The following is a 144179-nucleotide window of genomic DNA, read 5'->3' as shown; positions in this document are numbered from 1 at the left end:
GCTGGCGACCTTGGTGTCTCAAACCTGGGTCCTCTGCATCCCAGTCCGACGCTCTATCCACTGCACCACCGCCTGGTCAGGCTGTACCACACTTTTAAAAATAATTATCTGAGGCCCTGGCCGGTTGGCTCAGTGGTAGAGCGTCGGCCTGGCGTGCAGAAGTCCCGGGTTCGATTCCTGGCCAGGGCACATAGGAGAAGTGCCCATCTGCTTCTCCACCCCTCCCCCTCTCCTTCCTCTCTGTCTCTCTCTTCCCCTCCCGCAGCGAGGCTCCATTGGAGCAAAAATGGTCCGGGCGCTGGGGATGGCTCCTTGGCCTCTGCCCCAGGCGCTAGAGTGGCTCTGGTCGCAACAGAGCGATGCCCCGGAGGGGCAGAGCATTGCCCCCTGGTGGGCAGAGCGTCGCCCCCTGGTGGGCGTGCTGGGTGGATCCCGGTCGGGCGCATGCGGGAGTCTGTCTGACTGTCTCTCCCCGTTTCCAGCTTCAGAAAAATACAAAAAAAATAAATAAATAAATAAATAAATAAATTATCTGAATGTTTACTTTCTAACTTTTCCCCCATTGCTATTTTTTCCTTTTCCTAAGATCTGAAATATTGCATTATTTATTTATTTACTTTTAAATTTTTCTTTATTGATTTTAGCAAGAGAGGAAGGCGGAGAGAGACAGGAACATTGAGCTGTTCCTGTATGTGCCCTGACCGGGGATTGAACCGGCAACCTCTGCACTTTGGGATGATGCTCCAACCAACTGAGCCATCTGGCCAGGGCCACACTGGTTTTGTGAGGAAGATTATTATTATCCCCCTGAGACAGATGAAGAAGGTAAGGTTTGGGGAAATTGGGTACTATGGTCCACATAGCTAGTGATGGGCTTACAGAAAGGCTATATAAGTAGTTACCTGGTCAGCTCAAGCTGCTATGACAAGATACCAGGCTGGGTGGCTTGCAGACACTTCTTTCTCACTGTTCTGGAGGCTGGACCATGCAAAACCAGGGTGCCAGCAGGCCTGGTGTCTGGTGAGGCTCTTCCTGGTTTGCACGTGGCCACCTGCTCATTGCGACCCCACCTGGTGGAGAGCAGAGAGAGAGGCAGCAAACTCCCTGGCATCTCTTCCCATCAGGGCACTAATTCCATCACGGGGCTCCTCCCTCATGACCTGATGACCTCCTAAAGGCCCCACTTCCAAACACCATCACAGCGGGGAGTAGGGTTTCAGCATATGATTGAGGGAGTGGGGACACAGACGGGCAGCCCATAGCGACGGTCCTAGCTGCAGAAATCAGAAAAGAGGAATTTATTTCTTTGCAACAAAGGAGAACAGTTCTGCCAACTTCTGAATGTTTACTTGTGTTTCTGCTCAACATGGAACATGCTTGACCTTCCGTGCTCCAAATATTTGATGACAGGTACATGCGAGGCTTCAAATTCCTGAAGCCATGAGAAAAAAAAAAAAAAAAAAAAAAAAAGGTGGCTTGATGTCAGTGATGAAAGAGTTAAACATCCTCTTGATCGTCAGCCTCAGTCATTGCTGAACCAGGCAAGCAACCCCCCCCCCCCAAAAGGTTATAAGTAAACACAGTATGTAATAATAGCTCTGTACTCCGTAATTGCAAGACATGGTCAGCACTGGAAGCAGGGACCAACAACAGTATATGAGGACTGGGGGGTGGCAAGGTTTTCTCTCTCTAAGAATAGATTTTTTTTTTTAATTGAAGAATATTCAAATTGACTGAAAAATACGAAATATAGTATAACAAACATTTACATACCCACTGCCAAGGTCACCAAATATAGTCAGTGTTGCCATCTCTCACATGTTTTTTTAAAGTAAAAAAATAAAATATTACTGACAAGGCTGAGCCCACTGTATCTTTCCTTAAAACTTCCCCTAAAACTATTGTTACAGTTTCCTTCCGGCCTGCATTACAAAACTTAAATATTCTGTATGTATGCTGTATGGGTATCTATGCATCTGCATCTTTAAGTGTTGTAAGTTATATTCTTTTACATAAACAGTTTTTGTTCCACTTACTTTGTTTTTGAGATGTGTGGATACATATGATTCTTTTCAACCATGGGATCGTATTCCCTCTGAAGAACGTATCACGTTCTATTTATCCTTCCTCTGACCGGTGCATACCAAGGCTGCTGGCAGTATTTTGCTATTCCAGCAATGCTGTGAGCCTCCTATGACCTTATCACAATCGTGAGTGTGTGTTCCTACACTCTGTGGTGTGGACATATGCAGTGGTGCCAGAAGTCGATATAGTACTCTATCCCAGTGGTCCCCAACCCCCGGGCCAGGGACTGGTACCAGTCCGTGGGTCATTTGGTACTGGTCCGCAGAGAAAGAATAAATAACTTACATTATTTAAGTTTTATTTATATTTAAATCTGAACAATGTTTTATTTTTTATTTTTTAATTTTATTTATTTTTTACAGAGATAGAGAGTGAGTCAGAGAGAGGGATAGATAGGGACAGACAGACAGGAATGGAGAGAGATGAGAAGCATCAATCATTAGTTTTTCATTGCGCATTGCAACACCTTAGTTGTTCATTGATTGCCCTCTCATATGTGCCTTGACCGCGGGCCTTCAGCAGACCGAGTAACCCCTTGCTGGAGCCAGCGACCTTGGGTTCAAGCTGGTGGGCCTTTCCTCAAACCAGATAAGCCTGCACTCAAGCTGGCGACCTCGGGGCCTCAAACCCGGGTCCTCTGCATCTCAGTCCGACGCTCTATCCACTGCGCCACCGCCTGGTCAGGCATTTTTTTTTTTTTAAAATGACCCAGATTCCCTCTGTTACATCTAAGACTCACTCTTGATGCTTGTCTCGTAAGTTTGACAATTATATTTAAAAATACCACAGTTTTTACGCCAGTCGCATAATTTTATTTTGTGCATTTATCCGTCCCACCCTAAAGGCCAGTCCGTGAAAATATTTTCTGACATTAAACTGGTCCATGGCCCAAAAAAGGTTGGGGACCACTGCTCTCTCCCATTCCTACCCTGGGCCCCGCTTTCCATTTGAGCACAGACAAGTCGCATATAATATACCCGAGCTCCTTTACCCAGCCTCGAGACCCAGCGTGACCTGGCAGAAGCCTGTCCCTGCCTCTTTTCCCTGCCTCAGTGGCTTTCTGCTCATAGGATACACCCATTCCAGCCCCCCAGACCTTGTGCTAACTGGTCCTGGCTCGAGCTGATCCTTCTGTGGCTCTATGTTCTTCCCAGACCTGAGCACCATGTGCCCAAGTGGCCACCTGGCACTTGAAATGTGGCCCCTGAGTCTGAGGAACTGAATTTCTAATGCTACTTCACTGTGATTTAAATTAAAACTGCAAAACCAATACTTCATTCAGTTATTACAACACTTTTTTAAAAAATTTTATTTATTCATTTTTAGAGAGGAGAGAGAGAGGGAGAGAGAGAGAGGAGAGAGAGACAGGGGGGAGGAGCTGGAAGCATCAACTCCCATATGTGCCTTGACCAGGCAAGCCCAGGGTTTCAATCCGGCGACCTCAGCATTTCCAGGTCGACGCTTTATCCACTGCGCCACCACAGGTCAGGCCTATTACAACACTTTTAAGTATATTTGGTACAATTTGACAATATGAATCTACCTTTCCAATTGTGAAAGACAGATCAAATCTTTGTGAAAATTTAGTGTCCAAATTGAGATACGCTATTGGTATAAAATATACACTAAGTTGCAAAGACTCAGTATGAAAAAAAGTAAAAATATGTTACATTTTTCAAAAATTATTTTGAAATGATAATGTTACACTGAGCTAAATAAAAATAAAATACACCATTAAGCCTGACCTGTGGTGGCGCAGTGGATAAAGTGTCGTCGATCTGGAAAGCTGAGGTTGCAGGTTCAAAACCCTGGGCTTACCCTGTCAAGGCACGTATGGGAGTTGATGCTTCCTGCTCCTCTCCCTTCTTTCTCTCTTTCTCTCTCTCTCTCTCTCTTTCCTCTCTCAAATTAATAAATAAAACCTTAAAAAATACACCATTAAAACTTGTCTCAGGGGGGCAAGGGAGATGTTGAGGGGAATACAGGGGAGGGGGATATATTCGGGGCAACACTAGAATCTATGTAAATATAATAAACTAAAATCAATAAAAAAATTTATAGCAAAATAAACCCTTGTTTCATTTTTTTTTAACCTTTTATAATCTGGCTACTAGAAAACTGAACATAGGGGGTTAAAAATAACAAAATATACATTATTATATAAATTTAAAAAATAACCAATTAATAAAAATAAATATAAAATGAAAAGTTTTAAAAACTAAAACTAAATTAAAATTATGGTCCAAATCATATAAAATATATCATTAGCATAAAATATAAAGTATCTTTAAATTATTTCCACCCAGTTCTTTTTACCTTTTACTAGAAAATTCAACACAACATAAGTGGCTTGCGTTATATTTTGAATGGACAGTGTTGCCTATCTCTTCCTAAGGCTGGGTCCTTCTTCTCGCTCTGATCTTTGCTTTATTATCGTCTCCACGAGGCCTTTTCTGACTATGAACCTGAGCGTCACCCGTTCACGAAGTACTCAGCCCCCATCCCATTACCTCGTCTGGTCTCGTCATCACCACCTGCCATTTTGGGTACTGTTTCTTGGTTGTTTTTATCGGCACTAAAACACACACAAGCACCTTCCCGGCAGGAGTCCCTGCTCTCTTGGCCAAGCCGTCCTTCCGCATGGCGCTGGAATAGTATGTGCTTCCCAGTTTATACTCAATCAGTACCTGCAGAGTCAAACTCATCCCAACCATGTCTTAGGAACTTCCCAAGAATTGACAAAATGAACTACAAATCTACCTTGAAATTCTACCAGGAGAGACAACATCCATTCATTTCTACTTGGGATTCCTGGAGCAGTGGGATCTGATGGATCTTCATTCATCACGCAAGCCTTCCCAGAAAGGTGGAAACACCGGGAAGGATGGAGGGAGAGGAAGGTATAGTTTGAATTTACAAAGAAGGCAAGTTTGCCTGCAGCTTGATAAAAGATCATGGCGGGAACCAAAAAAAAAAAAAAAAAAATCAATCAATCATTCTTTTCTTGATGGCTCTTTTAAATATTTAGCTGAAATTGTCCTCATCTGGGTGTCAGCTGTTTTCTCTACAAACAGCTCACACACAACGCTGGGAGGCGGAGGGCCCAGCTCCGGGACACTTCTTGTGCTTTCGATTTAAAGCCTCCGGGTAAGATAGTTCACATTAACATGGGAAGAAATATACAACTTGCAAGTTGAGAAAACAGTTTTTACTCATAAAACCCTTTGATAGTTCGGCCATCTGGTCAGAGTGAAGCCCTCAGTAAGGTTAAAGGGCACACTCTCTCAGGGTCAAGGGGGCCTTGCCCGAGTTGGCTCCTGCGGACTCCACTAAAAGGCCGCCTGACAAATTATTGCGCATTCCACAGCCTTTTGCGTAAGTATTTGATTACAGTGGACAGGAATGTTGTTGATATTTTCCGAGGAGTAGGGGGGGGCAGCGGCTCTGTTCATTAACGCCTCTCAGAACGCCCCTTCCCTGGTGGGCAGACTGGGCTCTAAGTGTTTTTTACTGCATGGCGTTGGTGATGCTCTTGGAAGTATCAGCGCTTCTGGAAGCCTTTGGCTTTGGCCATGGTGTAAAGGGACCCTTCCCTTCCCCTGGGGGAGAGAGGAGAAACACACCAGGCTGCCCTGCTTTGGCAGGAGAGCCTAGTTGCTGTTTTTCTTTCTGTTTAGTAATAAAATAAGAAAGGGAACCGCGTGACTCGGAACTGTGCTCGTTCTGGTGTGAATGTCAACAGAACTGAACGTATTTATGGCTTTCTCAGAGGGGATCACAGACAGAAGGGAATTCGAGGTGATTAAATGTCATTCTCTCCAGGGGCGTGGACAACAACAGCAGAGGAAATCACTTTAGTTTATGGGGTCTCCGATAACACAAGTACAGTAAGTGAACGACAGACAAGTCTTTGAAGAACAGATCTCAGGTGTATCTGGATGTCGAAAGCGTTCCAACAAGGCATCCTCCTCTCTTGAAATTAGGACGAATGAAGACATGCGATCTGTGAACACACTTCTTGGTGTGGCTTCAGAAGGTGGTGGTCATGATGTGTTCCAGGGAAGGAGTTTCATTCTGGTAAAAGTCACAGGCAGATAGATCTCTTTGGATAAGACTCTCTTTTTTTTGGTTTATTTGTAAGGTCAGGAGGAAAGGAAGAGCTGGGACAGGCAGATGCACAGGTCAGCCCTAGAGGAGGCAAATCCAGGAGCGGGGCCCCGGGGCCAGCAGATAGAGGACTCACTCTCCCGAGGGATCTGAGAGTCGGGAACTCTCCTGCCCTCCCCCACAAGTGTCCCTGAGAGGGACTGGCAGGTCCCTTGGGCCTCTTTATAGCTCTTGCTGTGGTATAATACATACAACGTAAAATTTACTATTTTAACTATTTTTAAGTATAGAATCCAGGGGCATATATACACTGCTTACAAAAATTAGGGGATCAGGGAACGTGCAGATACTCCAGTACTTTCAGCCTTTTGTAGAGTGCATTTTCACCAATGAAATAAAAGTTGGTTTTGCATCTCATTTGCATAATTGAACAACTTTCTTTGACTTGTTGTCTGCTTTTCTGATGTTCTTGTTTAATAATAAAAAAACCAAATGCTTCTTTTTTATATCACTTCCTATTCATTTTGAAATATCCCCTAATTTTTGGAAGCAGGATAGCACATATATGTTGTGCAACCTTCCACACTATTTAGTTCCAGAACGTTGTTGTTGTTTTTTTTTATTAACTGAAAAGGAAATTCCATGCCCTCAGGCCTCTTTGAAAATAATCAGTTTTAATCCTGGTTGGGACAATGCAGTAAACCAATAAAAGGTAGTGGAAACGGCTGACTGAATCCGTTTCTTTACGGGATCTATTTCCTTCATGATAGGATATCAGGTCAGGAGTGAAATATACTCATAGGAACACACAATCATATATATTTTTCTAGCTATATTTGTGTAAGACAGTGGTCCCCAACCCCTGGGCCACGGACCAGTAGCGGTCTGTGAGCCATTTGGTACTGGTCCACAGAGAAAGAATAAATAACTTACATTATTTCCGTTTTATTTATATTTAAGTCTAAACGATGTTTTATTTTTTAAAAATGACCAGATTCCCTCTGTTACATCCATCTAAGACTCACTCTTGACGCTTGTCTCGGTCACGTGATACATTTATCCGTCCCACCCCTAAAGGCCGGTCCGTGAAAATATTTTCTAACATTAAACCGGTCCATGGCCCCAAAAAAGTTGGGGACCACTGGTGTAAGAGAGAGAGAGAAAGAAAAAGAGAGAGAGGGAGAGTCAACAGCACAAGGTACGGTGTTGGGTGCTCACATGCTGACCCACCAGAGACGGAATCTGCAAAATGAAAAGAGTGGCCGATTATCCCATTTTACAGATTAGGATAGTGAGGCTACTGTGTAGTTATAGGTGAAGACACTGCAGAAGGATGTACAACTCACGCCAGAAGTGACTTAACGTGAAGCTCAATGCCATGAAGAAACTCTAGGTTTAATATCATATCATATACTCAAATAACAAAATAGACACAGGTACATGACTATACTCAGGCCGTGTGTACAACCTGAATTCTTAGAAAGTGTGGCGACGTTCTCACCTCCCAAACAGCCATTTCCTCTCATTCCTTCTAACGAGACCCTGATGTTGTGCAGACCAGGTGGTGCCAACCTCCTGAATTCACCTCAGCTAGCAGTTCTCAAACAGATGATCTCAAAATACCCACTTACAAAGGAAAACTGAGAAAATTGTAAAATATCTGTTGGTTAATTCATTTAGAGTAACAACAATAATCTTATTCCATATTTAAAAACCAAAAAACAATTTTATGAATTACGTGTGGAACAACAATATTTTCCAAAATTAAAACAGAAACACTTGCCTGACCTGTGGTGGCGCAGTGGATAAAGTGTCAACCTGGAAATGCTGAGGTTGCCGGTTCAAAACCCTGGGCTTGCCTGGTCAAGGCACATATGGGAGTTGATGCTTTCTGCTCCTCCCCCCTTCTCTCTCTCCCTCTCTCCCCTCTCTATAATGAATAAATAAAATCTTTATAAAAAAAATAAAAAATAAAAAACAGAAACACTTTTCGTGAGAAGAATAATATTCAAGTCTTTTACAATTTTTGCAAATCTCATCACTGTCAGGCTTTAGTAGAAGACAGCTATGTTCTCATGTCTGCATCTGCATTCAGTATCTTGTGATGTGTTGCTTTGGTTGAAGTATGAAGAAAAAATTGGCTCTCATAGATATGTGTTTGGAAAATAAAGGAGTATTTTCAATTTTTAAAAATTTATTGATGTTAGAGAGAGGGAGAGAGAGAGAGAGAAAGAGGAGAAAAGAAATGTTGGTTTGTTGTTCCATTCATTTATGCATTCACTGGTCAATTCTTGTATGTGCCCTGATTGGGGATCAAACCCACAACCCTGGCATATCAGGATGATGCTCTAAACCACTAAGCTACCCAGCCAGGGCAAGACAGAAGTATTTTAATAGCCTTTTCAAATAGTTGTGGAGATTCTAACTTGAAACTTCACCCAAACTTGACAAGTGGCAGTTTTTTTAAAAAAGGTTAGTTGTATATAGCTCCTGACCTCCTATCTCTGGACTTTATACATTGTCTGTTACATCAGAATCTATTGCTCTGTCTTGGACTCTGAATAGATCTTTTACCCATGCATGACTTTTATTATTACTTTTCTAAATAACATGCATTGGGCAAATGGAAAATACTAGCTTATTGAGTTATACAGATCTTTCTGCTATTGGCACATTTCATTAAAAAAAAAATCCCAAAACAGGCCCTGGCTGGTTGGCTCAGTGGTAGAGCATCGGCCTGGTGTGTAGAAGTCCCAGGTTCGATTCCCAGCCAGGGAACACAGGGGAAGTACCCATCTGCCTCTCCAACCTTCCCCTTCTCCTTTCTCTCTATCTCTCTCTTCCCCTCCCACAGCCAAGGCTCCATTGGAGCAAAAGTTGGCCTGGGCGCTGACGATTGCTCCATGGCCTCCACCTCAGGCGCTGGGATGGCTCTGGTTGCAACGGAGCAATGCCCCAGATGGGCAGAGTATCATCCCCTCGTGGGCATGCTGGGTGGATCCCAGTTGGGCACATGTGGGAGTCTGTCTCCCTCCACCCTTCTCACTTCGTGGGGGGCGGGGAAGAAAAAGATCTAAAAACAAAAGTTACAGTTGTTGATATCACCAATGATTTCATTAGAAAAGTATTGAGATCTGTGACACTGTCAAGGTCATGGTGGTAGATATAATTTTTCAAAATTCTTATTTTTGCTTGAAAGCTCAAATGTTACCATTGGCAACAAATACTGTGTATTGTTGTCCTTGAAATGATATGTTTACTCCAATCATTTTCCAGCAAAAGTCTGCCAAATACCCAAGTTTCCAAAGCCATAGTTTGTCAGTTGTACTTGGATATAAAAATGGTGTTCCATGAAAAAGGCACTAGTTCAGTTCACAACTCACACGAGCACCTCCCTCCATCAATCACTGCACTGCAGCAGCTGCCATGCTTTCTCAGCAGGCACTTCCTGTTTCATCACATCCAAGATTGAAAATGATGTGCACTCAACGGTGATGCTCATTAGAATAATAAATTTTAGGCCCTCGGCCTGACCTGTGGTGGCGCAGTGGATAAAGCATCAACCTGGAAATGCTGAGGTCGCCGGTTCGAAACCCTGGGCTTGCCTGGTCAAGGCACATATGGGAGTTGATGCTTCCAGCTCCTCCCCCCAGTCTCTCTCTCTCCTCTCTCTCTTCTCTCTAAAAATGAATAAACTAAAAAAATTAAATTAAATTTTACGCCCTGGCTGGTTGGCTCAGTAGTAGAGCGCTGGCCCAGCATGTGGATGTCCTGGGTTTGATTCCGGATCAGGGCACACAGGAGAGGCACCCATCTGCTTCTCCACCCCTCCTCCTCTCACTTCTTTCTCTCTCTCTCTTCCTCTCCTGCAGCCATGGTTCAATTGGAGTGAGTTGGCCCCAGGTGCTTGCTGAGGATGGCTCCATGGCCTCTGCCTCAGGCGCTAGGAAGAGCTCAGTTGCTGAGTAACAGAGCAATGCCCCAGATGGGCAGAGCATTACCCCCGAGTGGCCTTCCTGGGTGGATCCCAGTTGGGGCACATGCAGGAGTCTGTCTCTGCCTCTCCTCCTCTCACTGAAAAAAAAAAAGTAAATTTACTGTTTTATCAGTAAAAAACATTTTTAAACAGAGTGCCTGGTAGTAAAGAGTAAGATGACCATTAGCAATTTGCTGACCTGCTGTCACTGGAGTGGGGCACCAGAGATTTTACCTTCCCCCCTTGCTTTGGTACCATTAATGCAAATGTCCACACAATCAAAATAGGCCAATAACTTTTTAGCATTATGATGAAAATTGTTTTGACCTTGCAACCCCTTGACTCAGGGGGTCTTAGAGACCCCAAGATTCCATGGACTATTCTCTAAGGACTAGCTGGTCTGTATCAGTCAGAGCAATTCTGTCACCTTTAGTCAATGATTATCCTTGAGGAGGTCATGGGGCCCAGTTCTGGCCAATGAGATAGACATCAGCTAGAGGCCTCTGAAAGGACTTTCCTTCCTGACAAGAAGAGGGAACCACAGTAGAAAAAAAGCACCTTTGCTCCTTATTCCATCTCCCTTTGCTGTGTGAGAATATTGGTGTGATGGCAACCATCTTGGGACCATGAGGTGAGACATCAGTAAAACACTAAAAAAGAGGAAATGGAGGATATGAAGAGCTTTTGTCCTGGATGACCTCACTGAATTGTTAAGTCGAATTAGAGACACAAGATTTTTTGCTTTCTAAGACTATTAAATGTCTTTGTTTAATCCGAATGGAGGGACCTTTGTATACAAATGCATGCTACATATATATCACCTTATAGAGATGCCAGAGACTGGAAACAGGTTTGGGAAGGTATAAGGTTCAGAACTTAGTTTATGACTTAAACCTAGGAAACTGTGTGTACATACTGTTTACTCATTCATTCAAGAAGTATTTCTTGAGTCCTGAATGAAGTTAGGGTTAGTTCTGGCTGTGCAGCATAGAGAACTCAAATGAACAGTGGTTTAAACAAGGAGATGAGTTTATTTCTCTCAAGTACACAGTGGAGTGCCAACACCGTAATTCCACGATTATTAGAGAGTGCCGAATCCTAACCACTAGACCACCAGGGAACGCTCCACGATTGTTAGAACTGAGCTCATTCTATCTAGCCATTCTCTTATCACCAAATTGTAATTCCCACCAGAGGGGCTCCGGCTGCCATGTCAATATCTACCTCATAGCAAAGAGGAAGGAGAGAGACCACGTGCCTCCCCAAGTCCATTACTCGGAAGTTACACGTCACACTTTTGTTTATGTTTCATTGGCCAGAGCACAGTCACATAACATCTAGCTGCAAGGGAGGCTAGGAAATGTGGCTTATTCCAGACAGCAATGTGTCCTGCCATCAATCAAGGTTTTAATTTTTAGAGAAGAACAGGAGAATGGTTACATGGGGACAAGAGCAGTCTCTGCCACAGGTGCCCAACATGTGCCATTTATGAAACACTAATGTCACAGTTTATTAATACCTCAGCTTATACTAGGAAAATAAAGTACCCTTTCCATTCATTTATATATTTGTTTATTCAAAAACTATTGCTTGAGGGCTATTTGTTTAACTTATGTAACATTAGCCACGCTGGTGATAGAAAAAGCAAAAAAAAATTTTATGCAACAAGAGAAGTAGCTTGATTGGGGAGAGAAGTTTATGGTTGAGAAGTGAATAAAAAGCCACCACAAATATTGTTTTCCTTAAAGGAGTAATCAAGGGTATATGCAAAGGTCTTGCTGCAGGGAAGCTCATTGTACTTTTCTATAAAACTATGAAAAATGGAAAGCAACTAAATATCCAGCTATTGTTAAAATCAAGTAATGGCTTGACCAGGTGGTGGCACAGTGGATAGAGCGTTGGACTGGGATGCAGAGGACCCAGGTTCGAGACCCCGAGGTTGCCAGCTTGAGCGTGGGCTCGTCTGGTTTGAGCAAAGCCCACCAGCTTGGACCCAAGGTCGCTGGCTTGAGCAAGGGGTTACTCGGTCTGCTGAAGGCCCACAGTCAAAGCACATATGAGAAAGCAATCAATGAACAACTAAGGTGTTGCAACGAAAAACTGATGATTGATGCTTCTCATCTCTGTTCCTGTTTGTCCCTATCTATCCCTCTTTCTGACTCTCTGTCAATCTAAAAAAAATAATAATAATAAATAAATAAATAAATAAATAAAATGCTTTACAAAAAATCAAGTAATGATGCTATAAAACAATAATTGCAGTTAGCATTTGCTTAACATTTACTTTATGCCAGAAACCTCACCAGCTCTTTGCATGTGTTGACTAAGGTAATCCTCACAATGGTCCTATTCAGGGGTCCCCAAACTTTTTACACAGGGGACCAGTTCACTGTCCCTCAGACCATTGGAGGGCTGCCACATTAATGCTTCTCTCACTGACCACCAATGAAAGAGGTGCCCCTTCCGGAAGTACGGTGGGGGCGGGATAAATGGCCTCGGGGCCGCATGCGGCCCACTGGCCGTAGTTTGGGGACACCTGATATAGATAATTATAGTTCCCTCCTTTTACAGATGAGGAAACTGAAGTACAAAAAGCAACTTGATCTCCAGGTTGCACAGCTAATAGTGGCAGAGCTGGGATTTGAACACACAACCCAAACTCTTAATCACTACTCATTGATTCACTGATAAATGTTTTGTTGAGCCTCTGTTATGTACCAGTGTGTGCTAGATGTTCGGGATACCTCCTTATGAAACTTACGTCCTAGTTGAAGGGCAGGTGTTCAGGCAATGAAGAATAGATATAACAATCAAGTATATTATAAAATGTCAGAAGGCTATGGAAAAAAGAGCAGCAAGAGAAGGCTTCACGGTCCAGTGGTTTAAAGTGTTACTTAAAATAGAGAGGTAGGTCAGAACTATCATCCGGAACATGACATTTGGGTATTTGAACAAAGCTTTGAAAGAGGAAAGGCCATACAGATGGATGCCTGCAGGAAGAACATAGGGACAAAGGGAACAGCCAGTGCAAAGTCCCTGAGGCAAGCACACATCAGAGATGTTGGAAGAACAGCAAGGAAGGCCAGTGTGGCTGGGGTGGAGTGAATGAGGGGGAGAGCCGTAGGAGTGACAAGAGCTTTAGGGAATGGTGGCTGTAGGTCCTGGTCCTATCATCAGCTCCCCCTCCCCCCATTCATTGCAAAGACTTTGGTTTGACTTTGAACTAGGGGAGAGCCCCTTGGGGTTTTGAGTTAAGGAAGGTTGAGATCAGACTTAGGTGTTAACCAAATGCTTCTGGCCACAGTGTGAAAACGAGACTGCAGGGGGCAAGCATGACCCTGGGAGACCAAAAACATTTAGTAGACACATTAGAGGGAGACATTTTTTTAAAGTTATGCAGCAGTATGTACAAATATACTATTGTCGTGGGAGCTGTGACTAGTGGGGGAACTGAATGAAAAGACTTCTGTGTTCTCTGCAGTGTCCTGTGAGTCTATAACAATTTCCAAATAAAAAGTAAAATACAAAGAAAAATAGTATGTATAGAATGATCCCATTTTTGCTTTAAAATGTTGACGCAAAGAAATAACACTGAAATCTTAACAGTGGTTCCCTCTGGGTGGTGGGATAATAGGTCATTTTTTTCCTTACACATATATTTCATAAGTTCCCACAACGTTCACTTACTGCTTTTGTACTTTAAAGAAAAAAGGCTTTACAAGGCCATTTAGAAGAGTCCAAACCCGAGGGGTCTGTGCATAGACAATGAGGGAATGAAGTATGAGGGAGGCTCAGGAAAACAATTCTTCCTACGAAGGCAGACCGGGGGCCGAGAGTAAGCGGGTTGACAGATTTGGAAATTGACCTGACCCAACGATGCCACATTCGAACATCGTCCGATTTATGGCCACGGCTTTAACACACTGCATCCAGCCCCCCGTCATCACATGTCAAGCTTGCTTTGGAGGAGGCCGTCACCCCCCTGGCGGTTCCATTTGTCACCAGAAACTGACATGTTTGGATAACACTCTAGCCCCCACCGTGCTCTCCAGCTCCCGGACTCTCTGTCCAGTTCCTCCTTGACATCTTGGTAATTACCTGTCTCTGAGCCTGATTCTCCCTCCGGCAGGTGAGTCCCTGAAGGCAGGAATGGGGTCTCACTTGGCTTACAGCAGGAGCTGATATGTCATCTGTCAGAAGGATGACTTAAACTTGCAAAATATGAGAAGTCATATTTTACAGTGGCCTAAAAGGTGTCCCTCCAAACCCCCAGATGATGCCTGGACAACTTATTTAACTTTTTTTTTTTTTGGAAAAAACAAAGCTTTGGATAGACTTTTTTCTCTCTCTCCTTCTCTGTCCCTTATTTATTTATTATTTATTTTTAGGTGAGAGTAGGGGAGATAGTGAGGCAGACTCACACATTCACCCCAGCTGGGGTATACCCGGCAAACCTGTCTGGGGCCAATGCTTGAGTACCAAGGTAATTTTAGTGCCTGAGGCTGACACACTTGGACCAACAGAGCCATCCTCAGCACCAAGGGCCATGCTCGAACCAATTGAGCCACTGGCTGCGGGAGGGGAAGAGGGAGAGAAATGGGAGAGAAGGGAGAGAGAAGGGGGGGGGGAGAAAAGAGGGAGAGAAAGAGAAAAGAAGGGGGAGAGGGAGAAGGAGAGAAGCAGATGGTCACTTCTGTGTGTCTTGACCAGGAATCAAACCCAGGATGTCCATATGCCGGGCCAACGCTCTATCCACAGAGCCACCAGCCAGGGCCTGTCCCTTCATTTTTATCTAGTAAACACATACAAATCGCATCTCCTGTGTTCTAAAACACATACGTAGCAATGCAGTATAGCAAAAAATAAAAAAAAGCAGGGTTCTTGTTCTTAGAAGTTCCCAGGGTAGGGGAAATCAGATGCTAAACAAATTGTGCAGATAAAACAATGTAACCACCTTGGCAATGAGCAGAGGAGAAAGTTCTCAGTACAGGCAGAGGGGAGAGCCGCAGCAGCCGGACCTAGCTTTGAGGAGGACGGGTTGGGCAGGGAAGGCTTCCCAGAAGTAGTGATGTTTTATCTTCTGGGTAAAAATATTAATATTTATTTCCATAGACAACTCTTCCATCCCAGGAGAGCATCAGAAGGAAATCTGACCACTATTCCAACCAATACGTTTGGCTTTAGGAGTTAAATGGAACAGGAGATAGACTAAGAGCGCGTGTGGACATAATTACAACTGCAGTTAATAGGCCAGGCTTATTTGTACCAGTGAAGAGAAATGCAAATGGGCCTCGATTAACACTGGATGACAGGCCCAGGCAAATTACTGATTAACACAGTGCACAAAATGAGTGGTATTCTCATGAATGAGCTACAGGCCCACCTTTAACTCCCCATAACACATTAGAAAGTTGGACAAGGTACAGGTTCTGGCCTTGTGATGTGGGACTGCCCCTCACACTGAGTGGGGAACAGCAAGCCCATTTCACAGTGAGGAGGTGGGCTGCACTCTCCCTGGGGTGATCCCCAAGCAGTGGGCTCTGGGTCTGCGGAGGAAGGGCCCGGGAGGGTTCGCGCATGATGTGGGAACGCTCCTGGTCTGAAAGACTGGTCAGGAGTCGACAGAGAAGGGAGGAGGACCCCAGCCAAAAAGGGCCACCACTTCCTAGGGCGGGGTCTGTCAACCTTGGCGCTAGTGACGTTTGGGGCTGGATCATTTTCGGTCCTGGGGGCTGCCCTGTGCCTTGTAGGGTATTTAGCTGCATCCCTGATCTCTACCCACAGGATGCCAGTAGTACCATCCAGATGTGACAATCAAAAATGTCTCCAGACACAGACAAACGTTTCGGGGGGGGGGGGGACTCTCCCATTTGAAAAACATTGTCCCAGAGGAAATGATTTTGAAGCTACAGGATGAGTAGGAGTTCGCCTTCCTGACAGCCAGGAGTTTGTAAATGGGCAGCAAACTTACTTGCACAGTGACGGGATTCCGCTTTCAGCCCTCAGCCAGCAGGTGCCCATTTAGGACTCCACTGGTTCCACTCCTTCTTTCAGAGATCTCCAGGATTAAAAAGAGTCTGGGTGTCTGGCAAGGAGCGTAGGCTGGGGCAGGGAGTTAGGAAGTGGGTTTGGAGAGGAGAACTGGGCCCAGGTCATTGGTCTTGGTGTGGGTGGTATTCAGGTCACTGCTACATTACACTTTTGTCATTACAAATCATCATTGCAGCCTGACCAGGTGGCGGCGCAGTGGATAGAGTGTCGGACTGGGATGCAGAGGACCCAGGTTCGAGACCCCGAGGTTGCCAGCTTGAGCGTGGGCTCATCTGGCTTGAGCAAAAAAAGAAAAGCTCACCAGCTTGGACCCAAGGTCGCTGGCTCGAGCAAGGGGTTACTTGGTCTGCTGAAGGCTCGCGTTCAAGGCACATATGAGAAAGCAATCAATGAACAACTAAGGAGTCAAACTGATGATTGATGCTTCTCATCTCTCTCTGTTCCTGTCTGTTTGTCCCTGTCTATCCCTCTCTCTGACCCTGTAAAAACAAAACAAAACAAAAACAAAACAAAACAAAAAACAAGTCATCATTGCAACATTATTGTTATTGAAGAAGAGTAGAACCACGTAAACAGCAATACGTTTAATGGTTAAAAACATTAAGGATAGCCATGTATTGAAATAACCATGCAGCTCTTTCTAAAAATGTGGTAGGTAGTTCTCTCTATACAGAGAATATGGATCTGTCTCCAGGATGCATAAGGAAGTTAAAAAAGTAAATAAACAATAAATAAAAAAGAGTATAAAAATATTTGCTTGTGGGCCTGACCTGTGGTGGCACAGTGGGATAAAGCGTCGACCTGGAACACTGAGGTCGCTGATTCGAAACCTTGGGCTTGCCTGGTCAAGGCACATATGGGAGTTGATGCTTCCTGTTCCTCCCCTTTCTCTCTCTCTCTGTCTCTCTTTCTCACTCCTCTCTCTCTAAAAAATCAATAAATAAAATATTTTAAAAAAAATATTCAGTGGGATAAAGCGTCGACCTGGAACACTGAGGTCGCCGGTTCGAAACCCTGGGCTTGCCTGGTCAAGGCACATATGGAAGTTGATGCTTCCTGCTCCTCCCCCTTCTCTTTCTCTCTGTCTCTCTCTCTCACTCCTCTCTCACTAAAAAAAATCAATAAATAAAATATTAAAAAAAAAAAAAAAAGATGTTGTTTATTTATAAAAAAAAAAAAATATTTGCTTGTGAATGTATAAAAATCTTCGGGAAGATAGATAAGAAACTAATAATGGTAGTGGCCTCCAGGGTGGGGACTGAGGGTTAGGACAAAATGTTTTCACTGCACAGCCCTTTGGACCTTACGAATACAGAACCACATGAATGGTGAATAAATTACCACTTTTCAATAACTAAATCACACACGCAAACAGCAGACAAAAGTCCCAACTGCCCAAGTAAACGGGATTATCAGAGGCATCGCGATTCGATAAAGTAAAGAAAGACATGAATTAGAATTCTGCTCTGACTTTACCTCATGTTAGGGAATGAGGCCTTCCTAATGGAATTCACTTAAGGAATACGGTGCCTTCTACTGATCTGGGGCTGGCTCTGCCGTTCCAGGATCAATGCTGAGCCCTGCTCTGCGTCTTTGCTGTAATAATGATGTGAAATGGACACACCAGCGTCTCCATGATCTTCCCTGCGTGTTGGTGTTTCTGGGGATTCGTTTTGCTTCTTTGTGGTTTAAAAGAAAATTGTTGTGTGTGTGTGTGTGCACTGCATATGTGTTTGGTAATTAAGAGTGGGAAAAAGTAATGCCATTTAAAATTAATATAACAAATACGTCCTGATAAGAAAACACAGAAAGGTCTTTAACATCTACTAGAGAAAAAGAAAAAAGAAAAAAGAAAAGAAAGAGACTTCTGTCTGGCTGTTCAGACTGTACAGTATCTTTTCTTTCTTAGGAATATTAAGCTCCCAACAAGTAGATTAAAAACTTCACCCTCCATTAAATCCTAAAACAGTGAAAGTGAACGATCCATCTCTGCAGTGTCATATTTCCGGAGGGGACAATGATTGTGAATGTCTCTTGGATCTGTATGCTCCATTAAGCCCTGTTAGGGAAGGATACTTCCAGGCTCCAAGAGACAATTAATACAGTGCTGGCAGTGACATTCTTAAATAGATGACTGGGATTTTAATTACACTTGAACAGCAAGTAATACTTGCCAGGAATGGGTAAAATACACTCTTCGGAAGTAAAGCTGGGGGTCATAAAATCTGGGATTCCTTTAGCTAGTCATTTGTAACAGGTAAAAACCTCCTGGAATTTGGGCTGGAGAAGCAGAAAGGGTGTCTTAGGAGGAGGTAGGAGAGTCCAGCTCACGGAGGGGCAGGTCTTTATGCAATTTTCCAGGGTTGCAAATACATAAAAAACAAAACAATGGTTTTATTGTTAGAAAGAAGTTAAGGATTAAGCTCTCTATGAATTTTTAAGTAACCCATCATACGTTGTGCATTTACCCAGTGCATTAATTGTTACTATGGCAGGTGCAAACATCTCACTAAAAGCTGGACAGAAAAACTGGAAAAAATGTTCAGAGGAATTGCATGGTCTAGCTAGCCCAGAGGTTCTTGGGCAGGGGTGATTTTGTCTTCCAGGGGACATGTGCCTGGAGATGTTCTGTTTTTCACAATTGTGGATGCTACCAGCATCTAACAGGCCAGGGATGCTGCTAAATATCCCACAATGCATGGAACAACCCTTGGAACAACAAAGTAACAAAATAACCAGCTCAAAATGCCAACAGTGCTGAGGGTGAGAAACCCTGGTCTGATGCTTACTTAGTTGAACGACGTATTAGAGGCGCTCTGTTCTGGCATCCAATAGAATATAAATTCAGAGGAATATGTACTTTTTAGGCTGGGTCCTAGCCTGTGACATATCATTTCATGCAGATCCCAGGAGGCTTTGTCAATAACCACCCAAACAGTGACAATCAGGTGCAGAGCAAGGAAACATGATCTGTCCCCACGACAGACAACATACTTGCTGTCACTTAAGAGATATCTATAAAGGCATGAAAAATAAAAATAAGATAATTCAGTTCTTTCTTTGGGAAGGCGGAGGAGTGTGTGTATAAGGAAAGCCAGAACACAATCCCTCTAATTGGAGAAGGGTTCTTTAAAACATGAACTCCTCACAGACCTGAAATAAAATGCAGAACATAGTTTGCGTGTGCAGAGGGACTGCAGCTTTCATAGGAGTCTCAGTGTGATCTATAACCCCCCCCCCAAAAAAAAAAAATTAAGAACCATGATTGCAAAGGGTTCCAAATACCACTCTTGGCTAAATGTAGTTTCTTTTCTATTTTTGAATGAGCTTACCACATACTTGCACGCGGTGAAAATAAGACCCAATAGTATGAAAGGGGAGCCCGACGCAAGGTGAAGGGGAGGAAACCCCTCACTCATCTTGGGCTCAAAATTGAAAGCGGGTGCCAAAAAAATTCAGGAATCAAGATAAATTCTATTTTAATGCACTATTAAAAAACTTGATATTAATGGAAATTTAAAAATCCACTGGGGGGGGGGGGGGAATATCTATGATGAACAAAGTTTGAGTTTTAAAATTAAAACAGGGTCAGTATTACAGATTGGTCCTTTTGCTTCCGGCTCCAAGCGGACTTGGATAGGCTCCACTGCCGATGATAGCTGTTACAAGTTTCCTGCGTGTTCTTCCTGAGAGGGTCCACGCACATGCAACCAATATAGACAGGCCTACTACCTACATGCACGCTTTTCTTTTTATTGATTTTAATTTATTGTGTTTACATAGATTCTAGTGTTGCCCCGAATGCATCCCCCCTCCCCCGTATTCCCCTCAACATCTCCCTTGCCCCCTTCCCTACAGCGCCCTCCCCCCTCCCCTTCAGGTTTCTCCCATCCTATCATCCCCTTTCCCTCTGCTCTCTTTTCCTCTGGTCCCTTTGGTCCCTCCTTTGTCTCAATTCTGCTCCTCAGTTCACATTGTTCCTTGGATTCCTCAAATGAGTGAGGTCGTATAATATTTTTCTTTTTCTGCCTGGCTTATTTCACTTAACATAATAGTTTCCAGGTCCATCTATGATGTCGCAAAAGGTAAGATTTTCTTCTTTTTCATGGCCCCATAGTATTCCATTGTGTATATGTACCATAGCTTTTTTTTTTCTTTTTTCTTTTTTTGTATTTTTCTGAAGTTGGAAACGGGGAGGCAGTCAGACAGACTCCCGCATGCGCCCGACCGAGATCCACCCGGCATGCCCACCAGGGGGCGACGCTCTGCCCATCTAGGGCGTCGCTCTGTTGCAACCAGAGCCATTCTAGCGCCTGAGGCAGAGGCCACAGAGCCATCCTCAGTGCCCGGGCCAACTTTGCTCCAATGGAGCCTTGGCTGCGGGAGGGGAAGAGAGAGACAGAGAGGAAGGAGAGGGGGAGGGGTGGAGAAGCAGATGGGTGCCTCTCCTGTGTGCCCTGGCCGGGAATTAAACCTGGGACTCCTGCATGCCAGGCCGACGCTCTACCACTGAGCCAACCGGCCAGGGCCTGTACCATAGCTTTTTAATCCACTCGTCCACTGACGGACACTTGGGCGGTTTCCAGATCTTCGCTATTGTGAACAACACATATGCTTTCTGTTACACAAGCCACACCATTCTATACCTTGCTTGCTTCACTTCTTGTTATCTTCCAGATTGTTCCATTCGAGAATAAAACATATTACATAGTTACATTATTGGATGCCTGCTTACATTATTAAAATAAAAAAAACACACAAAAATAAACAAACAAAAAACCCAAACCCTCCAGAGAACCATACTTAATTAGTTCTCTATTTAAAAAGAAAGCGCATGCCTCCCTCCCACCCTGGGGTCGCTAACGTGTCTAGAAGTGGCGAGGCCGGCTTGGTGAGACGCGTGGGTAAACTGAGTGTCCTAGAGGGAGCGCGGCCTCCTTAAGTTACTGGTCGCGCTAATTAGTTTAGAGAGCATAAACCCTTCATAGTCTCAAATTCCGTCTTCAAAGAAACAGGCTGAAGTCACCGCAGATGCGAGTGATGTCACTCAGAGGGACCTCGGGAGCTGCAGTGGAAAATCACCTGAGGCAAGGACGGCAACGTAAGCCCGCCACGCGGCTGTCCCTCTGCTATGTGATTAGGCCAACCTGAGGGACATCCAGCTTGTCCCTTCAGGAGCTCAGGGGTCTCTAAGGAACTCCGAAGAATTCAGTTTGAGTGTAAGAAAAAAGAAAGCAAAAAACACCAGTATCCCGTCACAGAGCATTTTCCTTAAGCCAACAAGGGCAATCATTTAGTAACACTTACTTGATGTAGTTCCCTTTATCGCTTTTCTGATCACATGTTTACTGTGCACAGTACCTCCACAGGTATTTCTGGAGGGTCCACTTTGTCTGTGGCCTGGTTCCAGGACCCATGATCTAGGATGATGACCAAAAAATACCAAGTCTCGCCCTGGCCGGTTGGCTCAGCGGTAGAGCGTCGGCCTAGCGTGCGGAGGACCCGGGTTCGATTCCCGGCCAGGGCACACAGGAGAAGCGCCCATCTGCTTCTCCACCCCTCCGCCGCGCCTTCCTATCTGTCTCTCTCTTCCCCTCCCGCAGCCAAGGCTCCATTGGAGCAAAGATGGCCCGGGCACTGGGGATGGCTCCTTGGCCTCTGCCCCAGGCGCTAGAGTGGCTCTGGTCGCAACATGGCGACACCCAGGAGGGGCAGAGCATCGCCCCCTGGTGGGCAGAGCATCGCCCCTGGTGGGCGTGCCGGGTGGATCCCGGTCGGGCGCATGCGGGAGTCTGTCTGTCTCTCCCTGTTTCCAGCTTCAGAAAAATGCAAAAAAACAAACAAAACAAAACAAAAAAAAACACCAAGTCTCATATGTTTGTTCCACGGGTAGGAAAGACCATGAGCTCACCCACTCCAGGGACAATGGGTTTCTCTAACTTTTTTCCTTCAATGCATATGCTAACATATATTTTACAACAATGGGGATTTCTTGTGTGTATATGTATACACTTGACCAGCTATGTAGATATTCTCAATAACATCCGTGAAGGGAATAAAAAATCTCCCAAGTCAGTGATTTAAAAAAAAAAATTCCTGTTTATCTTTAATCTTTACAAAGAATTGTCCTTAAAACTGCTGAAACTTTGAAACATATTTTATATTTAAAAGAATGTTCTGCTTTTGATCATGGGTCCACGTTGCCATATTTATGTGGATACAAATGACAGTGATGACAATAACCACAGAAATAAAAATGCTGGTCTGGCTATATGACAGATACACTACAATGCGTGTCACCCAGGCCGGCTCCGGAAATCACACAGCCCCCTCCCCACCTCCCCCTGGGGCGGGGGTGGAGGGTGGGGGGGGGAGATGAGCAAGGGAGGCTCAGAGCAAGTACCTAACAGCAACCATCACAGATCTGCGTGGCTCCCAAACACAGCACTTCCCACTATAATACCATTTCAGCAACAAAAGCATCCAGGAAACCTGTAAATCTACACGTAGAAAACTAGGCTCTTGTTTGTCTACTAACAAAAGCTTCCAGAAAACCTGTAAATCTACACATAGAAAACTAGGCTCTTGTTTGTCCGCTGCTGTTCTTACTTGATGAAGCAAGTGCCACCAGAGAAAAGCGGGCAAGATCAGGATTTCTAAGCCCCCATTACTCCCTGGGGGGGGGGGGGCGGGGAGGACAGTAGATGAGTGGGGTCCTTTCTCTTCTTACAAAATGAGATGAATATTCAAAATATGGATGCCCAAATTGTCCTTGTCCCATGAGGATTAAGCCACAGAGTGCACGTTAAAAAAAAGAAAAATGTTTTGCAAATTTTAAAGTGCTAGCTAAGGCTTACTTACCATATTATCTTATTTTTAAAAAGACTGTCTCATTTTATTTATTTATTTATTTATTATATTTTAGATTTTATTTATTCATTTTTATAGAGAGAGAGGAGAAAGAGAGAGAGAGAGAGAGAGAGAGAGAGGAGAGGGAGAGAGGGGGAGAGGGGGAGGAGCAGGAAGCATCAACTCCCATATGTGCCTTGACCAGGCAAGCCCAGGGTTTTGAACCGGCAACCTCAGCATTCCAAGTCGGCACTTTAGCCACTGCACCACCACAGGTCAGGCCATTTTATTTTTTTATTGAAGTGAAATTCACACAACATAAACATTAACCATTTCAAAGTGTGCAATTAAGAGGCACTTAGTGTATTCACGATGGTGTTCAAGCACCCAAGTACACTGTCGTTATGAACATACATGTTGCATGTGACAATTTTGGTCACAAGAGAGACTTTGTTATTCTATCCTTGAGTAATTTGGTGCCCCTCAAAGACACCGGGCTCCCGCAGGAATCTGCCGACCCCTAGGCCTCTAGCTCACCCAGGGGTTCCTGCCTCTTCTCAATCTGGTCATTGAATTTCAAAGCCTTGCCCTGGCACCCAACAAATCACCATGGGTGTTTATTCACAGTCTCTGTGGGTCTGTCTTACAGAGCGAGTAAATGTCTGCACCTTTGATTATCTACAAAGCCAAAAATAATCCAAGTGACGAGAAAAAAATGAAAAACAACTTTTTTTAATTTATTGAGTTGAGAGAGAGAGAGAGAGGAAGGGGGATGGTAAACATGGATTTGTTGTTCCATTTACTTACGCATTCATTTGTTGATTCTTGTATGCGCCCTGACCAGGGATCAAATCCGCAACCCTAGGAGATCAGGATAATACTCCAACCAACTGAGCTACCCGGCTTTGGCAATAAGGAAATTTTAATTACAATCATGCTTAAGTTTTAAAGACATCCAAATACTGAATAGTTAGAAAGAATGGCTGTTTCTACAGGGAGCAGCCTGTTTTAATTTCTAGACAGGCAGTTTTATAATATCCACAAATTAAGAGAGACCCTGGCCATTTCTCTAAAGCCGCAGACGAGCCCTGCATTTCTGTTCATTCTGGTCAGTGCTCCGGGTCCCGTGGTTAGTTTGGGATCACACCAGCAGCGGCACCCAGTTCAAGGGGGGGTAGAAGGAGGATCTTAACGATGCAAGAATTTCCAAAAGTCCAAACATCCCTGGCCACTGCAGCTTCCACAAATGGAAATAGTGTCAGATTTGCATCATAACTGATCCTCTAGATTTCCACCCGCAAAAGGAGGGTGTGGTCACTAAAAACCCTACCAGGGCAACAGAAGCCTTTTTTTGCAAACTCCCCCCCCCCCCCCACCCACCCACCAAGGTTCAGCAACTGTTCCGAAGAGCATTAGTAGACACGCAGATGGGTGCTATTCTTTTTCTCTCCCTGAGATGTGAAAGTCTGATAAAACCCACGTTAGGGGTTCCCCCCACCCCTGTAATTCTTTGATTCTTCAAAAGCAAAACCATTCTCGAGGAGTCAAAGCTTTTTGTCTCAGTCCTCTACAGAAACAAGGGGGAGGGGGGCAAAAAGGTGAAAATGAGGGAAGAGTAAGAGAAAAGAGAAAAAAATTGGAGAGATAAAAGAAATTAGGCGCGTCTTAAAGTCTGCGCTTCTATTTTAACTGGGTTGTAAGGGTCCAGCTGTGCTGCCTGCGAAGCAGCTGGGAGAGGGGCCCCTGCTGGGTGGCTAATTAAAACAATTATAAATACAAAGAGGGTATCTATGGCATTCCAAGAGTCAAACAAAGAGATAAAGCACTGAAGATTTAAATTGTCAATGGCCCATCTCTTTTAAGACAGTTCTGAAGAAGAGTCAGAGTCCGTAAGAATCCCCAACTCCTCTCTGGACTAACTCGTGTTTGCTTGTGTGGGACCCCTTCCTGCCAAATGGGTTTATAGACAGCAACCCATGCCTATGACGGAATTAAAAGAAAATTTATCTCTAGGTTCAAAAAGACCTTATTGTCCTAGCATGTCAGGAGAGTAGATCTGAATTTAAAAATAAAATCTGGTATGGAAAAAGCCCCTGATCTTCCCTTTGGAATCATTGTTTTCAAAAACCAGGAGACAGAAAAGATCTTGAGACATTTTTTTGCCCCGAATCAGAGTATCAAAGTGAACATGTAGATAAAATGTGATTAAATACTAGCTGGGTTTTTTTTAAAACCCAAAATACACTGTTGGTAATTTTAGGAATGTTCAACATGTACCAAGTGTGTCAGGATGATTTGCAGAATTAAATTTATTATCCAACAAAGATGAAAATCTTTCTTAATTTCTTAGACCAAACTCCCCCCCACCCCCCCACCCCGGCCACCACCGTTCCTAAAGGAATACTTAAGTATAATGACCTAGAATTGCATAAATTATTTCTCCGATTATGGTAAATGTTCTCAAAAAGCGTGAAACTGAAATCCACAGTAAGACCTAGGAACGTTTCAGGCAACTTGGAGTAGTTTACAGAGCAGGACAAAATGTGGGTTGGATGTGAATTAAAACGTGGAAGAGGGGCGTTACCGATTCCCGTATGCAAAAGCAATCTACCTTCCCGGAAGCACGCCAGCCTCCCCTCTAAGGAGAGGATTCCAGATATGATTCTGCACGTGCCTCACAACTTCTCAACCTGTATGGGCTAAGACCTCGGTGCAGCTGGAGGAATCTCTGGGGCTGCCATCTGAATGAGCAGACGCTTTGCAAACATCCCAGGGACATCCCTGGGGGAGGGTGGTCCCTTCGCTCTCACAAGCTGTGTGTGCCAGCGAGGACCTGTCAGCTGTGCATCAGGAGAAAGAGCCAAGGCTCACCTTTACCGGGAGCAGCTCTTGTTTCCACTGTGAAAGGAACTAGTGAACTGATGAAAGCTAAGAGGAGGAAGGCAGTGAACGGTGAGGAGGCTGAGATGCACTCAGTAGGGGGCTGGAGCCCTGGAAGAATCCTTTCCTTCCCTCCTTCCCTCCTTCCCTCCCTCCTCTCCCCCCTCTCCTTTCTCAACTCCTCCCCTGCCACTCTCCTCCTCCTCCTCTTCCTTCTCACTCCTCTCCTCTTCCTCCTCTTCCTTTATTATTTTGCCTCCCATTGGGGGTGGGGAGAAATCGACAGCCTCTCTCTTTGCCTCTTCGCTATTTTCTCCACCAAGTCACCAGGTTGTCTCTGCCTTCCCTTCTGTTGAAATATCAGCACAAAGGTTCTGAGAGGACGGAATGGAAACTGGCCCAAAGCATCTGCCACACGTGATGGTGCTTAGTAAGAAGAAAGATAGGATTGCTGAATGACTTTCTTTTGGGAGGAGTGGGGGATAAAAATGTTGCCTCAAAAAAAAAAAAAAAAAAAAAAGATAAAAAAAAAGTGGTGCCCAATGAAAGACTTTCAATGCGCTCCATATTTTCAAATTAGTAGGTAACCAGAGAATTAACACAAAACACAGAAACTTCCCTGAATGCGTGAATATTCAACTCAAAATTGTTCTTCATTTGAACAACACTCCATGCAGGAGCAAAGGTGTAACAACTCCGCCCAAAGCCAACAGAGGGCGGTAGACACTGGGACCTGTCACTTTAGTCTCAAAATTTTTAGGCTAAGACTGGAACTCACATGTGCTCAGGGGGTGGATCTTCCAACATGTGAGCTACAGCTCAGATCACTTCTGCCAGGATGTGTGAAAGTCATATATCAAGCTAAACAATTCTTGCGTGAAACATTTAATCCTTCTGCTCTGACACATATACGTCCTTAATGACAAAAGGAAAACATAGATATCAAGCTATTAATTATAATTCAAAGTCAGAAAACTATGAAAGATGAGAGAATTTACTTACTATTTCCCATATCTGGGTGTTCTGTTGATGGGCCAGTGATATCATTAATATGAGTAATAAATAGAATTTATAAATTTATTCCATTTCTTTTTGTTGTTTCCACTTCAGTAAAAATCACTAAATATGTCATTCCAGTCAAGTTTTTACATAATTTACATTCTATTAACCAAAGGTTGGCAAAATATTTTTGTAAAGAGTCAGATAGTAAATGTTTTCGGTTTTGTGGTCTATATATGACCTCTCTCATATATTTTTGTCTGTCTTACTAATCTTTAAAAATATAAGAACCATTCTTAGCTCATGGGCTAAATATAGCCCTTAAGGTGTTAGAAATAAAATCCTGTCATTTGTCAACCCCTGATATTGATAATAATCATTTAAAAGATGAAAAAAATCAAATATATTTAAAGTATAAAAAAATCTGAACATATATTCATCAAAAATAAAATGTTAAAATACAATAAATACTTTATAAATGTTTTAAAATATTTTCCTCTAAACCACTCAAAATTACTTAAGATGGAAAGGTAAAATAAAAATGATAATTGATATCAAACCAGTGACCTCAGCATTCCAGGTCGACGTTTTTTTCTACTGCGCCACCACAGGTCAGGCAAAAAAATAAAACTATTTTAAATTCTAGCATTCAATGCTCATCTTACTGCTAATGTAAATCTAAGCATGTTACATCAAGACCAATATTAAGCAAATTTGAGAGTGATATGAATTATTTAATATTACAAAATGTTTCTTAAATGCCCTGTGCAACTGGCAGAAACACCGTGCTCTTTGTAAGCTCCTCTGGAATAATGAACTGGGACGAGAAACAAGAAAGGCGGTGCTTTCAACAGGTTGCGTGGTGAGTAAAACAAGAAAGGAATGGTCAAGGGAGCTTACCATCTGTGACCCTGGGTTTTGGATGGGTACTCAAATCAGTTGGGTTTCAAGTATTAAACCAACCTTGCATTCCTACTGTCATCCAACTCTGTCATGATGCATAGTGGGAAACAGACACACTGATCGGACCTCAACCTCAGGCTCCAGGCTCCCTTTCCTCTCTCTGGGCTTCAGGAAGACGAGACTTTCCATTCAAACAACACAGAAACTCCCTGAGACTAGGAAATAAATACCAGATTTTCTTTTTTTTTTTTTTTTTTTTTTTTCTTTCATTTTTCTGAAGCTGGAAACAGGGAGAGACAGTCAGACAGACTCCCGCATGTGCCCGACCGGGATCCACCCGGCTCGCCCACCAGGGGCGACGCTCTGCCCACCAGGGGGCGATGCTCTGCCCATCCTGGGCGTCGCCATGTTGCGACCAGAGCCACTCTAGCGCCTGAGGCAGAGGCCACAGAGCCATCCCCAGCGCTCGGGCCATCTTTGCTCCAATGGAGCCTTGGCTGCGGGAGGGGAAGAGAGAGACAGAGAGGAAAGCGCGGCGGAGGGGTGGAGAAGCAAATGGGCGCTTCTCCTGTGTGCCCTGGCTGGGAATCAAACCCGGGTCCTCCGCACGCTAGGCCGACGCTCTACCGCTGAGCCAACTGGCCAGGGCAATACCAGATTTTCTAGAGCAGTCCAGATAACTTCTGACTTCTGTGGTACCCTCTAAAGTAATTTTTTGTTGTTGTTGTGATGACAAATGCTCTTTATTATTATTTTTAAAATTTTATTTAGACAATTAACGTTAACAGGGTGACACTGACCAATAAGAGTACATAGGTTTCAAATGAACAATCTCTATAGCATTTGAACTGTTAATTATGTTGTTGTATACCCATCACCCAAAGTCAAGTAATTTTTCATCACCTTATATTTGCCCCTCTTTACACCCTTCCCCCACCCCCTCCTTAAAATAACTTTTTAAAAATGTGCTCCCTTGCATGTTTTAAAATTGATATCTAGAATGCTTTTATGTGCCTGACCTGTGGTGGCACAGTGGATAAAGCATTGACCAAGAATGCTGAGGTTGCTGGTTTGAAACCCTGGGCTTGCCAGGTCAAGGCACATACGAGAAACAACTATATACTAAAAATTTATGCTTCCCACTCTTCCCCCATGCCTTTCTCTCTCTATCCTCTCTCTAAATATCAATAAATAAAATTTTAAAGTATACATACACACATATACTTTATATACATGTATATATATATATATATATATATATATATATATATATTTTTTTTAGTGAGAGTAGAGGAGATATAGAGACAGACTCTTGCATGCACCCTGACCAGGATCCACTTAACCCGTCTGGGGCTCTGCCCATCTGGGGCCGCTGGCAACCGAGCTATTTTTAGCACCTGAGGTAGAGGCTCCACAGAGCCATCCTCAGTGTCTGGGTGATGCACTTGAGTCAATCAAGTCATGGCTGCAGATGGTCGCCTCTCTTGTGTGCCCTGAGTGGGAATTGAACCTGGGGCATCCACATGCTGGGTCAATGCTCTATCTCTGAGCCAACCAACCAGGGCCCACTTTCTCAATACTTTTTATTTTTAAAATTGATTTTAGAGAGAGGCAAGAAAGGGGGAGTGGGAAGGGAATGGGGAGGAGGAGGGGGGAAGAGAGGAAAGAGGAGGAAAGGAGAGGGGAGAGAAAGGGGGAGAGGGGAGGGCGAGAGAGAGAGAAACATCGGTTTGTTCTGCTTATTTATGCATTCATTGGTTGATTCTTGTAAGTGCGCTGACCAGAGACTGAACCTGCAACCTTGGTGTATCTGGACGACACTCTAATCAACCGAGCTGTCTGGCCAGGGCCTGCTTTATATTTTTTAAATGTCTTCAGAGAATTCCATGGAATAAATGACCAGAAGTTATTTAGCTAGAGTCCTCTCTACTTGGGGGCATTTAGGTAGTTTCCAATCTTTTGCCTTTATAATGTCCTGCAATAAATAACTTTTACAAATACTGTTCTGCTCATCTCTGAGTTTAACTTGGAAAATAAAAAAAACAATGCAAGCTTTTAAGACCAGTTTTAATGAGAAAATGCCTTCTTTCAATGGTTTTCATAGATTAAAAAACCGATCAAAAGTGATGCTCTTGGCTCACTTTCAGGTGGGACCCTATCCCCTTCCTCTTCCTGTCTTTCTAATCCAAACAGGCCAACACTGATGACCTCATACACATCCCACCTCCCATTATTTCTCTTCCTAATATTTAAGTGCAGCTAACTGCTGCTTTTTCTGAAAAGGCAGGGGGAAACTAGCATTTATTGAGAATCTATGATGTGTGGGGACCATAGCAGGAGATGTGTTACGTGACATAGGTTATCTCCTGGAGCCATCACGACAACCCTACCCAACGGATCCTGTTTAAAAATAAGAAAGCTGAGGCTCTCAGAGATCACTCGCCCAAAGTCACAGAGCTGGTATGTGGTGGGAATATTCATTCCCAGGTCTGTTTGGTTTCAGGAATTCATGCGTTGCTTTGGCAATCCTACAGTATATATATCCACACCACTCACTCCAACACAGCCCAGTAGGTACGCTTTACAAGTCCTTGTAGGTTTATGGAAAGGTTGCCCAGAGCTCCATATACAATCCCCCAGCTTCTCCTAACCAACAAGCTATGACATCAACACAGTTCAACTCTATTAACTAAACTAGACATTTTATTTTTTATTTATTTATAAACTAGACATTTTATTTGTTTCTACCAATTTTCCCACTGATGTCCTTTTTTTCTGCTCTGGAATCCAATCCCAAATACTACGCTGCCTGTAGGATTTCCCATTACATTTAGTTCTTTCTTTCCTGTGTGGCCCCCTCTCCCCCACTACTCGAGAGCAGAAATACTATCGGGACATTTGAGGTCTGTCCCAGTGCCCCCCGAGACAGAGCCGGGCCCGCAGTATGGCGTCGACACCACGCGACATGATTTATTGGGCTTGGCCTGACTTGTGAAGGTTCTGGCTGTAGAACAGAAGGTTCCGGGGCTCCGGGATATCAGGTGTGCTGATGGACGTCCTGTAAAGCCGGGGCACATCAGCACCTTGTCACCTTGTCTGCCAGGCGCTGGAGGAAGCGGGAGATTTGTTCATAACATCAGGTCATTTCCTCCCTTCCTGTCCGGACCTCCCAGCTCTCTCCCGACAAGCCAGCGGAAGCCATGGACAAGTCGCTTAGTGACATCTTAAGGTGAGGCAAAGAACTGACAGGGTGCGCCTAAACTCACGGGGACCTTCCCCATCCAGAGTTCCCCTCATGGGATGGGTTGCCACACAGAAATACAAGTCTAGACAACAGAAAAAAGAAAATTTTGCATGCACGTAATTTTACCTGATTCCCATGATTGTCTGCTATCCATAATAAGGTGTTTTTCTTGTTTTTGTTTTTGTTTTAAATCTGTGAGGTTCACATATTTATTCGTTTAACAAATATTTACCGAATGCCTACTTTACTCCTGGCTCTTTTTTAGGGGCTGGGTAAAAAGGAATAAATGACAGACTCCTAACTCCTGCCTTAAAAGAGTTTATACGGACACAGAAAGCAGAACAGTGATCAATCGACCAATAAATACAGTAGATAGGCAGGTGCAATGTTTGCCAATTTTTTAATAAGTGTTTTGTGCACCTCTGTGTGCCAGGCACTATTCTAAATCCCAGAGATGTGACAGGGAACAACATAGTCCTTTAGCTTTGAGATGCAAAGATAGATTCCAGTAAAAGGGGAGTAGATTTTAAACAGGAGGGGTCAGGGAAGGCCTTGCCCAGTCAGTATACACTTCAATCTGAGACCTAAAAGATAAAAAAAAAGTTAGCCTTCGGAAGATGGTGGAGGGAGCATTTCAAGCAAATGGGGCAGCTTGTATAAAGGTCCTGAGGTATAAAAACATTGATAGGTTTGGAGAATTGAGAGAGAGAGAAAGAAAAGAGCGTGCTTGTCTTTTTAGGTTCATTTCCCCAAGTCAGGCTTGGTCTAGCCCCTCATACAGACATGCCCATCATCTGTCTGTCCACATGCTTTTCCTTATTGAATTGTTTGTCTTTTAGTTATGAATTGGAAGGAGTCCTTGCTTTATTCCAAATGTGATTCATTTCTCTAACATACGTGGCAAATATTTCATCTGGTCTTCTGCTTGTCTTTTAACTTGGCTATTGATAACGTATTGCTATTACTACTACTGGTGTTTTATACTTTGAACTGCCTGATCTCTTTCTTTGATGGATTTGTGTCTTTTGAATAAAGTCATAAATGTATTCTTCCATATTGTCTTCCACAACCGTCTGTTTTGCTGTTTGGGTTTTGTTATTTATATGACAAAGGGATTTATTTTTGTAACTAAAGTAGGAAATCTAATTGTACTTCTTTCCAACTCAATAGTCAGCCACATTTATCGACTTGTTCCTATCATTCCCTTTTTAAAGTGGTATATAAAAGATTTAAATATTTTACAAATTGTCGTGTCTTTTTATAATAACAATAAAACAAATACAGTCACATAGCGATGTCAATCTCTCCTGCATCTAGTGTTTTTGCACAACGCCAGGCACACAGTATGTGCTCAATAAATATTTCTGAACTGAAGGCATCAACTTTTCTGTTTCCTACTTAACAGGATTATAGGCAATATGATCCTTGTGTTAGCAATGGCTAACAGGACAGGCTTTTGAGGGTAAGATCAGAATTCTGAGGGTTTTGTTCTCTTAGTGCCAGCTTTTCAGTGAGATTAAACAGGATCCCATTCTACGGATATAAAGACAGCAATGTTGCGTGCCAGGATTCTGTTTCAAAAATCAACTCAACAGCCCTGGCTGGGTAGCTTGTCAGAGCATCATCCTGAAGTGCAGAGGTTACTGGTGGGATCCCCAGTCAGAGCACATATAGGAGCAGATCGATGTACCTGTCCCTCTCTCTCTAAAATCAATACAATAAACATTAAAAAAAAAAACCAAATCCCATAAAAAAACAAAAATGAAATCAGCAAACTGGATACAATCTTCCAGCTCTCTTATGCCCTTTAATGATGACTTCTTGATGGATTATTCATATCATCCAGTCTCAGCTAGTCTTAAACAAAACTACTCTACAGCAATCTCGAAACTTTTCCCAACTAAGCAAGGTCACACAAAGGAGACGCAGTGCGTCGCCCTCAAGAGATACCAGGTAAGCATGTTTCCTTCCTTCCTTTTAAATATGTAAAGCTTTAAGTCATCGCCTCCCTCCACCCCCTCACCCCTTCCCAAGGCGCCCATTCATTTTCTGAGTTGAGGAGCCCTGTCAACTGCTGCCCATTTCCAATGTTTAGGCTGCCCTCAGAGTTACTGAAAATCCGGCCAAGCTGCACAGTAATTATTTTTTGTGCCGCCCACCCCCATACCATTTCCTTGATCACTGCTTTCCTCAACTATCAAGTATTACATTTAATTATAGGAGTAGAAAGAGTCTTTGAGGCTATTAGCAATGAAATATAATCAATTGGAAATGGCTCCCCGCTGGACAGTTTTCAAGCGGGAGTCATCACCAAAAACCAATTGTGCTTGCAGCTTGTGGTCGTCATGAGCGTCACTCTCCAATTAAAGTGACAGCCTTTGTGGAGTCCTGTGATTTATATACAAATGGCATTTGATATTGATGAGGCACATGGGATAAATTCCCAACATTCTTGGGGCAAAAAGGGCCAGATTTTTAATAACTTCCCATTTTGCTGGTTGCTATAATGATTATAGGTTAAACAATGGTCAAATTCCAAATGATTTCACGTCTACACAGTGCTTACTCTGCTGCTGAACTAAGGGGTTGGTGGATTTTATATTTGCGTATCGACACCTGGTCATCAGAATATTCATAATCCTTTTTTTTGTTTTCCATTCTTCTATTTAATATAATATACATCATTTAAACTATGCAATCATATAATCATGTTTGGGATTTAAAAACAGTTTTTTCCATTGACTTGAGAGAGAGAGGAAGGGGAGAGAAGGAAAGGGGAAGGGAGGGAGAGACAGAAAGAGAGACAGAAGCATCAACTCATCGTTCTACTTAGTTGTTTCATTTAGTTGTGCACTCATTGGTTACTTCTCATATGTACCCTGACTGGAGATCGAACCTGCAACCTTGGCGTGCTGGGACGACGTTCTATCTATCCACTGAGCTACCCGGCCATGGCCATGTACAGTTTTTTTTTTTTTTAAAGTTCCTCAATTAATGCCATTAAAAGTTACTAATGTAATAACAATGAGTGGCTTATCCAAACTAGTGTGGTACTTAATAATAACACCCAATTTTGGAGAAGGGGAAAGTAAGCTTGGCCGTTCAGAATTGCTGATGAGTGTAAACTGGTATAACCTTGTGGAAAGCAATTTGGCAACATTCAGCAAGAGTCTAAAAAATGTTCATAGCCTTTGACCCATTGATTCAATTTCTGGGAATCTATCTGAGGAAAACAATCCTCAATACAGAAAGAGATGTATGCATTAGGGCGAGAAATGTAGCTTTACTTTTAAAGAATTAGAAGATACCTGACCTGTGGTGGCGCAGTGGGTAAGATGTTGACCTGGAACGCTGAGGTCGCCGGTTCAAATCTCCTGGCTTGCCTGATCAAGATACATATGGGAGTTGATGCTTCCTGCTCCTCCCCCCTTCTCTCTCTCTCTCTCTCTGTCTCCCTCTCTCTAAAATGAATAATAATAAAAAAAATTACAAGAAATCCAAATGTCCACTAAGCAAGTAATGCTAAGTAATTTAGGTTTATAAGTTGTACACGACAACATGGCAAATGCCGTGTTAGGTTTCCATGTGCATACATTACCACACACTAGACAATGATATAAAAACATACTGAGTTGAGCCTGACCTACAGTGACGCAGTGGATAAAGTCCTGACCCGCAATGTTGAGTTTGCAGGTTTGAAACCCCAGGCTTGCCCAGTTAAGGCACATACAAGAAGTATCAATAACTACTAAGAGTTGATGCTTCCCATCCTCCCCGTTTTCTCTCTGTCCTCTTTCTAAAATAAATAAATAAAATCCTTAAAAAAAAAGCATACGGCCCTGGCCGGTTGGCTCAGCGGTAGAGCGTCGGCCTGGCATGCGGGGGACCCGGGTTGAATTCCCGGCCAGGGCACATAGGAGAAGCACCCATTTGCTTTTCCACCCCCCCCCCCCCTTCCTCTCTGTCTCTCTCTTCCCCTCCTGCAGCCAAGGTTCCATTGGAGCAAAGATGGCCTGGGCGCTGGGGATGGCTCCTTGGCCTCTGCCCCAGGGGCTGGAGTGGCTCTGGTCGCAGCAGAGCGACGCCCCAGAGGGGCAGAGCATCGCCCCCTGGTGGGCAGAGCGTCACCCCTGGTGGGCGTGCCGGGTGGATCCCGGTCGGGCGCATGCGGGAGTCTGTCTGACTGTCTCTCCCCGTTTCCAGCTTCAGAAAAATACAAAAAAAAAAAGAAAAAAAAAAGCATACTAAGTTGAGCAAAAAACTAACAGAGGAAAACATTAGCAACTATTGCCTATAGGTTTAGGGCTAGATTATAGGTAATTTTACTTCTCTGCATTATTTCGTATTTCCCAAATTTTCTACAAGCATAAATTTAACATATAATAAAAATAACTGACTATATTGCAATAGCTCTTTAAAATTAAGATCAGTATTTTCTTTTGGTGTGAAAATATCAATGACACGCTATATTGTCTCCTAGTACAGTATTATTGCTTGTTCTTAGGAGATGTAGTAATGTTCTTTGGCAATATTTTATTCAAGGAAAGCACCAGAGTGGGAGGTTAGTTAGAGATGGAATGAGGAAACAGATCTACCCTATGACTGATATAATATATATATATGTATATGTATATGTGTGTATATACACACACACACACACACAGAGGCAGAAACAAGGTCAGCTGCTGAAATGCCTACTGCACTAATTGAATAAATTCCAATTTTATCCTGAAGTCAGAATCCCAGAGGATAACAGAGAAATGCATGAAGGCAATCAATTCTTTCACACTCCTGTTTAGAAAAAAGAGATTCTGTACAATTCACAGATCACCTTGTAAAGAACTCTCCTCAGTTTGCTACCCAAGGATTTTCCCGAGACTGGCAGAAAAGGAGGCCACAATGCCCAAAGGTGGCAGACAAGTGGAGAAGCAGGGAGTAGAAGAATAAACTATGAGAGGAGATGCTCATAGAATTGTTAAATTCCAAAGATCTTTTACATTAAAATCAATGTATCATATATATTTAAAACATGGTTATCAATATGAATAAACTAGCAGGTAAATTTAAAAGTGATTTTTATTATCTACTTAATACAGGCTTGCTGTAAAAAGCCTAACAGCCCTGGCTGGTTGGCTCATTGGTAGAGCATCGGCCCAGTGTGTGGATGTCCCAGGTTAGATTCCTGGTCAGGGCACATAGGAGAAGTGCCCATCTGCTTCTTCCCCCTTCCCCCTCTCCTTCCTCTCTATCTCTCTCTTCCCCTCCTGCAGCCAAGGCTCCATTGGAGCAAAGTTGGCCTGGGCACTGAGGAAGGTCCATGGCCTCCACCTCAGGCTCTAGAATGGCTCCAGTTGCAATGGAGCAATGCCCCAGATGGGGTAGAGCATCGCCCCCTAGTGGGCTTTCTGGGTGGATCCCAGTTGGGCATATGTGGGAGAGTCTATCTCTCTGCCTCCCTGCTTCTCACTTCAGGGAAGAAAAAAAAAAGGCCTAACAGAAGGGTGTTAAAGTAAGACAAACCTTCCTTACCTTTCCACATTTCCTTCATTTACCAGAAATAGCCACCATTCAAATTACTTCATGTACTTTAGAGACAATATCCATGCATATCCTTTTGTTTTTAAACAACAGGGGGGACTGTACTGTATAGTGCAATGCAACCTGCTTTTTGCTCATTTAATAATTGGCCTTCAACCACTCTCCATGTCAACACATGTGGTTCAACCATACCCTTTGTGTTTTTTTAGGCGAGAGGAGGGGAGATAGTGAGACAGACTGCCATATATACCCTGACAGGGATCTACCGGGCAACTTTGTCTGGGGCCAATGCTCAAATACTGAGCTAGTTTTAGTGCCTGAGGCTGACATGCTCGGACCAACTAAACTATCTTCAGCACCTGGGGCCATGTTCAAACCAATTGAGTCACTGGCTGTAGGAGGGGGAGGGGAAGAGAAGGGGCAGGGAAGGGGATGAGGGAGGAGGAGAAGCAGACGGTCCCTTCTCCTGTGTGCTCTGACCGGGGATTGAACCAAGATGTCCATACGCTGGGCTGATGCTCTATCCACTGAGCCAATGGTCAGGGCTGCCCTTTGTGATTTTGAAAAGATTTTTGTGGTCACCCATGAATCTGACCAGCCCTTGTACTCATGAAAATCTTGGTTGCATCCTGGTAACTGCTCTTATGGACAAGGCTGCTCTAAACATTCTTGTACATATTCATTTGCTTAGTTAATCCAATTAATTGCATGGGAGAAAGTCCTACATGCAGAACTGATGGGCCAAAGGGTATTTGCAGTTTATATTTTGGTAGTATCACTAAATTGCTCTCCAATAAGTCTCCCTCTAGCTAGCAGACCATAAGAAGTCTCTTCTCCTGTCTCTGGCTGTGGAATTAAATTTTGTTTATAATGTATAGATGATTACTATTCCAGTGTGTTCACTTATCTTTATCATGTCCATTTATTTTAAAAATACAGATTTTTTTTTAACTTGAGCAATGAGGATAAAAGTTTGTCCTAAGATGTGAGTAGCTTTGTCCTAATTTAAGTTTGAGTGTCAGAAATTACTATTAGCAAAGTAAATCCAATACAAGAATTGTGTAATTAATTACAAGGTCACACATGAATGACCTGGGGATTAAGGAAAATCCTGCACATCTTAGTAGGCATGGGCAATTGAGAATTGTTCACAGTTATTAACTACTCATTTAAAGATATGAATTTTAATTAGCCAGCTCTTGATCTGGGGCTTATGATGTAGCAGACACTGTTCTCGCTCACTATGATTATCTCCATTTTACAGGTTAGGAAAATGAGGTACAGAGGTCTTAAGTAATATGACCAAAGTCATGCAGCAAATAAATTGGCAGTCAGAATTCAAGTCAGGCATCCTGACTGTAGCCTTTGGGTTCTTAAGTACCATGCTACCGTATTTTCCGTGTATAAGATGCACCTTTTGGGGAAAAATTTGGGGTCTAAAAACTGGGTGCGTCTTACACAGTGGTTGCAGATTTTTTGCTTGCATTTCCCGCTTTTTTGCGTGGATGAGGAGTTGTATGAATTATATGATGAATAAAACTTGAGTTCAATAACTTTATGTAATACATTTTCTTTTTCAAATTTCGGGCCCCCAAATTAAGGTGCCTCTTATATATACATGGAAGCATCTTATACATGGGGAAATACGGTATATTCCAAGTTCATCTTCAGGAAATAGATGTACTCCCCAGCTCCCCACGGAGCTTTTCATCATAGCATTTACAAAAGGGGAGAGGTCCTTACCTGCCTTTGGGTGGAAGGTGTTCCCAAGCTCAAGCTGTTGCAATGACTGGATTACAGGTTTTTAAAGTTTATTTTGCTTTCCAGCGGCCACGTATTGCTTTTGTAATAAGAAAGCAAAGTTATTTAAGAACGTTGACAGTTCTGGCCCTGGCCGGTTGGCTCAGTGGTAGAGTGTCGGCCTGGCGTGCAGGAGTCTCCCATTCAATTCCCGGCCAGGGCACACAGGAGAAGCACCCATCTGCTTCTCCACCCCTCCCCCTCTCCTTCCTCTCTGTTTCTCTCTTCCCCTCCCACAGCCAAGGCTCCATTGGAGCAAAGTTGGCCCGGGTGCTGAGGATGGCTCCATGGCCTCTGCCTCAGGCGCTAGAATGGCTCTGGTTGCAACAGAGCGATGCCCCAGATGGGCAGAGCATTGCCCCCTGGTGGGCATGCTGGGTGGATCCCGGTCGGGCGCATGCAGGAGTCTGTCTGATTGCCTCCCCGTTTCCAACTTCAGAAAAATACAAAAAAAAAAAAAAGAATGTTGACAGTTCTTAAGGAAAGAACACTTTGAATACTGGAAAATGGCTCATCTCTAATGTCTTTCCCAACCTACCTACCACAGCCACTCGGCATCAGGAGGTTTCACGACCTCAAACCACAAAACCACGGAGACACCAGAGGCAAAGTTCCAAAATTCCTAATTGAAACATCTATCATTGGGTGTTTCACGCAAATCTGGACGAGACTAGACGTCCACAGAGCTTAGCACAGACTGGGCGTCCTAGGGTCTGTCTCCCAGTGGAGTTTACCACTGGGGGCAAGTGAGACGTGCAAACAAAACCAAAACAAGCCCCAAAGCGGAATGCAATGCGAGCTTCTGTCTGCTTTCGGAAAGAAGAGACAGTCCTTCCGGTTGGAGCAGGTTAGGAGGTAGCATTTGAAACAGGCCTCTGTAACCTTTATAGAAATCTACTGCTCACAAAAATTAGGGGATATTTCAAAATGAGTATGAAGTGATTAAAAAAAAGGGAAGCATTTTTTAAAATTAAACAAAACAAGAACATCAGAAAAGCAAACGACAAGTCAAAGGATGTTGTTCGACTATGCAAATAAGATGCAAAACCAACTTTTATTTCATTGGTGAAAATGCACTCTACGAAAGGCTGAAAGTACTGGAGCATTTACACATTCCCGGATCCCCTAATTTTTGTGAGCAGTGTGTATCACACACTGTTCGTAGAACATGACTGCGTGCAGTTCCTCAAGAACTTCAGAATTGATTGACAAATGTACAATGTCTGTTTCCTAGAGGCCAAGGTCCCTTGTACTAACAGGTGAGAATTGAGCCATTTGAAGAGCAGTTTAGCAGAAAATGACTGTACAAAGGTATTACAAAGAGCCCTGTGGTGAGCCCTTCCTAATACAAGATTAGTTCTGTTTTGTTTTTTGGTGGGGGGATAAGTATTCAAATACTGGTGCCACTTGATCTAGTTATGATGGAAGCAACTTCAAAGATTACCAAGAAAAGCAGACTCCAGGAATTCTTTAGCATTGGAGGTCCTAACATATATGGTCAGGGGACTGTGAATGTGGATGGAATTTAGACCGGCCAGAGCTTGGATGAGAAAGAAAACAAATCTTTATTTCACTAGCTTTTGGCCGAAATTGAGCAACTCTGTCAATTCCGGATGTGGGCACCAAACCACAGTAGCATTAGCAGGACCTGTGATTTGGTCAGTAAATCAGATTATTTCCAAATAACATCATGGTTGTTGCACAGATCTCGGCATACCATTTATGCTCATTGCTACTTCAAAATAAGAGTGGGTACCAGATCTGCTGCTGGAGCTGGTTATTTAATGTGCTAATAAAATGCATGTAGCATGTCTGACGACACGCTGCATGGTGGTGGCACGGTGGATAGAGTGTCAATCTGGGACGCTGAGGTCCCAGGTTTGAAACCCCGAGGCTGCCTGAGCGCAGGTTCATCAGGATTGAGCACAGGGTCGCCGACTTGAGCATGGGATTATAGGCATGATTCTGCTGGCTTGAAGTCCAAGGTTACTGGCTTGAGCAAGGGGTCACTGACTCAGCTGGAGACCCTGGTCAAGGCACACATGAGAAGCAATCAATAAACAACTGAAGTGCTACAACTACAAGTTGATGCTTCCCACCTTTCTTCCTCTCTTCCTCTCAAAAAAAAAAAAAAAAAAAAAAGCATGTAGCATTTCGAAAAATACTTTAATAACTACTTCAACATAATTGTTTTCCTTTGCAAACCTATGCATTTTGTCTTATTCTTTCAAATACCACTTTGAGAGGGAACTCAGACTTCGCTGGACTGACACAGGGCTCCATGACTCAGAAACGATGCACTCTGGATTGAAGGTGCGTCTCCCAGGCAGGCAGCATGAGGCATTAGGAGTTTTGCTTGGAGGCCTCAGACACGGGTTCTAATCCTGGCAGACTGCTTGACTTTATACAGGCTTCTTCACCTTCCTTTCTTCTCTATGAAAATAGAGAAGGGGCACGTCCTAGGTGTCTCCTGAAGGTGGCTGGTGCGCAAGCTCACGTGGACATCTCTACTCACGTGAGGTCAAGCGCTATCGTCACAAGATTGCTACCGAAGCAGAAGCCACTCTGCAATCTTGTACCCTATTTGGGGGGGAATGTTATGTTGGGCGTACTTGCCCCAGCATGTGGCTAGAAAGCCTAGCTCCCAATCATCCCACAATACCCACCTTTGATGCTTTTCCCTGATTATAGATCTCACTATTCTCGCAAAAGATCTTGTCCTTTTTTTTTTTGTCAACACTAAGAACTCAAAAGGCCCCACACCCACTTCCCCCTTCCGCCTCTCTGCTGGTGGAAGACGACCTAGACTCAGCAAGTTGGGCAGGCAGGCAGCAAATACCAGGTGGACACTGGAGTGCAGCCCACCTGGGTCAGGCAATTGGTACTAGCTGCACCGAGAGAGGTAACTTCTCTAACATCGGTTTTCTCACGTAAGGATGAAGGCAAATGCCCTTCATTGTTGAGGTCGGAACGGGAATGGCAGGAGACGCCTGACTGCTATACAGTTCACAGCGCTGCTCCTCCCAACCAGAGCCCTGGCGGCCCAGCCCCAGGCGGGGGTCCTGACTTCAGTGGCCGAGGTCTGCTCTGTACCAGTGATGCAGACAGGCTTCCTTCTTAGGCACGGTCCTTTCTTGCCTTCACAAGACTGGCTACACAATTTGCAGGACCCGATGCAAAACTTAAGAGCCAAGATCCCTTGCTTAGAGGCTTACACAGAGAAAAGCAGGAGGATGTCACTTTGGTTTTTGGGCTCCTCACTGTGGATTTTATCGCTGACCTGAATCAGGATCCAAAAAACAGTCTGCCCAGTTCCCATCTGGAACTCACCTACCTTCTGCACGAAGCAGCACCTTCCTCGAAGGGGTCCAGGGAAACGTAGCATTCTTAGTCATTCTCCCCAGCAGTTACCCATGACCAATTACCCTGCTGTTTGCACTCAACCAGTCCAGCTCAGGGGTCTGCAGACTTTGGCCCTCCTAATCATGGCCTTATTTTTTTTGTAAATAAAGTTTTATTGGCACACAGCGATACCCCATTGGCTTACCTATTATCTATGGCTGCTTTAGTTACAATGGTAGAGTGGAGTGATTGTGCTACAACAGCAGAGGTGAACAAAATTGAGCAGTTTGACAAAATCAAAGGCCCTCAAAGCCCCAAATATTTACTATCTGGCCCTTTACTAAAAAAGTTCACCCAAACCCTGGTCCCAGTGAAGGCAAACTGCAAACACACTCAATAACTAATTTCCCCTTTCTGACCCACACTGACCTTGTACACGGAGGTGGGCACAGAAACTGCTTACCTGGTTGGCACCATACCAGCAGCTCCTTGGCCATTAGGCTGTTCCCTGGTCTTACCTGCTGGTAACCTGTGTATTTTCAGTCTCATCCTAGCAGGGTTCGGTGGTTTACTCTCCTGCTTTTTGAATTATTTTATAAGGCTTTATTGCAATAGACTTGTTCATTCTTTTTCTTATGGCCTATGGCTACTTTTATGCTAAAATCACATAGTTTAGGCCCTGGCCTTATAGCATGGTTGGTTAGAGCATCGTCCAGATACACAGAGGGTGCCGGTTCAGTCCCCAGACAGGGTATATACAAGATAAAAGATCGATGATTCTGGCACGCTCTCTCTCTCCCTCTTCCTCTCTCTCTAATCAATAAAATAAATTTAAAAAGAAAATCACAGAGTTAGTCACCAGAGACCCTTATAGCTCCAGAATGCCTCCGATATTTAGTACTATCTGGTCCAAAACTGTTTGCTGACCTCTGCTCCACTGGGAATCCAAATTTGCTAGCTAGGGAATACTAGGGTAGAGCTAAGACCCTTTAAGTCCACACAGCTGTTAAAAAAAGTGCCTTCTAAAAAGGCTGATGTCTTTCCCCTTCATCTGAAGAGACGGAACACCAGAAGGCTGAGTAACGTTTCTGCGATCTGATCTCTGGGTTCCCACTTGAAAGGTCAACAACCTTCCTGTTATTAGAACAGACACCTAGGTTAAGACTCATGGCAAAAAGCAGAAAGGTAACGGCAGAATCTGTACCGGCATTCAGTGACCAAATGCTTCTGAGCCATCGAAAACAATAGCTCCAAAACAAAGCAATGATTGATTCTATCAGGGGGGTCTTGTTTTCGTCTTTTCTCCTTACAACAAAGCGTCTTGACAGCATGTATCAGAGGCCTTATGTCTAACTTAAACAGCATCTGATTTGTTCAAACAACAAAATTCATAACAAAAGAAGCTATGTACCTCTTCCTATTTTGTAAGTGAAATATTCCCCGGTATACAATCTATAAAAATTTGTCTTCATGTCTGCTTTCCTCGTTTACTGAAGCCAATGAATCTATCTCACCTGTTTGCAGAGCATGAATCTTTACTTGGATGAGGGGCACACAAGGATTCCTATTAAACAGAGACTATACTTGAAGAAAAGATGCTCAAGTAGAAGAGAGCAACTTTGATTTTATATGGAACTGGTGTTCCACAGCCTCCTAAGTCAAGTAAGATGTGCACTTACACGAGGTTTGGATTTTCACTGGCTTGCTCAGTAAACACCCGGAGCTTACTGTAATGAAAGACGGTAGTCTCAGGCTGTCCCACGCATTGTATATCCCAGAACCAAGCCCAGGGACCATTGGGCGGGCCTCTAGTCTTTTCTTTATGAATGAATACAAGTTCCCAAATCTTTAATTTCCAAGCTCATGATGACAGGGTGAGCTTGTGTTAGCTTGATCTTTGCTGCCACCTACAGGACGGCAGCAGGAAGACACGAGAGATTCTGTGCGCAGCGATCATTACTGAAGGCGGGGGTGGGGACGGAGACCAGAACACCATCGCCTGTCTACGGAAGAAAAATGAAGCATTCCTCTTCCATCATTCTGCAGATGAGCCTGCCTTTTTATTATAAGACAACCGATAAAAGGAACCACACACAAATGTATAAGGCGAACATTCTTAGAACCACCGCTCAGGTAAAGAACTCAACCTTTCCCAGCTTTCCCAGACCCCCTGTGGACCCCTCCTCATCTTCACCTTTCCCACTATACAGATCAGTTTAGTTTTAGTTTTCCCAGGTGATCTGAATAGTTTAATAATCCCATCAGAGACGGGCCAGTCTTAGAATTGAAGTCCATCATAAAGACACACTATCCCTTATGGGATAGAGCAGTGTTCAGTGGACCACACCCCTCAACCTGGGAACGACCGGTCGACTTGCTTCGAGGATTCTTGGAGGGAAGACAGCCGCATGGAGAGGTGCCTCCACAGTGCTGCATAGCCACCTGCCCTCACACCACCGTGACTGCAGCCCCAGCCCCTGGAGGCCTATGAAGTTGGGGGCAGCCATACCCAGAGCCGGTGACCAAAGTCTGGCTTGACGGCCTCTCCTCAGAGGGCTGGGCACCAGCATTTGCCTGGAACTCCGGACAGCTCACCGCCCTCTCTGCACGAATTAGAGGCACTGGCTGGGCTCCAGGGAGGCCTCCAGCTGCCCCACTGAGACCAGGGCGCCGAGCTGCCCCGGGGCGCCGCTTTCGGGCGGGAAGGTGACCAGGTCCGAGTTCTTGCTCTCACTCTGCTCACTGTGCTGCTTCATGTGGCATCTCAGAGAGTCGTCCCTGACGAAGGCAGCGTCACAGGTCTCACAGCGGAAGGCCCTCTGAGTCACTATTTTGGCCACGTGCGGAGAGCTGCCGTCCCGGGGCCCTTCTCTGCCCTGCGGGGCCCGGTTCTCCGTTTTGGCCTCGTCCCCGTGTACTTTGTCAACGTGCTTGGCCAGGCTGCTGGGCCGCTTGGTGTCAAAACTGCAGAAGTCGCACTTGAAGGGACGGTCCTTGCAGTGGACCCTGCTGTGCACGCGCAGGGCGGCCGCACTGGAGCAGGAGTAGCTGCACTCGGGACACTTCTCGGGGTGGTCGGCCTGGTGCAGCCGGCTGTGCTCCAGGAGGTCAGCCCGGTCCCGGCCCTGGAAGGTGCAGTGCAGGCACTTGAAGGTGTGCTTGATGCGGACGTGGGACTTGAGGTTCGCTTTCATGGTGCAGCGGACGTCACAGAACTCGCACTTGAAAGGCTTCTCCCCCGAGTGCACGATCATGTGCCTTTTCAAGTCCGAGCTGATTTTGAACTTGGCGCTACAGAGCCAGCACTGGAAGGGGGTGTCCCCTAGCAACGGAAGGTGTGTTTCCATTAGAGCAGGCAGGCAAAACAGAACTCCCCCCAAACGTGTCAGAATACTTGGCTGCAAAGAGACAGTTGGGTCTTCTGAACTCCAGCTATCTGTAGCCTCTTAACACCACCATTTACCACGTATAGTAGTAACTCACTGAGTCCTCACAACAACCTTGTAAGTGGGTACTATTACCCCCCTTTTACAGATGGGATGACTGAGCCTCAGAGAGGGCAAGTTATTGATCTAAATAGCAGGGGCTGGAACCCAGGCATCATGGCATCCAAGTGCATACTCTTCGTCAGGACACTTCAGTTTCGATTCTAAACTCTCGTTTAACCTGACATCTCAAAATTGAACACGGAAGAAGGAAGAGGTGCACACAGTGTTACAAACAACTGTTCCAAATCCAGCTAAGGCTTAGAAACATGCTTACTCTACAGTTTAAACTAGATTACACCGGTTAGTTGGCGTATATTACTGTGCAAGTTTCACAGTTTTACAACTACAAGACTAAATTTTATTTATAAAAGTTAACACATGAATATGGTGGCAGGGGACAAATATTGGAAAGCCACAGTCCCCTCCTGGAGGCACTGTGAAGGGTTTTTATTTCTTTTGGAAGTTGTTATTTTAAACGTCATCGTCAATGACTACAAGCCAAGATGAGAATCTCACTTAGGCTACACACGCCTCCTTTCCCCACAGCGTCCTCCTGCATGGCTGGTTGGGATTTTTACTCTTCTGCAATTACCTTCCAAATTGAGTGGCAGCCTCACAACTTTTAGTCCCTCAGCTTGAGGTTTTTTGATTGACAAGAGGAGATTCCCTCCTCTTGTCAAGAATAGCTTTATTTTTATATTTAAGTCAATAACATTTGCATTCTGATCTGTGAATTCTCATGCTTTAACTAGTTGGGTTTTTTATCTAAAATTTTCTTTTAACTAGTTGTTTTCAACGTTTGAGTCAAGCCCCACTAAGTCTGTTCTTAAGTCGTTGATGGTTATTTGACTTTAAGGGGAATAACATATAATGAAACCAATTTTACTGTAGGCTAATTGATATGAACAAGAGTTATGCTCCTATCAACATTATAGCCAAACGATACTAAATGAAACAGTGTTATTCGAGGACCTGCTGTAACAGTAATAGTAATATACGATATATCACAACTAGGTATGTGATATTCGTCAGAGCCAACCAGTGCACCAGGATTATGTCCGCCCCCTTTCCGGGTCGCTCTCACACCTGGGCCAGTTGACAGTGTTGCTAGCATCAAGGACAAATTGATCCTCTTTCCCTGTGTGCTCATTTTGAGTCACATTTGATCATCCACACTTCTTGACTAGACTGTGTATTTCTTGAGAAAAATATATCCCACCATGATCTCAAGTTGTCCAGTCTCTTAATTATGTAAGTATTTACATGGAATTGCTAATGGATTGTCTGAATTTCTGGTTTGCTAACCTTTTTTCTCTTAACTGACATCCTGATATTTTCTTTTACTGCAATCCCAGTTAGCTATATTCGGATATTCACACATCAAATACCTCATGTCACATTTTTTTCTCCCTTGTTTTGCTAGAGTTGTTCCAGTATCTCCTGTTAGAATGGTGGCTGGGCGAAAAATCTGAGTCCTTGCATACACCTTTGTCTATTCTGCCTTCATACTTGAGATAGTTTGGCTGGATATAAAACTCTATGTTCAAAGCGATTTTCCAACTTTGAAGACACTGTTCTACAGTCGGCTAGAAGCCACTCTTACTGAGAAGTCTTTGCAGGTATAAATTGCTCCAGCCACTCCCTTGCCCTGCTTAGCATCTTATGAGTCTTTTCACTCCCGTGACCCCTTAGAATTGTGAAATTCTTTTTCTCATTTGATTTTCTATTTTTCCTTCTTACTAGACCTAGTCAGCCACCAGACTTCCAGCTTTAATTTTTCTCAATTCTTCAACTCAAAAAAAAACATTTTTTTCCCCTGATCTCTCTGGGATTTTTTTCCCCCTCAACTTTATAGCCAGTAATTCTAGTTTTAATTCACACCTCTTTGTTCTTACTACCTTTTCATAGAACTCTTCTTGTTTTGCAACATTTCTGCAAGCAGGCAGATACCAATTAGAACTGGAAAATTCTTGTCTATCATCCAAGTACTCTGTTATTGCTTGTTAGGTTTTAGTGCTTTCTATACCATCAATTTTCACCGATGACTCACAATCCATAGTTGATACTTTGTTTAGGAAAAGGGGGTTGGTTTAAGGATTAGACACAGGTACCACAGATTTTACCTGCTAGGTAGCTTGGGCTATTTTGCCAATAGGCTTCAGCTTCTCTGAGCTCTGCGGCCTTGGCAGTCTACACGCCAGTTCCAAGTCCAGAACTCTCAGGACAACCAGACACTGGCTGGACAGACTGGCTCCCAACTGTATCTGTTGGGACAGTTTTCTTCACTCAGTTTTAGATGTCAGCCTATTTCCATCTGCTTGCCGTTTTCCATAAATTCACTGAAAATTCTCATTTTATGAACCCCCTTGGGAGCCTCCCGAACCCCACTTTTCTGGGCCATGATGGGTTGCTTGGACTGACTGTTCCTTATTTTAGTGGGGGTCTCACAAAAAAGGGAATGAAAAGCTCTTTGCAAAGTCTGACTTCTATATTCAACTGATTTCGGTCCCTGTTTCTGCATTAAGCTACGCATCAGAGGGTAAGGGAAATAAATGACCGAGACACCTAGTGTACACATCAGATTCTTCAAGATATATTTTTGCTTCTTGATTGCTGTACGGGGAACTCATCCCCTGCTATAGTCGATGCAGTCAAGTTAGAAAACACAGCTGCCAGATTTCACATTTTACGAAAAACTATTGTCCTGGCAAATGAAAAACCACAAGCTTCACAATCACCACCGAACTTCCAAATTTCTGTACTTAACCACCAAGTGACTTAAGTTGCCTGTGTTCCAGGTACAGGAAGGTTTGGAAATTGGAGAGCAATGCAGGCACAGAGGTTTCTGGGTCAGGGACTTACCTGTGTGGGAGCGGAGGTGGACGGTGAGCTGGCTGGAGTTGCGGCTGGCGTAGGGGCAGAGCTGGCACTTGTAGGGCCGCTCGTCGGAGTGGATGCGCAGGTGCTTCTTGAGGCTGCTACTGTCCACAGCAGCGTAGTCGCACAGGTGACACTTGTGGGGCTTCACGCTGGTGTGGCACCGCATGTGCATGGTCAGATTGTCCTTCCGGCTGAAGCACTTGTCACAGAACTCACACTTGTGGGGTTTGTCTCCTTCAAATACATAAGAGTCAAGGTTTTTTTGTTTTTCTTTTACAGAGACAGAGAGAGAGTCAGAGAGAGGGATAGACAGACAGGAACGGAGAGATGAGAAGCATCAATCATTAGTTTTTTGTTGCGCATTGCAACACCTTAGTTGTTCATTGATTGCTTTCTCATATGTGCCTTGACCGCGGGTCTTCAGCAGACCGAGTAACCCCTTGCTTGAGTCAGTGACCTTGGGTCCAGGCTGGTGAGCTTTTTTTTGCTCAAGCCAGATGAGCCCACGCTCAAGCTGGCAACCTCGGGGTTTTGAACCTGAGTCCTTCTGCATCGCAGTCCGACGCTCTATCCACTGTGCCACCGCCTGGTCAGACAAAAGAGTCAAGGTTTTAAGGGTTACTCTATCGAGATGACTACAAAGAGATTTGACCAAAATGGCAGCCTGGGCATATGGGTCTGCCCTTTCCTTCTTCCCAAATGCCCAGAGATAAAAAGGTACCTAAGTCCAGATTATCAGACTGGCAGATGAGGTGTGTTGTTCACTGATGGCTCAGCAAGTGTGCAAGAGTTCTAAAATCAGAATGAAGGAGAAAATCACAGGCCAAACCCCATTTGGGAAAATGAGAGTGGTCATAGAAGTATTCAGGACCAGAACTGGCAGGTTTAAGCGTCTTAGAGTAGCTTTCTGGCTCACGAGTTGATGAACCACATGAAGAATGGTCAGGAGAACACCTCCATTCCTTGTACCAAACTGCAAGTAGCATTGGTATCTACCCTCCCACGCCTCCCCGGCCCTAGCTATGAGGAAATGAAGGTGCTCAGACCATAAAAGTAATGCAAAGGCCCCACGCAGTAGCTAGAGATACCCTGGAAGACAGAGAGCCTCAAGCCCAGAACATCTCCATCAAACAGTGTTCCTTTCCTCCCCCTACAACCACTGCAGACTGATCACATCCAAATACAAATGATTCCACCCAGGAACCGAATGCTTGGAGAAAGCCAGAACCAGGAAGACGGGCCTAAATCAACTTGCTCATGGTCACATTCATGGCTGAAGCTGGGGTCTGAACCTAGGCATTTTGGATCCAGTATTGGTGCATGAAACAGCTACACTCTTTTGGACATGTCCAAGTCAAGAACCCGAACTTATAAAAGCAGATTAATTCCCATAATAATTTCCATTCTTTGATTGCCAAAATAAAACTTCCTGTAAGCTGACTAGCGGAAAGGGTGTCAAAAAGAAGTAACTTAGAAGATGGAGCAAAAGAATCTACCAGCAGGCTCCCCAAAAGGACAACAGGGAAAAGTACAAGAAAAGTTAAGACATGAAAACTAGTCCTAGATTATGTAGGACAAAACAGAGCAAATAATTATTCCACAACATTAAAGATGGCCACGGGGTCTTAAGATGTCTTATCTAGAGGCAGGGTGGCCAAATTCAGGAACCCAGAATGATAAGCTCTTAACACTTTCAGAGAGAAAAATGCTCAGATGGGCACACAATTCCTTAGACAGCACTGTATGGTAGCAAGGTCGGAACAAATCTGTAATGTTCTATAGAAGTTATTTAAAAAGAATCCTATACTTGAACTAGCATTCAATGGAAAAAGGAAAGCCAGCTGAAAGATGACTCAGAGTATCATACTGGAATTGTGTATACAACAGAAAAATATAAGGAAGTGCATCAAATGTGGGACAAGAGAAAGTAATGAAACAGAAAGGACTGCTGCCAAACCACAAAAGAAAGAGAAAAGGACAAGAGCACCCAAAATAAGGTAAAAAATAAAACTAAATGTAAGTACAACAAATATAAATGGATTAAATTTAAAAAGTCAGCTTAATGTGCTTACGATGCCTAAAAATGACATAGAGTAGAAAAAAAACAGAAAATCTTTTATTAATTTAACATGGTTTTACAAAAGGTTTTTCAAAAAAGTCATTTTGAAAGTTGTAGGACATATATATATTTTTAATATATTTTTTTTATTTATTTATTTCAGAGACAGAGAGAGTCAGAGAGAGGGATAGATAGGGACAGACAGACAGGAACGGAGAGAGATGAGAAGCATCAATCATCAGTTTTTTGTTGTGACACCTTAGTTGTTCATTGATTGCTTTCTCATATGTGCCTTGACCACGGGCCTTCAGCAGACCAAGTACCCCTTGCTCGAGCCAGCGACCTTGGGTCCAAGCTGGTGAGCTTTGCTCAAACCAAATGAGCCCGCACTCAAGCTGATGATCTTGAGGTTTCGAACGTGGGTCCTCTGCATCCCAGTCCGACGCTCTATCCACTGCGCCACCGCCTGGTCAGGCTGTAGGACATATTTTAAAAGCCTTTGTTCAAGAATCCAAATCTGATTATAAACCTCTTAGAGATGGGACGTGAGAGTGCCACATATCAAAATCTATAGCCTATCACTTTTAAGAATAAAGTTTATAAGACTCAAATTTACTTTTTACAAAAGACTGAAAGCAAGTGAACCATATGTGAGTCAAGAAACTAGAAGGAATAAATGAAGATTCCTTGACCAGTAAAACCAAAACTGGTTGTTAAAAAAGAGGCAGCTTGCTCAAAAAGTGAAGATTCCAATTGACCCAGGTTTTCAATCTGTGCACTCCTGCTATTTAGGGCCAGGTGACTGTTTGTTGTGTCCTGTATATTGTGGCATATTTAGCAGCATCCTCGACCCCTTCCCATTAGATGCCAGTAGCACCTCCCTCCCTAGTTGTGAGAGTCAAATAAACCTTCAGATATTGCCAAATGCCCCCTGTGGAGGGAGGGGTGTGAACTTATCCTGACTGAGAACACAGACATTGTAAAGAGAAAGAGGACTATAGACCGTCAATCACAATTTACTTATTTTTTTATTAAGTGAGAGGTGGGGAGGCAGACAGACAGGCTCCTACATGTGCCTCGACTGGGATCCACCCAGCAAGCCTCCTACTGGGTGATGCTCTGCCCAGCTGGGGCTGCTGCTCCACCGCTCGGCAACTGAACTATTTTAGTGTCTGAGGCAAGGCTATGGAGCCATCCTCAGTGCTAGAGACCAACTTGCTCAAATCATTCGAGCCACGGCTGCAGGAGAGGAAGGGAAAGGGGAGGGATGGAGGGGAGAGGGAGGGAGAGAAAGAGAGAGAGAGAGTAGGGGGAGGGGTGGAGAAGCAGACGGTCACTTCTCCTGTGCCCTGATCAAGAATCAAACCAAAGACTTCCACACACCAAGCAGACACTCTACTGCTGAGCCAACTGGCCAGGGCTGTCAATCACAATTATTAAGTAGAACTTCACCCCAATACATTTAGAAGACTCAATAAAATGATAGTCCAGGAAGATATTAAATTATGAAGTAAAATGGATTGATAACAATTCTAAAAGCTATGTCAGAGATGCACCGAAGTAAGTAGTGTTACTAGTGAAGTGTTTGCTATCCTCCTCCCATGAGAATTCTGCTTCCCTGACCCAGTGACTGCAGGCTTGGGCATGTGACTTGCTCTGCCCACTGAAACTGGATCAAAACTGATGAGTCACTGCTAGGCAAATACTTTTACAAGCCAGTATGTCATCTGCCATATTCATTTCTTTTGTACAAGGTGACCTGGAACATTCTAGATCAGGGACTCTTAATCTGGGACTTGTAGATAAAAAATTCTGAGGGGCAAAGACCTTGTACGGGCTCTGATTATATTTTTGTTTCTTCTTTTTAAAAAAATTTCAGTGAGAGGAGATGAGACAAATAGACTCCTGCATGTGCCCGGCCAGGATCCACCCAACAAGCCCACTAGGGGACGATGCTCTGTCCATCTGGAGCCAATGCTCTATTGCTTAGCAATGAGCTATTTTTTTAGCACCTGAGGCAGAGGACATGGAGCCATCCTCAGTGCCTGAGGCCAACTAGCTCAAACCAATTGAACTGTGGTTACGGGAGGGGAAGAGAGAGAGGAAAAGAGAGAGAGAGAGAAGGGGGAGGAATGGAGAAGCAGATAGTGGCTTCTCCTGTGTGCCCTGACCAGGAATCAAACCCAGGATGTCCATATGCTGCCAGGTCATTGCTCTATAACTGAGCCAAACCGGCCAGGGCCACATTTTTGTTTCTAAAACCTAACTTAAATTTAGCATTTCCTCCCGTTTTGGATGCAGTTAACAGACCACACTAATAATGGTACCTGAGACCCTTATGATAGACATGAGCCATGTTTATGGCATTGTACTGGCTGCAGTTTTCAGTGTTGTTTATGTTCCGCACTACTTCACAGTGAAGGAAGTCTGTAGATCGGCCATGAAAAGAGATTGTAACATTAAATGTGCAGCATCTCAAGTGCTCGTGTGCATATTGACCATCTGGGTATGGGGAGGGCATCATTAAAATGCAGATTTTCACTCCCGGCTTTACAGCATAATTGACATATAACCTTGCATTAAGTTTAAGATATACAATGTAATGATTTAATATCTGTGTATACTGAGAAACGATTAACTTTATTGTGGCAACACCTACGTCAGTCACCTCAGATAATCACTTTTTTTTTTGGTGATGAGAACATTTCAGAATCACTCTTAGCAACTTTCAAGTATATGACACTTAATACAGTGTTGATAATGACGGTCACCATGCTGTACTTCAGATCCCTGGGACCTGTTCATCTTATAAACTGGAAGTCTGCACCCTCTGACCAAGATCCCCCCATTTTTCAAGCTGAACTTACAAAAACAAAAGGTCAAGTGCAGTTTCTGACTCGGTGGGCCTGAGATTCTGCATTTCCAAAAAGCTCCCAGGGGATGCTGACATTTCTGGCCTTTACCAGAGGTCGGCTCACAAGGGTTTAGTGCAGGGTTCGGGAACCTTTTTGGCCGAGAGAGCCATGAACACCATATATTTTAAAATGTAATTCCGTGAGAGCCGTACAACCGACCCGTGTACATTACGCATTATCCAATAAAAATTTGGTGTTGTCCCGGAGGACAGCTGTGATTGGCTCCAGCCACCCGCAACCATGAACAGGAGCGGTAGGAAATGAATGGATTGTAATCCATGAGAATGTTTTCTATTTTTAACGTTATTATTTTTTTTTTATTAAAGATTTGTCTGCGAGCCAGATGCAGCCATCAAAAGAGCCACATCTGGCTCGCGAGCCATAGGTTCCTGACCCCTGGTTTTAGTGTGTTAAAATAGCACACATTTAACACTTTGGTAGCAATTTGTACTCAAACACAGGCTTTAATGGGGCTTTTACTACATTTAAAAACATTACTAGGGGAAGGGTTCATAAGCTTCACAGAACTGCCAGGCGTCCCCAGCAGACGAAAGGTCAAGAATGCCTCTATCTGGCGTGTTCCAGGCGAGGCTGCTCTGCCCGCTGAGGCGTGGAGGGAAGCCCGCAGCGCTGAGCTGGGACTGATGAGGGGCCGCGGGAGGAGCAGAGCAGCCTGGAGTTGCTACTGAGATTGATACTGTCGTCACAGCCGAAGCTACACCGCCTCTCCATCCTCTGAGAAAAGTCATAAGCAGAGAGAGGATTGTGGGCATATTCTACCAACTGTCCTAGAAGTATTTCTATATTCAATTAACTGTTTAACAGCATGAGGAAAGATTAAAAAAAAATATGCCTCAACTCACTTCATGAGAGATTAACTCAGATATCCATGTCAAATGAAGAAATACAAAGTGATATTAAAAATACAAACATTGTAAGTCAATCTCCTTTATGAGGCTAGATAAATCCCATAGGACCATCCTTTAAACAATTTTTTAAAACCGTTTTTCCCCCTAGGACAGACTCACATTTAAGGTATATATACATATATTAAAACAACAACAATAAAAAAAACACCCCATCAATATGACTTTAGAATAAAGGCAAAAAAAAGAAAGATTCAATGCAAGTTCAAGGCCTGATTTTCTAACACCCAAAGAAGCCTTCAGCAAGCCTGCCTTCCAGGTGCACAGCTGCCTGTTCTTAGCCATTCCTGTCTTGGCCAGCCACGCTCGACCTCCATGGTCCCTGAAGTACAGTCTGGGAGTGCCCGGGGGGTTCCTTGAGACTCTTCTGGTTGGGTCTGTGGTCAAAAGTATTTTCACACTCCCACTGCGATGCTTGGCCTTTTCCATCATCGGCATCACCACTGACGCAGGAGCAGTGGTGGACGGGCCTGCTGGCCCCTTGGCCCCCCCCCCCCGTGGTCCTGACAGTTCTCACCGTCCTGCCTCCCAAGGAGGCTGTGGTCAGTTTCACTTGGGAATATCGTTGGGAGCAGTTGAAACTATGATTAAATCTCTCCCCCTGAATATACCTTTTTAATACCCTGTGTGATGAAATGGGAAGTACTTAGAAGTTGCTTCCGCTGCAAACCACAATCCACTGGTTGTCTGAGAACAGCACTTGTATGGAGGTCGTATTGCAAACTTGATCCAGATAGCACCACTGTGATTTGAAACAATTGACAGACTACTGGTTTGTTTGTGTTTTTCCCCCTACATATGGCAGTTGGCAGAATGAACTATATTAGCCTGTCATTTCAAGGAAAGTGACCAATACTGCAATGACAACATTTGAGCTCTAAAAATGAAGGTTAGGATTTCAGAACATCTGCTAATATGGGCTTGCAGCTTCCTGGTTCTTAGATTTTTTTTATTTTTTTTCCCCCCCCCCATTTTTCTGAAGCTGGAAACAGGGAGAGACAGTCAGACAGACTCCCGCATGCGCCCGACCGGCATCCACCCGGCACGCCCACCATGGGGCGACGCTCTGCCCACCAGGGGGCGATGCTCTGCCCATCCTGGGCGTCGCCATGTTGCGACCAGAACCACTCTAGTGCCTGGGGCAGAGGCCAAGGAGCCATCCCCAGCGCCCGGGCCATCTTTGCTCCAATGGAGCCTCGGCTGCAGGAGGGGAAGAGAGAGACAGAGAGGAAGGAGAGGGGGAGGGGTGGAGAAGCAAATGGGCGCTTCTCCTGTGTGCCCTGGCCGGGAATCGAATCCGGGTCCTCCGCACGCTAGGCCGACGCTCTACCGCTGAGCCGATCGGCCAGGGCCAGATTTTCTTTTTAATGAGACTAGTGTTATTAACAGAAGGGATTTTTTTTCCTGGTGATATGATGAAATGGGTCAACATCTGGAAGAATCACATAAGTTGGTCAACCTATATTTCAAATGACCAACACACATATCAAAAATCAAGCTGGAGTGAAAACATTCAAAGTAGAAAACAGACCACTGGATTTTAACAGCTTGAAAAGTTTATGTATATGTGGTTGCAGATTCTACTTAGCAACTAATCTTTAAGAAACTACCATTTGCGATGGCCTGGATGGACCTGGAGATTATTATGCTAAGTGAAATAAGCCAGGCAGAGAAAGGCAAACATCATATGATCTCACTTATATGTGGAATCTCATGAACATGGTGAACTGAGGAATGGAATAGAGGCAGAGGTGGGGTCGCAGGGAGCAGAGAGACAGCAGTTAGAGGGAAAGGGGATGAGGGGACGGGATCAGAGAAGGTGAAGGGATGGGCCAAATGATATATACATAACACAGAGATACAGACAACAGGGCAGCAAGTCCCAGAGGGAAGGGGGGAGGTAATAGGGAGCACGTCACTGGGGATCGAGGGTGTTAACACTGAGTGGAACACTTGAATCCACGTTAACACAATAAATTTTAAAAATTTTTAAAAAAGCCACTATTTGTTGTGTTGTGGTGTACAGTGCTAGAGAAAAATAATGATCTGAAAAGGTTATCAACATACCCCTCCGTTTCCAATAACATACAGCATGGGGCAAAACTAAGTTTACAGTTATTCTTATGAAAAATAACGCAATAATTAATAAATAATAATTCAAGAAGAAACTATTTTGTGTAATCATAACTGTAAACCTACTATTGCCCACCCTGCACGTGAGGCCGTATATTCTTCACCTGCTTCAACCGGAACCGCACGTGCCCTGGTCCGTAGACGGAATCAGCTGGAAGCGCCCAGCCAACTATCAGACCAGACAGTAAGAGATTTGCAAAGCTATAAACACTGCCACTCTGCTTTGGAAAATACTTTTTGTAAAAAGTTGTATATTAATATAATATATAATAGGCTAACTCTTATTTCTAAGTGAATAAATATTTTAAAGTTATGGATTGCTAATGCCATAATTTAAAGATAAACCAAAAACTCTTTGGTGGGTGTGGGTGGGGGCGGGTCCCTTCAAGTTTTAAGTGTAAAAGGATTTCAAAATAGTGGTTTGAGAACCACTGTTCTACCTATTCAGCAAAGACCGGCTCAAGTCTTAAATGATCACCTCCACATCTATGGCCACCCCTGCCTCCCCCTGACAGCTGGGTCGGAGCTACCAGTTAGCCTGCGTATCATTTTTCCTTTTTCTTGGTAAGAGAACCTTCTCTTTGTCGCTGGGCACCTGGCCACACAGATTCAAGACTTCACTAACCCAACTAATAATGTGTGTAACTTCTACGATGTGTCTTTCAGGTGGCAGTGAGCCATCTCAGACCATGCCAGTGAGAGCGACATCCTCGGGTCGTCCAAGCTACAAAATAAAGAGCCTGAGTCTCTGAATCCACGGGGCCAGTCACCATACTCAACTTGGACCGTGTTGCAACACAGAAATACTTTGGTTTTAAGCCACCATTAGCTGGATCTCACTTTTCCACTAATCACAAGGATACTACATACTTCTGGGTGATGCCCTGAGGGAGAGATGCTGTGTGACCTCAGGCTCCTCCTCTGCTTGTCACTGGTTAAGAGATTCAGAGGACTGGAGCAGTTGCCTTGGACCCAGGGCGGCAGCCGAAGCCTATGATTATTAAAGGAGCAACCAGTCTGCACTAAATCTGCGCCCCTGACTCAGTGTATCCAAGGACAGGACCTTGACTTATACTTTCTATACCCCTATCATGCTCTATGCTGCCTCTCTCTCTAGGTCCACCCTAGCATTTGGGGGCCTGATAATTCTTCCTGTAGTGCCTGTCCTGTGCATTGTAGGCCTCTGGCAGCACTTTTGGCCACCACCCACTAGAGGGCAGTACCATAGCCACAGCCAAGAACAGCTGCTCCACAATTATCCTCAGGGCAGTCACCTGAGCTTGTCTAAACCCATGTTGGTGGGTCTCTTCTTTGTTCAAGTGGCTCCTGCAGTTTGCAGGCTCTTACTGACATTGTCATCCCGGCAGCCTTTCAAAGTGAAGGTCAACCATTCCTTTCTCCTTGGCCTCTGCCCCAGGCGCTAGAGTGGCTCTGGTCTTAGCAGAGCGACGCCCCGGAGGGGCAGAGCATCGCCCCTGGTGGGCAGAGCATGGCCCCTGGTGGGCGTGCCGGGTGGATACTGGTCGGGCGCATGCGGGAATCTGTCTGACTGTCTCTCCCCGTTTCCAGCTTCAGAAAAATACAAAAAGAAAAAGAAAAAAAAAAAAAAAGAGGCTTTTCATGGTTCACTTTTCCTGGGAAAAAATGACCCTTCATTCTCCTATTCCCATAGCACAATGCTCATTGTCCAGAAAGCTGTCTTAATAATGGAGCCGCAGTTTTAGCTGGGCATGTGGCTGCCCTTCATGAAACCATTTCCTAGCCGCCCCCCTTGCCACCTGATGTGGCTGGGTCTAGGTTCCGGTCTAGGTTCCGCTCATGTCCCACTAGCCACAAGGTCTGCTGCTTCGGGGACTAGCCCAAGGGAGGGAGGCTGTCAGGCCCCCCCCCCCCCCCCCCGCCGACTTCCATTTTCCACGGGTTAAGGAACTAGGACTCAGAGAGGGATGCTATACTAAGGATGACAGAACCAGTCTACCAGCTGTGGATTTCTTGCTTCTTAAATTGCACCCAAGAGAAATAACCCTGATAATGTTTAAGCCATTTAGTTGAGTTTCTGTAAGAGCTAACAGACCAGTATCCTCACAACGCATATAGCCTAGGATGGGGTCTACACTAGAGGCAAAGGTTGGCAAAGTTTTGTGAAGAGTCAAGAGAGTAAATAGCTCAGGTTTTGTACACCATACCGTCGCTCTAGCAACTGCTTAATAAGGCCACACTGCAGGGCCAAAGCCGCCACAGACAAGGGGTGCACAGAGGGGCACAGCAGCTGGCTGGATCTGGCTCACGGGCCAGTGTGCCGACGCTGGTCACAGGTCAGGGAACTCCTTCGCACCAGCGTATCTTATTTCTCTGTGTTCTCAGCAGCTGGTTGCATGTGGGAAAAACACCTGTAATAAGCAACCTTATTGCTCTTATCAAAGGTTGCTATGGCCACAGACCTTATTCTGCTGTCCCTCTGCCAACCTCTCCAACTTCATCTGATGCCCATTTAAACAACAAAAACAAACATTATCTCAGGAAATTTCTGAGGACAGCACACTAGCTTAGTCCTGGCTAAAGGTTTCTCATTAGGTTATAATGAAGATGTCAGCTAGATCTGCAACAACGTCAAGGCTTGACTGGGGCCGGATAGTCTAAGTTCACGCCCCTTCTCCTACCAAAGTTTGCTCCGTCTGAGACTTTGCACCTGCTCCTTCCTCCGCCTGGAGTGCCTCCTTTTCTCCCTTGTTTGGTGACTTGACCGTCTTTCATACTTGACCAGGTGAGATTCCGTTCTTCAGAGACCCTTTCATGAGCAGCAGCCAAGATCAAATCCCTCAGGTCCAAATCCGTTAGCACGTTTCCCTCGCCTCTGTCAGCCACCATTTTTGCCTGTTTTGTTGCTCTTTAGGTCACAGCCCGCCCACCCCACTAGACTAAGTTTCAATGAGGCAAAGACCATTATCTGTCCTGCTCACCACTATACGCCCAGCACTTTAAAAAAAAAGAAAAGGAAAGGGATGTAAATGAACACTAAATTTCTGAGCAAATGAATGGACACGTACCCGTGTGGATTCGTAGATGGCGGTCCAAATCTTTCATGCCGTGAACAGTTTTGAAGTGGCAACCTAAAAGAGAAGGGGAAGAAAAAAAAACCTAGCTCTTCTTAAAACATAACCTCAGAGAGGAGGCCAATGTGAACTGACATTCTGGTGAGTGAGCCGCACGCTGAGCACGGAGGCTCAGGACCCACTGGGAGGCTGTGTGCCCTGTGAGCGCAGGAGGGACGCAAAGCTGGGCTCAGGGAGGGAGTCGGCACGGGGCTCGCCTCGCGGCACTGTGCCGGCCTCTTCTGTACCTGGATAGCAACAGTTGAAGGTCCTTTCTGCCAGGGTGGCTGTTGGTTCCTTTGACTCGGAGGGAAGAGCTGCGGCCGGGGCTTTCTGGGCGTCACTGCTGTCGGCGGAGGGACAGCTCGGTTTCGGAGCATCGTGATCTAGTTCTGAAGCTGAAATGGAGGCAAAAAGAAGTGCTACTCAATTTTTCAAATGCAACTACTATGGCAAGTCGTACATGAGAGCAGGTGTGGGCTTGCCTCACCTCTCGAAAAATAATTAAAAACGGATATGTATTCTGGTCTTAACAGAAGTCATCTTCCTCTCGTGACCAATTTCCAGGAACTACGGGGGTGGGGGTGGGAGGAGGACAAAAGAGCATGGTATCGTGACAGGGATGCAATTGGCAAGATCAAGACCAAGGGTCCCCAAACTACGGGCCCGAGGGTCGCATGCGGCCCCCTGAGGCCATTTATCTGGCCCCCGCCACACTTCCAGAAGGGGCACCTCTTTCATTGGTGGTCAGTGAGAGGAGCATAATTCCCACTGAAATACTGGTCAGTTTGTTGATTTAATTTTACTTGTTCTTTATTTTAAATATTGTATTTGTTCTCGTTTTATTATTTTTTTTTACTTTAAAATAAGATATGTGCAGTGTGCATAGGGATTTGTTCGTAGTTTTTTTTTTATAGTCCGGCCCTCCAACGGTCTGAGGGACAGTGAACTGGCCCCCTGTGTAAAAAGTTTGCGGACCCTTGATCTAGACTGTAAAACTTCGCAAAAGCGCTTCTCAAAGACCTAGTTTGTAAGGTAATTTCTGATCCATCGCAAGCCAATATTTTATAAAAAGTAATAAACACAAATTACAAGCGAAGTGAAACGAGACAAAGAGACAAGCCCAGACGTTATAGCAGAAGGCTGGACGTCAAGGCAACATCAAGCTATTTTATACGCTCACTCTCGATTTTTCAATGTGTTTTGTCCCAATTCAGTAACAGGTCACAGACCACACTTCAAGCACCACTGCTCTCCAGGACAAAACTCAGGTGTTTCAATTAACTTGAAAGGAGGAGGGGAAAGCCAGGCAACTGCAAGGCTCGAGATGATGGTGTATAATATCTGGATTAAAAAAAAATTATTTATACATTTTTCGAGAGAAGAGAGTAGAGAGAGAGAGAGAGAGAGAGAGAGAAGAGGGGGAAGAGCAGGAAGCATCAACTCCCATATGTGCCTTGACCTGGCGAGCCTAGGGTTTTTTGTTTGTTTGTTTGTTTTTTATTTTTTGGCAGAGAGAGAGGGACAGACAGGGATAGACAGACAGGAAGAGAGATGAGAAACATCAATTCTTCGTTGCGGTTTCTTAGTTGTTCATTGATTGATTTCTCATATGTGCCTTGACCACCGGGGTTACAGCAGACCGAGTGACCCCTTGCTTGAGCCAGCGACCTTGAGCTCAAGCTGGTGAGCCTTGCTCAAACCAGATGAGCTTGTGCTCAAGCTGGAGACCTCAGGGTCTCGAACCTGGGTCCTTCCGCATCCCAGTCCGATGCTCTATCCACTGCGCCACCGCCTGGTCAGGCAATATCTGGATTTTGATTCAGATTTACACATATTGTAAAACCACGAAAGGCAGCAAGAAGATGAACCCTAACTGAAAGTTCCACAAGAGATTTCTTTTTTAAGGTGTGAAGGAAAAATTAGAGATTTTAAACTATTCTCATAGTTTAGGGATGAGTATTCATAAGTTGCATATATGTATGATTCGCTTCAAAATAAACCAGGGCAGGGAAGAGTTGTATGGAAGAAACAAGATTGGCTCCACGTAGTTGATTGTTGAAGCCTAGCAATGAATGTGTGGGAGCTCATTGTGTCAATTCTTTTTTTAGTAAGGTGGAACCATGTGAAATCTCCGTTTTCATGGGCCTTAATGGTCAAATAGTAATTTCATATGGTTTGATCTAACATGTAGTTTAAAATTTTTCTATAACAAAGATTAAAGAGGTCCTATCCATGTCTGAAATCTTAAAAAAAAATAAAATAAAAGATCTCGACTAATTTATGAATTACAGACCAAGGTCTGAGACCTGTTGTCTGCCCAGGTATACAGGCCGTTTCCATCTGCCTTGAGGGTTTATCAAGGTAAACCTTCTGTTACCATCAGACGCTGTGCGGCACATTGGCGGGGGCTTTGGTTCTAGGCAGAGGGTTTGCTTAGCTATAATACTAGCTGTGAGCCTAGGCGACTCACTTCATCTTTCTGGACCGCAGTTTACTCATTTGGAAAAAGGAACTGCCGACCTGTCTCAGGGTTGTTAGAAATGAGCAATGCCAACTCTCAGCACAGTACCCAGCCTGAGTCTAACTGAGCACGCGCCTCAGTTGGAAAGGACTACAGCTATCACATCGAAGTAGTCATGGTGCTGGAAGCCTAAAAGGATAGAACAAGTGACCCAGTCCTTCCTGTGACGCTCAACTGAGGGTCGTTTTGACCCCAGGGAACACTTGGCAATGCCTGGGGACATTTCTGACTGTCAGGATAATGTGCGTGACAGTGGCATCTACCAGGTAGAGGTCAGGTAGAGGGAGGATGCTAAACACCTTACAGTACACAAGAAGGGCCCCCATCCCTGGGTCAGCATCACTTGAATTCTGGGTTAAATGTAATTTCCTAGTGGGGTGGGTTAGGGTAGATCCTAGAAACATGCATTTTAAAGGACTCGCCAAATGACTGTCATACTATTCTAAACCTCTGCTACTCAAAGGGTGGTCCACAGAACACTAACATCAGCATAGCTGGGAGTGAGTTAGAAACGCAGAACCTCAGGTCCTACCCGACTCCATCCCTTCTCCAGAAGCAACCTGCACTAAAACTCTGCACAGCAGCAGCAGAGAAGCACACTGCCAAGCCTGCATTTCTAACATGTGCATCAGAGTCACCCGGAGGGCCCGCCTTGGGTCCCACCTCTAAAGTCCTTTATTCATTCAGTAGGTCTGGCTGCTGCTGCCGCTGGTCTGGGGGCCACACTTTAAGAACTTCTGTATGGAAAGAAACTGACTCAGAGGAGACGCTCAAGGTCGCAGGGCTAGAAGTTTCCAGCTGACTAGAACCCACTTTTGCCATATCTGAAATTCATCACTATGCCCCTCAGGGGAAAATGCAAAACCTTGTACTATTTAGCAATTCACATTTTAAAAGGAAACCCATCCAGCTCTTGAATGCTTTAATCCCGTAGAAACCGAGTAAGACTGAAAAACAAATCTAAGTGAGAGGCTGTAAAGCAGAGTGGTGGGAACTGCCTGGAAGCCAGCTAGTAAGCTTCAAATTCCAGTTCTATCGTTTATTCCTGTGTGACTCTAGGTAAGTTACTCCACTACGCTGTTCCTCAGTTGCCACATCTGTAAAAGGGGATTTAGCCCCTAACTCATAGGTTTACATGAAGAGTATTAAATTTAGCATCCGTAAAACAACCTTGTAAGTCAGCACCATATAAACATTATTGGTCTTATTCACTGGTGTGTGTACACATGTGAGCCACCAGATTCTTGGAGAGGGAAGTGCATTGTGCAATGCAAACTTCGTAAGAAGTAGAAGGGAGATGGGTGGGTTACAGTTACCAGGAAACTGTCCAACATCTATCAAGAGCCACCCAGGTACAATGTGAGGGAGGGGCATGAGGGGCTTCCTTAAGAGCCCTGCACTTTAGACACCTGGGGAAGCTGGCACTCTTGGGAAAGGTGGAAAGGCACAGCTGGGCAGAGACCCTTCTAACCTGAAGAAACCTGGTTGGGGGGGGCACATTTGACAGTACCTAGTTTAGTACAACGGGCATTTTTCAACCCTTTGAGAAACTGCCGATGTTATTTTGTAAGGTTGTTTTCCTGCCCCCCCTTTTTAAGTTTTTAAAAATTGATTTGAGGGACTGAGGAAGATTGAGAGGGAGGGAGGGAGGGAGAGACATCCATTTGTTGTTCCACTTATTTATGCATTCACTGGTTGATTCTTGTATGTGCCGCCCTAACCAGGGACTGAACCCACAACCTTGGTGTTTCGGGACAATGCTCTCTAACCAAATGAGCTAACCAGCCAGGGCCTGTTATTTGTTTTATTTTTACCGGAGGTGATTAAAGCCTACCAGGTGACTTGCCCCATTATACTTCCTCCAGCTACACTTTCTCTGGTTGCAAAGCCATTTGATAAAGTGGCCCAACCTGGGGGCGGGGGCGTGGAGGGGAAAGCGAGTCTCTTGCTTAGCAAGGTAAACCTAAACTATAGGTGAAAAACCCCCTCATCGGTTGTAAGGCTGCGTTTTCTCTGCAGTGGTGGCTGGTGTTGAAGTGTGCTTGGAGGCATAGTTCTGCTTATGCTCTGTTCCCACCCGGGACACCCCAGTACTGCACAACACAGAACACCCTCCCCAACCCCTTTAATCTCAGGGCGTGGCTCCAGGACCAGCGCTGTCTGCAGAAGTAAAAAGTAGCCCATAGCAAGAACTTTGAAAAAAACAGCCTGGAGTAATTCAGGAAGTCTTCAATAATCGCTTCTCCCTCAAGATTCCACATCCTCAGTAACTTCCCAATTCCTCTTTCTGAAGGATCAGCAGGAGCCCCGCCCCCCACTACGGAAAGACCATGCTGGCCCAATCCCTGGCCCCATTCTAGGCCGTGGGCACAGTGACAGGGTGTTTTTATTATGGCAATTCATGCAGCCAAGCTTAGTTTCAAATACAAACTATAAATTTAGGAGTGGCTTGTAAGGTTTTCCCCCTCCGCCACCTTATTCCCTGTGTGAGGGGGTCTGAGCCTTCTCGGAGAAGAGACCCGAGATCCCCCCTTGCCAGGAGAATGCGGGGGAAGGGGAGAAGATAGTGCAGTTAAAACTCCGCTCTCCACTTCCTTTCCTAAGAAAAAGGTATCGGCTAACCACGGGGCGCGGGTGGGGGCGGGGTGGAGGAAAGGACGGAGGCGAGATCAAGTAGGAACCTACATTGTCTTAGTCTGAGTGCAAGATAATCAGAAGGGGAAGCGCTTTGGAAATGCAGATTCCCCGAACGCACCCCACCCCCGACATTCCAAGGGGGTGGGGGTGGGGGCGCCGGAGAGTAGCTGCTGAAGCAGGCACTTTAAAATCTGGTGGTTCCAGGGGTCACGGGTTGAGAAATACTACCGCGAGGTGTGAGGGTAGCCGAGTCTTTTTGCTTCGCAAGGACCCCTCCTGCCAAGTGGCACCCTAGGTGAGCACGTTAAGTCTGTCTGTGGCACCGCCCTGTCCCACGTCCCTCCCCCTAAAGCAGGGGTCCCCAAACTACGGCCCGGACCTCCTGAGGCCATTTATCCGGCCCCTGCCGCACTTCCAGAAGGGGCACCTCTTTCATTGGTGGTCAGTGAGCGGAGCCCATTGACCATCTCATTAGCCAAAAGCAGGCCCATAGTTCCCATTGAAATACTGGTCAGTTTGTTGATTTAAATTTACTTGTTCTTTATTTTAAGTATTATATTTGTACCTGTTTTGTTTTTTTTTTTTTACTTTAAAATAAGATATGTGCAGTGTGCATAAGGATTTGTTCATAGTTTTTTTTATAGTCTGGCCCTCCAATGGTCTGAGGGACAGTGAACTGGCCCCCCTGTGTAAAAAGTTTGGGGACCCCCTGCCCTAAAGGCTCCACTTCTCTGGGGTAAAAGGCAAAAACTTCATGGAGCCCCGGGCACCCCCATCACCTCTCAGACCTCATCTGACCCGCTTCAGGTTCCAGCCCGCTGACGCCCACGTCTCTGCACTAGTTGTCTCCTCTGCTGGGAATGCTCTAACCCCAGGCCATCCCCACGGCTTCGGATTTTTCCTCAGCGGTGCCCTCCTCGGGGAGGCCTGCCTGGACAACGCCTGTGAAAGGGCCCCCTGCCCTTAGGCCTCCCATTTCCCTCCACTGCTTTTAGGATGTTTCCCCCAGCGCGCACCCCTAACCACTAAGGCTCCCCGGTGCTATCCCGGATAGACGGTGCTCTCTCTCTCTCTCTCTCTCTCTCTCTCTCTCTCGTCCCCACTGGGCCGTAAGCTCCAGGAGAGCCAGAGTTTTGCTTCCTTTGTCCATTGCTGTGTCTCTCTCCAGCACTTAGGCGCGTGCACCCGCTAAGGCTCAGACGTTTTTCACATGTTTCTCCAGCCTCCAGACGGTCGCCCTACGCGCGGGTCTCAATGCCCACTTTCCAGGCGCGCAGCCGCAGCGCAGCGCCGGGGAGTTTGCGACCCGAGCTCCAACACTCTCTGAAGAAGCGTCAGCCCAGCAAGGGGTCTTGGAACATCCTTCACAGCGTGTTCGGAAGATGCACCGCCGTTTACTAGCGTATTATTTGGGGGTGGGGTGGGGGTAGAGGGAGGTGGGGGTAGCGGCTCAAGACGCGCACGCGGAGAGCGGAATAATTTACCCAAGGACGGTGACTTTACCAGGTAGGGGGAGGCCGGGGGCGCGGACGTCCGACCCAGGATTAAGTTGGCAGCTTCACCTGCCCTTTCCACGCCTGGTGCCGGGACCTCCCACTCGCGTTTAGTCCGAAAAACAAAAACGAGTAACAGCGTTCAGCACCCCAGGCGGGGCGGTTTGCAGCGCCACTCACCCAGTTCCCCGACCACCTCGCGGGCCGCCTCCGCCAACTCGGCGCGCGCCGGCTGCGGCTCCTCGCAGTGGAAGTGCCGGGGCTTCGTCTGCTTGCGCCGCGACATGGCGTGACGATCCGGGCTCCCGGCGAGTCCCTACAAGTGGCCTACTTCTTACCACCCGTTCTCGGAGTTCGGCAATTACACCCCCTCCGCCAGAGCGCGCATGTCCCGGCAACGCTGCTCCTCAGCGGAGCGGGGCGATTTATCACGAGTCCTGACAGCTGATTGGCCGGGAGCCAAGGCCTCGGGGTCCCGGGGAAGCGTGCTCCGCAGCCCGGCCCGTCCGCCCCAACCTGGGGCTCGTTAGAAATGCAGACTCTCGGGCTCCGCCCTCGAACCGCTGCCGCAGAATCTGCATTTTAACAAGCTCCCCAGGTGGCTCGCGTGCACATTCAAGTTTGAGAAACCGTGCCTGCATTTTAACAAGCTCCCCAGGTAATTCGTGTGCCCATTAAAATTTCAGAAGCACAGCCCCGCTCCAACTTTCATGCGCGCGGGGAATCCGCTGGGGATCTCGTTAAAATGCAGATTCTGACTCGGTGGGTCTGGGGCGGGGCCCGAGAGTCTGGATTTCTAACGAGCTCCCGGGCGATCTTCCTGCGACGGCTGCTGAACCGGCCACGCTCTCAGACTGACTCTGACTTAATTGGCCTGGACTGAAGCCTGGACACTGGGGGGGGGGGGTGGTTGTTGTTGTTTTTAAAGCCCCCCCCCCCCCAGGTTATTCTGAGAGGTAGCCAAGGTGGAGAGGTGCGACCTCCACTCGCGGTTCTCAACTTCGGCTGTCTATTCGAATTTAAAATTTAAATGAGGCTCGAGTATCCCCAGCTGGAGGGTGAACTACTGCTGTTCCTGGAGAAGCCGATTACACAGACAGATTCCGCAAGTTCTGGTTTCGGGCGGCGGAGCCCGGGAGTCTGTGGGTCTGTCTACACAGCGCCGCCCCGGGTCTGAGGCCCCGCGGGAGCGGCCTTTGGGTCCAGGGGCGCGGGCCCCGCCCAGCAGGCGACTGAGGCGTGGTCCTCCGGGTGGGGGTGGGGCAAACTAATTGGCGTCCGTGCTCAGACTGGCTGGGACCGCGCGGAGACCCGTGGGGGTGTTGTGGGGAACCCCTCCTTGCACCAGGTGAACGACATCATCCTACGGGGAGCCAGAAAGCCACCTCAAGGCCCCAGGTGTTTTCTTTTCTCCCAACTGGGATTGTACTGAACGCGGGGCTGTGCCCCAAGCTTGCCCGAACCTGAGCATCACGTGGAGCCTTATTCAAAAAGCCCCAGGTTCAGCTGCGTCGGGAGGTGGGGCTGGGGACGTGTGTTTCTAACAGCGCCGCGGAGGGTGGTGTCCGCTGTGGCGCGCGCGCGCCCGGTGGGATTTCGCAGCGTCCTGTACGACGCCCGCGGCGAGGTTACCGTTGGCCAACCCTAGGGGGGGCCGCCTGCGAGAAGAGCGTTTTTATATTTCTCAAAACGGATCTGGTTTTCCTCAACCTTCTTGTTGTTGGTTTTCAAAGCTGTGAATGGATTCTAGGGATGTTTGTGTACTGAGCGGTGAAGTCACCCGGAGTTACATTAGAAAGATTTTTAAAGCAATTCTCGAGTTTTCTTTGGGATGTGCCTGTAGCTACGCATTCAAGTAATGCCATTTGAAAACTTCCGTGTGTGCTTGGATTTCTCGTGTCTCCTTTTAGAACGTCTCAGAAGGAGACTGGATAGACTGGAGGCCGCGGTTGACTCAGGGGAAGCGGAAAGGGGAAGGGCGCCCAGCAAGGAGGATGTCTGACACCCTTTCTGCTCCTTGGGGTGTGTGCGAGTGTGTTTGCGCGCGCGCGCTCTTCTTCAACTCGGGGGCACACAACTGGATTAATCAGTCCTTGCTACGTGGCGCCTTGTCATTACTGATCCATCACTGGCTTGTATTGGTTGCTTGTTTGGTCCTTGGTTTATTATGATATAATAAACATCAGGGAACCCACCACCCCAAACTGCGACCTTAACCATAACCTACATCTCGTCCCCCTTTCCCCCCTCCTCTAATCGAATAGCCATCAACCTAAATCCTACATACTCATTCCTTTTCTTTTTCTTAGTTTATATATTTGTTTGCTTATTAATTTTAGAGAGAAGAGGAAAGGGGGTGGGAGAAACATCGTTTTGTTTTTTTCCACTTATTTATGCATTCACTGGTTGACTCTTGAATGTGCCCTGACCAGGGATCAAATCTGCAACTTTGGCATCTGGGGAGGACACTAACCAACAGAGCTACCCAGCCAGGGCCCTTTGCTTTTTCTTTATAGCAACTTATTTTTTGTGCACCTACAAGTATTCTTAAAAATATATACCATTATAATTTTAAAAGAACGTCATAAAAAGGGTACAGATTCTCCCAGGAATTCCTTTTCCCACATTTATTAGATTGCTAGGATCGCCTAGATTGCTGTCACTGGCACTTGTCCATTTATAGTCCATGGTGTGCACATGCCAGAGTTCATTCATCGGCTCTCCTGTTGATGGGCGCGTGGGTGGTTTCCTGGTCTGTGCTATGTGTATAGCGTGACTATGATCTATCCTCTTTCTATAAATAAAATCTTTAAAAAGTGTCAAGAGTTTTTACCTGAATGTCCACAATGGTTGGATTGCAAGTGACTAAAAGATAATGTCAAAGTACTGACACTAATTTATACTTGTCTAGCAGTGTAAGAGATACTGTGGAGCCACATCCTGTCTTAATTTTTGTCAAGCAAACTGATATACAGTGATATTTCACTATGATCTTGCATTTTCCCTGTGTGCAATGTCTCAAAAAAAAAAAAAAAAAACCCCAAGTAAAATGATCGTTTTCTACAAATGTAACAGCAACTGGTTAAATTTGTTTCATTTTCCAAAGGCATTGTTTTAAAATTTTATACTATATGCATTCAAAGTTATAGCACTAAATTAAGTTGGTGCCATGTTTGGTTTTAATGGCGTGCTTTCAAGGGTCATAATGAAAAATGGGAAAAATATAACTCAGGATATGGAGATCTAATTGAAAGCAAGGTATCATTGGCTATGCTTAATAAGTTATGATTCTCCTTTTTTCATCCCATTCACCAATTATGCAAATTGACTAGTCATTAAAAAAAAAAAAATCCAGCTTTTAAATTTTCACATTCCCTGATAATCAACCTGGGGCTTTGGCAAATTCAACTGAAGAGGGTGTATCAGTGTCAATCTTTAACAAATGGATTTCAGAGGCAACTGAGGCTTTTTATTTGGAAGATGTTTAAGCAGATTAGAAATTGTGTTGCTAAGTTTAAACACGCAGATAAAAGCTTATGTGGTAATTTTTCATTGGTTTCAGCAACAGAATCTCTTAACAAGGGAACAGAGGCCAAACATGCATTTCCAAAAACTTTCTCCGTAGGATGTTTCTCTTGCAAACTAATTACTTTCTCATTCTTTATGTATCACCTCTATCCTGATTTTTTTTTTTTTTTAAAGTCATTGTTAAGTCGTCCCTTTCTTCATGGATACAATCAATACATGTTCAACTCTTGTCCCTTTGTAAAAGAAAAACGGAGAATATCTGTAATTTTGATAACTCTTAAGTATTTTGCCACAAGATAAACAGTACACCTTTGAACTACACAAACGATTCTCCTGGTCACTCTACACCAGGGGTCCCCAAACGGCCCGCGGGCCGCCTGCGGCCCCCTGAGGCCATTTATCGGCCCTCACCGCACTTCCAGAAGAGGCACCTCTTTCATTGGTGGTCAGTGAGAGGAGCATAGTTCCCATTGAAATACTGGTCAGTTTGTTGATTCAAATTTACTTGTTCTTTATTTTAAATGTTGTATTTGTTCCCATTTTGTTTTTTTACTTTAAAATAAGATATGTGCAGTGTGCATAGGGATTTGTTCATAGTTTTTTTTATAGTCCGGCCCTCCAACGGTCTGAGGGACAGTGAACTGGCCCCCTGTGTAAAAAGTTTGGGGACCCCTGCTCTACACCCTTCAAAAAGCATTATAGCCCTGGCTGGCTGGCTCACTTGGCTGGAGCCTTGTCCTGCAATGCAGAGGTGGCTGGTTCGGTCCTTGGCCGGGGCACATACGGAAACAGATTGATGCTTCTGTCTCCCCCTTACCCCTTGCCTCTCTCTGGATTCAATAAAAATAAAAGAATAAAAAATGGAAAAAAATAAAGACAACAAGCATGATAAAGACTCCAGAGGCAGCAGGACGGAATAACGGAGTGCACAGGTGCAGCAGGACGGAATAACGGAGTGCACAGGTGCAGCAGGACGGAATAACGGAGTGCACAGGTGCAGCAGGACGGAATAACGGGGTGCACAGGTGCAGCCAGCCCATGCTAACATCCTGCCAGAACTCTGGCGTTAACAGTTCTTATTTACAACCACGGGGCAAGAGTGCCGGTTAGCTGCAATAATAGCTAACACTCGTCCAGAATCGGCAGTTCTAATGAACTAGACCCAGCTATTGTTTTACATGGAAATAAACTGGATGAAAACAAGCCTGTGTTGACATTACTCAGCCCTTTTGAATTGCACATTTCCCATGCTTTCATACCAGTATCTCTCTCCCTCTCCATATATATGTATATATATATGTATATTACTCATATATATATATATATAAGTAATCAATACTCTTCATTTAACATTGTTCAAGTAATTACTTTATCTTTCAAGAGAAATAGATAAAAATAAATTATAATTGTCTCGGGCCCTCCTGGGGCTGTGAGCACCTTGTCTGGGTCATGTTCTCCTAAGCTACCTTATTTGACTCCTGTCATCACCACTACTATTCTCCACTATGAACACAGGACTGAATGAGAATATGTTTATCCAGGTACAGATGATTTCCAAATGGGTGTACACCTAGACAGAAGCTAATCTTATTTCTTCATTGGCCAGGAATTAATTTATTTGTCCACCTGATAGCAATATTTTGAGCCCACATGACTTCCTAGGTCTGTTCCAGATATAGGGTGATTTCCAAGACGAACAAGATCCAGCACGGCAGCCAGAGAAAGTAGGAAGGAAGGAAAGAAAGGAAGGGAAGGGAGGGAAAGGGAAGGGAAGAAAAGGGAAGGGAAGGGAAGGGGGAAGGAAGGAAGGAAAAACGAATGCAGGCATGCATGTATACATACATGAATGTACAAGGTCATTTCAGATAACGATGGATGCTGCAATCAAGATAAACAGGGTGGTGTGATGGAGAGTCACTGGGTGGGTGTGGGGGATACCTGAGCTTGGCTAGAAAAGACTAAAACCTGAGTATAATAGGCAGCCATGGGAAGAACCAGGGAGAAAGCATTCCTGGGAAACTAAACAATAGCAAAGGCTGGAAGGAGATCAGCTTTGGTGTGCTTGAAGCAAAGTAAGAAAATTCACTGACTAACTGGTTCCCAGAAAAGAAATATCTGGCTTGTAATGATTAGGGGAGGAAAAAAAGTCCAAGCTCACTTACGATTACAGGCACGCAAGTTAAATTGGGACACTGTTTTATACCCTGTCTGAACAGAAGAGATTAAACACACATATTAGTAAAGGTGCTATGACAGCTATTCCTCCCCCATCCTGCACTCTCACTCGCCATGCAGGAGAATCACCTGGGGACCTTGTTAAAATGCAGATTCTGACTCCAGTGTGTCTCAAAATGTACCACAGACACGGATCACCTGGGGACCTTGTTAGGAAGCGGATTCTGACTTCAGTGCTTCTCAAACTTTAATGGGCAGAAGGATGACCTGGAGATTTTGTTTAGTGCAGATTCTGGGCAACGAATGGGCAAGAGGTGTTTTAGCCTCACTAATTACAAGGGAGTGAATATTAAATAGCCATAAATTCCTCTCTCTTTTTTTTCCACCTACCAGATCAATAAAAATTAAGAGGGCTGATAACATCTACTGTTAGCGGGAGTGCAGCGAAATTGGTCTTCTAATGCATTGCTAGTGGGAGTGTGAATGTTTATAGCCACCTTGGAGGGCAATTTGGCAATAAATTTTTAAATGTGCCCTGCCAATGATCTAGCAATTCATTTTCCTTTCCAGCTATTCTCCTCCAGGGAAACATCTTCCCATGTGCCCAAGGGAGCAAGTCCGAGGACGTTTGCTGTGACGCCATTGCCATAGCAAAAAAAAAAGAAAAAAGAAAAAAAAGAAACAAACTCAATGCCCTACCACGGGGTAGTGGTTAGATTAAACGGAGGTGTAGCTATGCCAGAGAATACCAGGCAGCAGGTGAAAGTCATCAGCCAGATGGACATATACAAGCCTGGCTAGAGCTCCAGATATACTGCAGTGAAGAAAGAAAGCAAGTTCCACCTAGATATAAACACGTTCAAGTCCGTCCACATTTCCAAAGGTGAAAATCCAGAGTGAAAGGTATTGACAGGAAACACACTGGCTACGTGTTAAACAAGGCGGGGGTGGAGGAGTAGCTTGGGGCAGAGGGATGGAAGAACCTAAAGTTTCCCATGTAAGAGAGCATTATCATGAGTGCTACTTCCTTTAAAAAACATACAAACAAACAAACAAAAAACCAGGGGGCTCTGGCTGGTTGGCTCAGAGTTAGAGTGTCAACCTGGAGTGTGGAATTCTGTGGTTTGATTCCCAGCCAGGGCACACAGAAGAGGTGCCCATCTGCTTCTCCACCCCTTCTCCCCTTTCTCTCTCTCTCTCTTCCCCTCCCGCAGCCATGGTTTGATTAATTCAAGTGTGTCAGCTCAGCTCCGGTGCTTAAAATAGCTCAGTTGAGAGCATGGCCCCAGATGGGCAGAGCATTGGCCCCAGACGGGGTTGCCAGGTGGATCCCGGTCGGGGCACATGCGGGAGTCTGTCTCTCTATCTCCCCTACTCTCACTAAAAAAACAAACAAAAAAACAGGTGAATGTGTTTGCATACTATTTTAGAATTTAAAAAGTCATAAATAACTAAACTAAACTGTGGTTCTGTCACACAATGAAATAAATTCTATCGGACCATAAAAAGAGTAGTGCATTTCTGTGTGCATTAATAGGGGATATTCTTCAAGATACAGAGGTGAAACGTTCGGCATATAGAAAAGTACACTAATTATACTGTTGTGTCTGTGTGTATATATGTATGTAAATACATAAAGATCTAACAACATCTCTATGAAAATTTACATATATACAGGGTGTGGCAAAAGTAGCTTTACAGTTGTTTGTATGGAAGATAACACAATAATTAATAAATAGTACAAGAATAAACTGTTCCACATACAACTGTAAACATACTTCTGCCTCACCCTGTATATGGACGCACACACAAACTTGGAAGCACAGGAGACCTGGTTACAGGAGTTATCCCTGAGGACAGGGACACCAATATTAATGATGCAATTGTCTGAGTTGCCCGACATCTTGCTAGGTACCTTTTTGCAATCTTTCAAGCTATAAATTTTGAAAAATCATAAAATTTGCCACCCACATGAGTGCCTAAAACACAAATGTGCAATTTAAGGAATAAAATGAACACTCATGTAACCACCAACCTTAGATCAGCTGTGTGTGACTTATTTTTCTGGAAAACTGACCCATGGGCGGTGAAATTCTAATCTGTGCTGCTTTGCACCAATAGGGTGAAGTATTGGTCATTATTTGACAGCTTCTGGGCTTGGCCTTTTATCAGTAACAACAGTAAATTAGAAGCTGATTTATACCTGTTCTCTCAGCATAATTATCAATAGTGCCATTCATTCTCAAGGGGTCCCCGTTTGGATGACGAACTATATGGTTGTCTCATAAACATGGTATAAGTGCAGTATTTTGTTCTCCAGAAATAAACAACCTTCCTAAGAGCTAACACTCACCAAGAAATACCAACCTTAAAAAAAAACACAACCAGGCCTGACCTGTGGTGGCGCAGTGGATAAAGCATCGACCTGGAAATGCTGAGGTCGCTTGGTTCGAAACCCTGGGCTTGCCTGGTCAAGGCACATATGGGAGTTGATGCTTCCTACTCCTCCCCCTTCTCTCTCTGTCTCTCTCTTCTCTCCCTCTCTCTCTCCTTTCTAAAGTAAATAAATTAAAAAAACAAAACAAAAAAAACCAAAACAAAACACAACCAGACGTGTTTCCTGGGGACTCTTATTATGCCAATATCAGTGCTGGAGGAAATCTCGGAACTTCCCTCAGGCCCAGTCTTGAATTTCTGAGAGATGGTGGTGGAAGCAGCAGTTACACGCTCGCCCATACCTGGCATGGCATGAGCGCTCAATAAACAGCTAAGGCTGCAGAGCAGCCCCTGGCCCAGGCACCACCCGTTTCTACCCATCTCAGAGAGAAGTGTGCCGTTTCCTTGTCGTGCTCTGCTGTTTTCAGGTTGGCCACTGGGTAGAGTCAACTGCTTTGTTTTTGTGTTGTTGCAAAGACGGATGAATGGACCCTTCTCTTGACTAGATTTCCAACATGGGCTTCTGGCTCGAGAGCAAGACCGTAATCATTCTATGGTTCAAGTCAAATAAAATAAACTAGTTGTGTGACCCTAGGCCAGCTGCCTAGCCATTCTGCTGCTCAGCCTCATCAGTCCTAAATGGTGACGGTAATAATTAATAGCTCCTGAACAGGACTAGTGGGGATGGTCAGTGAGTTAATGTGACCGACACGGGCATTATGATACAGATTCACAAATAATTCTAAAAGCCCAAATATACTGATATCTTAAAAATTAGGGCAAAGAGTGAGAACAACCCCTATTTCTATCAGTTGACAAATAGATAAAAAAAATTGTAGTTTAGTCACACAATGGAATATTATTTGGTCATAAAAAAGGAATGCAGTGCTGATACCTGCTACAACATGAATAAACCTTGACAACATGATGCTCAGTGAAAGAGGCCAGGCACAAAAGATCCCATAGGGATAATTCCCATTTTGTAAAATGCTAATACTAGGCAAAGCCGGAGACAGACAGTAGCAGTTATGAGGGGCGGGGAGGTGGGAAAGGATAGAGCGACTGCTAGGGATTCTCTCGGGGTAGTGAAGAGGTTCTGCCGTAAGAAGCTAGAAAGTTATGAAAGGACACTGGAGAGAAAAATCTAGACAGTTACAGATGTCATGAAAGTTTTTGAAAGACTTTGAAATAACCAAAAAAAATTACTGTGTCCTGTTAGTTCCCAGCTCTGGGTTATCTAAATCTGTAGGAGTTAGTACCTTTCATTGTTTTTGAGGTATTTTACAACTTTTTGAGTTACAGAAACATATAACAATGAAAATAAACCATCTACATAAATGCAAAGACTGTCTGGTGAAATGCAACTGACTGTTTCCCTAGAGATAAGGACCAGTTTTACATCTGTCCATAAGTTTATTTTAGTATTCCTGATTGCCCATGTAAGTATGCATTCGTTGAATTAATTCTCCTTCATATCTGTTGCACCATTGTTCTATCTTACTGACTCCTTTATTAATGAATTAAATGAAATTCCTAATATATTCTTTTTTTTTTTTTTTTGTATTTTTCTGAAGCTGGAAACGGGGAGAGACAGTCAGACAAACTCCCGCATGCGCCCGACCGGGATCCACCCGGCACGCCCACCAGGGGCGAAGCTCTGCCCACCAGGGGGCGATGCTCTGCCTCTCCGGGGCGTCGCTCTGCCGCGACCAGAGCCACTCTAGCACCTGGGGCAGAGGCCAAGGAGCCATCCCCAGCACCCGGGCCATCTTTGCTCCAATGGAGCCTTGGCTGCGGGAGGGGAAGAGAGAGACAGAGAGGAAGGAGGGGGGGTGGTGGAGAAGCAAATGGGCGCTTCTCCTATGTGCCCTGGCCGGGAATCGAACCCGGGTCCCCCGCACGCCAGGCCGACGCTCTACCGCTGAGCCAACCGGGTCAATATATTCATTTTATATGTTCATTTAAACTTGAAGCCATGACTTCAAGTTTTTTTAAAAAGTTATCTTTTAACATAGGTGAGGTTAAAGAAAAAATACATGGTTTTAAATGATTTCATTACTAAAGGCTGAAAATAAGTACACTTAGGGGAATTAGAATAGCAAAATAAAGTGAACAAGAGCAGGGAAAGAATTAATAAAGATAAAAGGTAAAAGCTGAAATGAATAAGTTGGGGGAGCAGAGAAAAGGAATAAAAGCAAAAGTTTTGCTTTTACATTAATTTAAATGACAGAATAAGCCCTTGGCAACCTAAGAGGAAGGCTGCAAATATAAAACAAAAACAATGGAAATAAGAAAACCGATAAACGTCAAAGTTTAAAAATAGTTTTAGGAGAGTGTTAGGAAAGTATAAGGCTACAGATTTGAAAAGTTAGAGCAAAGTGAGTGATTTTTTTTTTCTTTTGCAAAATATAAATTACCTAAGTTAATCCAGATGAAAGATAAAACCTGAACAGACCAGTAATTATAGAAGAAACTGGAAGGTCTGTTAAGGATGTATAATGAAAAAGGGGCTCTGCCCAGATAATAAACAGATTGACTACTGAGAGAACTAAATTTTGCCAGTTACTGAGAATCAAGGAAAGAGTCCCAATTTATTTCCAGAGTAGGATGAACTGAAATAAACAAGCAAAAATCCACACCCAGGAAGGAAGACTGAGAGCAACAGCACTTACATATATAGTTGTAAAGATTTCAAGTTAAATATGAATAAATAAGGTTCAGAAATGCATTAGAAAATGAATATAACATGACCAAAAGGGTTTTTCTGGAAAGCAAGGTGACTCAATACCAGGTTATGTCCTACACCAATTCACTATATCAACATATTTAAGTACAAAATCTAAACATTTATATCAAAAGATAGGAAAAATATATTTGGTAATAGTAAGCAACTCACCCTAATATAAACTCTAAGAAAACATTACAGTAGAAGAAAATGACCTAAGTTCATAAAAAGCAACACCCAATGGGACCACGTATTGTATATTAAATTGGGAAATTCTAAAGCCATTCAAAAGTTAGAGACACAATAAGGACACCAACTGTAGCAACATTGTTTGAGGTTCTAGTTAATGCAATATGACAAGAAAACAAAATTAGTATAAATATTGTAATAAAGGGATGAAATCTAGAAATTAGGTTCATTATGAAATTATGTCACAACCATCATAAATCATATTTGTCATAGACCAAGAGTTTCTAATAAATACTTATTGTTGGATAAGAATCTGAATGAGAAAATACAGGCATATATAATAACACTATACTGTATATGAAGAAAACTAATTTCATTGAATAATGTTTACAACAGCATTTGAATAAAAGTTTTGGGTGAAACATTTAACATTTAAAAAAAGTCATTCTTTTCCTAAGTTCATATATCACATAGATTTAATTCTTTTTTTAAGTGAGAGGAAGGAAGGTATGGAGACAGACTCCCACATGTTCCCCAATGAGAATCCACCTGGTACCCAAAGGTGACGCTTGAACCAACTGAGCCACTGGCTGTGTGAGGGAAGAAGGAAAGAGAGGGGAGAATGGGGGGAGAGAAGCAGATGGTCATTTCTCTGTGTGCCCTCACTGGGGACTGAACCTGGGACATCTATATGCCAGGCTGACACTCTATCCACTGAGCCAACTGGCCAGGACCATAGATTTAATTCTAATCAAAATCTTGAAAAGGTTTTCTATTTGTCTGACCAGGCAGTGGCACAGTGGATAAAGCATTGGCCTGGGATGCTGAGGACCCAGGTTTGAAACCTCAAGGTTGCTGGCTTGAGTGTAGGGTCACTGGCATGAGCATGGGATCATAGACATGATCCTATGGTAGCTAGCTTGATCCCAAAGATCACTGGCTTAAAGACCAAGGTCGCTGGTTTGAGCCCAAGGTCGCTGCCTTAAGCAAGCAGTCACTGGCTCAGCTGGAGCACCCCAGTCAAGGCACATATGAGAAAGCAATCAATGAACAACTAAAGTGCTACAACTATGAGTTGATGCTTCTCATCTCTCTCCCTTCCTGTCTGTCTTTCTCGTTAAAAAAAAAAAAGTTTTCTTTTTCTGGGTGTCGGGGAGGTACTCAATAAATGACAACTAATTTAGAAATATGAATAGCTAAGTATTGCTAAGAAAATTCTGGAAAAGAATACAGAGAGACTTCATGAGTCTAAAAGATATTAAGGTTTACCTTAATGCTAATATAATCAAATATGTGATATTGGCAAACCAGAGAAGACATAAAGATTGATGGGACAAAATAGCAATTCCAGAAAGAGATCCAAGGATATTTGGGTACTTCATCTAAAGGTGAAATTAAGATTTCAGTTCCAAGGAAAATAATACTTTGTTTACTGCTATCTGTGGGCAACCAAACTCCTCTATCACAAGCATATAAATATAACTTCTGGTTGCAGTAAGTGAAAACAAACAATAAAAATATTAAAGGAAAACCTCAGAAGGGAGGGTTTGTATAGAAAACACAGGAGCCACAAATTAAGCAAATGAAAAATCCAGCTGCATAAAAAGACAGTTATTTTTATATGGAAACAGCACCACAAGAAAGTCAAGACAAAGGATAGGAGGGGCAGAAACTCAGCAATATGTGACAGACATGGGGTTCATAGTTCCCAACAAACCAGGGAGAAAAATAAGGTGTATAAGTTTAAAGCTCATAGAAGAGAAAAATGAAAATGATCAGCTCACCCGGAGAAATGTCACAGAAGAGCAGATCAAACACCAACCAGACTGGATTACTCCTTCCTTTCATCAGACTGACAAGGTTTCAGAAGATGGAGAACAACCAGGATTGGTGATAGTTGGGCCCACACCAGATGAGACTACTGTTTTGAAATCTAAACTCTATAGCAGGGGTCCCCAAACTTTTTACACAGGGGGCCAGTTCACTGTCCCTCAGACCGTTGGAGGGCCAGACTATAAAAAAAACTATGAACAAATCCCTATGCACACTGCACATATCTTATTTTAAAGTAAAAAAAAACAAAACAAAACGGGAACAAATACAATATTTAAAATAAAGAACAAAAATAAATAAATAAAATAAAAAACAAGTAAATTTAAATCAACAAACTGACCAGTATTTCAATGGGAACTATGGGCCTGCTTTTGGCTAATAATGAGATGGTCAATGTGCTCCTCTCACTGACCACCAATGAAAGAGTTGCCCCTTCCAGAAATGTGGCAGGGGCCGGATAAATGGCCTCAGGGGGCCGCATGTGGCCCATGGGCCGTAGTTTGGGGACCCCTGCATAGAAACGCACTGAAACTCCAAAAGTATTATACAACTGAATATAAGGAACTATGTAGGATGCTTACTGTAGCAGTTTGTAATAGCAAACAAAAATATCAACAAACTAAATGCCCATGAATAAGATGGTTGAACAAAGCATGGTTTAGTTTTAGTCATATTCTAACTTTTGTTTAAAAAATAATTAGGGATAGCTTGTCCAGGCAAGCAGCGGTGCAATAGAGCATCAACCTGGGATGCTGAGGACGCAGATTCAAAACCCCGAGGTTGCTGGCTTGAGCGTGGGATCATAGACACGACCCCATGGTCACTGGCTTGAAGTGCAAAGTCACTGGCTTAAGCAAGGGGTCACTGGCTCAGCTGGAGTCCCCCAGGCCTGTCACCCCCCCCCCCCCAGTCAAGGGACATATGAGAAAGCAATCAATGAACAACTAAAATGCTGCAACTACGAGTTGATGCTTCTCATTTCTCTCCCTTCCTGTCTGTCCCTGCCTATCTCTCTCTCTCTCTCTCAAAAAGAAGAAGAAAAAAAGGAATAGCTCTACTGACCCTCAGGACTTTTAGTAATGAAATAAGAGGAGGTTGTAGAGAAACATACAGTGTGATACGATAAATGCAAAAATAGGAGAAAGCCTTTCCTGTGTCATATTTTGAGACTATGCATGTTGGTATGAAGACAGAGAAAACTTAACTTACCTTGGGTGCAGTGAGAAAGTGGGACGGAAGTTATGTTTTTTGTATAATTCTGTATCTATTGCAAGAAACAAGTTTTTCTGTTGTAGTGTGTTTCAAAAAAATCCAAATGTGCATGTGTGTGTATGCGAATGTTTATATGGAGAGCAGCAGCTAGCTGGAGATATAGAGATATGAAAAGAAATATAAAAAGGAAATAGTACGCTCAATTCAACCTCAACTGTTGTGACTGGAATAGGAAAAAAAAGATATACGCGTGGAAAAAAGATTAGGAGAAAGTCCATCAAAATGATCCCAATTTTTCCATCTGGATAGTAAGATTATTAGTGACTAGTTTTTCTAAATAATATATTGCCCATACTTTCTATCTTGAATACACATTATATTTATAATCAGGGAAAAAATTCTTTAAAAGCTGAAAAAAAAGGGACACTCAGAGAGAGAGAGAGAGAGAGAGAGAGAAAGAAAAAACAGTTTCATGACAATGGAAGTTTCCCAGCTAAATTTCAATAGTTGAGTTTCCTAAAGAGCTGCAAGCAGTAATTCTAAAGCAATGACATTATTAAAATACTAACAGGAACACTGCAAGCTTTTCCAATTTCTTATCAAACCATAGCTCATGAATCATTATTACTATTGCTGATATGAAAATAAATTAATTCTGGCAAGGAAAACACAACAAGTTATCAGAATTGTGTTCAAATATTAAGGAGCAAACAAGAAGACAAACCCAGCTCAAACTCTATTTCCTAACAGCTGACTTTCCAACAGGCAATGCTCAAGGTTTCTAGCATCGTTAGTTTGTTATATATCTTTTATGTAAAACTGAGTTTCTGTGCATGATAACTTTAATAAGTCTCTGTGTTAGGGAAGTAAAAGTGTGTGAAGACTGATTAAAAAGTATCTAAGTGTTCTTTCTTTTTAACATTCTAAATATACTTCTTTCACAAGAGTAACCTCTCCAAGTCACAATCCTGGCTGACACTCTGTGAGAGCATGCTTCATTCACTGAATACTTATTAGGAGCCCATCATGAGCTGAAGATCATGCTAGAGGCTGGAAATCAGTTATTACCACCCTAATTCATTCATGTCTTTGGGTGTAAGCATGGATAATCCTAGCTTGCTCTCTTGCACCACCTACCGGTCACACAGCATTTCCATTCAAAACAATAAAATTTGAATTTCCCTCTTCAGTACAGCCTATGGTTTGGAAAAACCTAGGTGCTTCTCGTTTGTCCCTGGGACTGCACATACACTGACATCTCAAATAATGACATCCTAGAAAACTCTGTCCTAAAGATTAGTAGAAACTTGTAACATATTTGTATCTAAACAGAATGTCAGGTTAGGCAGTCTCAAGTTTCAAAATGAAAAAAATAGTTGCGTCACTTTCGCTACCACACATATTTAATTTGTATGGAGAAAAAACGTTTCTATAATGTTTATGAGCAAAGACTACAAACCTTTGCTGTTCAAGTTCTTTTTAATGATATGACAATCCACATCCTCTCAACCCCAAATCATACTGTGACTATAGAATCTTTAACATTCAGTGTATTTTAATCATGTATCCATTTATTAGAAAATCATTTTTTATCTCATTAGCACTGCCTTTTTTTCTTTTTTTTTGTCAAATACCCATGTAACATTATGTAGAAAATGGTCCTTCATACCATAGATTTGTATCCATATACTAAAACACTAATACCCCAAACTCCAGGGGGGCAATTTCAGAATGGCAAGTAAAAGAGGCTGGGAAGTACCATCTACTACATAAGTTTAATGAGATGGAAAAAACCCTTTAAGTTTATTCGAATTGGGAAATCAAGTTGGAAACAAATATAACTCCCTCCTCAGTGCATTTAATTCCAACTCCTAATTGGAATCATCTGGCAACATTTAGGATTCTACAATGGTTACAATACAGCGATTCAAAGGGGGGGAGGGGTCTCTAAGTTATTATTACAGCATTAAAAAATTATAGTAAGCAGTATAAAATTACAATTTATTAACAGGGTGTGTGTTTTCACAATGATCATTAAAAACATAAAGGGCACACCTCACAAAATTCTATGTATGACTTTTTTTTTTTTTAGTCACATTCCCCCTCCCCGTTTCTTTTGTGTTTTAACCACTAATCTGGTATGGAATCAGCTGGACAGAGCAAAGCTGGGTGGGCCCCTCCTTGAATGATAGAATAAGTCTGCTTGGGTAATTCTTGCTGGGAAGAGGAGAATATAGGGGAGGCCGTGGTGGCCACAGCGATGTTCTGGCCCCCGTCGCTCACCACAGTCACTTCAGCTGTCCCCTCCTGGATCAGGGCATTAAGGCCTTCAAAGTCAGTGCAGGTAATACCGGAACTGGTGATAAAAGTCTGGTTGCCAGAGCCTTCCTGGGGGCAGGCCGGGGCGGTGGGGATGAGTGTCTGGTCGTGCGTGGTCAGCAGGACAGCCGGCTGGGCCATCGTGCCCGCCTCGCTGGGACACCCGGAGGACTGAGGAGGGGCGATCAGATTGACCTGGCGCAAGATCTGTAGCCGGCTATTCCCAGGGAGTTCCTCTGGGTTCTGAGCCACCAAGGTGGACGGCATGATGTTCACGGCGGCAGCCGCGGCCTGAACAATGGTGTTTGCCTGGGGTACCTGATGCCCCACGATGATTTTGACTCTCCCCTCGCTGAACTGGGGCACCTGGCTGGGCTGGAGCGGCACCTGGAGGTGCCCCACCGTGAGGGGTGCAGCCGGCTGCTTGCTGGGGTCGATCTGTAACTGTAAGAAGGCCACGTCCGAGTTCTTGTTCTCATTGTACTCACTGTGCTGCCTCTTGTGGCTGCGGAGGGAGTCCTCCCGCATGAATGAGGCATCGCATATGTCACAGTGGAAAGTCTTCTTGGCGTCCAGCTTGGCTACCTGCCGGCTGCTCTGGCGGCCCGTGTCTTTCCTTTCTGAGGCCTCAGTCTTGACCATGTCCCCGTGGAACTTCTTCATGTGCTTGCTCAGGTTGCTGGGCTGCTTGGTGTCAAAGCTGCAGTAATTGCACTTGAAGGGGCGGTCGGTGCAGTGGATGCGCTCGTGGATGCGCAGCGCCGCCTTGCTGGAGCAGGAGTAACTGCACTCAGAGCACTTCTCTGGGTGCTCTGCCTGGTGCACCCGGCTGTGCTTCCGGAGGGTGGCTTTGCTGTCACCCAGGAAGTCGCAGTGCGGACACTTGAAGTTATTCCCGCTGTGCTTGATGCGGATGTGGGACTTGAGGTTTCCTTTCATGGTGCAGCGGACATTGCAGAACTCGCACTTGAAAGGCTTCTCCCCCGAGTGCACGCGCATGTGCCTTTTCAAGTCCGAGCTGATTTTGAACTTGGCGCTACAGAGCCAGCACTGGAAGGGGGCGTCCCCTGTCAACACAAGGTGAGTTTTCGATGAGAACAGGCAGGCAACAACCACAGCGGATCCCCCCGAAGCACACACCAGAAAATCGCTTACACCAAGGCGGGCGAGTGGAGACCTTCTAACTGCAGCTCCTAGCAGCCCCTGGGAGAAAAAAAAGGGAGTGGGGGTGGGGGCCTTCTCTTTTTTCCCCAAACCTAAGCCACCCCCACATGCTTGGTGCACCACCACCTTTACAAAACCCAGGAGGAAAACGGAGTTTGAAAAGAGTTCTTTAATTGTCCCAAATAAAATAAGATGTGTGAATATCTTTAGCACAGTCTTTAAAACAATCAAGCTATTGTTTTGTTTTTTTTAAGAGTTAATGTGACCACTCTGCCAGTTAAACGGTTCACAGTTGTACCATTTTGCACAATCCGTTGATTTTGATTGAGTTACAAGTTGTAACAGACCGAAGGACACATTTTCAAATCAGTCATCTCTGTGCTCACTCATCAGAATATTCTCTCTCTCTCTCTTTTTACAATGATTGAAACGCCCAGCTTATATACTTCAGGCAGATTTTTATTAATAAAGATGTGTTTACTGCACAAACTTCATTTATCCCAGATTGCCAGCTGCGTTCTTGTGAAGTTACCAAATCCAGCTGCTTGACTTTTTTTTTTTTTTTTTTTAATTTTAAATTCACATTCGCTGAAAGATGAGCAGGGAAAGTGAAATTGCAAACGTCTGAATGGCCATGATATTCCAAATTGACTTTGTCAATGAATGCCACGTCCACAGTAAGTCAGGCACATCGGTGACCCTGCCCATTTCAATATAGTGCAAATAAGCAAAATGACAACAGCTAACATTCTTCACGGTGGCTTCCAGGATGGCAGACACTCCACTGAGCATTCCACAAGAGGGGTCTCATCGGATGCTCCCAACAGTCCCAGGAGCTAGGTACTATCAGTAACATTATTATTAACACTACTGCACACATGCGGGGACTGAGGCCTAGAAAGACTACATAACTTGTCCATGGTCACCCAGGAGTATGAAGCAGGGCTTGGATTCCAAACCAGGCTGACTCCAAAGCTGGTATTCTTAGATGTCAGGTAAATATCTGTATATCAGGCTGGTGATGGCCTGACCTGTGGTAGCGTAGTGGAGAGAGCACTGACCTGGAACACTGAGGTCGCTGGTTCGAAACCCTGGGCTTGCCTGGTCAAGGCACGTATAAGCAGCAAGAAGCAAACAATGAACAACTAAAGTGAAGCAATTATGAGTTGATACTTCTTGCTCCCCCCACCCCCGCTACTCTCTGTGAAATCAATAAATACATCTTTAAAAAAAAGGATGATGATGTTCATCTTCTTAGGCCATAAGCTCAAAAGAGTCAGACCGTAGCCCAGCTTTTTGGTATAAGGCCTCACATGTCACCATGAACTGCTGAACACATGCACTTCAAGATGATACGGAGTCAATACAGCAAGCTTCAAGAAAACTGAGAAGCCCAAAGCCTACACAATGCTTCATGTATGACCGGACACCACCTAGATTATGTACACTAAATTCTAGAACAAGAAATGGTAAGCTACAGCCTGTGGGCCAAATCTGGCCCACAGCCTGTCTTTGTAAATAAAGTTTATTGGCATACAGCCACTTTCATTCGTTTATGTGTTGTCTATGGATACTCTCAAGGCAGTGGTGAGCAACTGTGACAGGCTGTATGACCTGCAGAGCCTAAAATAGTTACTACCTGGCCCTTTAGAGAAAATGTTTGCTAACCTCTGCTTTAGAATGTTATTCTTAACCCTTTTTATACCATCAGCCCCCTTTTCCCAGTTCAGTGAAACCCACGGACCCTTTCTCAGAATAGTGCTTAAATATACAAAGTAAACTAAAAATTAATAGGAATACAAAAGAAATACATTATATTGAAAGTTATTAAAATTGAAAGAAGAAAAACTGTGCTGTGGTAATTAATGTATGTGCTTTGTCGATGTATTAAATAATAAGATCTAATGGTGGGTCTAGTAACTACAATCATTTCTAACCAGGGAAGAACATAAAAGAAATTCTGAACTCCTACGAAAAGATTTGTGACTTCTACTGGCAACAAGTGCACACACACTGTTATCAGACTGGTTGCCAATTTTCATGATTGAAGGACATCAAATCTCAGTACAGGTCAGTGAAAATGAAGATGTAAAACTTTTCCCCATTCAACTTCACGGCCCGCCCACAGTCTATTCATGGCAGAGGTGTCTATGGTCCCAGAGTTAGAATCTCTGCTCCAGAATATTCTACTAGGTTTTCCTGTTACATCTCTGCCCAAATTAGTGACAATCTTTTGTGTGGGGTTTTTTTTTTCTGGCATTTTTAAAAAAGCAATCAGCAGAGGTGAAACGCAGAAAAAAGCAGATAAGCACATTTCACAGTGCTTAACAACACTTTCAACAGAGAAGTCAAAGGTTGGAATCCCTCTGCCATCTTCTTTTTCTCTGTTTAACCATAGATCTGTCTCTTACATGAGGCGTACTAGTCACTAAGAGTCCCACTGAAGCACACGCTCTCCAAAGCTACTGACTCTGTTCACTCCTGCCCACTACCCTGGTCCTCAGCATCCAAGTCCAAGTGCAGCGGGACTTAATGAACGTTGTTGAGTGAAAAGGTGACTGACACACTTAAGCAGCAGATCTTTCTGGAGTTTAGGTTGCTCCTAAGACGATTGATTGACAATCTGGGGGTCCCCAAACTTTTTACACAGGGGGCCAGTTCACTGTCCCTCAGACCGTGGGAGGGCCGCCACATAAGTGCTCCTCTCACTGACCACCAATGAAAGAGGTGCCCCTTCAGGAAGTGCAGCGGAGGGAGGGGGGGGGGCGGATAAACGGCCTCCAGGGGCCGCATGCGGCCGGTGGGCCGTAGTTTGGGGACGCCGGATTGTAGACGATCAAAGCGAAGAAAGGGTAAAAACAAAGTCCTATTAATTTTACAATCTAAAATTTTATAAGCGTCACAGACCTCAAAAGGGGAAATGAACATTCCACAGAGACACTGCGTAAACGGCACACATTCCAAGTTTTAGAAAATACAGCTTTTTCTGGACCAATTTAAAGATGCTCCTAGAAATGGTATGTTTCTCCTGACAAGTCAGAACGATTCTGAACCATTTCCTTCAGTGACCCTTCAGCTCCTCTAACGCAGGGAGGGGAGAGTTCTGAAGAAAACCAATCTACATCAGTTATGTCAATGTCCTCACACACTGGTGCAGATCATAAAAATGTCCCCAAATTTCCTCAGCTACTACCCTTCCCCTGTAGCCATGGCCCTGTCCTATGTGTCAATTATGCGTGCTCTCCTGACTGGGGCAGGACGACCTGCCACGACCTCAGACGAGGGGACCGATCACGCCATTAGATTCAGCTGATGGTATGCAGCATGGTCTTGACACAAGTCATGGCTTGCAATGGGCTTGTGCACTGGGGTTCGCTCGCTTGCACAGTGATCGCCCATCGCCACGGGAAGCGCGAGGCTGGCTTAGCCCGTTGGTCCCAGGAGAGGGACGGTAGGTACGTGGACCAGAGCCCGGCGGACACCAGGCCACCGCCAGCAGAGACTCCGATTCGTAAGCAAGCCCAAATCAGCCAAGATGGGCGGAGCTGCCCGGACAACAGCCAGCTGATCCCCACGTGTGAACCGAAGAGGCATGCTGTTGCATCCACTGAGTTTTTGTGCACCCAGCAGATGACTGATACAGACATTGGGATCGAGAAATGAAGCGCAGCCACAACAGAAAACGGAATTAGGTAGCACTGGGGTTTGGACTGGTCGCCAGGTAGCAGCCGCCTGCACACTAGGCCATGGCAAACATTCGGTCAACTTGTCACGGGCGGTAACTAGGAAGATAGGAAATATGGAATTTTGGACTTCATCTAAGAGAGCGATTCTAGGCAAATCATGGCAAGTGTCCCGCAGGCTGCATACGGAAAGCCACCACGAGAGAGAGACGAACTCAAAAAGGAACCGGACATTTCCTAAATGGAACTTGGAATACAGAAAATCAAAGATGTGTGAGTTGGATGAAGAGTCTCCCCTCCAGCCAGCAAAAGGTTTTCAAAGTAAGAAAAAGCCTGTGGACCAAGAGCTCAGGGTGGGGGGTAGTGGGAAGACTGAATGAGGAATGGAGGGTGGGAATGTAAGTAAGGCTCTCTGATAAAATCTCCCGAAGAATGAAGTTGGTGCCAAGTGGGTATTCGCAGCTGGACAAGGAGTCCTAGCAGTCCCGACGGTTCAACGCATACAAGGGTTTACGCCAAGAGTGCCTATCGCCGGGTTCAGAGGAAAGGCAAATCTCCAAAAGAACTGTGGGTGTGGGCGTGGCTCTTGGCACACAAACACACAGGAAATGTGCCAAGTCTGTCTGACAGTTCTACCAGGAGCGCTGTCACCCACCTCGACTAAAACAAAATCTGAAGAGGTCCCCAAGCTTTTGGTAGACAGGACACAGACTGAGAATGTTTCTCAAAGGAACGCTTTTCACTCCTTTTCAGAGGTAGTGAAGGGAGGTGAGGGGAAGGGAGCTACAGACTCAGGAACCAGGGAGCCAAAGCCTGACCAAGACCCATCCCCTGTCGACAGAGTGGGGGCACCTGGACTCTTGTCCGAGAGATTTCAGAAATGGGTGGATCGGTGACTGCCGAGTGCCTTCTGTTCTTGCCCTTCCAGACAGCAAGGCTATTGTGATGATCCTGGCTCTGTTCACTGGGCGGGTGGGGACACACAACTTGTCTTTTTATGGCAAAGGTGTGTCTAGGTCAAGAGGACCCATAGCTAGACCTGATGGAGATCACGAGATCTTGATCTTTAAGTCTGGTCCTGTGATTGGATGTGACTTGTGGGGGTCCTGGGAGGATGTGAATGCATTTGCATGTCAGAAGGATGTGAATGATGGAGGGGTGGACTGCTGTTTGCAAAAAAATGGCTCCAAATCTTTATCCCTCCTCATACTCTGGCCTTTGCCATGTAACCATGTGGTGACCTCCTTCTGGGGGTGAGCTCAGCCCCGTCTCTTGATACCAGGTCCCAAATATAGCTTGCTTTGCCAATGGGATACAAGTAGAGGTTTGAGATGGGGTTACACATTGGGGCATACATTGGCATGAGAAGGACAAGTGTGGCGTAGCCCACTGGTTCTGAAGGAGAATGAGAGCTATCGGGAGCAGAGCCAGACTGCCCCAGCCAAGGCAAGTACACAGCCAGTCCTCCCCACAGATGTGATTAGGTCCAGCCAAGATCAACGGAGTAATCTAGCCAACCCCCTGCTGATCTGAAGTATGTGAGCAATAAATACTTAACATGATATGCCACGGAGGCTTTGCCTTGGTTGTTACACAGCATCATTGTATCAATAGTTGACAGATACAGTTGCCAAAAGGAAAACAAACATAATTTGTTAAGTTATCTGCTCTGCTGAGTTTTTCCATCCAGCTGTCCCATGCTGCACTACTCAGAGCAGACTTGAACATGGGAATGAAATGACTGACCAACCATTATGCAGAAATGTATTAAAAATGTATCATTTATCTCTCTATTTCATTTTGTACATCTCCTAATTAAATAGTTTACTAGTGAATAAGTTGTAAAGTTACATGAAGATTATATATATATGATTATAAATTGGATGTCTTTACCCCCACTTTACCGAGAAAGGCACTCTGGGCAGATGAAAAGCACAACTGCATAGAATGGGGTCACCAGACACCCCCAGTTCATTTACTTAACGTTGTGACTAAATGCTGTACGGTGCTTACGGCTGGAGCAATGGGCAGTCGGGGGTGCAGAGTGAGAACGATATGGAGACTTACCTGTGTGGGAGCGGAGGTGGACGGTGAGCTGGCTGGAGTTGCGGCTGGCGTAGGGGCAGATCTGGCACTTGAAGGGCCGCTCGTCCGAGTGGATGCGCAGGTGCTTGTTGAGGCTGCTGCTGTCGGCTGCGGCGTAGTCGCACGTCTTGCACTTGTAGGGCTTCACACCCGTGTGGCACCGCATGTGGGTCTTCAGCTTGTCCTTCCGGCTGAAGCACTTGCCACAGACTTCACACTTGTGGGGTTTGTCTCCTTCAAACACACATACACACAGAGGGCATCAGTAAAAAGTCTATTTAATAAAAGAAAAAGGCTTCTCTCCCACTGCCTTATGAAAAAAAAGGAACACCTGATCACCAAAGATTATTCAGAAAACCCCAAAGCTGATGGGTGATTAGCAAAAAGCTAACATCTTGAGAGGGAAAGAGGGACGGGGGGGGGTGTCTTTTATTTTGAAGATGAATATGCCATTACCGGGTATTTTTAAATTTTTCCTACATTGAATATGAATTTACTTTTTTTTTTTTTTTTTTTTTTTACAGAGACAGAGAGAGAGTCAGAGAGAGGGATAGATAGGGACAGACAGGAACAGAGAGAGATGAGAAGCATCAATCATCAGTTTTTCCTTAGTTGTTCACTGATTGCTTTCTCCTATGTGCCTTGACCGTGGGCCTTCAGCAGACTGAGTAACCCCTTGCTCAAGCCAGTGACCTTGGGTCCAAGCTGGTGAGCTTTTGCTCAAACCAGATGAGCCCACACTCAAGCTGGCGACCTCGGGGTCTCAAACCTGGGTCCTCCGCATCCCAGTCCGATGCTCTATCCACTGTGCCACCGCCTGGTCAGGCTGAATTTACTTATTAAAAACAGAATGCAATTCAAATTTCTGAAGGACAGCTAAGTCTCTGCTGTCTCTTATATCCATTTTCTCCATCTTCTTTTCCACAAAAGATATACCCTCACACTCAGAACCCTGAAGTTCTTTTTTTTTTCTGGAAGATTTTATTTATTGATTTTAGAGAAAGGAGAGAAAGAGAGAGAAAGGTGGGGGTGGGGGAGGAAAACGGAAAACATCAACTGATAGCTGCCTTTCACATGTGCTTTCACCGGGCCAGCCCGGGGCTCAGCACCGGTGACCTCGGCGTTCCAGGTCGCTGCCTCATCCACTGCGCCACCACAGGTCAGGTAGAACACTTATTATTATTATTTTTTAAATATATGTATTTTTTATTATTTCATAGCAATGCTTTCATGGTTTGCAGTTTCTCTTTTTTTTTTTTAAAGACTTTATTTATTTATTCATTTTAGAGAGGAGAGAGAGAGAGAGAGAAAGGAGGAGCAGGAAGCATCAACTCCCATATGTGCCTTGACCAGGCAAGCCCAGGGTTTTGAACCGGCGACCTCAGCGTTCCAGGTCAATGCTTTATCCACTGTGCCACCACAGGTCAGGCAGAACACTTATTTTAGGAGCTCATGGCTGACCATTACACTTCTCAGCCTCCTTCATCGATGAAGTTCTCGTCAAGGAGATGACAGAGAAGGTAAATGTGTCCCTTTCGTAACAAGAAATTACATGCTTTATCATCTCTTCTTTCCCCTACTTCTTGCCAGATGCAACCAAGATACGGCGGTGAACTGGGCAGGTTAGGGCAGTGCACCTGCAGCTGCTGGATGACAAAACACAATGTACTGCAAGGGCACAGAGGGACTTAAATCCCTGCACGATCTCACAGGACAGACTGCCCACCTGGCCCGGACCACCTGCTTCCCTCCGCTCAGTTATGAGGGAGACATGAAGCCTTGGCTCTCTGAGCTGCTGTTTGCGTTTCTTTACTAAAGCAGCTTCCTCTGGACTCAGTAGACACCTGTCAACTTGTCATCCATGACTTTTTTGATGTATATTTTTCTAATCCCTTTTGTACCAGTCTCTATGTGTACATTTTTTTAGTACCAATGCCCCCCCCCAAAAAAAAAAAAAAACCCTCTTGGCTGACATCTATTTAAACACTTCCTTTTTGAAAGGCACTATGCTTCTGAGTGATTTTATTTCATTCTCTTAACAACTGGGATTAGAATCCAGGTCTGGCTTTTTTTTCCTTTTTTTTTTTTTTTTACCAAGAGAGGAAGGGAGAGAGGGACAGAGACAGAGACAGAGAGACAGGAAGGGAGATTAGAAGAATCAACTCAAGAGTTGCATCACTTTAGTTGTTCATTGATTGCTTTCTCATATGTGCCTTGACCAGGGAGCTCCAGCCGAGCCAGTGACCCCTTGCTCTAGCCATCGACCTTGGCCTTTAAGCCAGCGACCTTTGGGCTCGAGCCAGTGACCACGGGATCATGTCTATAATCCCACACTCAAGCTAGTGACCCTGCGCTCAAGTCAGTTGAACCTGTGCACAAGCCGGCGACCTTGGAGTTTTGAACCTGGGTCCTCAGTGTCCCAGTTCAACACTCTATCCACTGTGCCACCGCCTGGCCAGGCAGCCTTGCTTTTTCTTATCCAAATACAACACTGCCTCCTCAGTGACACATCTTTTCACATCATCAATATCCACACCATGATTCTTAAGGCTGAAGCATGTCCTCTATAGATGTACAGTAAATTATTGAACCAATTCCTTCATTGGCCATTGGAAAGAATAAAATAAATATGTACATACTGACGTAGATAGATGTCCAACAGTAAATAGAAAACAGCAAGTTGCTGTGAGATGGAAAAAGTCAATTGTGTGCTTTTAGGCTCGGTTTAGGCATGCCAAAATCTAAGAAGGAGACAGACGATTAAGACTGGTGACTTTTGGGCACTGGATAGGAAGGAGGTGGGATGCGAATCAGGATCTTCACCTTTTATTTTATACATCCAATATGTATTTTGGACAAATCCTAAACAGCCAAGCGCTCCTACCAATTGTGAGCCAAAGATGATCACTACCGTCACAGAACAAACACCTGGCATTGAAGAACACATTGAAAAGTGTATTAAATATTATAATTTTATTATTAAAATGTTAATAATCAAGTTTAAAAATCCAGGAACAATGATTTGTCATTATTGTCAGCTGTTAAATAGCTGCCGGAGTCCTCGTCCCGTGTATTTGCAACACCGAGCAGGTGCTGGCTAGCTCTGTGGGCACAAAGCTCTGTTTCTCTTGCTCCCAACCACATCCTCTTCTTGGAAAGTAACAGCTAAGGTGAGGACACCTTCTTGTCACCTCTCCAACTTAAGCACGTTGAGGGAGAGACTGCACTTAGGTAGAAACTACCCTACAAAATCCAAGCTTGGGCCCTGGCCGGTTGGCTCAGTGGTAGAGCGTCAGCCTGGCGTGCAGAAGTCCTGGGTTCGGGACTGCCCCCTGGTGGGCAGAGCGTCGCCCCCTGGTGGGTGTGCCGGGTGGATCCCGGTCGGGGCGCATGCGGGAGTCTGTCTGACTGTCTCTCCCCGTTTCCAGCTTCAGAAAAATACAAAAAAAAACACCCCAAAACAAAACAAAACAAATCCAAGCTTGGCTAACTGTATGTAAAAGATGCTTTCTGAAGGTTTGCAGAAATAGACAGGAAGACTGTTGCCCTTACTTCTACTTTTATAATGCTTCCCCAATCCTCATTAATGACAACAGCACTGTCCTCTTGCAGTGATGAATATGCGATGCTTGACTGATGGAACGTCAACCTTTGAAAGCCCCATGGAGAGACGCACTGCTCATAACATCAAGAGTGCTGACCAATAATTGAAACGCCGTAACTTAACATCCTGAGAATTAGAATAAATTCAAGTGACACGTCACTGGGAGGTAGATTAGATGTGATGGTGACCTCCCCAGGGCAATAAGGCAATCATTGGTCATGGCCCAAGGAACATAAGGAATAACTGATCTCCCAAAGGCTGAGGCTAAAATGTAGACTTTGGATACTTAGTGAGGCTGAAGCCAAATTGCCAAATTTCAGTGTGACCCTACCTTCTTCACATTTTTGTCTTTAAATTTATACATGTCTGTATTATTGAACTATGAGCACCTCACACTTTGTTAAAAGTGGTGCAAAAACAAGCAATTCCTTCTCCATGCAGAAAATTTGGGAGACATAAAAAATAATATATTAAATTAAAATCAGTAGAAATAATCACACTTTTCTTTTTCCACGCATCCATCATTTTTCTTTTCTTAAAAAAGTATTTATTAAATACCTCCTTCAAAATGGCAAAAATAACACAGTTACTGTATTCAACAATAAAAGACACATAAAAGGAAAGTTACTATTCTTCCTCCTTGCTCCTCTCTTTACCAACCATCTTTCTGTCACACACATGTCCACAAAGGGACACATTTATAGGATCATCTCCTCAAAATGAGTAAAATAGGTGCATTTTACTTTTAATTAATTCTGGCAGGTGACTGTTCCAAATGGCTGTAGCAGTTCACCCTTTTACCAGTTACGTTTGCCCATATCTCTTCCCACACTGCGTTTTTTTAAAAATTATTTTTATTTTATTTATTCATTTCAGAGAAGAGAGAGAGAGAGAGAAGATGGAGAGGAGCAGGAAGCATCAACTCCCATATGTGCCTTGACTAGGCAAGCCCAAGGTTTCGAACCGACGACCTCAGCATTTCCAGGTCAAGGCTTTATCCACTGAGCCACCACAGGTCAGGCGCACACTGCGTTCTATTGCCTTAAACATTTTCTGCCAAGATCATGTGTGGAAACCGCAGCTTAGTTTTCTTTAACTCGTATTAGCATTCCAGCGAAGTTCTACGTCGTCTCACGTGTCTGACTTGCCTGGATCCCCAGCTCCTAGCACGGAGCCCGTGTTTAGGGCGTTATGTGCCAAAGAGACGTTACCTACCCGTGTGGATTTTTAAGTGACGCTCCATGTCCTTCATGCCGTAGGCAGTCTTGAACTGGCAACCTTAAAAAGGCAAAGGCAGATGAATTACAAAGGGAAACACGGTCACTGCAGAGGAGAGAAACTGGGCAGAGGCTGCCTTCACCGAGTGATGGCGGTTAGCCCCACGGAAACGGGACACACAGCAATCTCGTGCACCAAGGGGAGAGCATCACTGCTGTGCTTCCTGACCCAACTGCATAACCCACATCTAATCACGAGGAAACATCAGACAAACCCGACTGAGCAACATTTTACAAAATGGTAGCCTGTGCTCTGTAAAAAAAAAATGCCAGGGTCATGAGAGAAAGCCTGAGGATCGAAGGAAACGACACACGTGAAAACTAAATGCAATGCGTGACCATGAATTGGAACCTGGACCAGGAGAAAAGTGTTTTTCGTTTGCTCTGGAGACAACAGGTAAAATCTCCGTAAGGTCAGTCATGTGACCACAGTGTGCGTAAGTGTTCATTTCCTGATTTTGACGATTATACTGTGGTTATAGAGAAGAATTTCCTTTTTCTAGGAAACACACATTGAGGCATCATGAGGCAAAGGGACACCATGTCTATAACTTATTCTAAAATGGTCTGACTGGAATAATATATATAACTATGTAGAGATAGCAAGAATGGCAAAGCACATGTAAAATGTTAACATTTGAGAACTCTAGATGAAGGGAATACAGAACTGTTCCGAACCGTTTTTACACCTTTCCTGTAATTCTGAAATTATCTCCAAATAAAAAGTTTTGGGTTTTTTTGAAAGAAAAGAAAAATCTTTCTGGATGTCTTCGTAAGCTACAGCACAACATGAAAAATTCACAGTAACCTGAAATTCTCACAAGTCCCATTTCAAAGTCCAAAAGTCTTAAGAGCCTGTGTATGTGGTGACCAGGGACAATGACGGTACAAATGCTGTGGGGCTCTGATGTGTCAGCCAGCAGTTTGGAGCATGTCTATGTCAAGTTGTCAAGAGTTGGTAGGTTAGAGGCCCTGGCCAGTTGGCCCAGTGGTAGAGCGTCAGCCCGGCGTGTGGATGTCCCGGGTTTGATTTCTGACCAGGACACATAGGAGAAGCGTCCAACTGCTTCTCCACCCTTCCTCCTCTACTTCCTCTCTATCTCTCTCTTCCCCTCATGCAGCCAAGGCCCCATTGGAGCAAAGTTGACCAGGCGCTGAGGATGGCTCCACGGCCTCCACCTCAGGCACTATGGCTCTGGTTGCAATGGAGCAACACCCCAGATGGGCAGAGCATCGCCCCCTGGTGGTTATGCTGGGTGGATCCCAGCCAGATGCATGGGGGAGTCTGGCTCTTTGCCTCCCCAATTCTCACTTCAGAAAAATACACACACACACACACAAAAAAGAGTTGGTGAGTTAGAAGCCTGAAACCTGTTAAATGTCACACTGCTTACACCACTAGGACACAATGCTGCCTTTACCTGGATAGCAACAGTTTAGCCTTTTCTGAGCAGGTGGGGCAGTGGGCTTTTTGGCACGTGTCTTGGCAGGCAGAGAGATAACAGTAGCTGTCTGGTTCTCGTTGCTTTCTGTGGGCAGGTAAGTTTGATAGCCATGCTCAAAAACAAATTCTGGAGCTGAAACTAAAAAAAATGGGATGGTTATTAGTTTTCATAATATAAATACCCAACAGCTATTCCTTTTGCCTACCTTCCTTTCTAGAGAATGAACATGTTAGATTGCTTTCCCAGCCTCCCTAGCTGTTTAGGGGTTTTTGTGTGACCCTGTTCCAGCCAATAAGACATTACAGAATACCTGCTGTGGGGCTTCTGTAACAGATTTTCTCCTTGGTTAAAAACAAACAAACAAAGTAGGGGCAGAAAGACAGTTGAGTAAGCTCATTCTTGCTGCCCTGGTTTCCTCACTTCTTATCTTTAGACATGCTGGAATAAGGATGTGATGCCTGGATCTGTGGCAGCCATTCTGTAAGATAAGGGAACTGCAAGAAAATCAATTGTTGAGCCAGAGCTCTGTAACCATCCCAAATCTAGACTTCTTAAATAAACAAGAAATGTCCCTATCATTTACGCCAGGAGGGGTTTTCTGTTAATTCAGCCAAATGCATGAGGTACTTTCATAAGCTTTACCACAAAATCCTAACAAACAACTGGGAAAGAACTGATAAAAGGAAATCTGTATAAAACTACAGTTCTTTCAAAAACATTATTTAACACAAGTACTCCTAAAGAAATCCTCATACTCTACTGAAGTTTTGAGGAAAAAACAAAGAGAGAGACCAAACATTTTTACCATTACAAAATATATAAAATAGGTAGTCTCAAATTTCTTCCTTTTTCTTTCTTTACTTTTTGTAATTATTTTGTTAACTAAGTTTATGATTTGGGGTTTGTAAATATTTTTTTCCTTTCTTTATTACATGTAGTAGTTTGTCACACAGAGATTTAGCTTCAAATAAGGAGTAACTATGACCAATAGGGGCTCATTCATTGGGTGAACTTGCTTGGCCAAGACTATTCTGTTCCCCAAATTTCAGTCCTAAGGCACTACCTTTGACATTGTTGACATTGTAGTTACAGAATATACTTATTTAAATCAACACAGACCTAACGTCATTACCTATTTTAGCTGTGCCTGAAGCAACAATATCTAAGCCATAGGGCTGAGGGGTTAGATTTTCTCCTAAACACTTTCATTCTTTGTAAGATGTAACATTATTTAATGTATAACATATTTTAAAAAGCTGTCAATTAAACACATGAGGATGCAACGCTTTCATACTCCTTCTTTTATATCTAGTGTTTGACATGCCTTAGAAATTTTGTTTATTTATTAAATGAGTTCTGCTAGACCTCTTTGGATATTTGGATACCTTTGACATTGAATGACAACATCATTTTGATGCATGTCAAAGAACACCTTGGTTCTGTCAGCATTTGGTGTTTGAGTAACCTCATGCTTTCAATTTTTCTCAACTGAAACATGCAGAAGGAAGTGACTTGTTTAAAGTTGGCCAAAATATTCTGAAGAGCTGATGTTCTGTCTTTTTTATTTTTTTAATTTTTCTGAAGTTAGAAGCGGGGAGGCAGTTCGACTCCCACATACGCCTGACTGGGATCCACCCAGCATGCCCACTAAGGGGTGATGTTCGGCCCATCTGGGGCGTTGCTCCATTGCAACTGGAGCTATTCTAGAGCCTGAGGCGGAGGCCATGGAGCCGTCCTAAGCGCCAGGGCCAACTTTGCTCCAGTGGAGCCTCGGCTTCAGGAGGGAAAGAGAGAGAAAGGAGGGGGGGAAGGGTGGAGAAGCAGATGGGCGCTTCTCCTGTGTGCCCTGACCAGGAATCAAACCCGGGACTTCCACATGCAGGGCTGGCACTAAGCCAACCGGCCAGGGCCCTGATGTTCTGTCTTTATGCCGAGTCTCTTAGCATGAATCTCTTAGGTGTGAATCAACCATACCTGCCTCTTATTGACATGTTCTCCTCCACACAGTGGGATTTGGCCATTGCTCCTGTTTCCCCTGCTCTTCTTGGACTTCAGCCAGCAGCACTGGACCTCCCTAAGAACTTGCTACAAAGGCAAATTCTTGGGCCCCACCCAACCCTATTGAATCAGAAACTCTGGGGTGAAACCAGCATTCTATGTTCTAACAGTCTGCCTGTTAGAGTTTGAGAAGCACTGGCATAGATGACCATTTTCCAGGCATTTCAGCAGTAAAAATTAGTCCAGCTTTGTCTAATGGAGGGAATCTATCTTTCTTGTTACTGCTTTCCACGAACAAAGGGTTGTTCCTCCCATAGCAAGCATGTGCTTCATTACTCTCAGACTGAGCCCCTCTGACTCTTTCCAGGTCATTCAGAGTACAGTTGCTTTTCACCTTCAACCTGAATCATCATGCAATATCTTGGAAGATGTTCAAAACAGCTATTAAATTCAACATATGTAGTTCCAAAAAAGGCGCACGACTCTGTTGAAATGACACAAATGCGATCAACTACCATCAAGCTTGTGAGCAGGTCCACAAAGACGATTTTGTCTGCGGCTGCCTGCTGGCTGACAGCAATCTCATTAATGCTAGGGTGCACCTCCATCTTCGATATCTTAAAGCGTATCCAGGTTCGGATAATTATTGTGTGTGTGTGTGTGTGTGTGACCTCAGGCCAGTTTTGGAACCTCTTTGAACCTCGATTTCCTCCCCTGTAAGTAGAGATCATCACTGTTCCCACTGCCTAAGGCTGCAAACTTTAATGAGAGGCACAAGCAAGGATGTGGCCATGGTCAAGTCTTAAAAAACATTAGCCACTATACTTGAACAGAACTGGGCAATAGCACCAAACTTTCAAAGACAGTTTGATCAAGACCTAGGGTGACCGCCATCCATTTGTCTGGGACAGAGGGCTACTTAAGACACAGGAGCTTCAGAGCTAAACTAGGATGGCTGGTTATGCTATCATGACTTCCCAACTTCCTGCTCTACAACTTTTTGGACAAAAAGGCAGCTGGAAGTTGCGGGGTTGAGGAGGGGCTGTGGGAGTGGCTGGGTCCTCCCCACCGCCTACTTCCTGGAGTCCTCACAGTCCTCCGGGGAAGTAAATGCTGGGTCCTTATCCTCCTGAGCATGAGACTTCCGGCCCTTCCGGGAGGAGGGCTGGGCCTCATCTCCTAACTGCCCACCTGCCCCTCCACCACGAGCCTCAGTGTCCCCTTCGTGGTAAGTCACAGCAGAGGGGGAACATGGGAGTGCTCCGAATATTAACCGCTGCTCAAATACGTGGTTTGCAAGTATTTCCTTCTCTTTCCCAGGCTGTCTTTCCATTTTGCTGTTCCCTTTGATGCAAAGAAGCTTGATTCAGCCGCATTTGTCCATTTTTGCCCTTGTCACCTTGGGGAGGCAGCAGGAAGCAACGGGTCGGGGGGATCATTTTGGAGGTAGGGCTCATCGCGCAGAACAGGCGAGTCACTCCACTCACTACACATGGCGCCTGGACTGGGATGGTTTTGTTCAAGAGCTTGGGCTCTTAAGTCTTATCTCCTTGAGCCTCAGTTTCCTCACCTAAACTAATGGGGGCGATTCCCATTCCTGTCTCCTTGGGCTGTTACGAGGATTAGAGATCAGGCATGTAGAACTGTTACTGCTATGGTCATTCGTGGATTTATTTAGAAAATATTTACTAAGCACCTACTGTATGCCAGGCACTATTCTAGGCACACCCCCGCCTTTGTGGAGCTGACACTCTATTGGGAGTGTGCAGACAATACATCACTTGAATGAATATGACATACCTAAACGCTGTGGAGGAAAATAAAGCAGGGAAGCTGTACAGGAAGCACTGGGGACAGGTCATTTTAGGTAAGGTCACCCTGCCAGGCTGCCGTGCAAGGACAATATTTTTGATATAAAACACGGAAGCATGTGATTATTCAGTGTTCTATGGCAGGTGTCTGGAATTCAACCACTAACAAAAAAAAACAAACAAACGACAGGGCATCTAGTTAAGCCGTCCTGTCGGAGCCTCCTGGCAGGCTGGGTCAGGTCATCCCCCCCCCTCCCCCACACCTGGCTTCTTTCCAGGAGCCACTGTGAGCAGTGGGGCCTGCAGATACCCCAGGGAAGAAAGCCTTCAGGCGGCCTCGATCACCCAGGGGCTGCTTTGATATCTGCGTGCAGTCTGATGTTGGAGTGTGTGTGTGCTGTGCGTATACAGATTGACCTGGGAGCAACTTCTGTCTCCGCGGCTCACTCCTATGGGGTCTGGACCCAGTCACTTCTCTGCTCCTCAGTTCTGCTGCCAGAAGAACGGGGATGTCAGCAGTGCCCTGTGAGCTCAGACCTTACTGTCCGAGCAGACACCTGCCAGGCCAGTCCCTGCCTGCCCGGGAACTAGGAATCGGGACTAAGATCTGTCCGAGCAGACACCTGCCAGGCCAGTCCCCGCCTGCCCGGGAACTAGGGATCGGGACTAAGATCTGTCCGAGCAGACACCTGCCAGGCCAGTCCCCGCCTGCCCGGGAACTAGGGATCGGGACTAAGATCTGTCCGAGCAGACACCTGCCAGGCCAGTCCCCGCCTGCCTGGGGAGCTAGGAATCGGGACTAAGATACTGCGTTTTGGTGCAGACTTTCCTTCTGCAAAATGAAAAGAAGCCGTAAAAGTTGGGCGCTGTCACGCAGACGTGTGCTTCTCCAAGTGTAACACGCACACAGGCCATCCTGGATTTCTAACAGGCACCTGGGCAGGGGTCACGGTTCTCGGGCCACACTGTCAACTGTGAGCACCTGGAACCCTAAAATCCTTCCAGCTTCCGGTGTCAGGCTCTTGGAGAGCCAGCCACACCGTTGCGCCCCCGTGCTCAGTGAGTGCCCAGATCCTTCTAAATAAAAATCTCCTTTTTGGCTGAAACTACCATGGCCAGGGTAGGAGTCTGTCACAGGCAAACTGCAGTCCCCTACAATAAAATAAACCTGCACTGTACTGGGAATTCACTGAATAGGGACAAAAAGAACCACTCGCCCCCACTACAAGTGGAGTGAAGCTTCCTTCCGTTTCCCATGTCCCCTTCCCACTCCGCACGCTGGGTTCACTGATTCACTCAGACCTACTGAGCACCTACTACGCGCCAGAAACTGATGCCAATGAGTTCCTGTCCCTCCTGCCCCTTCTCCTGGTCCAGTGGTTCTCAAACTTGATCATGTACCTGAGATTCTAATGCAGATATTGGGGGTAAAGTCTGGATATCTTGATATCTGTATTTTGTGTGTGTGTATGTGACAGAGTCAGAGAGAGGGACAGATAGGGACAGAGAGGTAGGAATGGAAAGAGAAGAGAAGCATCAATTCTTCATTGCGGCTCTTTTAGTTGTTCATTGATTGCTTTCTCATATGTGCCTTGACTGGGGGCCTAAGCAGAGTGAGTGACCCCTTGCTCAAGCCAGCAAACTTGGACTCAGGCCAGTGACCATAGGGTCATGTCTATGATCCCATGCTCAAGCCAGCGACCCTTCGCTCAAACTGGTGAGCCCGTGCTCAAGCCAGTGACCTCGGGGTTTCAAACCTGGGTCCTCTGCGCCCCCGTCTGACACTCTATCCACTGCGCCACTGCCTGGCCAGGCTTGATATGTGTATTTTCTAAAACGACCTTTCTAGGCATATCTTTTTGCACACCAGCTCTGAGAACTCCTGCTCTAACAGAGCAGCGGCAGTTGTGGGGCTCTGCAGAGGGGCCCTTGGGACTGGATCCCACTGCTGAGCCCTCCTTCCTGTCCCTTGATGGCCTACCCTCTCCCCCACAGGGGAACTGGGCATGGGTTCTATCTTAGCCAAGGGGAACTGGAGTTTCTAGAAAGCACTTCCTTCCTGCTAAAGAGATGCTGTCCCTTTCCTGATCTGTGGACATGGCTGAGTGAAGACTTGAGGCACAGAGCAGTGGCAGCCTTCCTGTCACCACCTACTATGTGCCTGTATAAGAAGCAAGGCCAAAAGACAAAGCCCACCACCAGAACACCAAGAAGAGGAAAAGAACCTGTCGCCTTTGAACTGCAGAAATGACCCTGGGTGTGCCCTGTCCATTCCTGTCCTAAGAGATAATCAATGTCTTTTCGTCCGGTCCATTTGTCATTGGCTGTTAAGAGCAATGGAAAGCATTGGGTGATTCAGATTCCCATTGAGATATTATCTCCAGGGGCGGGGTCTGGGTGGCTGCATTTTTCACTGAAGCTCCAGGTGGTTCTTTTGAGAAAGGCTGCGATGAGGAGTTCACTAAGGGACAGTGTGAAGGGGTCAAGTGCACAGGTTCTGCAGCCGGGGAGCCTAGCTTTGAGAGCTAGTTCTGCCACCTTCTGGTTCTATCATCTTGAACAAGTTATTTAACCCTTTAGTTAATTATTGGTAAAACAGGGATGGTAATTCTTGGTATTTAATTTATGGTTGTGAAAAGGAATTCATACGGAGTACTTAGAAAAGTGACTGGCACCGAAGAAGCACTACCTAAGAGTTAGCTGGTATTATGGGGGCCACATCCTATCAGAAATCACCAGTTTGCCTTACTACATCACTCACGTGCTCAACAACCTTCAGTGGCTCCCCAGCTCCTTCAGAATAAAGGCCAGAGACGAAGCAGGGCTCCTCCCACAGACTCCCTGCGTTATCTCTAACCAGTGCCATCGGATCGTGCCCCGAGCTGCCCGATCCCCATCCCACCATTAGGAAATGCCCCCTTTCCACCATCCTCCTCCCCGAAGCAGGTGAGTCCTTCAAGACATTCTGCATTTGATCTCAAAATTTTTTCCTGGCTTCCCCCATGGGACCAATCTATTCCATTAACTCTTTGACAAGGTTGTGCTCATCACAGATGGCTGGGCTTGTCAGTCTCACAACGAAATCCTCCTCCCCTGCTCATGGGCTTGGAATTCTCCAAGGACAAGCATCTCCATTATCTTCGCTCCGGCACCTGGCACGTGATAGCCCCGAAGCTGCTCTCACTGGGCCCTCACCATCCGTGTGCTTCCTGCACATTAAGGAGTCTGGTCAGTACAGCTGCCCTTCCCTGTACTCGTTCGGTCTACCGAGTCCCTGTGCTGCGCTAGGCCTGCCTGCAGGGAGACTAACGGTCCAATGAACTAGAAATTATACCACTAGTTTATGCTCATAGGCCAAACTGAGCCTCCAGATTCTTTTGTGAAGCTCTCAAAATCAATTAGGTGACTTGGGTCTTCAGTATGTCCCTCTGGCCACAGGCCACCAGGGACACACTTCTACGGGAGTAAGTTTATTACTCATTGCACTCATGGTGTGAAGAGAACCCTCAGACCATGAGAACTGTGCAGTGTCCCAGGAACAGGGTGCTAGAAAGAACTCAGGTTTGGCGACGACTGTGAGGGAGGCCTCTAGGAAGCCTTGCCTTAGAAGCTGTCAGGAGGTGAGGGAAAGTCTATGCTTTGACATCTTCACAAACATAACCAAGAAGCGGAGGAGGCTAAAGCTGGAATAGTAGAGAAGTAGATGTCACTCAGATTAGTGGGGGAGAGGCTGTCTGCTATTTTGTGGCTCAAACACGGTGACCGAGGCATTCTGTTTTGTCCTGTTCCACCACGGTCACAGCATGGCTCTGCATCACGTGGAGACATGTTTATGTTCAACAGGAGAACAGCATGGCTTGTGAGAGCCAGCCCCGCTCCTAGCAACACCGAGACCTAGCTGAGGACGGCTCCTGGCTGTCTGGGCTGCTTCCTACCCCAGCTGGATGCCCACAGGCCCTCCCACGCTCCATTTGCTGTGTTCGCTATATTGCCGGACCCCCAAAAGCATCTGAATTCACTTCTCTGGCTAAGGAAAGATTGCTTGTCACCAAATAACTGATTAATTACCCCTGTGATAACTGTTAGATGGGGAAGTGTGGAGACACCTAAACTCAGGGGTAGGGGTAAGGGTAGGGGTGAAATCATGGCTGCCCTCCAGGTGGAGGTGATTTTTAACCTGAGGAGTAAAAATTAAGCAAAAGAAGGGAAAAGATCATTCTAGGTGAAGTGATCAATTCAACTGTTATTGGCTGGGGGCTTTTTCTGGTGTGCTATTTTGTTTAATTTTCACAGCTCCCTGAATCAGTAAATAAAAGCTAACACAGACAGTTCTGCGTGTCTTCCATGTAGGAGCCACTAAGCCTGGTTAGAACCTTCTAAGGTGACTACAGCCACCATTACTTCCAGTCGCAGAAACAGAGACACTGGGACTCTGAGAGGCCTGGCCAACACTACCTGGGTGGCAAGTGGTTATAGCAGGAGTTCCACCCAGTCTGGCTCAGGACTCCAAACTTCCTATTTATTCCTGTTCTTACTTTAAAAATGAGATACTAAGAGTCCTTGGAATTTGCATGGTCACATGGCTGTCTGTCTCCTCAGGCTCTAGATAGCCAAGACTCAAACTCGGGGCCCGGGCTCCAAAGCCTCGTGACTTTAAGCCAGGCACTTAGAAAATGCATGTGGGCCCTGGCCGGTTGGCTCAGCGGTAGAGCGTTGGCCTGGCGTGCGGGGGACCCGGGTTCGATTCCCGGCCAGGGCACATAGGAGAAGCGCCCATTTGCTTCTCCACCCCCCCCCCTCCTTCCTCTCTGTCTCTCTCTTCCCCTCCCGCAGCCAAGGCTCCATTGGGGCAAAGATGGCCCGGGTGCTGGGGATGGCTCCTTGGCCTCTGCCCCAGGCACTAGAGTGGCTCTGGTCACGGCAGCCCGGAGGGGCAGAGCATCGCCCCCTGGTGGGAAGAGTGTCGCCCCTGGTGGGTGTGCCAGGTGGATCCCAGTTGGGCGCATGCGGGAGTCTGTCTGACTGTCTCTCCCCGTTCCCAGCTTCAGAAAAATACAAAAAAAAAAAAAAAAAGAAAATGCATGTGGTATGCTTTTTTTCAATAGCATCAATATCTAATTTTATTGCTCCTATAGGAAAGTTCTTCAATCAAATGAGAAACAACAGAAAGTTTTCAAACCTAGGATCTAAATTTCACTTTATAGCCAACTATTATAGAACAGAGAGGAGACCTATGAGCTGAGTGAGGAAGGGTCTGGAGTAATCAAGGACCAAAGAGTGACAAGTAAGTCTGGACAATGTCCCAGTGAGGGTATCTGGAGAAGTCTGCCAGCGCCCGGGTTCGGGTTGTGGCCTCGGGCAGTCAGTGACTCTCCAACCTGGTTGAGACCTGGAACCCCCTGTGGAGCTTGTTAAAAAAAACAACAACCAAAAAAACCGGAACAGATGCCTGAGCCTCAGCCTCAGAGATCCAGATTCAGGAGATAGAGCCCAGGCACCAGTGTCTTTAACAAGCTCCCTGGGGACGCTGGTCCTCAGGCAGGTCTGGGAACCTTCACCAGTGGAACACTGAAGCCCAGGCGTGCGGGAAGCTGGGCCCAGAAAACCAAACTAAATATGTAAAAGAAAGGAAAAAAAAAAGCAAGATTCTGCTTGTTTTGAGGCACAGAGGCAGGAACAATTGGAGAGAGCCGCTGAGTCAAGCAGAAAGGCAGCGAATCTCACCATCTGTTCGTCACCTGTTCCGCCATCTCCACAGGAATAAAAGCAGTCATTCATTGAGTCCAATTACTCCGCCCCAGGTCCGTTATGAGGATTATCGCCAAGTCCTCACATTAACCCAGTGATATTAGGTATTAGGCACCTAATTCTATTACCTAATAGTGTTAGGTACCATTAGAATCCTTTCATACAGATGAGGAATAATACGAGTGAGTGAGTGAGCGACTTGCCCAGTCTAGGGCTGGGGGTGTTAGTCTGGGGCTCGGAGCTCCCTCTGACACGGTATGGTGGGTGTCGCTGTGAGCCGGGCACAGAGAGGCCTCCAGGTCTGGCCTGAGAGCACAGGGCTGTCAGCAAAACTGAGGCAGTGGCCGAGAGTGAATGATCGTGGGGCAGGGGAACGTGCTGAGAGGAGGGGGACCGTCTTCGAGCAAAGGACTAGGGGGCCAGAAGGAGGAGCAGTTACTGAGTGCGGGGTCAGCCTCACTGATGACGTCAGGTCTGGGCTGTTGGTTGTTCATTTACTCAATCAAGAACGAGTGGCCCTGTGCCCAGTGCCTTCTAGGGGCTGGGGACCCAGCGGTAAACATGAGGGGTGCAGCCCACGACCTTATGGTACTTACAGTTCAGTGATGGGACAGACGGAAGTTTCTTGTGCAAATACTTATATAATTACGGGGACCCGACCTGGTCTGGGAGAACAGTGGTGTGTGTGTGTGTGTGTGTGGGGGGGGGGGGGGGTTGAGGAAATGACTATAGGCTCAGCTCTGACGTTTGCATTAAGAAATGTCAGTTCCAGCTCTGACCTGTGGTGGCGCAGTGGATAAAGCGTTGACCTGGAAATGCTGAGGTCGCCGGTTCGAAACCCTGGGCTTGCCTGGTCAAGGCACATATGGGAGTTGATGCTTCCAGCTCCTCCCCCCCTTCTCTCTCTCTGTCTCTCTCTCCTCTCTCTCCCTCTCTGTCTCTCTCCTCTCTAAAAATGAATAAATAAAATTAAAAAAAAAAAAAAAAGAAATGTCAGTTCCAGGCAGAGGAACAACATACACGGAGGCTCTGAGGCTGCAGGAAACCTGGCTCACTTGGAAAACAGAAAGGTGTTCATCACAGCTATTGCAATTCAGAGGGGAAGGGGATGTTCCAGGATGGAGCCAGATCCTTTGTGTGTAGACCATCACGAACCTTGAACTCTTGAAGTTGACTTGGCGCCAGCCAGGTCAAGACAGGAAAGGTATCTCAGGCAAAGGGAACATCATAAGCAAAGGCTCAGAGCACAGAAAGATATAACAGCCACAAAGAAAGTGTGGGCCTTGAAGCCTCCTCACACTGGAGCATCACGCCCGGAGTGTGGGGGTCACTGGGGGTCTGTTTCTGAGGACAGGGAACCGAACGCTAAGTCTTCAGAGAGATGACAATTGGGGTAAGGGCCGATACACATCAGTCCCAGGGCCGTCCTGATCTTGGGGCGGGACCTTGGCCCTGCCTTAGCTCCGTCCGTAGCTGTACTCTGTCCAGCTATAAAATGAGAAGGTTGTACCAGGCCCATCTCTAAGGTGGTTTTTTAGTTTCAACATTTTCTTGGTAACTTCCTCTAAGATGATAATTAAGATAAACTCTTAATTAATTAAGCAGGAAGATCTCAAGCTACTATTATTCAGGTTTGTGAGGTGATCAGTTAATGATATTTCAATGTTTTAAAAACTCAGCAAACACAGTTATTGAATTGGAGACACCACTTTGCTTATTACCAAAAAACTCAAACACCACAACAATGTACAATTGATAAGGTGAAAGTTGGTGATGTTCTCCACTCCTCAGCTCAGATGAACGATTCGTTCAACACTGAGAATAAGCTAAAAAAAGCTAGTGGGCTCAATCTGGTTCATAGATATATTTTGTTTGGACATCAAAGTTGTAAAGTTTGGGAAATTTCACATTTTTTGGCTTCTCTGAAAAACTCGAATACCATGGTGACTGGATCCAAAAAGCAGCTTTCTCTACTTTGCCACAGTCCCCAACATTCCCTAATGATTACATACTTCTTACATTTCTCTCATTACCATTACCTGCCTCATTCCTGTTCTAGAAGCTTACCTTGAATATAATGCTGTATATGTATACATATGCATGTTTTTTTACACTATCTGGAGAATTTGTCTACACCTGCACACAGATCTAGCTCCCCTTTTCAAGGCTAAGTCATACGCCACTGTCTGAATCTCTGATACTGATTTATCTCATTTCCTCTTGACATATACATATAAAAGTTATGCTTTTGGCCCTGGCTGATGGCTCAGTGGACAGAGTGTCTGCCCGGCATATGGATGCCTCAGGTTTGACTCCCTGTCAGGGCGCACAGAAAAAGCAACCATCTGCTTCTCTCCCCCTCTCTCTCACCCTGATCTCCCTCTTCCCCTCCCGCAGCCAGTGGCTCAATTGGTTCGAATGTAGACCTGGGTGCTGAAGGTAGCATGGCTGGTTCAAGTGCATCTGCCCCAGGTGCTAAAAATAGCTCGGTACTGGAGCATCGGCCCCAGATGGGGTTGCTGGGTGGATCCCGGTCAGGGTACATGTGGGGGGTCTGTCTTCTGTCTCACTATCTCCCCTCCTTTCACCTAAAGAAAAAAAGAACTCCTTTCTTTACAGTATAGAGTCTGTAAAGGTTTTACAGAATAAATGCCTAGAAGTGAACTTACTGGGTAAATATGTTTTATATACATTTTGAAACATGAAAGATTTTAAATATAATATTTAACATTTAAAAGATTTCACAACATCACCCAGGGTATGTGAATTTACACCCCCCCCCCCCCAGAAGAAAAGTAGATCCTTGTCCTAAGCTGTTGGTTGAGATGCATTTCTTTAACTACATATTAAGGCAACAGAGCATAATTCTATGATTAGTGGCCTCTTGTAGATCACCTTCTGCCCTTTGCTGACTTTTCCACTTGGTTCTTTTTCCTCTATGGATTTTAGGAGTTCTTCATATATGAGGGACATTAGGCCTTAGTCATATATATGCTGTAATTATTTTTTCTCCAGTTGTCTTTACACTTATTAATACATTATTTTTACTTTGGAAAAATTACAAGTTTATTTTCAACCACATATATGATTCTTTTTCTTTTTGGGGGGTGGTGTCCACAACCTGTCTTTGTAGGTACAGTATTAATACATATACATATATATATACACATAGATACATACGTATACACACACACAAACATATTTTTTAATTAAAAAATTTGAATGTCTTTAGCAAAGGAATACATTCTCCAATTCCCTACAGGTCCCCACAATGTCTGTACTAATTATCTCATAAATGTGTTACTTCAAATTTTTAAAGTTATCTGTCCCTTAAGGCATATTATACAGGTATAAATATGTGTGTGTGTGTCCATGTGTCTCTGTGTGTGTATGTGCATACGTGTGTGTGTGTATATTATTTACTCTAGGACTTTTAAGGTTTTACTATACACATTTAAACTTTGGATCCACCTGTAATTTATTTTCGGTGGAATAAGTGGACACAGAACTGGCATGAGTGTTTCTGTTTTCCTGGCTGCAGCCCAGGGGAGGGGAGGCATGAACACCTGTCTGTAGGTTTTTTGTCTGTTTATACAAATAATGCAAATTCAGGGATCATACTCATATCCCTATTACCCAAAATAACCATCTTTTTTTTTTTACTTTTAACTGCAATGTATTTCCAGCAAGTAATTTTTTTCTTAGTCTATAGGTTTTTGCTTGAGAAGCCTGTTTTTTTGTTGGTTTTAACATGTGACAACATTTATAACTGCTAACACTTCATGTTTTAACCCAGCAGTTCCCAAACCTGGCTGGCCAGCTGTTTCCCCTGTGGGGCTTGTTAAAAATAATGAATCAGCAACCATAGGGGACAGACCCTGGGAAACTATATTGTTCACAAGTTCCATGGAGGCATCTGGGACATGGCCAACTTGAACCGACACCCTGTCCCCCAGCTGTACCTGTGATCGTCTGAGTCTCCGACGTGATGGTCCTGGTGGTGGTCTGAGTCTGGGTGGCAGGCACGGTCTCCTCCGATACAAACTGGACGGTGCTGGGGGCCGCCCCGGCTGTGCCAGTCAGCTGGCAGCCACTTTGCTTGTGAGCTACAAAGGCGTCCAGGTTGTTAAACTGCTGCTTGCAGATGCCACAGATATGGATGTCAGGAGTCAACTCGACCAGCACCGTTGTGCCACCTGGAACTCCATGGGACAAAGGGATAGTTACAGATTAATTCCAAACAGCTTGAAATGACAACACAAACAGATCCATGGCAGGAAAGAAGGGCAAGGTGGCAGACACAGCCAATTGCCAGCCCACTGTCCACTCTACGTCCCTGTCTTCCTTGCAAATAGAATTCTACGTTAGTCCTAGCAGCGATGCTCTCCAGGCGCAAGTAATGGCTCATAACACAGTTGTGTCCACAGGGGCACTAGTGGCATTTTACATGAGAAAGTTCTTTGATGTGCATTGCAGCCCTGCACTTTGAAGGACTAGCAGACATTTCCTTCCCCCAATAAAAAGTAGCTGTACTTCCCACTCACTGTGAATAACAATCCCTCCGCGTTATCAAATCCTATCCCCTGCACCCCAATGTAAGAACCACTAGTTTAAATAATCTTGGTCCCTCATATACTCGGGAAATTCTCCAGCACACTGCTAAAGGAGCTTCTGGAGAAAGTTTGGCTTTCATGATATAAAGGGAACAGACATTTTGCCTTGGATGGAGATGTGATGGCAGGGGCTTGAGCAGCCATATTTTAACAACAGGGAAAATGCTGAGATCCCTACAGATGCTGGCCCTTACTTCATTGATCTCCTGAATCAACCAATGAGAACCAACCAGACTTCTCACTAGGCTAGTATAATCCAGTTTTGTTACTTATAGCCAAAATTCATTTCTAACTGATAGGGACATTATTTCTCAATAGTAATAATACCAAGAAGTAATTATTGTGTTAACATTTGCAAAGTACTCACCACAGTATCTGGCTCTATAATAGAAAGTGCTATGTAAATCTTTACTGAATAAATGAATACCACTGAGTAATAAGCCTTTAATAGGAGAACCTTAATTTTTATTTTAAAATTTTTATTCTCCCTTATTATGAGGAAACTCATGTTTATAACAGAAAATCTGGAAGAGAAGCAGCCAGGAAATCACAATCTTTCTACCTACGTGTGCCTGGAATGTTACAAAATCTTTTCTTCAGTTCATCTTCAATTAAAAATTGTTTTTAATTGAAAATTAAGATCATAACATATTGTAAAGTTAATCTTTCCCCCACATAATATCACATAAGTATTGTGCTATATCTCTAAAAATATCTTTATAAATTTAATTATGTAATAATACATCCACATTATTTCAAGTTACCCCTGCTTCATATTCTTCACACTATAAGGTCTTTATATTATTTCCATTCTCCTCATGTTTAAATAATAAGAGGAGCCTGACCAGGTGGTGACACAGTGGATAGAGAGTCAGCCTGGAATGCTGAGGACCCAGGTTCAAAACCCCTAGGGCACTGGATTAAGTGCGAGGTCACTGGCTTGAGCATGGGATCACAGAAATGACCCCATGGTTGCTGGCTTGACCCTAAAGGTCACTGGCTTGAAGACCAAGGTCACTGGTTTGAGCAAGGGGTCACTGGTTGGGCCAGAACAAACCCCCCCCCCCCCTAAGGCACATATGAGAAAGCAATCAATGAACAACTAAAGTGCCACAACTAGGAGGAGCTGATGCTTTTCATCCCCTCCTATCTCTCCTATCTCTCTGTCCCTGTCTGTCCCCCACCCCCGGCAAAAAAAAAAAAAAATAATAATAATTGGAGGAATACTTAGTGCATATAGGGTTGGCATCCATGTGTCATGATTTTCTGAGTATTTATTAAAAAGTTAATTATAAAAAAAAATAAAAGAGTTACAGTATGTTCAATTCCCCCCCCCCCACCCCCCTCCAGTCTAACTCAGATAAGAAACCTTTGTGTGGAAATACAACTTGGTTGCCTGGCTAAGGAGAGATGCTCTGGGCCGAGCTTGGTAATAATGTTCCGTCAGCCATCTTGCAGAGCGCCCTGTGCACTTAAGTATTTGGAGTCAATGGCTGGAAGGAATGAGGGCTTTTCTTCACCTCTGGAACACTGCCTCCCTGTAGCTGCTGGGCGCTCCTGGGACTAACTGGAAAACAAGCAACCAAGAAGCGAAGTGACCTGCATGGCTGGCTGATCATTTCTTCATGATGGAACAGGACTAATACCCAAGTTTCTGCTTCACAGGCCAGTTTCGAGGATTAAACGAGATAGTGCTTGTAAAAAAGGTCAGCACAGGGGTCCCCATCCTCCAGCGTGTCTCCTGGTTGGGTTATTACTGAGTTACCCTATTTGAACTTGAAAGTATCCCCCTCTGAAAATTTGGAATGATAAAATATACCTACCTCTTGCGCTTGGAGAATGAACTGAGACCGGATGAAAAACACGGGGCACAGTTCATGCTCACCACCAACAAAAAGAATTTCCTTATCTTTGTCAAGTTCTCCAAACCTGTTTCAGCATCAGAATAACCTGGGGGAGGTGGACGGAGCTGAGTCCCATTTCTGAGATGAGTCATAAAGGAGGTGGGGTGAGGGGACCCTGGGGCTTAAGGAAATCTGTGCTTTTCACACATTATGTAAGTTATATACCCAGCAAAGTTTGGGAGCCAAGTCTCCCAAAACGTTAAAAGTAACAGCTAACAGGTTAAGTGCTTACTTCGTACCGGGGGTTCTCAAACTTTATGTGCACCCGAATCTTCCTGGGAAGGCCAGCTGAATCTCTCTTTCCCTCCATCATCCACACCCCATGTCCCGACCTGATGGGTGGGGCCCGGAGAGCTTTAGTTAATTTTTTTTTTTTTTTTTTTTTTAAATTAGCGCTCACGCTCCCAGAGGGCTGGTTTGCGCTCAGTCCCTGGACCATACTTTGGGAAACAACGCACCAGGCAAAGCCAGGGACTCCTTGTCTTCCTCAGGAAAATAAAAATGAATCCCAAACTCAAAACGACTACGGCTCCATTCCCCATTCAAATCTCCGCCTTTAAATGTAGACAAGGCTATGCAGTAAGGCGGCAAGCCCAGCCGGCCAGACCTCGTGAAATCCTCCAATCCCCAGACTTCAAGGATTTGGGGCCACCGAGACAGAAGTTTTCCCACCAGCTTTGCAGCGGTTACCCCAAATCGCCCCAATCTCTGCCTTGGGGGCCCGGGAACTGGCCCATTGGGGTAACGATTGTCTGATCGGCATGCCCTCCCCCACCTTTCCCTTCCGTAGGGTCTCGCGAAACTGGAGAGCGCCCCTAGCCTTGTGCCCGCACCCCAAGCCCACTCCTGCGCATCCTGCACAGCGCGCCCTCCGCGGTCTCCGAGACGCAGGCACTGGGCCGTCACCCCGATTTCGGGGCCCCGGGCCTGCTCCCTGAGCTGCGGACGTGCTTGGGCCCGGGCCCCGGAGCGCGCACAGTGCCCGGAAAAGCACTTACTTTGCACGGAGCCCGGGAAGCTCTCACCCTCGCTGTTCACGTTCATGGCAGCAGACTGGGGGATCCCCTGCTGGCTGGGACGGCAGGGTGGAGGGCAGTGGTCTACATGGTACACGGGCTTTCCTTTTATTTTTCTACACCCTCCCCCCCCACCCAGCCTTCCCTCTCCCAACTCTACGAGGCAGGGAGGACGGATGTAAAGCAAGCTCCACTTCCGCTGCCTAGAGGGCGCTGGCCGGACTCAGCCGCCCCAACCTGGCTTTGCAACTGTAGCTCCCGGGGGAAGCTGCGGGCCAATCCCGCTGCCCCGGCCGCCGGGCCCCTGACAGCGGATTCCCTTGGGATTTAAAAGCACACTTGCGTCCGGGAGAGTAGGGCTAACGCTGTAGCGAGGGATGCGCCCCTCACCCCCCGCCCGAACCCCTGCGATCTTGACCAAAGGGTTTGGCCTCCCCGGCTCTGGCGCCTTTGCACCTGCCACCCTGGGCGTCTGGTCCCCAAGGTGGCCAGGCAGCCGCGTCGCAGGCATGGGAGGTAGTGGTTAGGGCTGCAGAGAGGACCAACACGGGCTGTGGGTGGGTGTGTGCTCAGGAGTGCGGTGGGCTTGGGATAAACCCGGGCTGAGCGTCAGCGCGCAGAAAATCGGAGCGATGGGCGGGTCCCCGACCCAGCTAGTGAAATAAAAAGGACCTTGATCATGTAGATAAGACTAAAACTTGCACCAAACGCTGAAGACCCACTGCTCCAAGGGTCTTCACCATGCGCAGTGAAGGGCTTGTTAGGAGCACAGATTGCTGGGCCCACCGCGGAGTTTCTGCTTCAGTAGATCCGGGGTGAGGCCTGAGAACGAGCATTTCTAAGTTCCCAGGAGAAATCTCCGCGCAGAGAGGCCATCCTTGCCTGGCCTATTCTAATACTGCAGCCCTCTTTCCCCCACCCAGCCGCTCCTTGTCTCCCTCCTGTCTGCTTTACCTTTCTTCTTAGAACTTATTACATCTAACGTTGTGCAATACCTGGAGTCTATCTAGCAGATAGATGATAATTTATTTGTGTATTCCCTGTTTCCCTTGTTCCTTTATATTGATAAGTTTCTATGAAAGTGAGATATATTTTTCTAAAATCTTGTTGCCCTGCCAGATGGCTCAGTTGGTTAAAGCGTTGTCCCAAAGCACAGAGGTTGCAGGTTCCATCCCTGGTCGGGGCACATACAGGGAACAGATCCATGTTCCTGTCTCTCTTGCTCTCCGTTACTATCTCACTAAAAAAAAAAAAAAAAAAAAAAAAATCTCTTTGCTTCACTGATGTATCCATCCCAGCAGCTTGGCCTAGTGCCTGGCACATAGGAGACTCATAAACATGGCTGTATAAATACTGGAATTGTCCCTGCCGCTTCCTTTAACAGTTTGTTCCTTCCTCTACCAACCATTTGTTTTTAAGCACGTGTACTGTGCTAGGTGTAAGGGTGATCACAAAAGAGGACTTCGCTAGTGGCCAGCAGTGCAGTCAACACCAGCCAAATCAGCTGTGTAATTTCTTGAGAGTGACAAGGTCTCAGGAGACATAAAACAAGAATGTGATAGTGGCTGCGGGAATGGTCAAGGAAGACCTCTCTGAGCAGGTAATATTTGAATGGGGCGGGGTTAGGGGGCAATTCCAGTCTGAGGAATTAGGGGGAGCAAGAGCCCTGAGGGGGAAGCGAGCTAGATGTGAACTGGCTGTTGCCCACCAGTCCAAAGACACGTCTGCCTGTGTCCAGCCAGCTACCCCAACCAGCCTCCTTACTCTTGCTCAGAGGCGACCAGCTCTCCCTGCTCCTGGGGCTCTGTGTCTGCTTTTCTCTCTGCCCGGGCTGTTTTCCCCTGGTCTTTGCAGGACTGGCTTCTTTCTGTCATTCAGAGCCAAATGGAATGTCGTCTTCCCAGGGAGACCTTTCTTGTCTCTAACCTAAAGCACCTGCCTCCCCTGGTACTCTTCACTACATCACCTCTAGTATACCTACCCCTGGATGCCATGATTCAGAAAGGCACTGCCACTTACGACAATATTTGTTTCTTATTTCTTAATGCGTGTCTGGTGTATTCATATATTTTATTTTATTATTATTTTTATTTATTTATTTATTTACAGGGACAGAGAGAGAGTCAGAGAGAGGGATAGACAGGGACAGACAGACAGGAATGGAGAGAGATGAGAAGCATCAATCATCAGTTTTTTGTTGCGAGACCTTAGTTGTTCATTGATTGCTTTCTCATATGTGCCTTGACCACGGGCCTTCAGCAGACCGAGTAACCCCTTGCTCGTGCCAGCGACCTTGAGTCCAAGCTGGTGAGCTTTTGCTCAAACCAGATGAGCCTGCGCTCAAACTGGTGACCTCGGGGTCTCGAACCTGGGTTCTCTGCATCCTAGTCCGACGCTCTATCCACTGCGCCATCGCCTGGTCAGGCTATTTTATAAAAATATTACTATAATTTACATGCTAGTTTTTAATCTTTTGGGGTTATATGTTATTAAGATCATTATTTAAAAATACACAAATAATACATGGTTACCTGAGATCCCACCAATTATAGATAAACAGTATTTACATCTTTTATGTACTATATATCTTTCTAGACATTTTTTCCCCATAGAAATATAATAGAATGAACAACATGAACTGGTGAAATTGTCTATTTTTAACTTAAAAATGTTAATTTCAGATGGCTCAAATCACTACTGTATATAATATTATATTTCTGCTAGAGATTGTTGTTTCTGTACCCAACATTGTTTGTCTCAAATTTTCTTAGCAGAATTTCTGATTTTTCAGCTCAGATCATGGACTTCTGGAAAAGACTTTCTCCAGCCCTCTTTGTAGCTAGACATGGCTATGTGACTAAGTTCTGGCCATGTGATGTGACTTCTGGAAAATCTCTTAAAAATAACAGTTGTCATGTGCCATTTCTCTCTTCTCTATCGCTCCCTGCCTTTGTTGCTTGGAATGAGGATGTGATTGATGGCTGTCACTGTAGCTATTATTTTGGAATATGAGAATGAGACTATGTTCTAGGTATGTTGGGGTGGTGAATTGAATATAGCCCAGGTCACTAATTTTTTTATGGCAATATCACCTACATTGCTACTTCTGAGCTTCATTTACATGAGAAATGCATTTTTATCTTATCTAAGATACTGTTGTGTGTGTGTGTGTGTGTGTTGTTTCTTTCACATGCAGCTGATCAAATCCTAATCAAACACAACACAGTGAATACTGTTTCATAACTGTTTTGTCTTTGAAGAATTTTCACAGTTTGGTTGGTGCATTAGGATGACCTGAGAATGTATTAAATATATAGACTCCCCAACCCTATTTGTGGAGAGTGCTCAGAACTGGTGTGAAGGCTGGACTTCTGCACATTTGACTAGTTCCCTGAGTGAATCTGGTTTACTTGGTATTTGCAAACCTCTGCTTCCCACTCTTTTTTTTTTTTCTTTTTTTTTTTTTAGTGAGAGGAGGGGGACGCAGAGACAGATTCCCTCACGTGCCCAACCGGGATCCACCCACCACACCCATAACAGGGCGATGCTCTGCCCATCTGGGGTGTTGCTCTGTTGTGGCCAGAGCCATTCTAGTGCCTGAGGTGGAGGCCATGGAGCCATCCTCAGCGCCTGGGGCCATCTTGCTCTAGCCAATTTAGCCATAGTTGCGGGAGGAGAAGAGACAAAGAGAGACAGAGATAGAGAAGGGAGAGGGGGAGGGCGGAGAAGCAGATGGGCACTTCTCTTGTGTGCCCTGACCAGGAATCAAACCCAGGATATCCACATGCTGGGCCAATACTCTACCACTGAGCCAACCAGACAGGGCCTGCTTCCCACTCTTAGTTTGAATGTTGCATAATATTTCATGATAAGGTTGAATCAAAGTTTATTTGATATACAACTGGATGTTAATGGTCTTTAGATACAAACAATATACTGCAGTAGCTTTTTTATTGGTCCATGTGCAAACATTATCTCCATGCCAGCTCTTCTAAACAGAGCTGCCAGTATCATTCGTTCCAACACCATTTGGAAGGGATTTTTCTTCCTTTCCCTTTTCAGATCATTTTCTCAATATGGGTTCCTTCCAGATGAATTTTTCAGTAAGGATTACATTTCTTAGAAAGTTAACAGCCTTTGTTTGACTAAAATGCTCATGGTTTATTCTGTTCTTAAGTTTTTGACCACCACTTCTCATTTCATAGATAAAATATAATTTAGAAATGGCAAACTTCCCTGGGGTACAGACATATTGACAATCCTACTCTATGCTCGAAATCTAGAATCTAGAATCTTAAATAAATTTGAATCTGTTGCCAATGCTTAAAAGATAGATTTCTCATAAAAATTGGGACTTAAATAATTTTTTGTTTGTTTGTTTTGTTTTTAATGTGAAGACCGGGCAAATCTGGCTTAGATTGTGTATAGTAGCACTTGGCTGGATCTAAGAAGCTCCTTTGCATGAGGTCTGACCTCTCCAGTCTACCCACTCCTCCTTATTACTTCTAATATTAAGACTGAGTATCAGTTCTCTAGATCACTGCCCTTATGCTACATGTATTTGAATTTATTCAAAATGTCCAGTGTGTTTCTAATAGAAAAAGGGACTTGTCCTTCTCTGTGGGGTTTTTTTTTTTTTTTTTTTTGTATTTTTCTGAAGCTGGAAACGGGGAGAGACAGTCAGACAGACTCCCGCATGCGCCCGACCGGGATCCACCCGGCAAGCCCACCAGGAGCGATGCTCTGCCCACCAGGGGGCGATGCTCTGCTCCTCCGGGGCGTCGCTCTGCCACGACCAGAGCCACTCTAGCACCTGGGGCAGAGGCCAAGGAGCCATCCCCAGCGCCCGGGCCATCCTTGCTCCAATGGAGCCTTGGCTGCGGGAGGGGAAGAGAGAGACAGAGAGGAAGGAGGGGGGGGTTGGAGAAGCAAATGGGCGCTTCTCCTATGTGCCCTGGCTGGGAATCGAACCCGGGTCCCCCCGCATGCCAGGCCGACGCTCTACCACTGAGCCAGCCGGCCAGGGCCCTTCTCTGTGGTTTAAATATATATGTTTGCTAAAAATCGCTATCAAGGAATTATCTGCATTAGGTAATTAGGTACTATGTCATTTAATCCTCAAACAATAGAAGTGGACACTATTATCACTATTTTATAGATGTAGAAACTGAGTCTCACAAAGGTTAAATGAATTTCCTCTGGTCAAAAGGCCAGGAAAGGTCAATCTCAGTTAAATTTTTTTTTTTTTAAACAGGGACAGAGAGAGAGTCAGAGAGGGATAGACAGGGACAGACAGACAGGAACGGATTCCTTGTGACACCTTAGTTGTTCATTGATTGCCCTCCCATATGTGCCTTGACCGGGGGCCTTCAGTAGACTGAGCAACTCCTTGCTGGAGCCAGCGACCTTGGGTCCAAGCTGGTGAGCTTTTTGCTCAAGCCAGATGAGCCTGCGCTCAAGCTGGCAACCTCAGGGTCTCAAACCTGGGTCCTTCCACATCCTAGTCCGACGCTCTATCCACTGCGCCACCGCCTGGTCAGGCTCAGTTAAGAATTTTTGAGGGCAAGTAACAAAAATGGTAGAACAGGCCCTGGCCGGTTGGCTCAGCGGTAGAGCGTCGGTCTAGCGTGCGGAGGACCCGGGTTCGATTCCCGGCCAGGGCACACAGGAGAAGCGCCCATTTGCTTCTCCACCCCTCCGCCACGCTTTCCTCTCTGTCTCTCTCTTCCCCTCCTGCAGCCAAGGCTCCATTGGAGCAAGGATGGCCCGGGCGCTGGGGATGGCTCTGTGGCCTCTGCCTCAGGTGCTAGAGTGGCTCTGGTCGCAACATGGTCACCCAGGATGGGCAGAGCATCACCCCCTGGTGGGCGGAGCGTCGCCCCATGGTGGGCGTGCCGGGTGGATCCCGGTTGGGCGCATGCGGGAGTCTGTCTGACTGTCTCTCCCTGTTTCCAGCTTCAGAAAAATGAAAAAAAAAAAAAATGGTAGAACAGAAATTTGTTTACTGTTTTTAAAAAGTCAACCCATTAGAATTATTTCCTTGCTTAAATAAATTCTGGAAGGAGGTTTTCAGATATTTTTTTTAAATGAAGAGAATGTACATTTTTTTTATTGTGGCAATATTAATTATAAGAATAATGAGGTCATAGTCACTGGATTAACTGTCATAAGTTTTGGGAGCAAAGATATCCTTCTTTTAACAAAATAGTCCATAATTTCAGGTGACCAAAATGTGTTCCACAGTAAACATGATAACAAATGCAGTTTCCTATAGCAGTCATGCTTGGTTCACTAAAATTGAGTTTTCAGGACAGGAACTTGTATTTTCTTTTGTTGTATATGAATCTGGTATATAATAAGGGAGAGAGGGAGGGATGAATGGATGGCTAGATGATTGAATGGATGGATAGATGATCGAATGGATGGACAGATGGAGGAATGGATGGACGGAAAAAGGAACGGATGGAGGGATGGACGAATGATTGGAGGAATGGGTAGATGGAGGAATGGACGAAAGAATGGATGAATAAATGGATGTTAGATGATTGAATGGATGGACAGATGGATGAAGGAATGGATGGACGGGTGGACAGATGGACAGATGGATGGATGGAGAATGGAGGAATGGACGGAGGATGGAAGGATGGACAGATGGATGGACAGATGGATAGAGGAATGGGTGGACGGAAGAATGGATGGATGGATGGTTGGAGGGATGGATGGTATCAAGGTTCCTTTGGCAGATCACTAGTAAAGCCAACCTTTGTTACAGAAAAGAATTTCCCCCTTTCTATAATAGTAAACATGCAGACAAAAGTGTGATATGCTGATGGAATCTAGATAAATTATAGATTTCATTTAAATTGTATAGTAACTGGTATTCAAATATTTTTAAGTCTTTCTTCTTTTTCTAGACAAAGCTTTACCAGAATGGCTAAATCAGGGCTTTGCATTCTCAAAAGCACTTGTTTCAACAAACTCAAAGTTTCTCAAAGTACTACAGAAAATTGTGGCCCAAGGTTGCAACTGGAAATGTAACCGAAGCTGGTGGGATGGCCCTGAGCCTGTTGCCCTCTGATCCGTTCCTTGCTTCCCCTGCTCAGCTCTGCGTGTTGAGGCAGCTGACCCTTGTCTGTGTTCTCTAGGTGTCTGGGGCTTCCAGCTTCCTGTTGGCTTTGGCTAATGGGTGGAAGGGAGGAGCCAGAGTATTTCTCCCCTCCCTACCTTTCTTGGGGGCAGTGGCTGCGTCCCTCCTCAGCTTCTGCTGTGTGGCTCTGGTTCCTAGTTCTGAAAACAACGCCTCCACCTTGGTTCCCAGCCTCCACCCTGGGAAGAAGGGGCAGGGCTTCCAGCTGCTACTAATCTCTGGGTGGCCTAACCATCCCATTTGCCTTCAGCGCTTTCACTGCCTGTGTGTCTATACCCTGCATTACATGTACTGAGTCCTCAGGGCAGCTTCTCTTTGCCCGGTTCGGCCCTGACTGACAGCTGGATTAAGGTGTGTGTGTGTGTGTGGGGGGGGCTATTATTTTATTCCTGCTTTTCTGGACACTGCAGGTGACTCTTAATGGAGAGTGCCTTAGCACCTGCCGGGGAACATGCTGAGAACTCCCAGGCTCAGGCACCACCCACTGCCCTGGAACAGAATCTCGGCGTGGCGTGTGGTCCAGGTGCATGGCGTGTGGTCCAGGTGTGCAGCGAGGAGACATGCCCTGGGTGACTCTAGTGAGCCCTGCTGACTTCACCACTGAAACCTGATCTGAAAACTTGGAAGGGGGCCGGGGGAAAATGTCTTCCAAAACCGATTCGCTAACAATGTTTACCAACTGCCTGCAATCCTCTCATAGACGTAAGGGTCCGCGAAGAAACACTTGAAAGTGGCTACAAGGGCTGAAACCCTCTGTCATAGGATATAATCAAGACTTAACCTGTTGGGCATTAAGTGGTGATTGCAAAACCGGTTATTTGGTGAGAGTTGGCTTTGAGTCTTGCCTGGTGTCTAACTGAGTGTGGCACACCTGTATTTTAATAGTATATTCACTTAGATAATTCTACACGGGCAAGCATACACAGGCCTGATTCTTTTCACTTTTTTATGTAGTTGGTGCATAAACACAAATGTACTCAAGCAGGATAAAAAAAGGGTATATGGGGAAAAGTGGGTGCCTCTTCCCTTCCTCCCCTCCCAGTTTTCTTTCCAGGAAGCAACAACTGTTATTAGCTTCTTGTCCATTTCTTTCTCTCCACCTCCAATTATACTGTAATGCAAATAACATTTTACATGCTGCATTTTTTTTTGCATAACAATGTATGTTGGGAAATATTGCTTAATAATGGATCTAAATTTGCCTCATTGCTTTAGGAAGAGTCAGTTTTCCATTGTATGTGTACATTTAGTAAAATTCACTTCAACAATCCCTATTACTGGGCATTTTAGTTTGTTTTCAATTTTTTTTTTTGTTACTATAAAGCTGCACTGAATATTTGTATCTGTACGTGAGAGAGTGTGTCTGTAGAATAATCTCCTAAAATAGAATTACTAGGTCAGAGTATGTGCGTTCAAAACTGGAAGTATTCCAAGGGGGTTGTACCATTTAGAACTCCCCACTCACACAGTGCTAGCACGTTTCTGCTCTCTGTCAACCTGATGGGTAAAAAAAATGCTTTGTGGTAGACTTAATTTGCATTTCTCTAACTGATACAAGGTCTGAATTTAAGCAAACAAAAGCAAATTTTTCACACCCATTTTCTTTTCTTTCTTTCTTTTTTTTTTTTTTTTTTTACAGAGACAGAGAGAGAGTCAGGGAGAGGGATAGATAGGGACAGACAGACAGGAATGGAGAGATGAGAAGCATCAATCATCAGTTCTTCGTTGCGACACCTTAGTTGTTCATTGATTACTTTCTCATATGTGCCTTGACCGCGGGCCTTCAGCAGACCGAGTGTAAGGTCGGTGGATAATGGGGGATGGTCATGTGGGGAACTCAGGCCCTCCCGGAAACTTTGGCTAGGACCGCCCACGACAAAGCACGCCAAAAGAAACTTCCCAGGAGCCCTTTGGAAAAAAGCGACTGTCTGCCAGCCAGTGAGATTTCACCACATCATATTAGCTCGCCTACCCTAGGGACTCTTTAAATATCTCTCACACGGGTCACTCCGTGCGACTTTCCCGGCCTCCATGTCCCCGGGACCAGGGAACCTCATTGGGCGGGAAGTGCGCTGTACTCAATAAAGCCTTTTATTTTTCCACACTTCATGGCTCCGGCCCATTCCTTCTTTGTCGGCGGGGAAAATACTTTACATTTTGGTGCCGAAAACCCGGGAGGAGTTAGAAGTCCGCAAGTACCGCTTCTCTTCCCTTCCCCTCCGAGAAAGAACCAGGACCTCCCACCTTCCACCCACTTCGGCGCACGGTGTGGTATGTCTCCTGCCTCCAGCCACCCTTGAGTTCTTTCCGCCGAGACTCCCTGTCCGGAAACCGCAGCTACGTCAGGGAAGTCTCTCCATTCCAAGTGCTTGTGGAGATGTCCAGAGCACATCCACTTTACCTTTTCCTTCCGTGGCGAGACCTTGAGTTTTAGAACACCAGTTCTCAAATCTGACCACTCGGAGGACTGAGGGCGGCCATTGGGGCACAGGAATTTCCCTCCCTAAAGAAGAAACTGTTCTTCTCCGCTGTGGCCAGGCCACAGAACCCACTGAATTAGCCTCCTGAAGGGACTTTCGGTTTTAACACCCTCACCAATTTAACTATCACCAAAAAAAGCTGGGAACTGATTGGAGATCTCTTACATTCACAGCCTCTAATTATTCATGCGCCCGTCCTTAATCTCTGTGCTGCCTGTTCCACCGCGCAGGCCTTTTTCTGGTCAGAGAAACCTCTCCTAAAACCTCCACTCCTGATCTTTTCTTTTCCATGGACTCCCAACTCTCTTTCCCTCCTGTCTGACCTTCGGGGGGTGCCCCTCTCTCAGGACTCTTCCCTCCGAGAGCCCTCTCCCCTCCCTTCGCAAAATCCTGTTTCTTATTCACCACTACCAGTCTCTCTTTCTCCTCCCCTGCTGGCCAGGGGCCCCTCCCTTCTCCACTGTGTTCTTAAACCCCTCCTCCGTCAGGCCTTTCTCAGCCTGGCATTGGCTCTTACACCGGTTTTCAGGACATCCAACCCCAATTTTCTTACAGGAAGTTCTGGCCCTGTCCTGCCTTTGGATCCAACGTTTCCTGTCAGATCTGGGTGCCGGGGTCCCCACAAGACCCCCCTCCTCTTATTCTCAACCCCCAAATCCCTATCCGGGACCTGCATTTAAAGTTTTTAATGGTCTCAACAAGTAGAAACAGGCCAAACCCTGCATGCAGCAGAAGGTAACACACCAAACCCAAACTCTTGTGGCAGCCCTGGGCCAGTAGAGCAACAGAGGCAAGGCACAGGAAGTGCCCGACCCAAGTCCAAGCCACAAAGAGAAATCCCACCAGCAGCTTGCATTAAGTGTGGCAAGAAGGGTCATTGGTCCTGGCAGGGCCCCTGCCCGCAGCTGCCCACTGAGCCCTGCCCTGACTGCAAGCAGCCCGGTCACTGGCGGAGCAATTGTCCCTTTGGGCAACAGGCTTTTCCTCAGTGCCTCTACGTGGAGGACAAGTCGCCCGAATGGAAGGCCAATCCAGCCAGGTGGGTGCATCGCTCAAACTCCTAGGACACGGCCTGGACTCGGAGAACCCAGGGTATGCTGCAACTAGTGGGTAAGTCCATTTCATTTCTTGTGGACATGGGAGCTGCCTTCTCTTTTTGTCATCACACTCTGGACCTCTAGTTCCCTCACAGGTCTCAGTTATGGGAATGGATGGGACCCCTTCTTTCCTCTTTTTACGCCACTCCTGACATGCAGTTTTGCCTCAAGCTTGCCTCCATACAGGACCACTGGCAGTCGGAACCTCTGGACTCCATCCATCTCCAGCTCACCGAAAGGCTGGACCCTGCAACTCCTCCTATTACATCTCTTTTTAAAGAAATCCTTGCAGGACCGCATCCACAAAATTTCTCTAGTCATGGCCAAACAGATGTTCCTCCTGACACCCCTCCAAGCCACCACCTTCCGATATCCCCCTCCCCACGATGCCCCTAATCAGCAGGAAGTAGCCAGATGAATAAACGGCACCCCTATTCTATTTAACACAAAAGGTCAGAATGTAAGGTCGGTGGATAATGGGGGATGGTCATGTGGGGAACTCAGGCTCTCCCAGAAACTTTGGCTAGGGCCACCCATGACCAAGCGCCCCAAAAGAAACTTCCCAGGAGTCCTTTGGAACAAAGCGACCGTCTGCCAGCCAGTGAGATTTCACCATGTCATATTAGCTCGCCCACCCTAGGGACCCTTTAAATATCCCTCACACGGTTTAATCCTTGCGACTTGCCTAGCCTCTGTTCCCAGGGCTAGGGAACCTCGTTGGGCGGCAAGTGCATTGTATTCAATAAAGCCTTTTATTATTCCACACTTCATGGCTCTGGTCCCTTCCTTCTTTCTCGGCGGGGAAAAATACCTTACACCGAGTAACCCCTTGCTCGAGCCAGCGACCTTGGGTCCAAGCTGGTGAGCTTTGCTCAAACCAGATGAGCCCACGCTCAAGCTGGCGACCTCAAGGTCTCGAAACTGGGTCCTCCGCATCTCAGTCCGAAGCTCTATCCACTGCGCCACCGCCTGGTCAGGCTTCACACCCATTTTCAACAAAACAAAACAATGAATGTAGTTACAATCAGTGTAATACTGACTCCAAGTAGGTTCAAGTATAATGAAAGATGGCAAAGGCGATACTTTGTTTCAACGTTTGAATGTCAAAGAGCCAATCTGAAAGTACAGGTGAACTTGCTGGGGGTTTCCAGTATGTTAAAAGTCAGCACTCATACTGTGTATTTTCAAATGGTTTTGATGAGAAAAAAATCAAAGCAGATATTGGCTGAGCTATTGAAACACCACTGGAGACACTAAAATTTCAACACCCCGATGTAGTTTTCATGTTATAGAAAAGAAAACAGGCCCATTGGGTGGAAAAAGTTGAAAAATACTACAGAGCATTCTTGTGTACACTTCACCCAGCTCCCCATAATGATAACATCAGATGATTTTTGAGTTGCAAAACAAAAACAAAAAACCCCACAAACTTTTAAATGCTCTTTACCCATCCAAGTTCATAGCCAATTCAGAAGGTAGTCACATCATGATTTTATTGATAATCCAGACATTTCATTAAGACGTCCTGGGAATTAGTTAGGGCCACACTTTCCACGGAATCAATATTTCCCAAAATATATACAAAGGCTCAGATTCTGAGAAACTTCTATTTTAAAACCCCTTGACATTTTCTGAGCATTGAGAGCTATAAAGCTGTCATTTTTTATGCTAATGAAGTAAGTTTTGGAAAGACCCTAGTTAACTTGAGGATGGGGGCTAGTTGCCAGGGGAACCAACCCTGTTGGATTTCTTAGGCTCCCATCGCTCCCATCCCCCACGCTCCTGCTTCCAGGGAAGGGAAGAAGGGCTGAAGAATCAGTTCAGCCATCAACAGGCCAATGATTTAATGAACTAAGCCTAGGTAATGAAGCCTCCACAAAAACCAACAAACACAAACAAACAAACAAACAAAAAACAGAAGGAGCTTTGTCTCTATTCTTGCTCTCAAACCAATAATTAAAACTTAAAATAAAAAAAAACAACAACAGCCCTGGCCAGTTGGCTCAGCGGTAGAGCGTCGGCATGGCGTGAGGGGGACCCGGGTTCGATTCCCGGCCAGGGCACACAGGAGAAGCGCCCATTTGCTTCTCCACCCCCCACCTCCTTCCTCTCTGTCTCTCTCTTCCCCTCCTGCAGCCAAGGCTCTGTTGGAGCAAAGATGGCCCGGGCGCTGGGGATGGCTCCTTGGCCTCTGCCCCAGGCGCTAGAGTGGCTCTGGTCGCGGCAGAACGACGCCCCGGAGGAGCAGAGCATCGCCCCCTGGTGGGCAGAGTGTCGCCCCTGGTGGGCGTGCCGGGTGGATCCCGGTCGGGCGCATGCTGGAGTCTGTCTGACTGTCTCTCCCCGTTTCCAGCTTCAGGAAACAAACAAACAAACAAACAAACAAACAACAACAACAACAACAGAAAGGTGGGTGGCAGAGAGCTTCCCAGTTGCTGAACACGTGGAGACTCATGGAGAACACGGCAGCTCTGGGCCCTGCCCACATTCCTGGCCCTGTGCATCTCTTCCTGAGTTGTATCCTTTTATAATAAACTGGTCAGCTAGTGAAGTGAAATGCTTCCCTGGGTTCTGTGAGGACACTAGCACATACCAAACTCAAGGAAGGGGTGGTGAAAGCTCTGATATACCACCGTCGTCAGAAACACGGTGGACAAACTGGACCTGCTACTGGCTTCTCAGATTGGGGGCGGGAGGGTGGTCTCGCAGGACTGAGCACTTAACTATGGGATCTACTGCGATTTCCAGGCAGAGATTGTCAGAGCTGAACAGAGTTGTAGGACACCCAGCGGGTGGTGGAGAATTGCTTGGTGTTGGAAAAAACACACGCCTTGGAACATGTGACCAAGTTCTGTGAGACATAGAGGAAATCTCCTGAAGCCTTCTGAAAAAGATGTTCCATCCCCAAAAGGAAGAGGCATATAAGAAGAAAGCCCTTTCTTACCTTCAGCCCCATAGTCACCTCTCTGCTGCCGGCATTGAAAGGAATCTGTGATGCTAGCTTCAAGGATGGTATTTTCAGGAATGGCTCACTCCTTCTTCTGTTGGCCCTGATGTTTTGTTTGTTTGTTTGTTTGTTTTTTACAGAGACAGAGCGAGAGTCAGAGAGAGAGATAGACAGGGACAGACAGACAGGAACGGAGAGAGATGAGAAGCATCAATCATCAGTTTTTTGTTGCGACACCTTAGTTGTTTATTGATTGCTTTCTCATATGTGCCTTGACCCTGGGGCTACAGCAGACTGAGTGACCCCTTGCTCAAGCCAGCGACCTTGGGTCCACGCTGGTGAGCTTTGCTCACACCAGATGAGCCCATGCTCAAGCTGGTGACCTCAGGGTCCTGAACCTGGGTCCTCCGCATCCCAGTCCGACGCTCTATCCACTGCGCCACTGCCTGGTCAGGCTCTTGGCCCTGATTTAAAAAATTATTTTATATTAATTTTTAAATTAGGTTTTAATTTTTGTCTATGTTATAAAGGCACACAGTGTAAAAGGTTAAATAATTCTACAAGTCTTGTTATGAAGAAGAGAGATTCTCACCCTTATTTCCAAGGCCCCAAAAGAAATATGTTTAGATAAATATTCAATGTTTACATTGTATAAATACTAGTTGCAGCTGGGCCAGAGCATATTCTGATTACTTTTCCTGTTCTGCACAACTTTTTTTTTCCATGAGAGTTAAAAAATTTCCTTTTCTGTTTGCTTACTTTTCTGTAAACTAATTCATCTGACTGAGTCACTACCAGTTGCATGAATATCTTCTCAATGTATTCAAACATGTGACAATTTCTGTCAATTTCATCTTTTGAAGAAGATCCTTCAATCTGGATTGGGATGGCTGAGAAGCTAGTGTCTCAGGATGTTGTCTTTAAAAAATTTTTTTTTCCATTGATTTGAGAGAGAGAGAGAAGGGAGAGAGAGAAAAAAGGAGAAGGAGGAGGGGAGAGAGAGAGAAAGAGAGAAAGCATCAATTTGTTTTTGCTTATTTTTTATTCATTTTAGAGAGGAGAGAGAGAGAAGGGGGGGGGGGAGGAGCAGGCAGCTTCAACACCCATATGTGCCTTAGACCAGACAAGTGTAGGTTTTTTTTTTTTAACCAGCAACTTCAGCGTTCCAGGTCGATGCTTTATCCACTGCGCCACCACAGGTCAGGCGAGAGCATCAACTTGTTGTTCTACTTTGTTGTTCACTTATTGGTTGCTTCTCATAGGTGCCCAGACTGGGGATCGAACCTACAACCTTGGCATGTGGAAATGATGCTCTCTCCACTGAGCCACCTGGCCAGGGCCATGTCTTGGGTGTTGTCTTTCTTCACCATCATCCTGGGAATTCTCATGTTTCTTTCTCATGACAGAATCCCTGGTTTTATAAGTCTTTTGACTTTACCTGCTTGGTTTATCATCTTATTTGTTGTACTTAACGTTGGTTCCCCTGACAAGGGACAAAAGGGTCCACTTTAAGATATAACATGTATAACCTCATACTTTATTGATGATCTGTGTTTAAAATTCTAGGCTCGGTAGAATATTACACTGAGCCATGAAAATGAATGGACTACCAGGACATGTAAAAACTTGAATAAATATTTAAGACATGATATTGAGTGAAAGAAGCTAGTCTCAAAAGGATACATACTGTAGGATTCCAGTTATGTGACATTCTTTAAAAAGGCAACATAGCCTGACTGGGCGGTGGCGCAGTGGATAAAGCATCGGACTGGGATGTGGAAGACCCAGGTTTGAGACCCCCGTGGTTGCCGGCTTGAGTGAGGGCTCATCTGGTTGGAGCAAAAGCTCACCAGCTTGAGCCCAAGGTTGCTGGCTCCAGCAAGGGGTTGCTTGGTCTGCTGAAGGCCCGTGGTCAAGGCATGTATGGGAAAGCAATCAATGAACAACTAAGGTGTCACAACGAAAAACTAATGATTGATGCTTCTCATCTCTCCGTTCCTGTCTGTCTGTCCCTATCTATCCCTCTCTCTGTCTCTGTAAAACAAACAAACAAACAAACAAATAAAAAGGCAACATAGTAGTGGTGGAGAGCAGATCAGTGGCTACCCGGGTTAAGGGGGAGGGGAGGGTCTGGCTACAATGGGGCAACTCAAGGGCATGTTTGGGACTGATGGCAACGTTCTGAATCCTGACTGTGACGATCGTCATCTGAATCCCTATGTGTGTTAGAAGTGACAGAACTGTACGCTGAAAGAGAAAACCTCACTAACATGATATAGATGTATACCTAAACACAAACATTCTCGGTTAGAAGTATGGTTGACCCTCGTTATTCACAGCTGTGTTCTGCCATCACCGTGACCAGTGACCGAGGGAACACTGAACCCCCTGCTCCTGCAGGAAATTCAGGGCTGCGGTCCTTCCAGCTTCTCGCCATGGTATTGTCATCAATCCATCAACACATAACCTCACTTTATGTGTGTTTCTGTTTAAAAAACACCTTATTTAATATATATTGTCAATGAATTAGCCTTGAACTCTCCACCAACAGTGGACGGAGAGTTGTTGCTTATGCCTGAACAAAGCTTGTTGAACAGACCGATGTTCTCTGTAAGCACATCCCCACCTTCTTGCTCTTAGGAGCACTAGACAGCACTCCAGCGCTATATTTGGGGACCATTTCAAACAGTTTGAAATCAGCCCTGGTCGGGTAGTTCAGTTGGTTCGAGTGTCATCCTGATATACCAAGGTTGTGGGTTCCATTCCCTGCTAGGGCGTGTACAAGAGTCAGTCAGTGTATGCATGGAGAAGTGGAACAACAGGTTGATGTCTCTCTCTATAAAAAACACACAATAAAAATGAGTTTAAACAGTTTGAAATTGCTAAGAAAAATCAGAAAAAATGCGAAGGATGTGGCTCTAGATAGTGAAGAGGACACTTGCTTAGAATATGAGAGCTGAAATGAGCAGAGAGTCGCCTTGGTTGACCTAAGCTGGGAATGTGTGTGTTTCTCAAATTTTGTGTCACTCTGCACATATCCCTGAACAAGCAGGAAAGCATCTCAGGTATTGATTTCAGAGTTAAAAATAAATTTTAGCAAGTAGTTAAATCCCAAATGCTGCCTCGTGAATAAGGAGAATCCACTGTAATTGCCTCTCAGGCATTTGAAAACATTATTCCACTGTCCTTGGTTTACTGTGTTACTGATAAGTCCAATGCCATTTCGATTGCTGTGCTTTTAGATGAAAACTTTGTATTTTTTCCACCACCTCTTAGTTAGTTTTCTCTGTCTCTCAGTAACCTAAACTTTAATGGCAATATTTATTGATTGGGTCTATTTCTACCCTTCGCACAAGATACTCAGAGGATTCCTATCATCTCATAACTCAGGTCCTCTGATACGAGTCCTGGAACATTTTATTGCATTTTTCTCTTCCCCTGTTTTCTCTGTTCTCTTTCTAGAACTCCTGGTATTCGGAATGAGAAGTCCCACTCTGGTCCTCTAGTTTTCCCTTTTATCATTGTCGCCAAGTTCCATGTCCTGGTCTTTGTGCTCTATTTTCTGGGGTATTTCTTCAACTGTATCTTTCAAACTTTCTATATAGTTTTCTCTTCCTGCTCTCATATTTTTAATTTCATAGAAATCTCCTCTGTTATCTGATTTTTAAAGAATGGCATCTGATTTTTGTTTCGTGGGTGCGTTATTCTCTCTCGTCTGTCAATGCTGATGCTTTGGGGAGGGATTTTTTCCCTCCTGCATGGCTCTGGTTTCTTCCACGTGGCCTGGTTCTCTTCTGTTCGGTTGTTTGGCTTTGTCTTTCAGGGTTTCTCCAAGGCCTTGTGCTCTTTGGTAGTCCAAACTCACTCTAGAAAGAGGCACTACGGAGCTGATTGGCAGCTCTGAGAGCACGTGGTAGGGGTGGGTGTCAAACTTGAGCATTAGTTTAGGATGACCTGGCCACGCTGTGTCCTTGCCTTGACCCCCAACTTCCTATGCCCACATACCAGTATCTTCAGCTTTCCTTTTTCTATACTGGGCAGATTTTCCAGATTATTCTTGCTCACTCATCTGCCTGAAGGAGATCAACTTTCTAGCTGGTGGTCTTAGAAGGTGGTAGGGGAAGAAGGTCAAGGGGATCTCCTCAATCAGTATGTGACCCTTCCCCTGTTCCCTCAGTTTTTAGTTTAGTCCCTATGCCTGAAGTTCCCTGTCTAGAGACCTTTTCTTTAATCCTCTCAAATGGCCACAAACCTATTGCCTTAAAACACTAAGTGGCTTATTATCTTACAGTTCTGGAGGTCTGATGTTCCAAAACCAAGGGGATGGCAGGGCTGTTTCTTTCTGGAGCCAAGTTGGTTTCATATTTCCCATTTTCCCTTTCTTTTTCATTTTATGTATGTATGTATGTATGTATGTATGTATGTATGTATGTATGTATGTATTTTTTACAGAGACAGAGAGTGAGTCAGAGAGAGGGATAGACAGGGACAGACAGACAGGAACGGAGAGAGATGAGAAGCATCAATCATTAGTTTTTCATTGCGCGTTGCAACACCTTAGTTGTTCATTGATTGCTTTCTCATATGTGCCTTGACCGCAGGCCTTTAGCAGACCGAGTAACCCCTTGTTGGACCCAGTGACCTTGGGTTCAAGCTGGTAGGCTTTTGCTCAAACCAGATGAGCCTGTGCTCAAGCTGGTGACCTCGGGGTCTCGAACCTGTGTCCTCTGCATCCCAGTCCGACGCTCTATCCACTGCACCACCGCCTGGTCAGGCTCTTTTTCACTTTTAATTCAGTGAGAGGAGGGGAGGCAGAGACAGACTTGTGCATACGCTCTGTCCGGGATCCACCCAGCAAGCCCACTAGGAGGTGATACTCTGTCCATCTGGAGCATTGTTCCATTGCTCAGCAATCACGATCTTTTTAGTGCCTGAGGCGAGGCCATGGAGCCATCCTCAGTGCCCAGGGCCAACTCACTCCAATTGAGCCATGGCTGCTGGAGAGGGAGGGAGAAGGAGAGAGAGAGAGAGAGAGAGAGAGAGAGAGAGAGAGAGAGAGAGAAACGAGAGGGGGAGGGGTGGAGAAGCAGATGGGTGCTTCTCCTGTGTGCCCTGACTAGAAATTGAACCTGGGACATCCACACACTGGGCCGACACTCTACCACTGAGCCAACAGGCCAGGGCACCATTTTCTCTTTCTGTGGCAGAATAATGACCTTCCCCTCCCAAGAATCCCATGTCTTAATTCCTGGGAACTATGAACTTGTCACCTTACATGGCAAAAGGGACTTTGCAGCGGTGATTAAAAGAAAGACCTTGAAATGGGGAGATTTCCTGGATTGTCTGGGTGGGCCCAATGTGGTCACAGGAATCCTCATAAAAGGGAGGCAGGGGATCAGAGTCAGAGGAGATAAGAAGGGGTCAGGGAGAGAGAGAGAGATTTAAAGATGTTATGCAGCTGGATTTGAAGATGGAGGAAGGGGCCAGAAACCAAGAAGTGCAGACTGCCTTCAGGAGGCAGAAGGGCCAGGAAGTAGGTTTCCCCCCTCGAGTCTCCTAAAGGCACAGAGCCCTGCCAGCAGCCTGGTTCTAGGACTTCTGACTTTGAGAACTGTAAGATGACACGCCACTAAATTTATGGTACTGTAATTTGTTATAGCAGCAAAGGAAACGAATACACCTCATGGTACATTCATTTCAATATTCCTGGTCCGTGAATGTGTCTGTTCTTTGAATTCTCCTTTGACCTCATTCTATCACCTTCACAAGCAACCAGACCTGTTCACACCTTGAATTTAGCTCAGTGAGACAAAGTGTGGACTTCTGACCTCGGGATGGAAGAGAATACATTTGTGCTGTTTCAAGCCACTAAGTTTGGGATAATTTGGCACAAGCAGCAAGAGAAAACTTTCCTCTACTTTGGAACACAAAGAGAATGCGCATACCCGGTGTCTGAGATGTAAAGGTTGGTGTGGAGATGTGCTTGAATAACTCACTAACTTAATAAATAACTCAACATGAAGCCCGCAGCCGGAATTAAAGTAAGCTTTCATTGTATCATGATCACTTATATGTTTTTGAAATGGAGTCAAGTCCCCAATCTCCTGTTAATATAACAGAAATTCAACTAAAAGTGTGAGCAACCCAGATCCTGTTGGGTCAGCATTAACGTCCGGGGCCAGTGTACATAAAAGCTTCTCCAGACCTCCTGTAGTCACAGGAAATAAAGCTGGTGTTAATGAGGCCACGTCCAGGAGGTGTCAGAGGCAGAAGGAAGTTATGCAGCGATAGTCACTGGCTTTAATCTCTTTTCCTACATTGCAAATACAACTCGACGGCTGAAACATCACAAATGACTTCCTTTTTGATTTTTACCAGAGATTTCACCATTCACTTCATTTTTTTGTTGGCAGATATGTGACATTTTTTTTTTTTCAAAAAACTTATTCAGCACTTCAAGGTGTCATTACTCTTTAGTCCTGTGTCTAGCATATTTGGCTCAAGATTTTAAAAAAAGGGTGGGGGAGGGAATTGTGGGGTAGTAGTTTTGGGTCTGCACACTGGGCTGAACAGGCTTAGAGTGAAATGGAAAAAGAAAAATGAACAGAATTGAATGTGAAGATTTCAAGAAGATCTCACAGCGGCTCATTTCCCTTCCTGGAAAGGGAAGTTAGTGTAGGGCTGGCTTCTCCTGTGGGTACACCCAACAGGAAGAGTTGAAGGTCTAAACCTTGATACTTGTGAATGTGACTTGGACATAGTGTGTTTGCAGTATAAATGTACACTGCAAGTAAGGGTGGGATCATACCGGAGTGTGGTGGGCCCTTAATCCAATATGGCTGGTGTCCTTATAAGAGGAGAGGAGATATAGACAGACACACAAAGAAATTGTTGTGTAAAGACAGAGGCAGAGTTTGGAGTGATGCAGCCACAAGCCAAGGACACCAAGAATTGCCAGCAACACCAGCACTTAAGCAATAGCCATGAGACAGATTGTCCCTCCCAGAGCCTTCAGAGGGAACATGGCCCTGCTGACACCTTGATCTTGGACTTCCAGCCTCCAGAGCTACGAGAGAATACATTTTGTTATTTTAAGTCACCCAGCTTGTGGTACTTTGTTACAGCTTATTAACCATGACCCAATTGACACTTGGGCTGGATCATTCTTTGTTGTGGGGGCTGTTTAGCAGAATCCATGGTCTTTACCCACTAGATGCCAATAGCTCCTGCCCACTTGTGACAACCCAGACTATCTGCAGACATTGTCAAGTGTCCCCTGGAGAACAAATCACCACTGCTTTATAGTTTAGGAATCTTCTGTTGATTGAGATTATGGAGGTATAGCTAGAAGCATGGATTATAATTAACCTGTTCATTCCATTGACCAATAACCACTTCTAGCTGCTGACTACTCTGTGTAGTGTTGATTTCCTAAGCAACACCCTCAAGATCTGTACTTTCCCCTGACTGGTCTCTCCCTCTGGGCAGTCAGCGGGCTTGTGTTCTCTGTGTTTTTCCCCTTGAGCCACACAGCAGTCCCCAGGGGGCCATACATGAATGCTTAGAACAAGGCCCGCCTGCACGTGATTGCACACTCCCCACCTTGCCCGACCTCAGATGGAAAATGTGGTAAAACTGGAGATTTCTGGGCCTAGAATATCGACTCCAAGGATGTGAGGGTGGGACGCCAGAATACGTATTTTTCACCAGCCCACCCTGGTGACTCTGAAGCCTGCTAAGTTTGTGGCATATTGGCTTAGAAAATGGAAAACAATGTGAATTTTAATGTGCCGTTGCTGCTACCTCACTATCTAAATAAATAAATAAATAAAAGAGGAACTTCTGGAACACAATGATACTTAAGTCCTTTCTAACAGATTGTTTGAACATACAGTATTTGTTCATGATTTATTTAGAGAGAGGCTAAAGGCTGGGGGAAATACTGAATGCAATGATAGATAGTATTTGAAACTTCCTGAGACTTGGGGATTGAGAAAAGGGTCCAAGTGCTTGGCCGTCGGGATGGGAGCACACTGGGAGTCCACGTGCAGGGAAAGGGGCAGGGGGTCACAGGGCCACGCAGGGACACCGACAACGTCTGCCGCATTCTGCCTATGTCATCCTTGTTCTATGACTGCGTTATATTTTTGTTTATATGAACTTCTCATTTGTTTTTTTCAGAGACAGAGCGAGAGTCAGAGAGAGAGAGAGACAGATAGGGACAAACAGACAGGAACAGAAGAGAGATGAGAAGCATCAATCATCTGTTTTTCGTTGCGACACCTTAGTTGTTCATTGATTGCTTTCTCATAGGTGCCTTGACCGCAGGCCTTCAGCAGACCGAGTAACCCCTTGCTCGAGCCAGAGACCTTGGGTCCAAGCTGGTGAGCTTTGCTCAACCAGATGAGCCCGTGCTAAAGCTGGCGACCTCAGGGTCTCGAACCCGGGTCCTCGGCATCCCAGTCTGACGCTTTATTCCCTGCGCCACCGCCTGGTCAGGCTATTTATATGAACTTCTTTTGAAACCAACTCTCATTCAAAGCAATAATGTTGTGGCATCTTAGGCTTGGTCTGCTAGTAGTATTTGTTTCTAAGACACATTAAGACCAACACAAAACTGTTTAAATAGAATCATGTTCATTGCTTGTCCCACCGGAGGTGCCTCTTTTGGAACATTTCTGGCAAAAACAGCTTGTTCATTTTCAGCAAAGGGATTCTGTTAAAAGAATAGTCAGTCTTTCTCTGATAGGTGTAATTACGATGTTCTCTCTCGGATTTTATGAAGCCATTTGAATTCTTCCAATGTGTTACTTTGACACTTAATGCAATGTTTATGCAACAATCATAAAAATTAATTGTCTTCCTTCTTGAAACTATTTAAAATCCTCTTCCTTGGCCTGCCTTATTGACATGTGAACATTAAAGTATGACTCCGTGACAATAATAATTTTACAACAATGCATAAACGTCAAATTAATTATGTTAAAATAGTCATTTGTCTGCTTCCTTTCTAATGTGTATAATTATTAATTTTGGGGAAGAGTGCAGAAAATATTAAGCATGTTGTCAGAGCTGAGGTTCAACCTCTGAAATGATGTTTACTTTTTCTTCTGAAATTTATTTTTTGGGAGTTTCCTTTTTTGTCAGGATCTATTACTTGGTGCTCGATACGTTTTAGGGAAATTCCAGAAATGTCTTAGATTTCAAACCAGTGGCTAGGTATGAATGGCAACATTACCAGAACTTTCTGTTCATAAAAACACTGAGTTTTTGTGCGGGGGAAGGGGTCTAGTTTGTTGTTTTTGTTTCTGTTCATGATAGGAATGATATTATCTTCTTTTGGTGTGGTTGCTGTTTTCCAGGGATATCTATGCAACTAAAAATAGAAAGCACGTGTGATTCATTTCATTCTTTAAATATGTCTTCAGAGAATCCTTCCCAATTTATGTTTTTTGTGTTTTTTATTTTTTTTGTATTTTTCTGAAGCTGGAAACGGGGAGAGACAGTCAGACTCCTGCATGCGCCCGACCGGGATCCACCCGGCACGCCCACCAGGGGCGAGGCTCTGCCCACCAGGGGGCGATGCTCTTCCCCTCCGGGGCGTCGCTTTGCCGCAACCAGCGCCACTCTAGCGCCTGGGGCAGAGGCCAAGGAGCCATCCCCAGCGCCCGGGCCATCTTTGCTCCAATGGAGCCTAGCTGCGGGAGGGGAAGAGAGAGACAGAGAGGAAGGAGTGGGTGGGGGTGGAGAAGCAAATGGGCGCTTCTCCTATGTGCCCTGGCCGGGAATCGAACCCAGGTCCCCCGCACGCCAGGCTGACGCTCTACCACTGAGCCAACCGGCCAGGGCTAATCCTTCCCAATTTAGACTTAACATTTTAATGATGGTAGTATTCTCTGCCATCATTTCGGATGGTATAAAGAGATGAACTAAATCTCTCCGTATTTTGGTAATAACATGTACTTAATTTCTAACTTTTACACCGATCATTTTGCATATGTATGTTTCTATGTGAAAGGAACCTTAAGTTTGTGGATCTAAATGGGGGCTTCGGCTGGTTGAGGTGTAGGTAGTTCCCCAACTCCTCTCTACTGTAATATGGTCGTAGAGCAAAATTTCTTACTATTTATACAAATTGTAGGGGGCGATGTTCAGCCTGGGAAACAAGACAGTGAGAGCTGTTCAATGTGCTGGCTGCTGGCGGAGCCTGGAGACCCTGGGCTGTTCTCAGGGGCCCCTCCCTTGTCCTTCGAGGAGGGCCAGCTCACCTGCAACCCTCTGCTGTGTTTTGGGCGAACCACTCCTCTGTCTCCCGGACTAGAATCTGCCACTAGCGCAGAGCCCTCTCTTCCTCTCTCCCTCTCTCCTCTTCCTCCTTGTGCTTGGCCTCCGCCTCCACCCATGTTTCTCTTTCTGGAAGGCAGGGTTGGCACTAGCGTGAGTCACACAAGTGAAGGGGTACATCTGTCCTCATTTACATTTTTTTTTTTTTGTATTTTTCTGAAGCTGGAAACGGGGAGAGACAGTCAGACAGACTCCCGCATGCGCCCGACGGGGATCCACCTGGCACGCCCACCAGGGGCCACGCTCTGCCCACCAGGGGGCGATGCTCTGCCCCTCCAGGGCCTCGCTCAGCCGCGACCAGAGCCACTCTAGCACCTGGGGCAGAGGCCAAGGAGCCATCCCCAGCGCCCGGGCCATCTTTGCTCCAATGGAGCCCCGGCTGCAGGAGGGGAAGAGAGAGACAGAGAGGAAGGAGGGGGGTGGGGGTGGAGAAGCAAATGGGTGCCTCTCCTATGTGCCCTGGCCGGGAATCGAACCCCGGTCCCCCGCACGCCAGGCCAACGCTCCACCGCTGAGCCAACCGGCCAGGGCGGATTTAAATGTAAACTCATTTACATTTTTGACATGTGTTCCTCATAGATTTTTTTGCATTATTTTTGATTTTGACAAACAGTGCATTAAAATATTATTTATTTTGATGACTGAGCTCTTTGATGTCACCTTAAATTTCTCACTGGAGGGATGTACCTCATTTGTGTCACCCTAACCCTAGCCTTGCTTCCAAGCTCTTTCCTGATGAATTGAGGTAAATTCAGCACAGTCCTGACAATCCTTGATAATGACTGAATCTGGGTAATGGGTATGTATATAGGGCATCATATAGTCTGTGCCAAACTGCCTTATTTGGGTTCTTCCCAACTAAAAAATACAGCTACAGATACAACACAAACACATAGGCAGAAAGTGTATGTGAATATCAAACACATAATAAAAGAAGCTTTGTTGTACTGCTTTATATATGGTACAGTGTGTCTGTAAAGTCATGGTGCACTTTTGACCGGTCACAGGAAAGCAACAAAAGACGATAGAAATGTGAAATCTGCACCAAATAAAAGGAAAACTCTCCCAGTTTCATACCTATTCAGTGCAGATGGATGTGGGCTCATGCACAGATTTTTTAGGGCTCCTTAGGTAGCTATCCCGTATAGCCTCTACAGACTCCCCACTGACTGGTGGCCTACCAGAACGAGGTTTCTCCACCAAACTGCCGGTTTCTTTCAACTGCTTATCCCACCCAGTAATGTTATTCCTATGTGGTGGCGCTTTGTTATAAACACGCCAATATTCACGTTGCACTTTGGTCACAGATTCAAATTTAGCGAGCCACAGAACACACTGAACTTTCCTCTGTACTGTCCACATCTTGACTGGCATGGCCGTGGGCTTCTCCGCTGTATACACGGTGTTACGTCATCATCTGCGCATGCGCACATGCTGCCACATCATCCTACAGAAACTGGGATGGGGAGGGTTTTCCTTTTATTTGGTGCAGATTTCACATTTCTATCATCTTTTGTTGCTTTCCTGTGACCGGTCAAAAGTGCACCATGACTTTATGGGCACACTGTACAGTATAACAACAAAAACACAAAATTTAATCTTCTAATTCTCTCTGACTAGATATTTAGATGGTTTTCCACTCTTTGCTTTTTAAGGTAGTGTTGTGAGTATCATCCTTTCCTTAGGATAAGTTCTTAGAAGTGAAAATATTGGGTTCAAGGAGCCTGACCAGGTGGTGGCACAGTGGATAGAGCGTTGGACTGGGACGCAGAGGACCCAGGTTTGAAACCCTGAGGTCACCAGCTTGAGTGCGGGTAATCTGGTTTGAGCAAGGCTCACCAGCTTGAGCCTAAGCTTGGGTCACTCACTGGCTTGAGCAAGGGGTCACTCAGTCTGCTGTAGCCCCCTCCCCCATCAAGGCACATATGAGAAAGTAATCAATGAACAACTAAGTGCCACAACGAAGGATTGATGCTTGTCATCTCTCTCCCTTCCTGTCTGTCCCTATCTGTCCCTCTCTCTGTCTCTCTCTGTTCCTGTCAAAAAAAAAAAAAAAAAAAAAAAAAGAACGCCAATGGAGGGGATGTTTTTTGTGAGACACAAATCACAGAAGTTACATATATGTATATAATTTAATTCCCCCATCTATTTTGTAAAAGATATGAGAATGAAATATCAATCAATTGTGAGTAGTATCCCATGGATAGATTGAGAGAATGAGGATGTGGGAGTATAAGTGACATTCATAAATTGTTGGCCCCTCTCGGATCTGGGGTTAAAACCTCGATCACCTGGGAAACATCCACCTTGCGGGTGATTGTGCCGGCTGCACCAGACAGCAGCTGTGAAGGCTCTGGCGCGATGCTCTGTGAAGAGCAGGCACTCGTAAACCTGGACTCCTTTATGTACATTGTGGGGGAACAGTGGGAGGCAGCTTGGGAATCGATCCTTCAATTATACGACAATACTAAAACCAATACAACAGATAAGATTTAGGAAATCCCTTCAAATGTTTATAAAGCTCATAACATATACTGTAGAAGTGCTCTCTAGAAAGGTTGAGCCATATTTGTTTCCACCCTCAGCTGCAATCTTTTAAATATCCTCTTTGTCACGTTAGACAGCATCAGCTCATCATCACCATCATCATCTTACTTTTTTTCACTATTTATCTTTTTTATTTCCTAGTTTCTGATAGTCACGCTTCTTTCAGTATTATCCCCCTATACCTTATGTAAATGACATTTAAAAAAAAATTCTTAGCTGAACCAGTGTGTAGACAGAGTAAGCATTGCTTAATGTAACATGGAGTCTTTTGTTTAAAAAGAGTCACAGCCCTGGCCGGTTGGCTCAGCGGTAGAGCGTCGGCCTAGCGTGCGGAGGACCCAGGTTTGATTCCTGGCCAGGGCACACAGGAGAAGCGCCCATTTGCTTCTCCACCCCTCCGCCGCGCTTTCCTCTCTGTCTCTCTCTTCCCCTCCTGCAGCCAAGGCTCCATTGGAGCAAAGATGGCCCGAGCGCTGGGGATGGCTCTGTGGCCTCTGCCTCAGGCGCTAGAGTGGCTCTGGTCGCAATATGGCGACGCCCAGGATGGGCAGAGCATCGCCCCCTGGTGGGCGTGCCGGGTGGATCCCGGTCGGGCGCATGCGGGAGTCTGTCTGACTGTCTCTTCCCGTTTCCAGCTTCAAAAAAAAAAAAAAAAAAAAAAAAAAAAAGGAAAAAAAAAATAAAAAGAGTCACAGACACAGGTAAAACGTGAATGTGCATTCTCTTATGTTCTGCTCACCACAATAACCATTACCAAGTTGTGTGGTACCCTTCTAGACCCTTTACATAATCATTTGTAAATAACACAGTGAGTTATTAAAATGCAAGCAATTCTCAAATATATCTGTGAGTACTTATTAATTTATAAATTATTCCTACTGAATGCAGAACGCTTTTGGTGTTCAACACTATGTCACATATAAACATTTACACTGCATATGCAGATCGGATCAATTTTTCAAAATGGTTGCAAAGCATTCTCTATCCTGATTACATGACTCTAATCAAAATTGATTAGCCATACCCTATTGATGGACAATTGTCTCCAATTTGTAAATATTATAATTCGGTGTAGTCAACATCATACCCATATTTGTGTTTATTTGTACATGGATAAATATCTTAATGTTCAGTTGTTGGGATCATCTGCTTAAAAACACTAATGCAGTCAGTAAACAAAGATAAAGAATTGAGACTATTCAGTTGTAATCTCTCTTTTTCCTCCCTTGGTTATCTAAGGTACTCTGGCATAAATAATAAATGAGCTCAATTGAAAACAAAAACTAACCAAACAAAAGAACACTCTAGCCCAGATTTCAGTTTTAACTTCTCATTGTAAAATACACAGCATAGAAGTTCATAAACGTGTGTTTAAAAGAGTGAGAAAGAAACCCCATTAACTGTGTCCTGTTTTTCCTGTTTCTGCTGGGAACTTTAATTTTTAACTGTAACCTAATCCACCTTTTAAAAAAGTAACTTATTTCAAAGGTTTGCCATGTCATAATTGCCTGGTTATTTGGATGATGGATACGTTGTATCGGAAAACAAACTAGTTATCATTTGAAATTTATTTCAACATGCATTATCTAAACCGCCAACGATGAGAACACTGCATGGATAAATATGATAACAAATTAGATAGATATAGAAGCACGGTGCTCAGGTTTAGTATTTAGTCATTTTTATTACATTGTTGGGTCAAACATGTAAAAGAAGACCAGCAGAGGAACTGTTAATGGGTCCTGGAATTTTTGCCTGCTCTCTTGTCTGGGAAGGAGGTAATTCTAACCTAGAAAGCTCTTGAATGCTTTACAAGTAATAGAAACCAAGTGGGAAAAGCATGTTTTATATTTTAATGCTGACATCCTCATAGAAAAAAAAAAATTAAAGATTCAGAATACTTGGCTGTGATTCAGTGCCTAAACACTTCCTGGCATTTTTTAGAATTTCCAGGAGGCCCATAAATGCTTCTGTGCTGGAGGTGCCCATTGTTGCTGTACACTTAAGCCAGTTTATCAAACTAACGAGCTCTAGAGTGATGCTATTTCCAGGTTCAATTCCACGAGGGAGGGACAGAGAGAAAACAAAACCAAAATTCAGACAGAAGAGTAATCCTAAGGGCCAGCCTGACAAAAATTTATTAACTCATACACACCAATTCTTACCCAGAGTAATATTCTTTGTGGAGATTTTACTCTACAAATCTTATGCTGGTTCCTCAAGTCTGAGCATTATAGATAAAGCACTGTGGTTTGCACACTGGGTGATGTTTATTGATCTAGACTTAAAAACAGTACCCCTGTAGGGCTTTCCCCCAAGAATATAATACTTGCAAATAATTGTGGGATGAAATAGAGTGTATTTTTCTCTTGTTAGGGGCTTAGTGCTTCTTTTAAATGAACAGAAGGAGAGGAGGTTTTAAAATTTATTTAGAAGACGTTTTTTCTTTACTTTGGAATTTGAATGAAGTATAAGGTTGGGAGAAAATAGTGAGTTTCTGTGTAATTGGTATAATCAAAACAACCACAGTATTAGAACATGAGATACAGCATCAATAAATAATGAGAAAAGAAAATGAAGCTTGTATACTAATGTGTATTTCTTAAAAGCTTTTGTTACCTATTATTTTCTAGCTGCAAAGGCAAAAATTAGACACATGTTGGATACACACATATTGATAGTAACAGACTATATAATTTAAAATAAGTCCATCTTACAGGTCTGCCTTGTGCCATGCTAAATCATTTTGAAATTCAACTGGTGTTTAAGTGGATTATTTAAATATTGTCAATCAAACATTAAAAAAGATTCTCAGAGGTGACTTATAACAGCTTGGTTTTAATATTTACAACATAACCACATATGAATTTTTGAGTTGTAAAGTTGTTCTTTTAGCTTAACAAATTCGTTTTTTTTCCCTTCTATTTCATTTGATTTCTCTTCCCCCTCTCCTTGTCCTCTTGGGGGCATATTTCTACATATAATTCAGATGAAGCATGAAAAAAGTTTAATTTTTCCTACATTTTTCTTTTTTTTATGGTAGAAAACTAAACCACATATACAAATAATTTGCTAATATTTCTTAACCGTTATATTTGTACCCAAGAGAAGACATTTTTCCTGGAATGGCATTTAAGAATAAAAGAGAAAGTATTATGTATATAACTCTTGCACTCTTAGTTACATTTTAAAAACTTTAACATATTATTATTTACATTAATGTTTGAAGTATTTTCTTTTGAAGACATATGTTTTCTGTATAACGGCGTAGGTTTCAAGAGTAATGTTTTGTAAATGATGATAGTAAAATTTATGCTCCTGGACCTTCAGACCACGACTTATTCTATTCTGAACCTAAACAAGAACATTCTTTCCCAGTGGAATGGCCGTGCCTCACATTTATCCTGGCCACGTGCTCTATTGTTTTTGCCTTAAAAAGGCATGATCATCTGATTATGCTCTTGTTATCAGTAATTTCATACATGAGTCATGAAGCCCATGGATTTCCTCCTGTTCAATGTATACTTATTTATTTATATTTTTGCTATATATGGTTTTGATACTTTTGTTAGAAGACTCTGGATTTAGAATAAATTGAAACTTAAAGCCTAGGTTTACAATTAGGTATGTACAGGGTGTATATTTACAGTTGTTTGTATGTAAAATGCACGAACCTCGGTGTTTCGTGTATTCACAGCTGTAAACCTACTTTAGCCCCAACTTGTATTTTTTTACTATAATACTGGGAATCAGGAGTGAGAAAAAGCCCTTTGGGGAAGGGAATACTGCTTGCCACCCCCCACTTGAAATGCGTAGAGCAGAGCTTCCTGAAAAGAATAAGAAAAATGATAACGTTGCCATTTCTTTACATTTGTGTGGATTTTTGTATTGCAGTTGACATTGCTCTTCCCCTCCACCTCCCGCATAGTCCCACTCTCTTCTAACAGTATCCTGGCTTCTTTAACAGAAATTGTCTTTTTTTTTTTTCCATGAGCATGGTCAATAAAAATGTTCTGACTTCCCACTATCAAGACCAAAGGGTCCCTTCCAGAAACTTATTCCATTGTGGCCAGGGTAGGCAAGCGGCATAAGGTCAACAAACCAGACTGTCTCACCCAGGACTTTGAATTGTGAGTGAACTGACTTGGGGATGAAAAGATGGCCCAAGGGCAGTGGCCTCTGAAAAATGTTCCACATTTGGTCCTGCTTTCATTCCTGATCTGCATTCATGCCTGGTTTTGTAGACTTCTCATAAATTCTGGAGGCTCCCGAATATCTTTCTAGTGAATTCCTTTTTTTTTTTTTTTTTTTTTTTTGCTTTTGCTGGCCAATACCATTTTCTGTTGCTTGCTACCAAAGAATGCTGACAGAGTATATGTTTCTTATTAACCATATTGGAGTGGTGAGCAGGTACACCATTTCCCATTCTATAAACTGACAACTGTGGGTTCAGGGAGGCTAAATGACTTACCCCAAATCTCAGTGAGAAACTGACAGAGGTATGTCTTCTCAGAGGTATGTCTTCAAAGGTTATTTTGATTTCCTTTAGTGTCAGAGCATGTCTTAACTAACTACCAAACAGCCTTGTGCTTGCATCTCAGCCAATGGTTGAAATCCTCATCTATGAATGGGGATAGTAATAATATCTACTCCCACAACTAGTGCAAAGACCATGTAAGATAATAATCTCAAAAGCACTTAACCCACCACTGTTATCCAATATGTGCTCAGTACATATAATTCTGAAATGAGGAGTTACCGCATAAAATCCAGGATCTCTGGATGTTGTAGGCACAAGTAGATCATAGTGCCTCAGCAGCAGGGGAGTTGGTGAGATGCAGGAGAACCCTCCGAACCACAGCCCTAGTTGGATTAAACCAGGATGTACGATCAGGTTGCTGGGTCATTTCTACTCCAGCTGCCTATTTCCC

At 44.9% G+C, this 144179-nt stretch overlaps 1 protein-coding gene across 5 annotated transcripts; it reads right to left on the bottom strand.

The window, feature by feature from the left end:
- Window positions 1–43761: 43761 nt before the first annotated feature.
- ZFP64 (ZFP64 zinc finger protein) lies at window positions 43762–112865 on the bottom strand. 5 transcript variants are annotated; one of them, XM_066387473.1, is made up of 9 exons: window positions 112669–112865; window positions 109116–109355; window positions 95573–95734; window positions 94090–94152; window positions 89253–89504; window positions 59516–59665; window positions 59223–59285; window positions 48125–48376; window positions 43781–45096 (listed from the first exon to the last, which is right to left on the bottom strand). In XM_066387473.1, the coding sequence occupies exons 1-9, from the start codon at window positions 112712–112714 to the stop codon at window positions 44387–44389; spliced, it is 1938 nt and encodes a 645-aa protein (XP_066243570.1). In that variant the 5' UTR covers window positions 112715–112865; the 3' UTR covers window positions 43781–44386. The 5 variants fall into 5 exon arrangements, with proteins under 5 accessions (XP_066243573.1, XP_066243572.1, XP_066243570.1 ...); XM_066387475.1 differs by lacking the exon at window positions 59223–59285 and having other exon boundaries at window positions 43779–45096; XM_066387472.1 differs by lacking the exons at window positions 43781–45096; window positions 48125–48376; window positions 59223–59285; window positions 59516–59665 and adding an exon at window positions 81317–83405 and having other exon boundaries at window positions 109116–109349.
- Between the last annotated feature and the right edge of the window lie 31314 nt (window positions 112866–144179).

This window comes from Saccopteryx leptura, chromosome 5 (assembly GCF_036850995.1).
Source record: "Saccopteryx leptura isolate mSacLep1 chromosome 5, mSacLep1_pri_phased_curated, whole genome shotgun sequence".
NCBI classification, from domain to species: Eukaryota; Metazoa; Chordata; class Mammalia; order Chiroptera; family Emballonuridae; genus Saccopteryx; species Saccopteryx leptura.
This window is presented reverse-complemented; position numbering and strand designations above follow the sequence as displayed.

Bases quoted from the DNA above. Each gene is read 5' to 3' on its own strand.
- ZFP64 (XM_066387471.1), bottom strand. From the start codon at position 112,714: ATGAACGTGAACAGCGAGGGTGAGAGCTTCCCGGGCTCCGTGCAAA. The intron at 109,356-112,668 runs GTAAGTGCTTTT...TGTCCCATGGAG, and splicing joins CTTCCCGGGCTCCGTGCAAA to TTCCAGGTGGCACAACGGTG. The intron at 95,735-109,115 runs GTACAGCTGGGG...CATTTTTTTTAG, and splicing joins GGAGACTCAGACGATCACAG to TTTCAGCTCCAGAATTTGTT.